This window comes from Megalops cyprinoides, chromosome 9 (assembly GCF_013368585.1).
Source record: "Megalops cyprinoides isolate fMegCyp1 chromosome 9, fMegCyp1.pri, whole genome shotgun sequence".
Lineage (NCBI taxonomy): Eukaryota > Metazoa > Chordata > Actinopteri > Elopiformes > Megalopidae > Megalops > Megalops cyprinoides.
The window spans coordinates 13,176,864-13,296,498 of NC_050591.1; the positions used below are offsets into that span (position 1 = coordinate 13,176,864).

Below are 119,635 nucleotides of genomic sequence, written 5' to 3' on the forward strand. Positions count from 1 at the left end.
CTGAGCCAGGGCTGTGTACTTGCTACTTTTAACTAATTGCTTTGCCTGATATTTATTTTGAAATATGTATTTCTTTCCCACATATCTTAAAATGCATCATGTTACAATTTGATAGGTTAGAGAATAGCTTGAGGGTAAACTACACATAAATCATTGTGAAAACAGCCCTATGTGCCTGTTAAATTTAAGCTAATGATAGAGACATGTGGTGTATGCGGTGTTAGCACTTTGATTTTTAACCGCAAACCAGCATAATCTGTTATCTATGTAGTGGACATAAAAGGATAGCTGTTTTAGGATGTACCAGTTTAATGACACAAGGATTGACCACATTCTCCACATTACACAGTATCCAGTTAATGGTATTTCACACTGATGATCCATGTCATGATCTTTGTAAATAGTGGGGGGGGGGGGGTCCCTTTATTTAATCTATGTGTTTAATTCTGAATTCCAGCCCTGATTCAACTACCGACCAACACTATTGGTCATTTCATGATTATTTACGGTGTACATATTCATCTCTGGTGTATGTTTTAAACTGAACATATACACTTCACAGCCAGTGTGGGCAATACATTTTCATGTTGTTGGGCTTGAGATTTCACTCAGAAACCAGAAGAGCGGAGCAGTTTCTGTGTTACCATGCGCTCTTGCATTCCTGTGGATTGCATGGCGGACCTGTGGCTTTGAGCTTCCTCCTCAGATGCTTTAATCAAATTAAACAGATTCAATGAACAGCACAACTAGGAAAGAGGGTAACAAAGTTGGTTTGTACATCAGGTCTAGTGGATAGCGTGATTGCGGGGGGAGGTCCGCAGGTCTGCAGGTCCGTATGCAACTGCGCATGAAAGGCTACTCTCCAACACTCCCACTGTGTTTCTGCATGGGTATGTAGGGGCAGGTGGTAATGTATTTAGAGTGTGTGTCCATCCCCCCCATTCCTTTTTGGTCCCTTTCCTGCCTCTTCTGTAATGTCTGCACAGCATTCACAAACCATAGAGAAACGGTGTGGTGCCACTTCTACCCAGCTTACTTTCCCTTCCGCTTTCTCCCTGCATGACCAGGTGGCCACAGCTGCCATCTAAGGCCTCCTTCAATGCCGGCAATGCCCTCAGCGACAGTCACTCCACAGCACACACTTGCATGCTCGGATGTTGGCGGAAACTGTGATAGGCAAAAAAGCTACAAAAGTTATTTTTGCCTTCCAAAATCGTCTTATCCATTGTTTCTTAGGTTGATTTAAAGTAAGATCCCCTGATGGGATTAATCCCCTCTTAATCCTTTTTATGTGAGCTGTGGTCTACAGCAGTGCTAAATCCATACAAGGAGTCTGTTTTCATATGAGGCGCTGGAATTGAACCTGAGAAGTGTGATGGTCATGCTTTGGCTCACAGCTCGCTGAAATAAATGTGTACTCTCAGGGTCAAATTTACCAAAGAAAAACAAACTGAAGATGCTAGGAGATGCAGCAGCTTGCATGTTTTACGCTCTGCGTGATAAATATGCTTTAATGCAATATTAAAAAATGGTACAGTGAAGACTATCATTAAAATAAATACAAAATGAAATGCAAAATCTCATGAACATCTATATTATATTGAATAAATGAAACCAACAAAAGAGAAACCAGTTGTGAGCACAGCCACAGCTAAAGCAACTCCTCACAAAAAAAGTGTGATACTGCTCTCCAGCCACACACCTGTATGTGAATAGCCTTTAACTAGGCAGGTGAGGCTTATTAGCACACAGCTACAGAGTGTTTCCAATGAGTTGATGGAAAAGATCTGCTTGGTGTGTTTGTTAAAAAGCAAAATGAGATGCTGGAACACAGATCCTTATCAAACGTTTACACAAGCCTAACAGTTTTACATACAGATAATACACTTTAATTGGTTTTGGGGACAGGTGAAGGCTGTCCTTCACAGATGCGCTATTGGCCCAGCACCCTTTGGCCCAGACCCCACTGGGAAACCAAATGTGGTGGTACGCTATCCCAGAATTCATAAAGCATCATACCAAAGTGTCAAACAGTAAGTGTACTGGTGGTAGGAGAGCCTAACACAGCATCCTGGAGGTAAAAATGGCCTAAAAGTGTTCATTATGAAAGTCAGGATGACAGTATAATACACCATGTAACTGTTTCCTGTTGTGAGTGATGAAGAAACTCCCAAGTTAATACCACAAATGCAAGTAAAATAACTGACTGTATGTTAGTTCCCTGAACTGATCATAGTTTAGGTGGATGAAATTTGTTGGTACAGTCCACTCTGCTAATCAACACCACATAGTAATCAGAAACAGACAGGACAGAATAATTCCCACACAAGTACTGGTTAAAAACTGTAGGAGACAATCTGCTTATAAAAATCAAATTCGGCTCACACGCGACATTTAATATTGTGCTCAATGGAGTGCAGTGACAATGAAAAAAAACCATTTGAATTTTGATACTGTGCATCTGTTATCTCATGCTAATTACCAAAGCCCCTAGAACATAAAATATTAAACAAATTGTACAGTTTAGTGAAGTGTCTGGATGCTGTTGGACATGGTAGGGATAAGGAAAAAGCTATTCCAGATAAAAGGTGCTTTCTTCTCAAGTCTTACAGTAAAAGAAATGGAGCTGTGAAAGTGAGCATTCCACAGCCTGTGCTGTCTACAATTCTAATGAGGCATCACAACATGAAAACAAATGCAAACAAGCAATAATACACAACAATGTTAGCTATCAGTGTGAGTCATGCTGTGTTTCATGTCCTTATTTAGTTATGGGCATGGATTGAGCTACAGTGCTATAGCCCATATAGCACCCAGCAATTTGCATGGTGACACACAAACAACACGAGTCATGTCATTTTTATTTTATTTAATAAAGGATTGTAAGGAATGCTTAGCATACGCCTTGCTCCATGTCTGAAGAACTTCACTTTAGGACATCACTCAATTGTGAAATTATTGTTGCTGTTTAAAACATAATCTTCAATTTTGCCACTTCATTTTGAACTCCGCCTTTAAGAATCAACCACTTAAAAAAAACCATATCATCCTGGACAGATGTGGTTCTTCAAAGCGGAGTCCACTCTAATAGGTAGCAGTTTGAGCTGAGCCCATTGGTGCACCTTGTAGCAAAGGTATCCTGGTCTCCCAAGAGCTCACTGTGCTGTACTGTATGTGTTTAAGTAAAGACAAGGCAGCTTTTTGACCCTTTAGATTTGGAGGCAACATATGTGTAACATCTATCTCCTATAATTAATCAATAAAGTTTGAGTAAAATTAGCAACCTTCAACATTAGCTTTCCCAATTGGAGATGCATCTTGAGTTTTTTGCTGAACTTATTTTATACAATGTATTATGTTCAAAAGAAAAGCAGTAAAGCCTCAGAGATCTTAAAATTTCCACACTATAAGAGGCTTTCACTTATCTCACAGCATTGACTTTTAATCAATTCAGATTCCCAGTAATACATGTACATCCAGGTCAAAGACATATATTGACACTGTCATGCAAAAGAGGTCTTACTTGTATGTTAATTGGCCTCTTACACCTGATTAGCAATCTTTACATCTTTTTAACAGTGCTGTCCTTTAGGAAATCTGGCTCACAGATACCTGCTCCTACTGTAGGCAGCATGAAGTCATCACTTCTCCTGTTCTGCATAGTCAGCACAACCATGCTTGATGTACCACCGACTTTATACATTTGAAGGTATATTAATCGTCCCACTGACTGACTGCTTAATTAGCCAACAGCTCTGATGATCACACCTTCAGGGAACAAGGAACTTTTGCCCCCCCGAATTATGTAGAATTTAGTACAGCTCATCTGACACAGTGTAATTTGGTAAAAGGTAGGTTCTCTTTGAAAACCAGTCCCTCTCCATTTGCATACCATTGAGACGATGTGTTTGATTGCTAAAAAGGTTTATGCGACCAAGCTTGTGTGTACCTGTCAGAGGTGAAACGGTGAATCATACTGGCGTCACAGGTTGTCCTCACCCTTATTCAACACCACATAGCCTGCTGTAGTCACTCTTGTTCTTCCAAGGTCAATTCAGAGGCTAGTGCAAGACAGCGCGTAGTTTGCACTGAGAGGAAAAACTTCATTTCCCTTAATGCTGTATGGGTGCTTTTCAGTTGGACTTACTTGCTGTAACAACTTAGCTAGTCCCATAATCCTTCAGGTAAAGAGAACAGATGAAAAGTATGCTAAACAATTTTGTTCCGGCGCGACACTCAAATGTTTAATAAGAATAGGCACTGTTTTGTCTGTATTTTGGATTTGCCCGCTTTAAAAACCCATCTGTCTTGTGTTTCGAGGGATCCCAGAGACTGTAATTCAGCCTTAACAATCAATTCAGAGACTCACCAGGACTCACTGGAAATCTGCTGTCAAGCTCCCTGTGTTTCTTAAGAGTCTTACACTCCCCTGTAATCAAAAAAATAAAAAACTTCCAGACTTAAGAGCTTTGTATTGCCGTCGGAATGCCGGCATGTATTAATAATGTAATGAAATTAAATTGGGGTTTTTTTTGAGGATTTATGAGAGTGTAAACATTCCCTGTTATGCTTGGCCGTTTTTTCTCAAGCAGCCAATGACCTGGCCAATTAAATCTACCTATCAGGCAATGTAGCCATTGTACTGTATTGTATTTGTCTGGACAGTCTTCCCTGGGACAGCCATGTGGCCCCTGTCATTCGCTTGCAGTTGAGCCGTCAATCAAGTCAAGAATGTCCTCAAATGACTGGAGGCTATTAGGGCTCACTGTGGGTGTTGACAGAAAACAATTCGAAGACCTGAAAAACATGGAGCTTGGGGGTCTCATTTTTTGCAGTTTCAGGAAACGGCCCAGGCAAAAAATGCTGAGCTCCGCTAAGACTGAAATATGAAGACACGCCAGTTTGTCTCCTCGAATGACAGACTAAATGAAGCCCCACACCCACTCTGTTGTGGATGAGGGCAGTCCATTACAGCTCTCACTGACCATGGTTAATTATGCACGATGTGCAGACGAGTATGGATCCCGCTTCTTATCTTCCCCGCCCAAAGCACCCCCCCATTTGAGACCCTGGCTTGTATTTCACCCCACTCACAGAACGAGGGAATACCACTGCTTTCAACAGAAAGCAGAGGAGCTAAAATAGCCTGTGTGCGTGAGGGACATGTGTAGCAAATCTGACCCCTTTACACTATGGGGCCAGTTTTCTTTGTGAGGGTGCATGTGGCCTGCCACTTCTGGAGCAGTATACACCAGTTCTGCTGACTGCAGTTAGGCTACTGCAGTCCAGGCTGTACGGCCCTACTGAAAATATCCTCGTGCTCTGTTTTTGGCTGCAGTGAGGCAGCTCTATAAGTAGTAGTGTCCCTCATTTACTCGCTTGCTGACTAAGTGGCTCCCTCAAGGTAATAACAGTATCTTTGATTTACCACTAGATGGAAGAAAGACCCAAGAAATGTAATCCACCCATTTACCCATAACTCCAGTGTCTGTCTTTGCTGTGTAAGCCTATGTTTTAGCCCAGGGGTCGGCAACCTTTTTGACATAAAGTGCCGGTTTGAAGTGTTCTTGTTAGTTATAGTGTGCCATATCAACATTGTTTAACATAACGTTTAATTATGACACCATATCAAAAAAACCTTTTCAACAGACCTGGAATTTACATGCAGAGCAACAACATTTTAAAGAAATGTTTTTCTCTCATAATCAGGACATTGTAATGATCATTTTAGGTAATTAACCCCGCCAACCTCCCACTCGTCTTGTTCATCAGCAGTAAACTTAACTAATTCTTGTAAAATTTCCTTGTCTTCCTGATCTTTGAAAGTTTTCTTGTGCTTTGTCTCAAAATGGCACTTAACACTCGACGTTCAGCAAACAACATTTTCAAAACATAAAGTACAGACAGCGAAACCACCTCTATTCTGTCCATGAGGGCTGGAATGTCCAAACGTTTACTTTAGCTTTCTTAGCTAGCGGGGTTGCCATCATCTACCAAACCTGAACCGCTGCACTGCGATTCCTGTGGGAAATGTGAGCGGGAGGCCGTACCGTCAATCAAACTAAATAAGACATGGCTGTTCAAGAGGTGATTTGGCATGCAGCTGAGAGGGCGCTTGAACATTTCTTAACCCTTTCGCGCGTACGGTCACACCGGTGTGATTAGCATATGCTAAAACCGGTGCGAGTAGAACATTAGATTGTAGAAATTCTAGCTAATTTTAGCTTTGAGGAAACAACGATTGAACGTTAAAAAAATATAGCAAATGTTAACTGAAAACTATGAGAAGCTTAGTAATGCTAATGAAAGCATAACGAACCATGTAACGTGGCACATAGCATAAAAAATAAGTTACGTGCGAAAGGGTTAAAAAAATAATTTAAAATCCTCTCTCACGCTTATCGCCAGCATGCCAATGATTACACTGCCACATGCCTAAGGTTGCCGACCCCTGTTTTAGTCTGTCCAGTTGAAATATGAACCTCTGCAGCTTTCCACGTACATATCAATATATGTGACATTCAGTTTTAAAATTTGTATATGATTCCGTGTATAAAAGTGATAGAATTTTATGATTTGTGGCCTGCAGGTATATAGCCAATCTTGTGCAATATACTTAACAGTACTTCAATAGTAATGCCATTGTAATACAGTTCAAAAATATTTTAATACCTTTCAGTAGCAAATAGCCAATGGTTAATGGGTAGTGACAGTGTGAATGTCTGAGAGACCAGCGCGAGCATGTTGCTTCTTTCTGTTACCGATTGTTTTTCATGGTCTGAAACTTCTGTGTCTTTACCCATCACTGAGCTGTGACGGTAGTCCTGTGTTATGTCATGTCTAATAAAGACCTGACGTGTCACAAACAGATATTGTGCCCAAAATAAAACGCATAGTGTTCCAACAATTTCATACCGTCAAAGAGGATTTTGTGTAGCACACTCAAGCACTTTGCCACCTTTCAGTCCTATTCCCCAGCCTTACTAATCAGTGCATTCTGTCTGAATTTGGTATTTGGTCTTAACAGGACTGACATTCTTGCTAGAAGGGGTGTTTGCTCTGTTTTTCATCTTGCTTAATGCATTCAGTCACATCTCAGCAATCTGTGGGCTGCTTCATATCCCAATGCATTGTGACTGAGTCATTTTTGCTTCACATTTTATCAAGGGAGGTGTGTGTCTTCACAGTAGGAGAAGGCTTGCTTTCTTCAAGTGTTCAGAATCAAATGCCAGTGCCCTTGTTGGAACTTTGGAGGTGAGCAGAGGTCGTGCTTTTTGAAACAAAGTCTAACACCAAGTCCTTTAACATAGCAAAGCCAAAGGCAGACGCCAAAAGGAACACCTCACTGGGTGTGAAAGTTCTTTTCTCTGCATCGTCCACCCCTCAAACCTCCACAAACACACACACACACACACACACACTCAGCAGCACGTGGCCAGGCACAGCTCTGCAGATGTGACTGCAGAGCGTTTCGGAAGGCGGCCCATTATCTCCACATTAGCGCTGAGCGCATCTGTGGGGTACACCGAGCCGGGAGGGTTTCCAGGAAGGCCTGCCGGTGGAAAACGGCAGCGCACCGCCTCATGGCACAGGAGGGTGGCTCGGCATGCCCCTGTCGAAGCAGAAACCTGATTACCGCTCGGGCAGCTGCCTTGCCATGCCTGATGAGAAAACGAGAGCAGGGAGCTGGCCGCCATGTTCGGATCCACTCCAGCTCATGCTGCTCTGTAAAAGTTCACAGATGTGTATATGTAATTTATGGGCTTTAAGGAATGCATTTAACACTCTCTCTCGGTAGAGAATTCTAAATGTTTTGATGGTCTGGTCTTATGTACTGACACTGAGACAGGCTGACAAATTAGTGGAACACTCTAAAATGGTAAAGAATGAGAAAATGAGTGCAAGTATTTCTGTGATGTTGAGCAATAGGATAACCCTTCATCAGTGACCTTGTTTTAGTTATCTGAGCTGCAGGATGTCTTCACTGCCTATTCAGGTCCCAGTGGATTTTGAATGCAACATATACATCTTAGTGGCCTACTAGAACCCAAAATGGCTTGTTAGAAATGTTGGCACATACTCCACAAATTTTAAAACAGTCTTAAAATAATTTAACATAGGCAAAGAGAGACAGGGAGGAGAATTGTCAGGTTTCAGTTGTTCTCCACCTGGGCCTGAGACACTTGTGGTGCCGGCGTCCTCTGGCAAGACCAAAAACACGGTGAGTCACCAAGTGCCAGCGCAGGAGGCTGTGTCGTGAATCGGCATGCATTATTCAAAAAGCAGACGGGGCTTGGGCTCCAGCTTCCTGTGAGCGCACACACCACGCTGAGCAGACGCCTCAGAGGCACGGTGGCTCAGGAAAAACATCCAAACCTCTCCCCGCCCCTCCTGCTCATTCACTCCCACGTCAGTTGTCAAAGCGGCTCCATGTCTGCAACCGGTTATCATCGGAGCATGCCGGCTGACGCATGTTTATACGCGGCCGTGTATTTCTGGAAGGTTCTGAGCGCTGCATTAATGACGTGACAGAGATGCAAGCTCTGGAGTTGAAGCAGGAGCTATAATGCTTTGAATCCTAGCAAAGATGCTGCAGTTTTACCTTTGTGCCTTGTGCCATACATATGCATTGTCTATGTGTATGTGTAACGTCTTCAGCAAAAAAAAAAAAAGGCAGTCTTTATTTTGTTGCCCACTGCCAACCTTAAATAGTGTTTCAGCTTCCTGTCATTCTCATTTGTTGATTTGAGATCATAATTGTTGTCCTGACTTCCTGTACCTTCATCTTCTGAATATTCATGATGCAGATTAGTTGTACGATAAAGGTCTCAGCTGCCAAGGAGCTAGCAGTGTCTCAGTTTTGGTGCTGGCACGATGCTGTTCCCTAAAAGCATTTCCCTGTAGGAACAGGAATGTCATACGGTAAATTGGAATTTGTGACTTTAAAGGAGTGTAAAAACATAACTTGTAAGAAGGGATATATAATGTCCATCCAGAGTGCAGTCAAAAAAAGGGTGGATGCTATTTTCAGTGCAGTGCTGAGATATTACCTGCCAAATGGTCTGGCAATTAAAGGAAAATGGTCCTATCATTTAAGGGCTATGGGACAATGACCCAAGTAGTCAAGCTATCTGAGGGGGGAAAAAAGCTGTATCATTGCATATATCACTTCATCAAATGTCTCAGTCAGTTATCTTTGATGTAAGCTGAAGCTAGCCACCCACCCTAGCTACAGCAGCCAATTAATTGCCGGGCATTAATATCAGTATCTAGCTGTAGCTAATCCAAAGTGAATGACATTAGCTAAGTACAAGTTTATTAGGAATTTGATATTAGTAAGCATGTGAAACAAAAGGCCAAATGAAGGCCAGAATTGCTATGATGCAAGTGAATGTAAGTAGATTCTAACTGGGAGATACGCAGCCTTCCGTTTCCTTTGAATGATGAAGTATTTCAGAAAAAATCTTAAAGTTGCACATTGCACAAACTTTACTGATTAAAAGGCTGTGTAATCCTACTGCTAGATTGAGTTGCAGTATGAGACATTGTGTTGAGTGGAATGTTGAAGTGTTTATCAAATTAACAGCTGAGGCTTGTTTTAAGGAGTGTTTTATACTGTCATTATTTAGAAGAAGTGGGAGATTAAACGTAGTGGTGAAATACAGGATTGTAAAGCACTTTCATGTCATTAATCTTAGTTGTATTTGTATGTGCAGTCTCTTCTGTATCCATTTCCCCTGCATTCCTGGATTAAAACATCCAGGTCATACACAATATTGTTTCTGTATGAAAGATAGAGATCTTGCAAGTAATGTTCTGTAAGTAAATATATGTATACTTTTCATGCTAACAAAAGAATGAGGAGATTGCTCATCATCTAACTTGCCTGTTGAATCTAAAAAAAAAAAAAAAAAAAAAACTCAAGCCGTCTATCCAAAATTATACAAAGCCATCCAATGAAAACTCAAGATGTGTTGATAGTTTAATGTATATTTGGAAGCAGATAGTAGATGAAAATAATGTATTTTCTATTTAAATACCAAATGAGAAGGTTTCTTGGATTGGTTACGATTGATAGCTTTAGAACATTCTAATGGCGTGTGGCTTTATTTCAGAAAAGAGAGTGTGATTGTAAACAATTTTGATGTTGGAAATCAACCCATTTCTTAGTTTTGCTTTAAAACTGGGAGACCTATGTTTCTTCAATACAATAGTTCATTTTTGCTTATTTACATGAACTCATTTAGATGATCTCATTTACATGATGAACTGACGACTTCTTAACTGTTATGCCAATGTTATCTTTATTATTCCATTATTATTTCCCAGGAGTCTCTCAACCACCTTTTCCTGAGGTCAGAGAATAATCTTCCATTTTTCCCCAGTTGGCCTGGGTTGTCTGTTTTCTTTTTACTCACTTTGGAAAATGCACTGTGCTATATGAACAGCGTGACATCTTAATTGGAAAATTACATTATAACAATTAAAATTTGATATATTGAATTATTTTGGTGAAGAAAAAAAGTGGGACTCATATAAGGCATTTTCATAATAAGCACTTAATAAAATTAATTGTATATTGTTATTTAAGTAAATAAACCTAATTTATGGAAGTAAAATGATTTCTGCAGTGCAGTGCACATTTCCCCATGATACAAACGTAAGCAACCACTAATTTAAACCACAGATCAGGGTGTCTGCCAAGGAGCTAAATGAGACGACTGCGTACCTTTTCGCAGGCCACTGATCCCTAATCAGCTCTGGCCGCCATACGGTTACATAACCCATCTCTCCGCACTTCCCAGAGACCTGGCCTGGCCTGTGTTGGCCGTCCCCGTCCCCGTCCGCTGGGACTGCTCCTGAAACCTGTCAGCACCTCAGCGGGACACCCTTGGCTATTGTGACAGCATCTCCCTTTGCGCATTCCTTCCTGTTTTTCATTCATCACGGAGAAGCGGCAGGGCCGTCCATGGATGGAGGGTGACGGCACCCTTTGCAGCAGGTTGGGGACCGGGGAGGTTTTTCCAAATTTGACGGTGCTTATTAAGAACATTGACAGTAACAGTTGTAACAGTTTGGGTCCCTGTTTCTTGGTTGAGGTAGCTTGAAGAAGATGATAGTTAAACTCACAGCCACACTGGTACTGGGACTTCCACAATGTTCGTCGTTTATTACTAACATAAATTACTCAACCTTACCAAGCCCAGTTGTATGGCTACTATTTGATCATACATGAACGAAACAGAAGCCACACATAACCTAAACGTTACCATTGAGGTGAATAAAGAAAAAAAAGGAAAAATAGCTCAGCAATAGGCATTTGTCTGTAACACATGAGCTGCTCAACTAACTTAAAAAAACAAGGCACTTTCTGATGATGCTGTCTCTCTCACACTTTGGCGCACAGTATGTCTTAAAGATACATTTCATAATTTCGACTGGTATACAGTAATGACAATAATAGAAATACAAGTTCAAACTGAAAATGCAAAAAAAAAAAAAAACCTCAGCTGCATTGCATTGCCTCCAGTTTGACACTAGAAACACATAGATCATTGAAAAAAATGTCTGTTAATGATGACTTCTTGTTATCTCTCTGATCTGAAATGCAATATATCCTGTGACTGATGCACAGACAGAAGAAATGCAATTTGTGCAATTTGTGTCTAAATGTGAACTTCCTCGAGAAATACTGGCTGTAAAATAACTATCTTCACCATCATATATTGATGCAGTTTGTGGCATTAGAAATGATTGTAGCTTCCCAAGGCCAATATTATTGTGCAAATCCCATCTCCCTCATAATGGAATGTCAGAAAGGAGAATGCTTGGACATTTCTGTTTGTTTGATCGTTTGGGTTTTCACATGCAGGGCAATGTGAATGGCATATCTAGGGGTCTCATGCTGAGAAAGGCACAGCCCTAATGGTATCCGTTGAGGTGGCCTTCTTCAGTCATTGCAGTCTACAGTCTTCCAGCCTTGTTTTCAAACCCAACTATCATCTTACATGTCAGGAATCAGCAATTGGAAAAATTCCCAGATTGTTATCAATCACTGTAGCTGCAGTGTATATTTGAGAAGTGTCTCTTGATTTGTGTAGCAATGCCCACATTGAAAACTGGATACTTCATGTATAATCAGTGATTACAGATGCGTACAAGATGAATGAGCAGATAATGGTCAGAAAATTAGGCACAGTATTTTAGGGCTTGATTGTGGCTGATTATTCTGTGTACACAACAGTTACTTTTTGATATTGTGAGTATGATATTCAGCCACCAGAGTATCACAGTTTGGACAGATACTAAGACTCAGTTTTTTTTTCCTTTGGAAAAACAATAGGAGCTGTTTTCTGAGATCAGAGAAGTGTGCTTAACCACAAATCGCAGTCACATTTTTTTCTGTTATCCAGACTGAAGCGGAATGCAAAGGAAAACAAGTGTTTGCTTTTTTTGCTGGTACTTTTGCCATACTCTGTGTGCAGCACTGACATTTATTTTACTTTCTGTCACTTCAAGTAACAAAAGTTGCGTGAGGGATGATATTGTCATCATTTGTTTGCTTTGTAGACAGCCATGTAAGCCATGTTCTGGTATTCTTGCGATTCAGCATTATTCATTCATTGAACCAGAAAATAACTCCAGACTTGCAGGTGCTCATTTCATTTATTTTGATGGGTAAGACTTGTTTTCACAGTGTGGTGATATTTTAAAGGTTTGCCCCATACACTTGAATCCAGTATTCCTCCCTCCTGTTTGTGGTTATATGAGTCCCTTTTCAACATTGTTTACAACATTCTGGCAGTATTTTTTTAATGCTGTAGTTATATTGTCATTTTGCCACACTGATGTTCAGAGAGAGGCCATCTCTGTTCTGGCTGATAGGAGATAATTAGCAAACTACTTCATAACAGAGGATTTCATTACATCAGATGCTTCAGAGAAAACTTAGACAGCAGTGGATATTTTCAGTGTGGTACAAAAATAATGTACCTTTTTCAGGTGTCTTTACTTAATATGGCATCTATCTTTTCTTCTATGAAGACAATGTGAGTTAATTCATAATACATGTATGACAATATCTGTAGGTGTCAGTTATTCAAAAATTATATCTAAATAACTTTCACACAGTGAGCACATTATCTTAGAAGCAGTCTTAAAAGGACAAAACAAATTAGTCTTGTGAAAGATAAAAGGAACATAGAAATACAAAACTAGGTATTACCATGTATGAGTTAATGAAAGTATTGCTTTTTCAAAATGTTTTTGCGCAGGAATCTGAAAACTTTCATTGTTACTAAACTGTAAACTTACTATAAACACAAATATCGTATGTCAGTCTACATAACATCACAGCTCACATAATAATTCTCAATGCTCATCACATATTCCTGATCACTTACTGCATGTTACCAATAGTTAGAGTTGGTGGGGTTTGATTAACACCAACATGTATTAGTATACATTGTTTTCACAAAATGTATGTACTTACTGACTTTTTTAAAAGCCTAGTGGGTGGGGAAAAACCCAGTCTTGCAACACTAGCCCCAAAAGAAAAAATAGCCATCAATAGCCCAAAGTATCAGGACCTGACAGTGCATTTTTGCATGTGGATAGCACACCCATGGAGAAACTGCTTCTGCTTCTAAATTTTCAGGTTTTCCTTCAGTTTAGCTGTCTTTGCTATTGTGGGTGTTTTGCTCAATTTCAAATGTTGGGGAAATTAAGTCAGGAGGGTACAAAGAAATTATTTTTCAAAGTTTCTCCTGAAAATCCATTTTTATTAATTCCTACATTACAGATGTTTCCAGTTTTGTTGCTTTTGATATATGCAATTCATGATTATTCCAGCCGTTGGAATAACTGTTTAGTTATAAATGTAGCTGCACTCTGAAAATACAAATAATATAGCCATGTATGGATGCTCTGTTTGGCTGGACACTAATCTTCTAAAATGGTAGTAATCATGCTATTAAAATGTACATATTTAATGTAGCTTTTTCTTTTCTTTTACTAGATGTTTTAATCTAATCCAAAATAATTGGTTATTTAAGCATTGATTAAAAAAAACAGTATCTGGAGCTTTTTCTATGGGCATATTCAAGTTATTGTTAATCAACAACACATGGTTGTTATGTGATGAAAATAAAAGCTGAAAAATGTCTGACGTTTAAAAGAAAGAAAACAAACATTGATGTGAAGTGTTTAATTTGAAATAAAAAAGAAATCGGATACTGCCAAGTCTAACAGAAGTGTGTTACCATTTTGATTAGTCTAGAATAGTTCCATGCAGATGATTGAAACTGAAAAGGCTTTAAATAACTTTTGTTTTTGTTGTTATTTTTAACATTTTAACATATTAACATACTCACAGTAAAGGACTTTAAAAAATGCATTTCTGAATTTTAAAGGCAGGCAGTTTCAAATGCTCCTCATTCTGGATCTTTTAGATGAAAGGAGACCTACATAGTTTATTTTTGTGATTTGTCCGTGAATTTCTATACACGCCTGTTCGACAAGGTTTATATTGTTATTATTCTTATTTGTAACGAGACTGGCACTCATAACTCATTATCTATAACACAACACTATGATTAGAGCGCCAAGACCATTCCTTTTTACGGCATTTTTGCTAAAATAGTTCTAAAACAAAGAAAATACTTGTGATGGTATCAGGGGGAGGAGAATGTTTGAAGTGGCTTCTAAATCGACATGGAATCAGTCACAGGCTATTGCCAATTACTGCTTTTTCATGCACTTTTTGTAGTGCGAAAGTGGTAACTCTCTTTAACTTTGACAGCTGAACATTCATGCCAGAAAGAGAGGTGATTGCTGAACATATTTTAACACTGTCTATGAATATGTAGCAGTAGCTCATGATATGATCTCACTGTATGTGTGGTTCTGGGGGATATAACCATGGCAAAACTGGACATTCTGTAAAGTATACTGTTCAGTCTATTGTCATGAAAAATAATATAACTAACAATCATAGTTTATTTGTGAGCAAAAAGTTGATCAAATGAAAAACATGCTAACCACAAACCAATTAAATGACACTTTTTCCAAATGGAACCTGGAATATATTTTCCAGTTCTGAACACACATTTATGAATTACTTGGCCCACATTTTCAGTATTGTAGAAAAGTTAAATGGCTTCATTGTATTTAGGTTCAAAGCAAATGGAAAACTTAGTAAAAGGGATATATCTTTCAGCTTACGGCTAAATGTTGTGCTTTGTTTAATGGAAACAATAGCATAGACAGTAGTACATACTACAGGCATGCACTCATGCTCACAAACACTTAAAAACTGCTTGCAAAATGATTTATTCCAAAGTCATTAATGTTGTGGATAAGAATTCCACAAAAAAGTCAAAAGCCATTCTTTTACATAAATTCAAGAAATGGTGCAAATATTTCACTGGAACACAGTGTTCCAAGCTGCAGACAAATGTCCTTTGCATCATTAATATTAAATTGCCTTCACCCAGGAATACAAATAAACCTGCTGACGCACATAAATATAGACTGCTAGTAGGATCGGAAGTCATTTCCACACAGAGATGAACCAATTGTGGGTTTTATTCAGAAATAGTGACCACCCTTTTCAGCATGAAATTGTTGATCCTGCATCCATTGACATGAGAACTGGAGAGAACAAGGTTTTAGGGATGGGGTGAGTGTGCTTTAAACAGTCAAAATGAGAGTACACAGGTATGTGGGGTGTATTGCTATTCTTCTACAATCTTATGCATTTGGTTTGGGATGACCGCTCAGGGAACGTCAGAAAATACCTCTCATGAATCTGTTTCATTCTGCAATAAAAGTCTAAAGGTAGTTACCCTGCCATGCGCCAGTAACAACATTAATCCACGTTTTTTCCTGCTTCGTAGTGTTGATGGAATCTGCAGATGTTGTTGTTCAAGGTGCTCGGACCATTTCATGTTTTGGTGCTGGTTATTTTGAAATATTCATTGCAAACACCCGCGGTGTCACAGAGCGAGATCCCCATTTGATTGGAGCATGTATGTTTAGAGATGGAACTGGAACTGACTGTCAGCTGAGGTCATTTTGGGAGAGAGTTGCAGGGGGAAAAAAGAACGAACCCCAGCTCAAACTCAACTGTTCAATATTTCACGTGAAATAGTTGCCGTTTTAGTTTAAGGAAAAAACGAGCCCAGCATTTTTCACGCTATTTAGCTCTCCACCCCACAACACATGAATAATTGAATCCACAACCCATCCATACATGATTGAACAGCATACTCCCTCGTTTGTTTTTTCTTGTCACAGTTGTTTCTTCCTCCAAATATTTACACGATTTTGATGGTTTATGTTCCTGTTGGACGGCCAGCAACTTTTAATAATTGGAAATCACTTCCATGACTTGAAAACATTTCTCACAGTAATTTTGTTGTCATCTGTGATTACACAGACCGGTTCATAAGCCTCCATATTCATGAAGTGCCTCATATTATCATAGCTCAACAAGTTATGATCAGTCAAAATCCGAAGTTAATATTAGCATTTTCTTCAAAAAAGGGGGGGGCTCAGGGTAAGAGCGAATGAAAGTAAGTTTTTCGAGTTTTGGAGGTATGTTGTGGGATTTGTGATTTATATGTGAACATGAAAGTACCCTCTCAAGACAGCTACAAATTGCAGCTTTTCCACATTTGATGTGTTTACTTCATGCGAATCCATTGATGTTTATCTAAATGCATTTTATTTATACAAGCTTGGTTTCATCTAGTCAGCTTTGTCAAAATATGTCTCCTGAATGTGTTATTGCTTTTTTTTAATCTGTTTGTTTTATTTGGTTGTGGTTTCTGCTGTCATCACAGAGAAGCATAGACGGAAACCATCTTGGGGGCATCGAATTCTGTCAACAAAGGTTCTGTCATAGTTGTTCTTTTGCTGTGAATGAAATGATTTGGGGGATAGCTTCATTTTAACAATGTAAAGTTGGCAAGGCTAGCTTTTAGATCCCTAGATGTATTTTCTGCAATGCAAGCACAGATATCAAGGTATGTAATCAGGGCCAGGTCAGACAAAAATTTAGAGTTTGTGCTGGTGCTCGAGGCCAGGAAGGCAGTGACTTTATCAGCTGTTTTTGTTATTGTCTTGATGAATTGGTACTTATGCCTGTATTTCCTGAGTTCATATCGCTTCCCATAAAGAGAATACAACGTTAGTCTTTTTTAATAAATGGAAATAAAATAATTTTACAGTCACAGATTGAAAGAAAATGGGACATTGGCCTGTTGTCCATTCATTTGTCTTTTATTACCTCAGAAACTGTCAGCAGATGTCTCAAAATCAAGACTAATCTCTGATTTGCTCATTGTTCCTCTTTGAGGGTCAATCCTGAGAGTGATCGCAGAACGGATGTTCCTTTTTTGCATTTTCATGAGCTGTTTTCCCATTCTCATACAATGATATTGTTTCATTTTGCTTTCTTTTTTTTCTATAAGGACACGTGCTGATGGCAAATATTAGTTTGCCATCAGCACGTGTTTCATTTATGTTAGATTAACATAAATGTTAATCGTACGCAGTCAGAACTGCAGGCTGAAGTCTTGTGCAATGTTTCCCAGTTGCTCTCCAGGTGTGCTTTGAAATACAGCAGTCAAGAGCAGTGCGAGCTCTCTGACTGTGGACCCCTTGTCGCTTATGTAATTCGGCCAGATGTTAATAAATCAACGCCGCTCAATTATGATGTCATTGTATGGCTAGTGTAGCGCTGCGTTGGTCAAAACACAACCGCATGTCGCCCGCTGCACTGGAAACATTCCCTCCCCACAGAAATATTCACCCGGCTCACTTTTGGCCTCATCTGAAATTAAAATCAACACCATCCACCAACTGTTAGACAACAGAGCAACAGAAGTCTCTCATGCAAAACCATCAATGCTCACCCAGCAGTGATGAATGTCTGTTGGCACGGCTTGGGGTTTCCTTATGTTGTGACAGGTTGTGTAAAGGGACAGGTTGCAGCTTGGTACGGAATGTCGGTTCAAATTCCCAGAGGGTCATCTGTGTTGTACCTTTAAGGAAAATGGGTAACCTGATCTTCTAAAACACATAATCTAGAGCAAATGCAGTCCTTTAAGTAAGAACAATCCGCAGATTTGTTTTTGAAAACTGGGTAAGACATGACTTATATCATTTTAATTTGTTACTTTAAAGTTACTTATGGCTGCTTATAGTAGCTTATACTGCAAGTGACATTTAACATTATACCTAAATGGAGCTGGAAATATACCCAGGTTTTATAGACAAAGTCATTATTGGGGAAAAAAAAAACAAAACTCAGTGCTTTTTCTTTCCTAACTAAATTTAATCAAATAGATTTGACTGAATTTTTATCTGAATGGTGATCAAGATCACCCTCTGACAGTAATCTGCTATCAGGTTTTTTGTGGCACAAATGTGAAAATGGTGTGTACAACAAACAACAAAACTGTTCTTTTGTTCATTTGTTTCTTTCCATGTTGAAATAAATAAAGATTAATGTTTTGTTATGAAAAAAATAATAAACTATTATAGGACCTCAAATGATTGAAAAAACAAAAAGTATAATCAATTGAGATAGGTTACTGAAATAAAAGCATTTTGGTACAAGTTAGCTATCACAGATACTGTATATCCACTTACAGTACAGTAAATGTGGGTAGCATCAGCAAAATTTGAGGATGAAACTACTAGTGGAATACTGGTGAAATATCATTTCTTTTTATACTGAACTGATACAGTTGTACAGTGGATGAACAGATGGACAGTGGGCAGTGTTGTGTAACAGGAGACTGACTACTGTGTGTGTGTGTGTGTGTGTGTTTGTGTGTGTGTGTGCGTGTGTGCACGCATGTGCATGCTCTTCACAGAGCGTTGGCTGTGGGTCAGAGTGCTGAGGCATGGCCAGGGTTCGGGCCTCCTGGACCGGGCCGCTGCGGTGATGCCACGCCGGTGAGAGGATTGGCCAGCCCCCCTGGCACTTGCCTGAGCTATGTGGGCTGCTCCCGCCTCTCTCTTCCTCACTGTGTCCGTCCTGTCCACAGCCCAGGTAAGAACGGCCTTGCCAAGCAGCCCAGATCCACCGCGGATTGTTTAATGGGGAAGCTTTCCTTTGGATCATTAATATGCGTGTCAGACATCTCTTTCGGTAAGAGAATGTCAGGGTACCAATACTCATCCTGGATGCGATGCCACTCATGTGGTCATAACTTTTTGGCATTACCCTTTGGGATCATTAAGTCCTTTGACAATCTGGCCAAATAGTGATTGATTAAACCTAATCTTGAAGTCTGACTTAAAGGTTAGGCAACTGGAAAACTGATGGTTCAGATTGTTCAGATAGTTCAGATGTAACCAGAAAGCTGATAGTTCTTATGTCTGGTAGGACACTGCAGTTGTATCCATGAGCAAGGTCGTACGGGAAATGAAATTTACTTATTTACTGAAACTACTGTATAAGCAATAATATTTTTTGTCAACTTTGATTTTGTAGAGGATTAAAATTTGAAGTATTTGTATGAAGGTTAAGGTGATTCAGCTGTTGGTGCCAAGATTGGGTGCCACCTGTTTGTTTTATCGCTCCCTGCAGCCGTTATTAACTATAAAAAATGTGGAAGTAACACCATCATAAATCAAGGTGGGCGATGCCCATCTCCTCACGCTTGCCTGGACCATTTATAATTTGTGATTCAAAAGCAGAGGGGCTTATCTAGCCTGCAGAGAGGCCGCTGCGAGTTATGGGGGTGGGCTGGTTTGCGTGTGGTCCGTGCAGCCACACCGATGGCACTGATGTTAACCAGGGCTCTTTGCAGCCCAGGAGTCGCATCCCCCCTCCCCCCCCCCCAACAGGATCACCCTGGGGAAAATTCTGGAAACTACCATGAGGCTGACCAGCACCACCCCCCCACCCGCTGTTGAGACCCGATCCCGCGTAGGACTAAACTGGCAGTGACCCCTGTCTTGATTTGTGGCCTGCAGCTCTCGTCGGGGAAGACCGTGAAAGACACGGTGGAGGAATGGAGCAGGTACAGGAACGAGTGTCTCCTGAAGATGAGTACAGACCCCACTCCCTCAGGTAACGCATCAAAGAGAAAAGCTCAGGCAACAAAGGGCAGCTGTTTGAATTTTCCAGCACAAGGCGATGAGCTCACTAATGGATTGCTTGGATCTGTATAGGAACACTTATAATTCAACCAAAAGGGGAAGGGAACTCCAGAGTTCTACCCTTGCTCATAATTATTCATAAAGGAGAGATGAAGAACCATTCAATTCCATGACATTATTTATTTTCTTCCTGGAAGGGGGTGATTGAACACAGAGCTCCTTGCAATGAGTCACTTTCACAGAAAAATAAACTTTCATAGGAAGAACTTTCAGTGTTTCACGCAGTGCTTGGGGGAAAAAGCAAGCTTCAAATATTTGAATATTTCATATTGGGGGCCACAGTATATTTTAATATTTATGTATGTGCATTGCACATCCCTGGTTCCTCCACAGAGCAGGAAGGACAGACAGTGAGGGAAATGAGTTTGGATGCAAACGTACCGTCATACTCAGAGATGTTGGCCGTCCTCTTTCAACCTGGATGGCTGGTGCCGATTCTCAAAGGCGCATAAATGTTGGCACCGACATAGCCGTAAGATCTGGAATCTAAGAACTGTCTTTAATATTTCAGATTTTTGACATCCCAATTCACATTATGCATGACTGTTCTTTCATTTAAACATCTGAACTGTAGAAGGATGGCTGTGTTATCTAATCTTTTCCTCTCAAGGAAGAGAATAGAGAAGTTCAGGACTTTTCGTTCTTTGACTAATCATTCCTCTTGAAATATGCTCGGAATGTCCTGCCGAAAATAAACAGGGATTCAATAACCGAGATGGTTTGTGGAAGTATCATGGGAATTGGATTGTGGGATACATGTTGTACTGTGTTTCTCTTATTTTACATTTTAATTTGTTTATCCATTGTGTGGCTAGAATGTTTAGCACACTTGTTGAGGCAATGCTGTACCTAGGAGAGAACCCATAACTTGCAGGGTCTAGAGCACTAAACACAGCTGCTTAATGACAAGGTGACATAGCAGTATTAACACAGACCTCGCAAAGGAGCCGATCTGGTATAAGCATGGAATCTTTAAAACAAACAGTAAAGTTCTCCTGACCCTGGATTAGTGCATGGGTTGAATCTGGGACTCTAGAATTAAAGTGGCCCATAGGTGATCATTTTAGTTTGTGTGTGCACTGTATGTGTACTGTGCAACATCAAACATTTCGCGTGTGGTGGTGGTGGAGGTATGCAGAAATGCTTTGCGTTGGGGAAGAGGCTCTTCAGGATGTGGCATGGTTGGTTGTGGTGGCTGCCCAGAACACAGCTGCCTGCCAGTTTAGAAAAGGCTCTGATGGTAGATTTCTGTTTTGCCAAGCAAAATCGCTCTGAGAAATGGATGCATGAAAAAAAAATTCTACATAATGTGTGAGGACACAAGCAAACACACGCACATCCACACACCCTCACACCCTCACATTAAAGGCATCATGTAGACCAAGTGTGTGATGTAGCAGTTAGAGCACTGCAGTGTGAACCAATCGACTGCAGCTTAACATAATGAAAGAAGCTTTGCTATTTCACCTTTGCTTGAGTTGGAGTAAAAAAAAAAACTTTAAATATGTCAAAGAATTTGTGAGACAAGGAGTAAATACAATCTATACAAAGCGTAGAAATGGGTAATTGTCAACCATCTGCATAGACAACAACAAGGCATCTGCTGAGCAAATGGCAAAATATCAGACAACAGTAATGTGTTTATTTTCCCTTTGTGCTCTAAAGAAGTGCTGATGATTTCTCCTCTGCCTCTAGGCTTATTCTGCCGCCGTATGTTTGACATGTACGCCTGCTGGACCGACGGCGTACCCAACACCACAGTCAAAGTGCCCTGCCCGTGGTACCTCCCCTGGCACGATCAAGGTACCCAGAGCTTCAGCGTCATCATTGTCACCATTGTCATTTGTTGTGAGAATGGAGGAGCGCCTTGTCGTAATTTGCAGCGTGGCACAGATTTGTGAGCTTGTGTTTGCTGTTGGCATCTGACCCCCCCCCATCCCCCTGTGTCCATGCAGTGCGCAATGGCTTTGTGCTTCGGGAGTGTGGGCCAGATGGGCAGTGGGTCACCAACAACACCAGCCTGACCTGGCGGGACCACTCCCAGTGCAACGCCGACGACAGTCAGCAGATTGCACAGGTACCCACCACTGCACCGCCCCAAGACTGTGTGGATCAGGTGACTCATGGTCTTTGGGTCCATGAGTATAGCTCACAATCAAAGTAGGATACAGGACATTTAGCTATAACGATTAGCTAACGATAACTACAACACAGTAGCAATTCATCGTATATACCTTAGAGTGTTGTACTATTTTATTTGTTTACGTAACAGTGTAAAGAGTTGTGATCTAGTGAGTGGTGTTTGGTAGTATACTTCCCTTGGCTTCCCTTGTCTAGTCGGGTTGCACAAGTTAACTTGGGGTGGGGCTTGAATAGTGTTATGCTCACACTCACTGGTCTGGGAATGTTGTTAGCCTGGTCTGACACTGTTGCTCATTCAGTTTGAGTGGATACACTTTATGTTGTATTGTGCTGGAAGTTGCTCTGGATAAGAATATCTGCTAAATGAATGTAATGTTAACCTCCTTGCCTTGGTTGACTTAATATATCCTCTGTTTGATGCATCACAGATTCAAAAAGCTGTTTGGTGAAATAATGCAGGTTGAGTCATTTGTTCAAGAGTAGCAGGGGACCATCTGTGTCTGGACCCTAACCCACAATCCTTTGGGTCCCAGGTTCCGCTCTCTTGCCATTTCTTTATCCTGAGCTGTAAAGCAATGCAGTTGGCGCACACAGGGGTTTGGAATAGGTGGATAGAAAACACAGGTTTAAAACCATCATCAGCCTCTAACTCAGAAGCTGCTGGCTCAATTCATGGAGCTGGAGGGCTTGATATACTGCCCCTGTGCTTTCAACACCCTGCACATTAAATGAATTATGGTCCTTCCGCAGGATAGCCAGAGAATTTTTGCACAAAACGTTCACTAGTTACGGAAAGGAAACTAATTAAAAAAAAAACATAAATTCCCTATACTATAATACTCCCTCCATAGTGTCCTTCTGAAAGAACACACACAGGTTATGTGCACTTTACATTGTAGAATCATATTGTTTTTTGTTGTACATAGACACATTCATTTGAATTAGATTGAAAAATTGATTTTATCCCATGCCTTATGGCTGAAGAGCTCTTCTTTTAATGGCAGGAACAGTTCGCATAGCTCTGTATCTATATTTTGAACTTGGTGTCAGGTTTCATCGATACAGAAGAATGTGAGATCTCCCATGATGCCCCTGCAGTATGTTTCCTGGCAGCCTATAGATCTCTGAGGCCATGGAGTGTGAGAAACCTATTGGGGTTTAATCGACCTAGAGTGCAGCTTTCATTTTATCAAGAAGGAAAGCTTATTGCTGTGACTGATGTTTCTCTCAAATACAGTACATTTTTCGCTGCAGGAGAATCAGATGATGATCTTGGCCTACTTCAGAGTGATGTACACAGTGGGCTATTCACTGTCTCTCACCAGTCTCTCTCTCGCCCTCATCATTCTCCTCATTTTCAGGTAAATACCGCTATTGTATCTTTTTTTGCAACCCCACCCCCAGATTGCTATGATTCTAAAGGGTTCACACAGAAAGCATTCTGAGGCCACCACAATGGTAAAAGAGAGTCTTGTCTGCTTGAGATTGTTGGTGGACTGGACCCATGAACCCAGGAGGAGGGCCATTCAAAATAAGTGTTAGCACATCACCCCCGTTAATGATCGACCAAATCCATGAACCGGGGGACGGCCAACCACAGAGAAGCTGATCGCTTTCCTCGAAAACAATCAACCATAATTGGCAGCGTTGTGGCAGCAGCATACAAAGACCACATCCCTGTCCGCTATTGCTCTCCATCTTCATCTGGGGTGATGGTTTCTTCATGATTTTGACTATCATCATATTCATTTGCTCACAATGTATGTCCAGTGAAGAGCAGCTTGTATATTTCTATTTTACAGACAACCACATGTTACTGGTACAACCTACACAAAGTACATTTTCCTTTATCATGCTTACCACATAAATGTGCTGCTGTTAATATTGATTTACTACCTGTTCCGATGGCTGTCATTAGGTAGATAATTCTGCACAGTTGTATAAGATTATGTGTACAGGATGGATGAAGACTGAAATAGTAAGTGTTGCAACATAATAATTGTAGAATTTGGTTTAGTCTCCTGAGCATTTGTTTTGTCTGGTGAGAAGTTTGTCTCTTCAGAAGTTGTTAGTGTGTTTCGAGAAGGTTGCTTTTTCTGTCATGGGTTGTTTTTCTGTCTTAGGAAGCTGAGGTGCACTCGGAACTACATTCACACCAACCTCTTTGCCTCCTTCATCCTGCGGGCCATCTCTATTCTCACACGGGATGCTCTCCTCATGAGGGAGACCCCAGAGTTCCGGGACAACCGCGACGTGTCTAACGTGCTGAGTGATAGGGTAAACCCCGCAGACAAACACACACACACATACACACACAGGGAGACACAACGGCATTCACACGGACATACATCCTGTTTTGGCGTTATCTGTTGAAGCAAATACAGGAATAACCAATTTCTGAGACACTTCAAGTCCCATTTACATGTGATTTGGAAAGTTGAAGCCACACATGGATCAAACATTTATCCGTAAATCTTTGTCTGACCCCTGACCACTAACCTCTGACCCCAGGCTCTGTCGGGATGTCGCGTGGCCCAGGTACTCATGCAGTACTGTGTCGGGGCCAACTATTACTGGCTGTTGGTGGAGGGGCTGTACCTACACAACCTACTGGTGCTCATGGTCTTCTCAGAGAACAGCTACTTCTCTGGATACCTCATCATCGGCTGGGGTCAGTACCCGAAACAAGCACCTGGGGGGACAAGTGGGTGGGTGCGGAACAGCAAGTCCCCATCTGTCAGGGCCAGGATACTACATCTACTAATCTCCTTCACATTCAAATGAGTGATTTCATCATCTCAGGATAGTATGAAATAGAGGTAATTTGTATGCTGTTCCTTTTTACTTACCTTTACTTTGCTATGATGATGAGTTCCTGTGAGTATGTAACCATCTGTGGAGCCTTCGTGAAAGGTCTCTCATGTAAGAATCGATCACGTGTAATTGGTGTCCATTTAGAAAAGAGCTGCATGTCTTTGGCCTCCTCTGACATGGAGTCCTTGTTCCTTTGAAAGGAAGAGCAGCCCACAGTATGTATAGTAGGCATGCAGTATGCCGTGAGCTGTTCCCTTTTGAGACACCACCATGATCATCACATTACTGAAATGCCTTGATGTGAGCTGGAGCAGAGAGTCATTCCTTGGCCTTTTTATCAAACAAAACCTTTATATGAAACGTAACCAGTTGTAATCAATTAGCAGAGTAGAACTGCATTGACGGTCCACGTGCTACGGGCTGCAGTGGAATTGGGGCTCTGCATTGCAGTTCAGCTGGTCATGTGTACCTCTCTCTGCCTCTGCAGGAACGCCAGTGCTCTTTGTGATCCCCTGGATTGTGGTGCGGTATCTGTATGAAAACACGAGGTGAGCCCCGTGCTGGACCACAGCAGTCAGGAGAGAGAGGGGCGGCTGTCAGGCGGTGGTGTGGGTAACATGCCCTTTTCAGGCCAAGACCCTCAGGCCCATTGTGATCGTCCTTTTGCTTATGAGAGATTTTCTTTTTTGCTTAGAATTGATTTCATTATTGTCATCAATATGCTGATGAGGTTGTTATGGAGGAAAACATTCAAAGGTTACAATATGTACTCAAGCTTTATACTTGTGGAAAATTTATCACACTATTAGATACCGGATATGTTTTTTAAGTAACACAAGGGAGAAAGGAATGGGGGCTGTAGTGCAGAATTTATTGTAGTGCATTTATTTTAATGGTATAGTTTACTGTAGAACTGCCCATCTGTAAAAGCCTGTGGTGTCATGTCAGAGCTATATGTAAAGAAAATTAAAACTTGCCTCCTTCTGTAGGTGCTGGGAGATAAATGAAAACATGGCATACTGGTGGATCATCCGTTCACCTATACTACTGGCCATTTTGGTAAGGCCCCACCTAATCCTGAAAGACCATCTGGATGGCTTCACTCCTGAAGATCTGACATTTCTTTAAAATTAAGTAGGGGGGGTTTGCAAAATTATTTATCAGTCATCACAGTATTCTAATTATCTGCATTGCTGTGCTTCTGTTTGTTGTCCCAGGTATAGTGTCCCAGCCATTACCTATAACAGACTAGCTGCGAACAGAGAGAAACTGAGTGCTTTCTTCTCACTGATGCCTTTTTATACCTCCTCACTGTTGGTGGTCTGTTTAATGCAACAGAATGACATCAAACTGATTTAAAAGTAATTTGATGGATTACACTGACACTTGTAATTTACTTGTTTACCCTGGCAGTGCAGGTAGCAGGTACACACTCTTAGAGAGAGGGTCCAGGGATTTTCGTAAGCAGAGTAAAATGAACTCACGATGAACTATTACCATGACAGATTCCTGGGTAAGAGATTTGCAAATGATCAGCTTTTGAAGGTTTGAACTCCTCCTGTCTCTCTTTTGTGGCTAAAGTCAATTTGACCAGAGTACCACACATTTGAGTACTTATTGAGAGACAAGGACATAATATGGTAGATATCAGTTAAAAGATTAAATGCTGTGTCTGATTTATTTCCTCTCTTTCTTCATGACTTTTTGCCATTTACTTTTTGCCTTTTTTCATTTTTAGGTCAACTTTTTCATATTTATTAGGATTATACAAATTCTTATTTCCAAATTAAAAGCACACCAGATGAGGTACACAGATTACAAATTCAGGTAAGTCGACTTCTGTTGTCATCTTTCCATAATGAAACAGATTGGATATAACGTTTTAAAATTCCCTCTCTTGAATTTTAGATATGTATCAGATATATTCATAGAATCCTGGTTAACCCAATGCAGAAATTGTATTGTTACAATTAAGATGCAGAAATAATTTGCCTCAATTTTGACCCCATTTCTATTCAAAAGAATTTTGTCTCTAAAGCCGGAAGACATGCTACATGAATAAATGGATTTGAAAAGAAAACTCTCGTCCTCCCTAATTTTCCCTTTTCAAATATGTGCAATTATGCATTATTTAGAAGAACACTGAGTCAGATCCATTTGTATACACTTATGGTCCATTTTCATAGCTGTGTGCCTGTATTCCACAAGCACAGCGCACAGCTGTGGTAAATGGCTCTAAGGCTTTTCAACAAATGATCAGGTCTCTGCCAAAATTTAAGTCACAAACAGTTTTGAATTTGTCAGGTAATGTTTCGTTTGAATAGTTTGTACTAAAACATTGCTTGGTATAAATATGACTCATTGTTGGGCTTGGCTTGACTTTAAGTGTCTGCAACCCATTCAGTGCCTGTTCTTTATCACACTCTCTACTCAGAGCAGGTGTGAGGTGAGCAGTTCTGCCTGTGAATCAGTGTGTCAGGTGGTTTTTAAATTCCTCCTTATTTATTTAGTTTGCGAGCAATTTCTAGGTTGGAATGAGATTGTGTTTATGCCTTGATTGAGGCAATTCTCAGTTGATTAAATCCCTTTCTGAAAGATGTCATAAAGATGTCCAAAAACTTGAAAGATCAGGTGCATCAGTGTAAAATTTTTATGAAGCCTTGAAGGGGTGCAGTGAAGGATCTAGTTACTGATCGACACCAAGCGTTCAGGGTAATGATTGATATTGGGGTTGAATGGCACTGACGACAGGACAGCTAGAATGTTGACTTCAATGAGAATATTAACAGCTTTTGCAATGGTTTTTCACCATTTGATTGTAGTCTACAGTCCTGCCTGCTTTTTGATCTCACATCAAGGGCAAGTATCCTCTGGTTGAATTATCAATTAGTTGATCAACCAATTTTTTTTACATAGTACTCTTGACAAAAGTATTGTCACTTGACTGTACAATATGAAGATGAACAACAAATTTACCCATGTGCAACTACTACATTGTGTTTGATATTTCGCACCTCTCTTCCACCGAAACATACCTCTCTACTGCCCCCTCAGACAACACCCTTGCAGTGGGGTTTCGATGTTTTGAGCTGGGGCCAGATTTTTGCAGTTTTCAAACAGAAAAAAACACAATATTTTCAAATTCTCTTTTTTTATGTCAGACTAAACATGAAAAATAGGCATTTCAAAATTCTCAAAGAGCTCTGAAAAATGTGTAATTTTCGAAAAGGTAAGTGAAACCGTCCCTAGTTAGTTTCGCTCTCTGTCATTGTTTCCTGAGAATGAAAATGTGAATCAAGCAGCAATGTTGTACCAATGTCATGACACTGTTTGTGGAGCCTGGTCCAGGGACCCAGCTGTGAGTGTCACTCTGTCCGCAGGCTGGCCAAGTCTACTCTGACCCTCATTCCACTTCTGGGTATTCACGAGGTGGTGTTCGCCATCATGACCGAGGAGCAGACAGAGGGGACGCTCCGAAATGTCAACCTCTTCTTTGAGCTCTTTTTCAACTCTTTTCAGGTAATTTCTGACCCAGCAGAAAAGGGGACTTGCTGCTTATGGGGAAAGTATACACACTCTTATTCATTCTACAGGTTCCTCTCATGATAGTGTACATAGCTTACAGGATTGCACATTACACACTTACACAACTGGATATTCACTAAATTCAGCACTTAAAGTGAACCTCCTTGCTGAAGGAAACAACCCCTCATCCAGGAAGCGTGTCTGTATTGGGAAATGACTTTCATCGTAAAAGACATGAGCTAGAGGTCGTTGAATAATTAACTTGCTGTTTTTGTCCCCCAGGGCTTTCTTGTGGCCATCCTCTACTGCTTTGTCAATAAGGAAGTAAGTGAAACACAGACACATTTAGAGAGGGGATGCACGTGAAGGTGAACTTACGTCCAGTTCGTGTTTCTTTGAAATTTATGACCGGCCACTCAAATTCCCAGTGATCATCACTGTCCATCTGGTCCGAGCTGCCCCTATTCTCATGCATCTCATTCTCAAGTCTGTCTCATTTGAACATACTCGGCGAACAGAATCCTAGTACTGAGATGTCCTGACCTATCAATTCACTAAATCATGTTTTAGTTACTGATGTACAGTTATTAGCATGTGTGCTGTTTTCTGATCTTCGGATGTTGTGGAAGGTTGCACTGCAATGCTCCTTTAGGGTGTGACTCTTGAAGCATTAATCACTTCCAGCTTTATATGCCTTTTTGTGTCCTTACAGTTGTAAGAGAATGGTATGACAGACAGTAAAATTGCCTAAATATCAGCCTGTAGTAAGATGGGTTAACATCTGCGAAGTCCCACTTTCTGGTCACAACCCTGCTGTTTTCCCATCACCCCTTGTCCAACAATGCACCATCCCTGCAGGTACAGTCGGAGATCAAGAAGAAATGGCAGCGATGGAAGCTGGGCATGAGCATTCTGGACGAGCAGCGCAACACTTGCAGCAACACACCACAGGGCGGCGCTGGTGGGTCCCACTGCCAGCACGACCCGCCTTGCCAGCCGGGCAGCCAGCACCCGGACTGCCATCCGGAGTCCAACAACTTCTCCTCGGACATCTCCACCTCAAGCCAGCACCACCATCACCCCGGCGCCAAGAAGGGCAAGTCCTACTGCTACATCTCGGCTCGCAAGAAGGTGCCAAATGGCATGGAGGGATGCCAGCAGGGCACCGATGGCATTGTGGTCAGATACTCCGAGAGCTACTGCTAAAAGGACCAGTTTGTGCCATATGGAATTTTTACTTGTATTTGTGCCCGTGCTTGTGCCTGGACCCGTACTTGTACCTGTACTTCTAAGTGTACTTGTTGCCATGCTTTTGCACCCAGGCCGCACCTGCAACCAGCACATTTGCCTCCTTGGCTGCCTTGGATGGTCCCAGACAAACTGTCACACAGACTTCTGTGCAATAACCGTATTGACCTCTGCCCTCCATGACCTCAAGACACAGGAAATGGAAAAGAATGCGGTGGGAAGGATTTCTGTATCTGGCAACCCTGTAATCCGGCTCATCCGTTCTTTCTGATTGTGTTTCTTTTTTGTTTTTTTTTTTTCTACCTCTTTCCATACTCTTGGGAGATACGCCTGAGTGCTTTGCCACATGTGGGTGAAACCACCATAAAATCTTGCGTGGGCTGTAAATATAGAGGTGTGACTGATTGTCAAACATGAATTAGAGTCCTCAGTGAGTAGACTTTCGGTAAAGGTGTTATGGCAACGCAGAGACTACGCATCAGCCTCTGTTGCCCCACCCCCACCTGCATCCCTTTGAATGGAATACAAGAAACTGATAGACCTGTACTCAAAATGCAAAAAGGATGACCTGGTCTCTATCGTTAAGCTAAAGAAAACTGTAAACACTGGCCCAAGAAGGGTGATATTTGACATCCAATGCCCACCGTCCACCAAATTGGTATGATTTACACTCATAAAAGCATGATATACTGTGCAGTGCATCCATTTTACATCACTATTGCACAAACCTTCCCGTGTTACATTGCATTCATGTTTTCTACTTGCTCTTCTTTGCTGCCTTACACTTCAAACCCACTTGCAGTAGCTCTAAACATCTAAGACATGAGTCACCGTAGTGTGGATTCTCTCCATAGCAGGTCTAACTGTTGAAGAATGTGCTTTATGAGCTTGTTAGTTCATAAACACGCATGAATTATCAGACATTTGAGACAGAATCTGGGTTATTCTATAAAAAAATAAAACTCATGGAAAGTCATGGTCACTCTATGGAAATGAAAAAACAATATCAGAGATTTATAAATGTCCCTATAACAGCCATATTTTTGTTGTGTGCTTGGTATGTCCAGCCAAATGCTTTCCCTGGGGTTCATATCCAGATGCGAATTCATATTTTCCCCCATAAAACCTAAAACTGATCTGGAGCTCCCGTCTGACCCTGTCAAAAATGATATTTGCACAGTAAACAACTGTGAAACTATTTCAGGGAACAGCCCAAGGTGGATTTGAGGCTACAAGATCAATCAGGTTTAGATGACTAATTCCCCTGACCAAGAGGCATTGTAGAACTGCAAAGAGGTGTTATTCATGAGAACAAGAATGAAAGGCAGCAGGAATCCAGAAATCTTTTCCTGCCAGATCTCCTGATTCTCCGACTGCTGAAATGAAAAGGGTTTAGTCTGACATACTCAATCCGGTAATTTGTGGGTTTTATCACTGGGTTTACCAAGCACAGAAGCAAATTGTCTTTTCCAATAAGGGCCCTGTCTGTATTCACCACGGCGGTCTTCTTCAAGCGCTCAGTCAGCCTTGAGACAAATTATCCATTTCTCGACATCAGATGTTATGTCCCCAGATGCACCGCTGAGATGAGTATTGAAGAGGTCATTAGTTTCCTCATTAGGTAAGTCTGGAGATGGAATCCCCAGAATCAGTTCTGCAGCAAAGATTGGCATGTTGTAGGATTTCAACATGTAGCCCACAGATGGTTGTTGGTATAACTATATCATAATACTTACGCTAGTCTTGAATGACTGATATAAGAATCCTCACAGTATGCTTGTAGCAGAATCTAGAGTATATACATATTAATATACATAACTTCTTTATACATGGTTGGCAAGTGCCAACATTTTGGGTAGAATGACCCTTAACGTGCTTATAATTATTGAGTGGAAACCTTTGTTGTGATTACATATAGAACAAAGAGGAATTATTCCACTTACTCTCTCACTAGAGGACTTGAACTGTTCCTGGAAATAAACAGTACCACGAGCATCTAACATTTATACCCATTCATCAGAGCAGGACTTGCAATTCATCAAACATCCTAATGTTCAGTGGACATTGGAAAAATAACCCAAGGCCTGATACTGTGACAGAGTGATTACTTTGTGTGGGCTACATAGCAGTCCCAGCGTAGGAGATTGTGACATTAATTTGAAATAATAAACACAGTACATTTGACTAAATTCATCATAAACAATCTCTAATCTATACATGGTTCTGGGAATAGATTAGACCTGCCAAAAAATTATGCACCTTCCATTTGCTGACATCTGACCAAGTAATGCAAACATGTTCCAGTAAGATTCCTGGATGTTCAGGAAGAGCTTGGCTGTCTGCCAAATTCTGATCCCATTTAAATTTCCATACACAACTAATTGAATGTATACAAGAGTCATTTCAACATCTCTAAAAGTCAGGTATGATTATGGTTATGGTGATATTTTTCAGAAACCATTGTTCAGGCACCCTATGTATCAAGACTTGATAGCATATCAATTTTTCACTGACTGTAAACGGGCCGCAATAAATAGCACAGTGAGTTTGAGTGAATCAGTTTACATTAGGCTGTGTTTTCTCTCCAGCAAAAGTCCATGATGACAACCTCGGGATGACAATGTAGTAGATTACACAGTCCAGAGCAGTTAAAGCAAAGTTATTTGCAACTGCTTGTAAACTGTCATTAGTGAGAAGAACACTAACGGAGCACATTTATCCGCTAACATTCTGATAAGTGTATGCGCAGATGTTGCGTAGCTCGTAATGCTGTTAGTAGACAGTTCTCTTTGTAGCCGTAATATGTCAAGAAGGAGTGCGCGATTTAAGAAGCACTTAATGCACCATCTAGTGGATTGAAACATAACTGCAGGAAAAAATAAGCCACAAGCTTGTTGAGTGGACTGACCTGTTTACATATGTTTTCAGTACTTTATTTTTATTTTTCCTTTATTAAATTATCCAAGTGCCAAAATAGAACAAAATAAATATTGCAGCTTAGTGACTTCAATTTACCTGGGTCTATATGTACTTGCAAAAAACAGAGAAAACAGCAAAATTATATAAATTGTGTAATATTGATGTCTGCATTTCTCCTATATGGTTATCCGTGCCCATGAATAATGCAATTGTGTCTTCATAACTTAATTGAAACGTGTGCACTTATGATTTTCACCTCTCTGTGGATACCATGTGTCTTACTAATCATTTCAAATACAAAATACCAACTTTGTTGCATGCCGCTTGTATCCATCCATGGTTTAGTATGAGAGCTTGAGTAAATATGTTGGACAGTCTCTACATGCAGGTATCCTCAGTTTATTTATGATACATGTGTTATTGTGTACTGATGCAGGCCGATTCAAAATGTGCTTGCAGATCAAGATTGCATTTGCAATTCTATTGTCACCGCACAACTGTGCAGAGGTGGGATGCTTGGGATGCTATTTAACCTTTATGTTGATGTATACTGTAAATATTTATCTGGTAAATTCAGTGATTCCAATACACATCTGTAATGAATACAATTTCACATCTAAAGAAGAACCAGAGAAAAGAGCAGCTTGTAAGGCTAAAGCTAAAGTTTACATCTGATTGTGTATCTGTCTGCTTCTTTGGTTTGAAAATGTCTTGCAGTTATTGTGTTTCATGTTCACAAATTTTCTGTTACTTGCTAACTTCACTGATACTTTTCTGGATGTAATTGCCATATCATAATGTTTCTTCCAGACCCTGTCATCTTTGTTTACATAAAATCCTATCTGCGTTGGTTTACAATTGCAGTTTTTGGCTAGAATATTTTCCTTCCATTATCCTGGAAAGGTATGACATGATTTACCATAGAAAATGGCTCTGCTTTCTTCTAATGACCATTGCTATCATTCCAAAGTCCAGTCACATTGCAAAGATGCAGACACAATAAATCACAGTGAAGCCACTGATCATTCAAACAATATAAAGTAAAGAAATGAAGGGTCTAGTTGATATGGCTGCCATTCCATTAAAGTCTTATGTCATTCTCATAGCATGCCTTTTCCATTCTCTCTGGGGAAACCCTATTAGACCCTCATAATTGCCAGCTGGATGTCTGATGCACAAATGACATAAACATGTCACTAGTGACAAGTTATTTGCATGAAGATTTTCAGTGTGCAAGAAAAACATTCAAAATGGATGGTTTGAAAAAATACTATAAGATAAAGTAACACGGAATACCTTGTAAGAAGCATTCACTCCAGTTTCCAGATTGTATAATGATTCATCAGGTTTGACAATGATGAACATCTGTAATGACATATTCAAACTAATCAAAATAGACTATGTGTAATATTGATATTTATTAATATTTCCTTTTGTATTTGTTCCACATGCAAATGCCAATCAACAGGAGAACAGGGTGTATTGAGATTGAAATATACACATGTATTATATGTTTATGTGTATATGTGTATGAATATGTTGAATAATAGGGGTTACATTGTAGAACTGTTGTATGCTTTTTGACTGTTCTTTTCAGGTGTTTCCTGGTTGATTTGTTATGGCATTCACCATTCAGCTATTTTTGTTGTTACTTCTTTCCTTTGCTTATTTGGTGTTTTAAACATGTTAAATTAAATTAAATGAAGATGTACATTTATTTATGTATTATTTGTTATGGGTTGCACTATTTTAACAAACACTATAATAAAGATTTTTTTGTAATTTTGAAAAAGAAAATATTGTTGTCCTTTAATTTTTGTCTCTTAAAATAGGGTTAAAAAGGAGAACGCTTAAAATATTACACTTTGACATGAATAATTATTTTTAAAAGTTGCACTCTGACAGGAATAATTAAACTGGTGCCTCTCTATGGCCAGTTTACCATATTACATCCATTACAGTCTGCTTCACCAATTCATTTAATTGACAATAACTATTGACTGGATGTATAATTAGGGCTTGCATGTTCTATTTTTATTCTGAAAGCTTCTGGGTGACTTTTTGTGTGAAGACATTGTATGGATTTATGCGGCCTACATAAATCCATACAATATACCACAGAGGTATATAAAATATAGTACAATATACCATACAGGTATATAAAATATCCTCTCTACTACCTCTTCTTGACCAAATACAAAAGCTAAAAGTACAAAAATGAAGTTAAAGTTTAAAAATTATGGGCCCATTTTGGTGCAGCACCTTCCACCTGTCTGTGTAGGTTGATTTTGTGCCTTGTCTTTGTGAAAATTGTAATCATGGTATGGTAAAGTATTTTTCTGCATGTAGTGCTTGGCAGGCTTGAACATGTGGCCCAGTATATGTAGTATGTAGGGGTTGTGGCTCACTCATATTCTGTCCTCCAACATGTGCCAAAGTAATGTGCACGGGTCACATCTATGTACATTTTACATTTTAATCAATTGCAGTTTCAGAATTCCTGCCACTACTAATTTTATTAGGAGTTGAAAGATGCTGAAGTTTGACTGGGTCACTGACCCCATTCTTATGGATGCATCCCTCAAAGCTGGAAAGAGTGGGCGGCAGTAGTGATGTACCGACTAATAGTAGCAAGCAGACTAATCAGTCCTATATGTCAGAAGAATCTGTGTAGTTTAACATGCTTAGTTCATTTTAATGAACATGGGCGACTGAAGACGGTAAAAATCATGACTGGAACTACTGCTGCACGGGAAACCGCAGCCTGTATGCCTGATGCCATGGAAACAGTAGTGTAGAAATTACTCTGAAGATGTAGCATGGTGATCTTAGCAAGATGCTGTGAGCCTGTGACCTGTCACCAGTTCATCTTACTGCAGTTAATGTACACTTACTGTTTTTCTGCTATTATCTGCACCTGACTTTACATTCAGTATGTGAAATCACCACTCTGACTGAGATGATGTGAAAAAGCAAAGTCAGGGCTCCCGAGTGGCTCAGTCGGTAAAAGCACTCGTTCCAAGCGTAGACTGAACGCTATGGCCCGGGTTTGATCCCGACTGTGACACTAGCTGACAATGAAAAGGAGTTCACAGGCGGGACACATTGGCTTCATTCCGCCAGGGATAGGGGTGGGTCCCATTAGCAACAGCGACCCCTGCTGGTCGATCGGGTGCCTGTGGTCCACGTGCCAAAGCTGCATATGAAATGTCTTCCTCCGACTCATCTCTGTGCTAGCTTAGCTTGTGGACCGCAGTGTGAAAAGAAGCAGCGGCTCACATCACGTGTCTCGGAGGAGGGCACGTGCTTGTCCACGGATTGACAGTGGGGGTTGTGCAATCACAGTCAGCCCTGAATGATCACTCAATCAAATTAATCAATATCCAAAGCCTTTATGTTTATGAAGACATATGCATATGCTTCTTCTGCTAACCCGCAAGGACTGCTGACACCCCCCCCCCCAGCCAGCCACCAGAGGGCGACATAGACTCATTCCATGTTGATTGAACACACGTGTATCCTGTTCTGTTCTGTTGAGTGCCTGTTGTCCTGTTACCTTGTGTTAGATCTTCTGCCTGCCTTTAACATTGCCCTAGTAAAGCCCTGCTGGTTCTCTAAACGCCTGTCTCCAATTCTCTCCTTTCACTAGAGTCCCACCACAGCCCTTTTTACACTTACCATGTTATGAATAAGACAATATAAAGTTTCTATTTAATACTTTACCCTACTCTCCCTCATCACCAGCTTGATTTAGTGTCATTACGTTCTAAACTCAACTCTTCAATTACCAGACGCCAGACCAAGATTCTTGTTTCACGACATAGTTTATTCTTCGATATTGCACAGGGAAGACCATCTACAAGTCAGACAAATCTTATTGGGTTGTAGTTTCAAAGCATATTATATACAGGAAATTAAGGGACCCAGCCAACACTTTTCAAGTCTACTTAACCACCTTATCTTTTCATTTTTTTGCATAACTGTGAATTTCCTTGAGGCTAGCATTCATTGTCTCCATACTTTCTGGGTTCCCACAATATTGTAGCAAGTTTACCTCAGAATGCCATTACAGTATACATAAACATGAGGACAATGTTGAGCAAAGTTTGTTCAGATCTTTTCTGCCTTATCAGAAGCAACACAACCCAATGTGCTCTGGCACATTCCATCACCTAGTTCATAAAGAAAGGCTAAAAAAAAAAACCTCAAAATCAAATGGTGACAGGGTCTGTAAGAAACATTAAGTGTGGGCGGAAAATGAAAACATTTCACATTACTCAGTAATTAGATGTATATTAGGGATATTGATTTAAATATAACACTTAAGATGATTTTCAAAGATGAAAATCACTCACTGTGATATATACTTACTTCCTTATTTCCTTACTGTATCTCAATCACACTAAAACTTAGGAGATGGTCTATAAGTCACAAAAAATATCATCCAAAGCCCAAGAAAGATGACCCAAGGAGGTACTATGAGATCTAGATAATTAAAATAATGTCAAAACATTACTGATAAAACAAACACTGATGAAGCCTTCCATATCAATACAGCCAATGCAAGGAAATTGACCATCATACATATATAAAATCTTATTAAACATATATAAAATCAGAAGCAGAGGGCTTAAAATGTAAAAGATAAAAATGTATTTTTAACAAACATATTATCAAACATAATATAACCAACAAGCATCTATATAATAAATGGTAGGCGTAAAGGCAATACACACAATATAGTACTATCAAACCATGATGATCTAAGTGGTGTCAGTATAACAGTACTGGTGTACCTTCAGGCTCTGTATATTGTCATGCATGTTTAATCTGTGTTGTACTGGTGAACTTTTCACGATGATTTGTTGTTGCTAAAGTGATTACAGTTAGTTGGGTAGCTTAAGGTGCACGTGTTAGTGTATAAAGCATTGTGGATTGCAGGCTTTTTGGGTGAGCAAACGCGGAGCGGACATCACGCTTATTCCCGGACTTCGACAGAGCAGTCGTACGTGCGTGGCAGCCGTCCGAAGGTGCTGCAGATGGGGGTGATGTTGATCTCTTCCGGGGGCTGGGTGCCCCTGACAGTGAGCCGCTGGAGGATGGTGGTGAAGAACAGGAAGAGCTCCGTCCTGGCCATCGCCTCCCCCACGCAAACGCGCTTTCCTGCGGATAAAAGGGGCACAAACGGTCAGCAGATCAGAGCGGCCGCATCACCTGCCGCTTCCTTTCGGAACCACCACCCCCCCCCCCCCCCCACAAAACTTCCCTGCAGCCTAAGTGTATGCTCACCTCACGGCCCAAATCTGCCAGTTACTCAACAAGTCCCTCAGGTTGAATGGCGAGCAGTTAAGGAGCTCAAGATGTGATGGTGTGTTACATACACCTAAGCCCACCCTGTAAAAAGCCCAGCTAGAAGGAGAATGGTCAGGAGTCAGAAAAACCCTACCTAATCCAAATGCCAGAAAGGCATCATTCTTCCTGAAGCACCCATTCTCGTCCAGAAAGTTTTCTGGGTCGAATGCCTTAGGGTTTTTCCAAAATTTTGGGTCCAAGAGAGCCGACGACAGCAGAGGAATGACCATTGTTCCCTGAACCAACAAAGAAAACAAACAGTATCAGCATGTTTAGCATTTATTTATTACCTTGAGTTTTGCAAAAATTGCATATAAATTCAATATTAATTACTACTGTATTTTATGCTGTTTACAGAGGGAAACTGTAGAAATGAGTAGGAAAATCATTTTAAAGCACTGACAACTGTTTCAGTTACACATAGTATTAAAGGAAAAACTAAAGATGATCCAAAGCCTCCCGTGTCATTGAATCGGAATAATTTCACAGCTAAACTTGTACTAGAATGCGGAAATCCAAATTAATCCCTGGTATTTTTCCACTGTATCATGAAATGAGAGTGCTTTTAGCTTCCTTTTAGCTTCCAGTTGCAAGCCTGTTCACACCAAGATAGCGGATGTTATCACCTCAGGAATGTAGTAGCTCTTGAACTCGGTGTTTCTCATCATTTTGTGAGGAACAGAGGTGGGTGCGATGTCCATATAGCGCTGGATCTCATGGATTACAGCATCAGTGTAGGGCATATGCTGTCTGTCCTGGAGACAGGGGCATCTCTCGGAGCCCACCACCTCGTCAATCTCCTTCTGAACCCTCTCTGGAGAGACAGACACATCATCTTCAGGATACTTACAGCGAGATGGAATACTTTGATCTGAGGCCCTTACTCATTCACGCTATTTAAACAAAATCCAGGTTAACAGCTCTGCCAACCTCTTTGAACAATAACAGAGTAGTGGCCCAGGCACCTTGGATATGAGGGTACTTCATCATGAGCAGCAGGGCTTGTCTCAGCGTCGAGGAGGTGGTCTCCGTTCCCGCGGAGAAGAGGCTCCAAATGGAACCCACCAGGTTATCGTAGTGGAACTCGGTGTCCGGCTTATTGGTGTGCTGCAGAGAGATTATCTTTAGATTTGAACTCTTGGCGCCATCTGCCCGTATTGTGTCTGCTTTCAAGACACAGCTCTTCGGTGCTCATCTGAACAGCTGAAATGCTACCACCTAAAGCAATGATGCAAAAAATGTTCTCTATGGTTTCATGTACTTTTACGTTACCAGACAGCTTGTACCTTCTCTGGCTAACTATTGAAACTTGGTCATGCAGCACTTCTAATATTGTTGACTCCTTATGTGGCTTTTTGCTTGTACTGTACTCTGCCTCACTTGTAAGTCGCTTTGGATAAAAGTGTCTGCCAAATGAAATGTTATAACATATTCAAAAATTTACAACAGCACCTAAGTATGGCCAAAGCCGACACTTGGGTTTTTTCATCCTGTTTATATGAGTCAGAGAGTAACTCATTAAATCTGGCTCCATGAAATTACAGTGGGGCTGGGCAACATCCTGTTTACCCAGGTCAGTCTGCTGCGGAAATGCTGCCATCTCTGTTGGGTATCAGTGACCTACAGATAACGGGGTCTGTGGAAAGGTAGCTGAAGATAACAGTTAATCATTCTGTTTAATGGGATCCGATTGGCTAGTTAAAAGAAGTCACGATCGAACAAGCTGCTACATTACAGTTGCACAAGGGGGAAAGGTAAGCCAAGAGTCCTTTGTCAGCTAAAAACGATCAATACTCAATATATGCCAATGGGCAAATTGTACATAAACTGTTCCAATTTTAATTGTCTGCAACACTGACAGGACAGGACAGGAAGACCAGCAAAGCATTTGACATTTCCTAACTAACTTCCTAACTGTCATTCTCATGATGTAAGACTACTGCAGATCTCCAAGTCTCTTTACATTAGGGCTGCAACTAATGACTATTTTGATAGTCGAATAATCTATTGATTATTGAAACGAATAATCGACTATTCAGATTATGAATCGCACAATTACTCAATGGCTCTTATTTATCTATCACCTTTTAAATTTAGCTTGAGGTTGTTTAGTTTGTTTTAGGCATATGCTAACTAACAGCACAGACCATACAGATGAGAACTTCATTCAAAAATACATCTTTTAATGAATGGATACTAGGACTAATTCAGTGAGGGTAGCTGCTTGCTGGGGAATACAAGTCTGCTTCCTTTAAAGAAAGCCATCCATGGTAGCATTATGAGATCCAACACACCCATAACTCGTTTGAATTAATTTGAATGCAACCCACATTGGGCACGCACGCATAGACATGAGTTGTAGAAATCTTTCGCAATTTAGAAGGTATCAAATCCTGTGGTGTTCTCTAAACTTGTGCACTCGGCAGAAACACTATCTCCAGCCATAAATGTCGCCATGACAACAACGCAACGTTTGAGTAGAGAATTTCTAAATAGCAGACTGGCTCTGGTTTAACATTGTAAACTTAGAGCATGTTTGGAATGTGAACAGGATCGTTGTGAATAATAGGTTATTATTTGCTACACTCTATGTTCAACGTCATTAATAATTTATTGATCAAGAGAAAATATATTTCAAAAGAGAAAATGTTACAGCTCATAATGTGAAGTAACATGGCTTTTAACATTAGGTATGCTAGCTAGCTAACTAACTTAACGAGATGAGTCTTCATCATCCAGAGAGTCAACGCGCCACCTCTTCAGATGCTCGAGTATAACTGATGTGCTCCTGTGCCAGGCAAGGTCAGGTTTGCAAATGTTGCAGTTCACAGCCTTCTTGGCAGAGTTAACCCTTTCGCATGTACACATGTCAAACTTTTGGTCCACTTTGCCATAGATGCTGACTGAAGAGTTACCCGTAGAGCGTGACGTAAGAGCAAAATGGCCGCCATGTGAATAAAGCTAATTATAGTACCACCTATTTTATCTCCTCCGAAAATGCAGCTGGGTAAGCTACTGTTGTCCAAGTCAGATCACAAATAACCAATACAACATTTAGCCAGTGCAAAATTGATGCAACACAACAGATAAACATCGGCCACTGCCATTGGTGAATGTCATCTTATTTGCCGATAGGCCGATGGCAGTCACCAAGGCGAATATCGGTGTACCGATGTATGGCTGATATATCGGTGCATCCCTAAATTTTAGCTTTGAGGAAACAGCGATTTTACAATAAAAAATATAGCAAATGCTAACTGAAAACTATGAGAAGCTTTATAACGCTAATGAAAACATAAACCATGTAATGTAACACGCGTACTACATGGCATAAAAAATAAGTTAGGTGCGAAAGGGTTAAGAGTGAAATGCTGCCACACTTTTGAGGTCTTTGGTCGTGAAGGTGTTGCCATCTCTATTGTTCACTCCAGTAAAGCAACGTAGCTTAGGCTACATGTCTGAGCATTCCGAGTCAGCATGAAAAACACATGCAATGACGTCATCAACTAATCGACAATTAAATTCATTGGCCACTAATTTGGTCATTGATTTTAGTCGACTACGTCGATTATTAACCTATTAAGGGAAAGTGGAGCAAAGACTTTATGGCCGCAATCATCTTTGGAAAGGTGACTGTGGGGAACTCGGTTGTCTACTGTAAGATCCCAGTGCTGATGCAGGTATACGTATTCTTAGAAGAATCAAGACATGAAATAGCATAGCAACTTTTTTGTATGCTTTTCCACCTTTATGGAATGCTGTTTTTTGAAATCATCAATTGTGCATTAGTCTCATCTCACAGCAACAACGTCTGCACTTGCAAAGGAGCACAGAGGTGAGACAAATGTAACCTTCCAAAACACTTGCCCACAGCTTTTTTTTTGCTAAACAAGCCAAACAGAGCGCTACAGTCAAGAGGGCACTCATGAGAGACTAACTGCTACTCCAGTGACATCATCCGAGCAATCTGGAGGCACTTGATGAATCGCAGGGTGCCTGAGAGATGTAAGACGAGGAAACACTGGGTGACTTACCCACCTCTGTCCTGAACTAAGCCATATTATTTCACCACTATGGGATCCTGGTCGTTGTCAGTAAAGGACAGGCTGGTTTCTAACCCAGGTTGTAGTGCTAAGTCTTCACTGAAAGCAACTGAGTCATTTGGGAGCCCATATAAACTATTTTCAAATTAGGAACAATATATCAAATTATGATTTTTTTGTGCGTGTATGCGTTTCATCTTTCCATTCCTTACCTCCATCATTCGAATCAGGAAAGCTTCGATGAAATCCTTGGGAGAATTGGGGTCAAGGTTCACCTGCCGCTTTTCAGCTTCCTGTCTGAAGTACGCTTTCATCTGTCTTAGATGCTCAAAGGTCTTGTGGTGACAGCCAGGCAGATACTTTAAGACTTTTGGAAACATGTTGTACATCTGTACAAGGAATGAGGAGCAAAGCTGTTACATTGAATATCAGTTGTGCAACTCCTCTGCAGTTTTAAAATTCTGAATAAATCTAAATAAATTCCACAATAATGCCCAAAACACAGGTCATCTCTATCCAATCACTTGCTGTTCATGTACACATACACATTTGGACCATTTTCTTATGAAGTCTTTATCGATCTGACAACTGCAGTTTCTTCTAAGTTAAAGCCATTTTGAAAGGTTTATTAAGTTCCTTGAAAAATGAAAAATGAATTTGGAAAGTCCTGGCTCAAGGAGGGAAATCAAGCATGGCACCGAAAAGACATGCTTCTACAGAAATCTTCAAGCAAATACTTCATCAAATTCAATCATGTCATCCCTTTCAGTTTTTAAAAATCCTAATACCATTGACGTTTTGAAGAGCTGTGATCTATAGTTCAAGCTGTTCACTTGCCCCACCCACTCAATGCTGTCATGTCACACAACACTGTTAAAACTCACATTTCTGAAAGTATTATAGCATGTGTGGCCTCCTGGCCCTGATGTGGAGGAAAGACGCTCCCCCATCTCTTAACCCCTACCTGTCCAATAACAATCATGCACCACTTGAAACTGGGACAAGAGATTCCATAATCTGTGCATTACTCTGCCCCTGGTCTTTCACCGGCATGCTCACTGCACAGGACAGAAAATCAACACTCTTCTAAACTATTGTGCAAACAAATATGGGTTTGTGGCCTTCGTTTCTTAATCTGGTTCAGTATAGTCAAAAAAAGTCAATGACTGCTAACCAACACCTATCTACATCACTTTATTTGGAGTGCCTGCTTTGGCCAAACATATGAGTAGATGCAAACAAAACCTTCCTGGAGAATAAAACAATCAAATATATGTGTGATGCACCTGTCCTGTTGAGCCGCTGAGAAGCATGAAGTAACTGTTGATGCCAGTCAGGAGGAACTTGAATTCTTTATCATCATATTCAAACCTCTCGCCAAAGACAATGGAGCAAATTACGTTGGACACGGCGTTACTCAACAGATGACTAGGGTTGAATGCAGAATCTGGAAGAGAAATTAAACTAAAACTGACAAACATCACCAGTGGAAAAGAGTTGGCATGCATTGTATAACCAATACCATCCTGACAAAATCAACCCTGACAATTCCTATTCTAAACCTCCATGGATTTTGAACCATTGTCCTTGTTTGGGCTGAAATTTCTATCAGAGGATGTGAGAGGATTGACTCTTACACTCCTGTTTTCACTGAAATAATGTTCAGACACCTGGACTGTCAGTGCCAGTTCCTCTTGCCAAATATTTCTCTCTCACTCTTTGCAGAGTCATGTATTGGTTATAAAATGGCTATATAAGCAGTTCACGTACAGAACAGCACCAAACAATTTCTCAGTTCTATATCGGTTTACAGCCATCCCTGAACAACATTTTGTACAGTTCATTTATGTTGCATTACTGTGTTACTTATTTTGGTAGTCATGTGAAACATTGATTAAAAGTAAACAGATGTATTCTTTGTACATTTGCCAAAGACTTGTACATGTACATTGTTCAAGTCCTTTGTTTTTGGTACATAATGTTAGCTCAATATGTTAACTAACATAATGTTAACAGAAGCTATTACAGACTATTATGATGTTTGAAGACCAGCCATTTTGGTGTATTGTATTTAAATGGCTGATCTTCAAACACTGCAATACCTCTTAATAGTTTACAGTGAGGTAGCATTATGTGCCATTTTAGCTAAATTCGCTGCAGAATGAAACCCTATAGCACCGAATATTACCACATTTTAGGGTGCATATCATTATGTTTATCTTTCTTTTGAGTAAGTGAGTGAGTTTGCAGCACCTGAGCACTTAAACAAATGTTTTAATCCTGAGGAATTTCCCAAATTACTATTGCTTAAAAAACAGGCTAAAACATGATGCCTACAATCTCATGAAGAGGGGGAATGTTGATGGTCTCGTCTAAATTGAACTCATTTCTCGGCCTCTCTGGCTAAATGCCATTAGGCTAGTCGAAGCTTTTCGACCTCTGAAATTCAAACTGTACTACTGTCACATGGTCTATAATTAGTGAGATTTAAGCATGGTATGCGATTACATGAAATAATTCCACATCATGGAATTTAAATTCCTTTGTTGGCCTCATTCTTCCCTCATAATAAAGGGGGGCTTATATGGCAAGATGTCCTCAGAGCACTTAGGTTTCTATCAATGTACTTTTGAGTGATGAGTTTATTATATATTACAAGTTGACCTTAACTGGTTTGTCCTGAATCTACCTTTTTGTTCAGTGAATGCTTTGACCAGACACTTGGCCTCCTCTTGAACCCTCTCTTCAATGGTCCTGCGCCCCATCCCAAAATTTTTCAGTGTCATGAGGGCGAACCTCCGAAGGTCCTTCCAGCGGTCCCCATTGCTTGCCAGCACCCCTGAGAGACAGAGGACAAACTCAGTGGGTAAAAATGCATCACTGCTGCCTTTCTATCAGCAGTATTCAACAAATGGACGATTCTATTAAATCAAGTGCTTTACAAAGAGAGGGAGCACTTCCATATTAACAGAAAAATATTTTGTGAATAATCTCTTCAACTATTTCATGATTTTAATAAGGGAAATATTAGTGTAGTGATCTGATTGGCTACTACGGCATTTAGCAAATATCCATGACAGAAAGATAACAGCCTCAATCCTCAAAATGCAGCATGCAAAACATTGACAATTCACAAAAGCCTACATTCAGTTCAGCAGAGATACTGTGACACTCAGAAAGTAGGAGGTCTTTGCCCACCATAGCCTTTGGTGACCTCCATGAGCACAGGGTAGTTGGCCCGGCCGCCGAACTCCTCGCCCTGGTTCACGAGAGCATCTTTGAGTGTCTGATATCCGGACAGCACCACCACAGGTTTTGGGCCCAGCCACACAGTGAAGACCGAGCCATACTTCTTGCTGAGCTGGGGAACAGTAGACAAACACAGTTACGGGACAGGTCTGCTGCGCTCCTTCAACACCTGACAGCCAAAGTGAAGACTACTGCAACATATCCATCCGCTCTGATGCCCCCCACCCCAATTTCCCAGCCACCCAATCCACCTTGTATTTTTTAAAGAGAATGACTCCAATAATGAATCTTGCCAGATTGCAGACATTTTGCAGATATAATCATGGTATAAGAAATGCCAACAAATGCTACATCTGCATTCATACACCCTTAGTGCCTAGCGTTGAATTTAATAGGCCAAATGCAAGTCTCAAATGTAGCGTGCAATGGTCAAGCAAAAGTCAAAATAGGTGGAGCCAGCACAATTTTGACAGACTATTTTGTGCTGTGCTTGTGTGGAACTGGGAATGGAGTGTCATTTTATTCCTTATTTTCTTGCTTTGATCCTGATGTTGTCAGGGTTGTTTATTGCTTAACAACAGTGGATCTGCTGTTAAAGTTAAATGGAATAGGCTATCATAGGTCAATGACACAAACAGGTTATGTTTCCTATAATAATAAGATGAAATGGTGTTACTGTGGTAAACATGGCACTGCATTCAAACTGAATGTTGTCTAAACAGACCCCCTGATGGTGACAAATGTCACTGTTGAGCAAAGGTTCTTGCATGTTTTAATTGGCCGCAGCTGATGTGACCTTACAGAGATCAGAATTGAGATCAAACTGGGAAATACCTTGCAGTTTGCAAGAATGACCTAATGGACAAGCCAACTGACCCTTTTGCAGTGACATGTATGTTCTTCTTTCTTTTTCTTTGGGGTTGCAAGACAGGTCTGGAGTGTAATAGTTACCAAAGACAATCGACTGGATTTATTACTGCTTTCTTGTTTTTATGTTTGCAGTATTTGGTCAGGAATTGATTGCATTTACTTAAGATTGCTAAATTCCAGTTTAAAAACAACCAAGACATTAATGAAAAGACTAATTTTGGCAGTTATTATTTGACTTCATTAACCAATGCTTGTCCTGCACCTCATAGTTTACCATTATTTTTCACCAAATACCCTGTCAAATTGTCAGTACAGACAGCCAGAAAATGCCTACTGCACTGTCACAGTGTTCTGAATACTGTAGTCTATAGCCTACAACCATCCTATACTCAACAAAACCCCACTGCAAAAGGAGCAGGTATGGTTAAATCAGCTGTGTGGCATTTTTCCTGATTGTGCTGACACCAGATTACCAGAGATACAGAAACTGTGCTGGATGATTCTGTTGTTGCTATGTTTTATGCTTTAAAATCCAGCCCCTAGGTGCAACTTTTGAGGTAAAATGAATTTCAAGGCTTAAACCAGTTATAAATAGTTGGAACATGTTTTTTTCAGCATTGCACTGGGACGTTTAGTGCCACAATTGTTTACGGTGTTTTAGGGGAAAGTTCAAAACCATATCATTATCACTGTCACTGTGCATGACCAGGTAGGTTGATCAGAGGACAAGACATGCAGAGATTTGTCAGGAGAAGCACTGCTCTGTAAAGTAGGGAAAGGTGCCAAAGGGGTAAGGGACTCAGATTACAGGCTTACATTTTCTAGCAAAACTAGTTTGGCAAAGGATCTTAGATATTCAGTGTCTGCACCAGAAGGAACACACAAGACTCACAATAACATGTGACTGACATAAACTATTTATATGGATAACTGCTGCATTCATAACAGAGCCTATTTATTTCTTAAATGAACAGTGATTAACTGTAATTATCAATAGTTAAACATACACTATTTATTTATTAATATTGTACTATGTCACTACCTAAACTTGAGTGAAATATATTACCCCACAAAACATCTAAACTGTTAATTTTCATACACCAATATAAATCTAGATCCAACAGCTACTCTATGGTACATTAGTCAATTTTTTAGGCAATAATTACTCTCGCATTTGTGCAAGTTGTATTCAGTTCACTGAAGTTAAATGTAAACTTTGCAAACGTCTTGACCAAACAGTACGCATTGTTGATCTTTATTCAACAACAAGGAGAAAGCAGAATAGGTGGATATAGTACAGCTTGCCTATAGTTTGAACTTTAGCCTAGTATTTCTAAACTGGCATTGAGACAACAGAAATTAAAAGTTCATCTTGTTTGCCAGGCGCGCAGGACAAAATGTCCGAACTGCACACGGGGAATTGGTGCACTGCAGTTGAACTGGGTTCGAATGAAATGATTGACTACGGTGTAACAAAACGCCTAAATCGTAAATGAAAGAATCTCTTGCCCCAAATTTATACCTGTTACATGAAGCAACAAGTAGGGTACGTACTTTACAGCAGTGCTGGTAAGGACAAAAGAATTCAACAGGCAGTTTTTATCCGCTAAAATCTTCCGAATCGTTGGTATTTTATACACACTTTCTGTTGGAATGTTAATCCAGCATCTAGTTTGCCTCTTGACAACTATCTACCAATTAAACATAAATGTTTTATTTCATTTAAACTATAATCTGATCGCTCGGTCATAATTCCGAATACGATCACTTAAACGTCTTGTCGGAGAAAGCTTGTTCTCTACGTGTTACTTTACTTTACGTGTTACTGGAGCACATATTATTTTGCCCTCAATTCGATGCACTGATCTAAGGGCCACTTTTTTTTCTTTTTCTAAAAAACAGCCTGCGGACCAGAGGCATATCCAAAGTGAAATAGACTACAGACTGCCTTTACATAGTGTAATTCTGTATGACTCACCTCTAAGTAGGACTTGTAGGGTTGTTTTAAATCCAGCTGCAACAAATTACCCAGTAGAGGAATCGGAGCCGGACCCGGTGGCAGTCTTCCACTGTTGGTTTCTTTTCCTCGATTCTTAAACAGTAAGACTAAAACTATAAGACCCATCAATAGAGTGATGAAATTGGTCTGCAGAAGAGCTAAAATATCCATTCTTGCAAAATCAACCCTTTGATAGATGAGTAGTAGACCCACTGTGGTTCTGCGAGCTGTCGACTTTTTAATTGTCTGGGTGTTAACCTTTAGTTGCTGGGCGGTTGGGGACGGAAGCTTCTTAGGGAAAGCCAGTGTGACTCGTTTAAGGCTGCGGCCAATGTTTCTATCCTAACTCATGACCGCTAAAACGTCAAAAGATGCGGCTGGTGCAGAGCCAAGAGAAACAACAGTTATCGACTAGCTTCCTGCCTTGCCCAGTATTAATATTAATTCGAAGGTACGAATGACTAAATCATGGGTACGGATTGATAAATTGAGGATACGAATTAGTACACCTGGGGCAGTAGGCTACTTTATAAATTTCGGGTGCAAATTAGTAAATGACTGATTTCGAAATACGAATTACTAATCTTTTGTCAACATAGTAATGCTGTGCTATCATGGGCATTACAGAAGCCACCTGGATAAGAAAAACAATTGATATCTTTGAAACTCGAAATTTAGCTGCAGAATCAGAGCTGCTCTGCTCCCAAGTCTGTAACGGCGTACAAGTGCTATGCGCCTGTCACGCTTGGTTCATTTTGCGAGTATTTGCGGTATGAATTAGAAACAACTGCCCGTGTTGTGATCTCTGCATTATTGGGACATCGATTATCAAAGTAAGCAAACACCACCTCTTCCTCTGCATTACGGACTTTAACTTGGCATGACTTTATACTGTGGCTAAAGTGCTCAAGACTGTAAGAGAAGGTAAATTAAAAGCATTTTTTCACTCGTGGAAAAAAATGGAAGACCAGCACTGATAACATTGTAAAGAACTGTAACCTATGTAAGTCGCTTTGGATAAAAGCGTCTGCTAAATAAATACATGTAAATGTAAATGTAAGAGCCCCTTGCAAGATGCTGTTTGGGCAGTGCTCAATTAGGCAACTAAAACAGTCACAAAATCTTGCGTTGTCTTAGCCAGTAAGTGGTTATTTACTTAGCTACCAAAACAAGTTATTTTTGTTCAGCATAACCATTTCAGAGAGAAATGCACACTGTGTCCTTCCCTTGTATTCAAAATGTACAGGCTTATCAACTGCACATTATAAGGTACCTGGCTCAGTGTGTAAAAAGCTACAGTTTTCTTGTTGTTCTTGATTCATGGGGCCACATGTATCAACGGTGTGTACGCACTAAAATCGTGCTGAGCAATTTCTACATATAAAACGGTATTTATGAAAAGATACTTCCCGGGAAAACATGCGTAACTCTGTCATGGTTTTGAGGTGGCGTTCGCATAAAATTTGTAATTTGCAGATTGGCGACACCAAGAGGAACTAACGGTGATGCAAGGAAACGGGTCTAGTGTCAATCATTGATGAGTGTTATCGCGCCAATGGTCCTGTGTGCGCTGGTCCTTCGGCCTCTCTTTTAAAATCCGACCACTTCTTCTTCACCTCCTCCACCGTAAGCACCTCTGGTGAAACTGAATTTATAGCAGTCACCACTTTGAGCCACTCCGCATATTTCCGTCGATTTGAAATGCCGCTAGTCTGGCCTCTACCTCATCAACCATCACCTCTATCTCCGTGTCCGAACAATTTCTTACGTCCTACCATTGATCCTCAACATCAATCTCTGCATTTCACTCAGAATTACCTGGGATCTGTAATATGCTAATTCGACGAATTAAAGGCATGTCTCAGTCCATATAAACACAATTGTGGGAGTGGACGTAAAGCGCGTTCATGTGCACATAATCTCACGATAATTTGATTTACGATCAGATTTATGAAGACAATTAGGTGTACGTAGTGTTTGATAACTCTCACGAAAAACCTCCGTACACAAATCGTGGGATTGTGCGTACACATGGTCCTACGGCAAGTTGTACACAAAGATTGATACATATGGCCCACAGTGTCTTTAAAAATTCTGTGTATGGCCAAGATAGCAAGGTAAGGTGCTCTTTGCTGAATAATGAGAATTTCAGTCCTTTGATACTAGGCATCACACATTTGATTGCATGATATTTAACTGAATGTTCAGAAGTAATTTGGATGGACTCCTGAGTAGCTCAGTGGTTAAGGAGCTCACTTAGAGCAAAAGATAAGCTCTACAGCCTGGGTTCAATCATGTGTTATTTTCCAACAACTGGAAATGGAACAAACTGCAGGGCAATTTATTCCTGCAGAGATAGGGGTGGATAGACTGGCTAGGGTCCCCTTGTCACGCTGCCCTTGACACCTTGGGTCTCACGTGGTTGGTGTAGCAGACCTGAGTGGCTCGTGTGAGTCCTGCGTAAACTAGTGGGGTAGTGAGTAAATGGCCAGATGGACAGAGTCTGACTGGGAATTTAGCCATGACAAAACTGGAATTCTTTTGATCCTTTTCTTTCATTTCTAACATGGTTTAAAATCTTTGTGATGAATGAATCCCCCTCCTTGTTTTCATCATCCCTTCTAAAGCATAACTTCACAAATACAACTTGTCTGCCTTTGAAATTGGGGAAAAGTGATACCTTTGGATTGATGTATTTTGTTTTTTATACATTAAGACCACTTTTAGGCCTGTGAAGATGATACATAGTAAAAGGCAATATTTTTCCTTAATGCCACCTGTGTATATTATATAAAAACAAAATAAATTAAAACAATTTAGTGAATATGCGCAACTGAGAGAATAATATATTGGTTTGAACCATATTCTTTTTCTCGAAAGCCAGTGTCCTTTCAGTGTTTATCTGTATGTGAAACAGCTGTTAAAGGTGTAGAGAAGTATCATAGGCTATGCTCGAGTGTGTCATCTTTTGTGAAAATGTGTTTCCAATTACAGTTTTTAGTATGTGTTTTCTGTGCACATGGCTTCTTTTGGTTCAGTGGTAAGCAGCCGACTCATAACCCAAAGGTTGTCGATTTGATTCCCAGGTGTGTCACTGCTGTTTTACCCTTGTGCAAATTTTTATCCAGAATTACCTCAGTGAATATCCTGCTATTTAAATGAATGCCATAAAAATAACTCTCAGCTACACTTCATACATTAAATTAGTAGGGCTGCTAAATATCTGTCATTCCATATAAAATGGTAGGGAGACTGATATTGCTCTGGAGTAACAAACTTCGTATGTGTATATAGTATGTTTGAATTTCTCAAACATTTCAAATATGTGTTGCCCTGTGTCTTGTGACCCTTGCTTGGTTTTGATTGACAGATAATTGTTCCAATTGATGGATTATTTTGATCTGCAGCCCTGTTTTTACTTCCATACATTGTCTAACCCCAAAAGAGTCATATCACCATAACAGTCTATGTAACAAAATCCCTGTGGGTCATTTGAATGAGGTTGGATTCATCCAAAATCCAGATTTTGCTAAAAAAATCACTTGGGGGTGTTTGGGCATATGATCAGAAGTAAGTCTTTCCTGAAGATCTACTTAACTGGCATACAAGTATGCAATCCAGACTTGATTAGGTCATATCTCTGGCCTTTTGTGCAGAAACTAATCAGAGGAAGTTGAGTGCGGCGCACCAGTTTCAATGTAAGCGAATGCTCTATATATCCTGTCTGTCCTCTGTGCAGGACAGAGTCAGCAGACACTATGCTTATGTACGTGTTGGCTCTCCTCCGGCCGGAGTGCGAGAATAAAGCTTTGCTCTCCTGAACCAGCCTGAAGACTCCACACGAGTTAATCCTCAACATGTTTACTCCCCTGAACAATATAAATTGTAGGTGTTGTAGGTGCGCTATATTTCTAGGTTATTTATGGGGTATTGTTTAGCTCATTTTTGTGATATTAAGTATCTAGTTTTTCTGCTTTTGCCAGGATGTACCCAACATATGTACCCTGTCGTGATTATTCTACTCCCAGTATTTTTAATTATAGAATCATATATTTATATATTCAACCTTGTCTTTGCTTTAGTTAGAGAACTGCAGCGTTCTGTACTTCTCTCCATGATATGCAATAAAGCTTGATCCCAACTGAAGTCTTCAGTTGTCCGAGAATTATTCGACAGCTACATAATAAATACAGATGTTCTTTCCTTGGTCAGGCTGAGAGTTGATATTGGTGGACGGTCTCCAACCTTCGCTTGGTGTTTTGACCATTAATCATAACACCCTCATGTTAGCTGGTCTGCAGTGCACCCAGCTTTCTGCCTTCTGTTCCATAGCCAGCATGAGGCTCTCTCTGCTGCTCCCCCCAACCTTCGAGCTGCTGACTTTCTGGCCTCGCATGTCATCCCCACTGCTGTGGGCAACCTCCACATTGACTGTCCTGGGAGCCCTCTGCGACCCATTTCAGCCGGGTACAACAATGTCTGCCAGCTGGTCCCCAATGTATTTTTAGCAATAAAAATTCCAGTGAGTTGTGTTCATCTTTTGCTCATCATTATCAATAAAGGATGTGGTCAGAGGTCCCCATTGTCCCATTTTGTGTTTTCAAAGGATACTATCATTATGACTTTATTGACCACAAAGCACAAATAAGGCAACTGTCCACTATTTTAAATTTGGATAAGTAGGCTATGTCAATTACCTACAGTTGTTACTGAGGTGTGTTTTCCTAAAAAAATGAGCTATGTTTTATTTGCCTTGAGCAGAAATGAGCTATGTTTTATTTGCCTTGAATAGAAATGAGCTATGTTTTATTTGGATAAGAGCTGCTCCAAACACTGCCACAGATTAATAAGATATTAGATATGAAAAGGAGCATCTGCAGGTCATTATGCTTTTAGCTGTGTATTTGACATGACATTTCAGTCTATATCCCTTTTCTTTACACTAGAAAGCTTGTTAGTGTTTGTGCGCTACTAGGACGAAGCAGGCAATAATACATCATTCTGCTGTCTAACTACAACCTATTATACTTGTGTGTGCAGCATAGAAGTCTTTATTTTCTCATGGAATTGTCTGCTAATTATGATTTGCTTATATAATTTGTCCATAATTATATAACCATAACACTGCAAAGACAATACTGCAATGAGTCACTCACGGCATGTTTTATTTCTTAAGACATATTCTAAAAATGACAGCATACGTGTGGATTATTCGCTTCAGCTCAGGCCCCTGTGTTATGATATTAATTATACCTAGTGATGTTTTTTATCACTAATATCAGTACCATTAAGTCGTATCCAAATAGTTGCTTTCACTTCCGAGAAAAAAACGGCTCTATTTTTGGCTCGTTTCTTCCTTCTAGAATGTGCATCACCATGCGCGGTCCTTTGAGTGACAGGCGGCGGTGAATGGAGCTTGAAGCGGTCCATGGTTGAGTCAGAGTGACGCAGGCAGAGAGGAGGACGCAGAAGCAGCATCCACACAGGCTACCATCGTCGTGTATACAGGGCAGTATCCATCGGAGACCGTTGTTGAAGAGTGAAGAAAATACTGTGCAAAAGAGGTACCTTTCTTCGCGGTAAGATGATAGTTGTTTTTAAAATAAGACATTTAAGCGAATTCGTGTTTCACAAGCGGTGCACAGTTGGCATTCGCGGTGTGGTTTTGGAGAAAAGGAGGAGAATCGCGTCTTGCGTTTTTCTAGTGATGCTCCATGTTCGCCTCTCTGGCTAGGGGTTTGTTGATGCGGAGCGAGAAAGATGGAGATGCAGTACAGCGGTCATATGTGGCGCCAGGCGACTGTCGGTCTTTTTGTTGGTCTAACGCGTTACATTTTCTTGATAGAGACCATAAAACACGCACTAGCGGTACGATTAATAACCATAAATCAAATCTATGTCATAACTCCGCACAACCTTGCTGTCAATGAGTGTATGGGGCGTGTTTCTCTCCGTATTATTTGCTGTATACGCTTCATTCTTTGACGAATGTATGGATATATTTCGGTACATGATATGATCAAGTGAGATCTATTATCTACGTCGAAATATAAAATCGCGTAGTTATCAACGCTTACTTTTAAGTAACCTACGCATGTAACATCTAAACCTTTATGTCGTGTATTTGGATGTATTTCTTCATAAAGAGACTGCAGTTAATACAATGTGTAGTATTGTTTGTTTTCTAAGAGATATTTTGAAATATTGTGAGCACCAAACATAGGCTATATGTGGCAACATCCTTGTGTATCATCATATAGCCAATAGCTAATGGAGGAAGGAGCTGCCATTTGGAGTGGCTTAAAAAAAGAAAACCAACCCACACTGGTGACAGCTCATTGATGACGTGAAAAAAAGAAGCACGACTGGTGATGCTCCGCTATCATGTAGACATACACATTTCACAGAAATACACGCTGGACTGTTGCTTAGCATAGAGACTGGGTCGGCTGAATGATTATATGTATACAGTGTGTTAATGTTCATTAATTGCTAATGAACCATCATGCTGGAAATGTTGCAATCTCGGTCCGATAGTTTCAGCTATCAGGAAGAAATTTGTTATGTCATTAGTGCAGTGTTGCATCTTTATGGTACATGTTAATGTTCACATGTCTAAATCGCTGTAAGTAATGGTACCAAATGAGCAGAAAATGAGGCTCTTAGTGCTGCCTATATGTACCCAGTGGTAGATTGTGTGTTACCATGGGCATGCCTAGAGTTGAGGTTTACATACAGTACAGAGAGGGGGTGTCTTGATGGAGTGGAGTGGTGGCTTGTGTGTGGACATAATCGTGTCTTGACAGAGGGGCTTGTTACTCCTGGTTGTGACAAATTGTCATTAAAATGAAAGCAGGTTTGATGAAAGATTCTTAGTTTCTAATATGTTTAATAAGTACACCCACTTTCACACAAATTTCCAAATCAGAATCAGCAGCAAGTTTCAGAACCTTAGGTCATTTCCTAGGTCATTATGTCCTTAACAGGTGCACATTCTTTTGGAAACACAATCTGCAAAGAAAAACATTTTGTAGCGTATTAAAGGGTACTTCGGGCGAGAGTAATTGTTGCACCATATGCTCTAAATAGGTTTAGTAGCTTGGAACAGAACAGACATCAAAGACAAAATGTTTTGTCATGTGTTTCTTCTGAGAGTGTCATGCTCTGTTCAGAACCTTCCCTAACCCTTGCAACAACCTTAGCCCTAGGACCTAGGGCCTAGGTCATTTGTTAAGATATGGGACTTGCAAGACATATTTTCAGTTACCTGTTTGCTATTGGTTCCAAGAAGCTGGGTGTTTGATTGCCATCTTTGTGCCATTGTTACTAATAAAAATCAACCAAATTAAACGTCAAAAAGCGTAGCCCAGAGGATGGAGTTGGCCTGTGAGGAGATACCCAGTGTTGGGGAGTTCACCTTTAGCCTCTAATCTGAGGCTAAAAGTGAACTGCCCAACAACAACCATAGCTGTAGGTCATTTGTTAAGATATTTTTAGTCACTGGGACTTGCAAGACTGCATATTTTCAGTTACCTGCTTACTATTGGTTCCAAGAAGCTGGGTGTTTGACTGCCATCTTTGTGCCATTGTTCTTAAATAAACCAAATTAAACATCAAAAAGTGTAGCCCAGAGGATGGAGTTAGCCTGTGAGGAGATCCCCAGCTTCGGGGAGTTCACTTTTAGTCTCGGAATAGAAGGTCAGCCTTGTGCCGTCATGTTTCTGTTTGTTTTTTCACCTGCTCACACAACACACAATTAGGTTACGATAGCTGTTAAATTTCAGCCATTTCAGCTGGGGAATCTTATTTTGAGCCAGGGAAGTCAGTCACAGCAAATGGTAACAAAGATTGAATATTGACTCGAGCAGTTCCTTCCTCTTTCGTTAATCTTTTCTGAGCAGAAAGAGGACTGATGACCAAGTAGAAAGTGACTTTCATGCCATTCTTGCTTGGTGGATATGCAGCTCAGGCCGATGTAAAGAATGATTTAGCCCTCCGCTCACAGCACAGATGCCCTGAGATGGTGGAGTCGATTACAATTGACCCGCAGCCTCTTCATCTCTCACAATAAGTGCCGTTATCAGTGACTCACAGCCCCACCCACAGATAGCAGAGCTGCTGTAATGTAGACCATCTGCAGCGAATTTTGTTCTTAGAGGGTAACCACACTGTATATTTGAAATTAAATATGGTGCTCTATATTTTGATACGGTATATACTGTATATATCCATATTGAATGCTCTTCATTTGTTCTACTGAGAGCATATGCTCTTTTGAAAGTATGTATTGGTATCGCTACCTCACTAAGGCTGTCCTATCTAACCGTCATTCAAAACTCAGTAGAAATCCCATTACAAAAATGCATTCCTCCGCCTTCCCGCTGTAGATTGTAGCAGCTTAGGTTTGCAAATTGCTTAGTGGCTATTCATGTAAACCCTTCTGCATGATTTAAATAGTTAGGTATACATGGAGTGAAGTGAATTTAAGATCTCATATCTTAGTTTCAGCTAAAACTTAAAGAGCTTTCTAATTGACAGCTGAATAGCTTAAGTGGGTCAAGACAGCCATCTTGACATGCTTTGAAAATTCATATGGCTTCATATGATGTGTTGCAGGTTGTAAGAAATCACATATCCATTCATGTCATGCTTATATCAGAAGTGTGGAAAAATGGACATAGCTAGAACACAGAGAATTCTAATCGACTGCTGAATGGCATAAACGGGTTAAGGTAGCCATTTAAATATGCTTTTAAAGATTATATGGATGTTGGAAAAATTATGTGTTGCAGGTCATAAGAAATCACATGTGCATTCCTGTCATGCTAATATCAGAAGTGTGGGAAAATTGTGTATGGACATACCATATAATTTTTGTACAATTATATTTCTTAACGTGGTTAATATATTATTTCTATGTTTGATTATTCTCTCACCAAATATCTAGCTGTTTTGCTTCAGTGTACAACACTGTTGACTTACCCAGTGCAGTGTTCCAGCAGTGAGTTTCACATGATTGAGTCATGTATTGCAGGGATTTTCTCAGCAGTGGATGAATTTGCATGTAGCCGAGTGTGCTTTGTAGCGGTTCTGTAGTGGTTCTGTCATCAGCTGTGTCTGCATTACAGGCCCACAGCATGACAAAGGAGGAAACCCCGGAGGTGGAGGAGGCTCAGCCAGCTTCAGAGTACCAGAGCCCGGTTCTGGAGACTCGGAAGCGGCCCATGGTTCACCCATCCGCCCCAGCTCCACTCCCTAAGGACTATGGTAAGTCTCTGACAGCACCAAGCCCCAGGCCTCAGCTGAGTTAAGCCAGCTAACTCAGTCGCAGAATTCTCAGAATGGAGGTGGTCATCTCACAACAGCGGGAATTAGAATAATAGAAAATTGGTAGTAACATGGTTAAAAGGCACGTCATGTGAAGCCCCACTTGACCTAAGGGGTAATACCTTAAGAGAGAGCAGAAAAAAATAATGGATGTGAGGTGAAATTCAGCAAATGCAACAAACAAGAGTGGAGGTAACATTACAATAACTGGGTAATCCTGATTTGAAATATGAAAATTTCCATTACCCCAGCTCTTCTCTGTTTTTTTCTGAAAGCAGCAATGAAGAATCTGTGATAAAGGTCAATGCCGTTAAACAGTAACATATAGCCTGTGAATTCAGAGCAACAATGTCTGTTCTCCTGTACTTCAGAACTATGGCTTTCAATGATTAACACCATCGACTGGTTCTATAGAGCCTTCTTCAGAATGTCTCTGACCCCTCAATAGCTAGCAATGCACACTTTAACAAGCATTCATCTCATGCCTAATCAATAACTTCCAGGATGTAGTGCCAGGGGATTCTGGGAAGCAGACAGGGTTGTGATGGAAAGTCTTTGTATTTTTAAGACACTTCAAGAAGGTAATGTACACCCTTTGAGACATGCCAGTGTTGCTGCTCCAACCAGGAACTGAATTTTTACATTATTCCAGGAGGGCCAGTCTTCATTTTTTTCCTGCATGCTACAGGAGAAATCAAAGAGAGGCTGGACAGCATTGAGGAAAAGAATCATCTTGGAAGGAGGGAGAGATAGTGATCCAAAAGCAAAGCTCTTACAGAAACTGATGTTCATTTCAATCTTTCCCAGCTTAATTAAAAAGCAAGCAGGGACAGCACAGCACTAGATGTATGCAAAGCAGAAATAAAAATAGGGCACATGTTGAATTTGAATAATTAATGACTTTCTAACCAGAGGGCAACAAAATGGAGCTTTCAGTGCACAGAATATGAATACACCCAATATATTACAAAAGTCCTCTGCACAAATGTAGCGCATGAAAGCGTCTCGGTCCTTTGAGAGGAAAAAAACAGTCACAATGTCACAATGCTCATACAAAATGCATCAAAGCCACCCTTCCCTGAATTGGGTCCTTGGCTTTCTCATTTGTCCCCCCCACCGTGACCGAACGTTGCTCTCCCCTTTCAGCCTTCACATTCTTTGATCCCAATGACCCGGCCTGCCAGGAGATCCTACTGGACCCACGCACCACCATCCCGGAGCTGTTCGCCATTATCCGACAGTGGGTCCCCCAGGTGCAGCATAAAATCGACATCATCGGCAACGAGGTGAGCAACGTCGGCTGCTTCTGTCGCACCGCACACCTGGCCTCTAGGCACGGAGACAGAGACCAGGACAGGGCTAACCGGAGTCTGAGAGTGAAGCTTGCACAGCAGAGCCGTGTAAAGTGTACTGAGAGTCATAGAGCTTTTAACAATGAAAAGTAATCCAATACCTAGTGGATTAGTTTAATGAAAAAAGAAGTGAAGGATTATTGGATTAAGGATTATTATTAATTATTAACACATCATGGTTTGCTTCCCCATTTCGCTTCACCAAAGTAGTCACTTAATGTGCTTAGTTGTTGTTTATTCTTAGAAATTTTATTTACAAAATAAACCCCTTGAGACACACCGTCTCTTTTTCAAAGGGGTTCTGTATGAAACAAACAAGATGCTTAAGACAATCGGCAAATAGTACAAATGAGAAAGAGGTGGTTTCTATTGACAATGATGTGATAATGTGAATAATTGATGAATGATGAACTCTTGGTACCGTGGCTTATAGGTGAATTTTGCATTTTGATAGTCAATTGTCCATAACCCAAAATGGGTAATAGCAGTTGGATGATAATTTGGAGTCAGTCATTGAACCCAGTTATTGAACACACTCTCCATAAGCAAGTTCTCAAGAGCATTGTTGTGTAGGATGGAATACCAAATAAGGTCTAAACCAATTCTGCAATACACTGAAGACAGTGTATAGAGAGGTTACAGGATGATACAGGATATGTTGCATAAAGGTGAACATTTGAGTTATTTTACAAGGGGGGTAGTTTATTTACATAAATGACAGACAACAGATGTCCCCGAACATTCTGGAACCCCCCTTTTCATGTCCAAAAGGTTTAATTGGCATCCTGTTGCATGTAACAATATGTTGTTTTCTATCACTGAGGTAAGCGTGTGTGTGCCCACTGTGCTTTCAGAGAATCCAGTATTTTCCAGATTTGATAACAGAATACTGTGGTCAACTATGTCAAATGCTGTAGCTAAGCAAGTGAAGGTTGCTTCTATACATTTCCCTAAGTCAGATGAGTTTGACTAATGCTGTAGTGGGAGAGTGGTTGGGCCTAAAATCAAATTTGAATGGTGATCATAGATTTGAGTTGTGATGTTTTGATATAAATCAGATTATCAAAAACATTTGAAACAATACAAAATATGTAATAATACATCATATGTTTGTAATTGCTCAGGTCCACAGAGTTTCTGCCTATGTGGAGAGGGGTTACTGTGGCCTGTTTTCCTATCTGTACCACCTCACCTGTAGCTAGTGAAAAGTTAAATAAGACTGACAGTGGGTACATCAGGATGCGTGCTGATCATTTGAAAAAATTTAGGCTCACCCCTTCTATACCAGAATTTACACTGACATTATGAGAAGGGATCTGTGTTGTGCTAACTGAGGAGGAATGTTGATTTATAGCATCTGCATCATCTGGTGGCTCTTTTATGAGATTGTCACTCAGTATTTCTGGGTGAAAACAGTGATTGACAGAGTTATTTAAGATTGATTTAAGAATGAGTGACAGGCTTATTTAAGGGATGATTAGCACCTTTGCAAAGCTGTCTCCGTTTCTGAAATTCCATCAGATATGATCTGCATTTCACAGGGCTTTGCCATTTCTGGTTTTGGTTTTGCTAGTGTTCCTTAATTGTCTCTAAGTTTCTTTCAGAATTTCCTGGGTGAATTTGCCCAAGATTGATGTCTTCCTTTTACTTAAACCAGTTATAGTAGTGCATACTAGTCACAAACTTGTGTGATCTCTGAACACAAATAGTACCATAATTCTTGTATTGTTGGAATGATATGGAATCTATTCCAGTACAGATCAGTTGCGTCATTAATAACAGGATCCAGGCTATGTTTTTTGTATTGCCTGATTTTAATTTGTTTAGGCAATGCTTTGGGTATGTTGATTTTCCAAATGCTGTAAACTATAGAATGATGACAGTAAGAGTCATGTGAAAATATCTGATTTCAGTGTCGCACCTGGCTGTGTAATTAGAATCCAATCTATGAGGGCATGACTGTGAGTTGATTGTTTCTGGTAGGTTCTTGTATTACCTGAGGAAGGAATAGTTTCTATTGCCCTTCTGTGATTTGCAAAGAACCTGTGTAACCAGTTTTGAAATTACCTTGAAGAACCATTTGTTTTTACACTTAATTGAGTTTAATGAGATGTTTCTTAGTTGTAAGATAATCCTGTTATTCAGTGTTGTTGCTGAAATTAGTTCTGACCTGACATATTTAGTTTGTTGTTAGTTATGTTTGGGTATGACGCCACACAAAAAAATGTTTGCAGAAAAAGGATCATGGCAGCACTGATATGATCACTGTTTCTCATATGCCAGCATATGCTACCTCAGCTACAACAAAATAGCTTGCTAGATACTGGTATACAACTGAAGGACACAACTGGTACACAACTAGTAGTATCAGGGGGTGAGTTATGCTGCCTTCTTTTCATCATGTAGTCATAGCTCTGGTTCTTGTATTCAGCAAATCTTTAATGTTTATAACTTCGGCTTATCTTGCCTAGATGATCATAGCTTGTGTTTATTAGCATGTACGCTGCTCTCTCACTCTCTTGAGGCAGAAACCAGTCTGCAAAATGGCTGTTCAAAGCCTACCTTTGCAGCAGAGAATGATCCATTTATCTTTGCCCTGCCAGCAGCTCGTAGCCTTTTAACATGTGGAGAGGCTGGGGAGAAGCGGTTCAGATCAAAGGTCCTGGTTCTTAGAGGAGCACAGTCGATCTGGCGGCAGTATTGTACTGTGTAGATGCCCTCTGTGCTGGATTTCTAAAGCTTCACGGCAGTCAGTTCTGATCTGTGCAGGCTGGCACTGTCATTGATACTTGGCTGCTGTGTAATAGAAGATGCTTGACTTTCCATGTTGACCTACATTTATGAAGGACATTGGAAACAAAGGTGCTTGCAGGTGGATCTGCATTGTGGCTGGTGCCTTTATGGGAAACGAAGCAAAGCAGTCCTTCCTCCTGCATGCAGAAAGGCCCCCTTTCTCTGCATGTTTGGATAGGGATCCGTGAATGCAAGGGGGATGGGAGTGTAGCATAGTGGTTAAGGAGCAGGACTCGTAACCGAAAGGTTGCAGGTTCGATTCCTCACAGGGGCACTGCTGCGTACCCTTGGGCAAGGTATTTAACCCACAATTGCCTCAGTTGTATAAATGGATAACATTGTAAAAACCTGTAATTGATGTAAGTCGCTCTGGATAAGAGTGTCTACTAAATACCAAAGTGAGTGAGTGCAAGTTAGATCTGTCGCAGTTGAGAAAGCATCTCAGACAAAGAGAGGATAAGATATTTGGTAGCAGTGTGGCAGTGGTTAAGGAGCAGGACTTGTAACCAAGAGGTTGCTGGTATGATTCTCCACCACCTGGGGCAGTGCTACAAGGTACTTAACCCACAATCACCTCAGTAAATACCCAGCTGTATAAATAGATAACATTGTAAAAAAAAAACTCACTGATGTAAATCACTCTGGATTAGAACATGTGCTAAATGCCAATAATGTAATGAATACATACACCCTCTCCTTTGGTAACCAAAGAAAAAGTGTCCATTATGACATGTTTTGGGGAGATTGTGAGTTCTGAATAGTCAGTGGAATCTAGTACTGATAACAGAAAACTGTGCAACTGTAGCTATTTCCTGAAGCAATTTAGGTAATTTATGCTGTTCCTGAGTGAATCAGTTGGACCAGGAGCTTGTTTCAAGCATAGGCCGAGCCCTGTGCCTCAACTTCCAGTTTAAGCCTGGGCTGTGTCATTGACCTCAGAGGTTATACATGCTTGGCTCTCTTCCATTGCAGTAGGGTGGGTTACACCCTAAGTAAAATAATCATGTTTATTCAAAATGAATACATAGATACTAACACTTAATTGTGGATTAATGCCAAGCACTTGTCAAAACAGTCAAAAATTCAATTCATCTGTTATGTGTTCCTACCCATGTGACCTGAGTTCTTGTCGGGAAACCTTTCCCGGGCTTTCTTTCCTGCAGCTCATCTAGCACTCACTAAATCTCCCTGTGCTCATCTGCACATCTGGATCAATCAAAATTCAGCTTGATTGCATTACATTGCATTGACATTTTACATTGTAAAAAAACTAACTGATGTAAGTCGCTCTGGATAAGAACGTTTGCTAAATGCCAGTAATGTACAACAATAATGTAATGAATACATACACCCTCTCTCTGGGGGCTGACTGTGGAAACAGCAGTCGCAGAAGAGAGTCTGATCTAAATTTTAATTGTATCTCACGAGGGAAGGCGGTTGACAGCCATCTCTAGGTTGAGGCGTGAAATGTGGAACAGCAGCAGGGGGGGCGTTGCTCTATGTGTGTATAAATATGAGACAGTTACAGCCCTGTTCCTTTCAACTGTGACAGAGGATGCACCAAAAGCTATAAAGCACACTCTGCTGTAATATTGAAAAAAAGCAGAGGTGGCAAGTCAGTGCTTAGCTTCTTCACTTGATTGCTTTGTTAATTGTGAACCATTGAGGAAATGTTCTAGCTTGGACAAACAAGCCCTTTGATTTTGGCCTGTGCTGTGATTTTCGGTTCATTTATTATCCAATGTTTTATACATTACATATTTCCAGTGCAGTACATGGGGTAAGTAACAATGGTGAAACTGAGGGGGCATTTTCACCTGTGCACTAGATTCAAGAGAAGGTTGCTGTTGCATGTGCTGTTTTTGTTTGTATAAACCAGCTTGTGGATCAGTTCCTAGCTGAGCAAACTCTCTTGACCAGCTTTCTCTTGCGCTAGGATCAAAGCAATGGTGTTACTAGTTCACAGTATTTAGCAGCTCTGAAATGCTTGTAAGAAGGAGAAGTATATTATACGATACCCTTTCGGACCTAGTTGATAATGTGGAGGGTAATATTAAATACTGATCAGGGTGTCTGTGATATTCTCACAGTCCTTGAGTAAGATCCATGCTACCATCCTTTTAAATTCATATTTCTTTGGTCATCTACTCCTCATCCTTATGGTGTCTAAATGCCCAGAAGTGTGGGTGTTGAAATATTTTGTCATTAAAATGACGTGTCTGTTTTTGACATCACCAAGATGAGCGATGTTTTGACAAGCTTTCACAACATATCTAAATTTCATGTGAGTATTCAGTGGCACTTTGTACAGATTGAAATGATTTCATTTTGGCGTGGTTAGTATTATATTTCAGCAGTATGAGCTGGAAAATGGAGTTTCAGCTGTTACCTCTCTCCTCAGCACTTACTGTTACAGAGAAGAAATAGCCCTGATATTCACTATTGTCCTGCTGGTCAGGGGCAGTTCCTCTGTCTGATGCCACACTGATCAGGGTAAACTCTGATCCCGTGATTTGACACAGATTTTCAAGTTTCATCACACCTCCCCCAGTTCTTTTGAGGTATAAAATTATTTTTCTCATAGATGGCAACCCATTACTTTTTTGTCTTTTGTTGTTAGTGGGTCAGGATATCATATCCTACCTGTACTGTTATTCAGTTATTTGTATTCTAACATTCTTTTTCTTCCATCTTAACATCCAAGTTCCTGAACGTCTCCACCTTTGTACACCCCAAGAATATATTGCAAATACAACTGATGATATTGTCCTGCATGTCAGTGTTTCTCTCTTAAGATAATTAAGAAATGTCCTTAGTTAATTCCTCAAAGCTACAGCAATTAATTCATTAAATTAATAATTAAATCAATTTTTGTATTAAATCAAATAAAAATGACTCTATGACCCACATTACGTATTTGAATGTTGCTGTGTGAATCGCTGGTGCAGAATGGTCTGTGATGCCAGGGTGCAGTCATTGTCCTTAACTGGATTTAAAAATAAAATTATAGCTACAGTGATATATTACAATGTGTGAGTTAGCTTAATATAACTTTTATAAGCAGATAGCTTGACTCTCACAACCAGAGCATTTGAACTACTATAGGAAATTTTCTGTCCCCGTGTTTTTTTTTTCTTACTGTATATGTTGTGCTTTTATTAATATTTCTTAAAAGTTAAGTGTTGTGTACTAATTTTGAATTTATAGACAATAATTTTATTACTGTGATTATAGACAGTAATATGACGGTGCAGGTGAAATTAAAACAATTTAGGAAACATTAAGTAGCATTGCTTTGAAATAGTGTTGTTGAGTTTGTGTATATGTTTTATGTGGGGAAGAGTGTACGTTCAACTTCAGCTCCATTTTGATATCAGTATTTTTAATGGCATACCTATTTTTGTTTTTGGGACCTCATAGGGAATAACGTTATTGTAAAGGTGAGAGTAACTTGCTGTCTTTATTTGCTGAAAATGTTTTTGTGGAGATTTATATACACAGTAATGCTTGTATTTTTATTCTAGCTCGACTTTGGTGATTAAGGGATTTTATATATGTCTGTGTATATGGCTGGAAGCCTGTGGGTGGATCTGGACATGGTTGGGGATGGATCAGCCACAGATCAATGCAATGCTAAACCCTGTGGAGAGTGTCTGGGAGAGAGGGGGTCAGGTCAGGCAGGTTTGTGGAATGAGACAGATGGGTGTTGCTGTGAAATAGGAAGGTACCCAGGTGCCATGGGAAATTTAGGTGTGAGACAGGGACTGGAGGGGTGGCAGTGGAAGAACTCTAAAGCGTGTGATGACGTAAGCTTATCTCATGGTGACTCTCAGACAGGGGGAGATGTTAGGCTGGTATGAATCAGACAGGGTGGAGTAAGACTTGCGGGGGAGGGGTTCCTAGTTTCTGACACCACTCAACTTTGGGTAACCCTCTCACCCCTCAGATAGGCCTCCCCCTCTTAAGGAGACTATGACATCAGCTGATGTTGCCGGGCATCCCAGGGGACCCCGTTCAAGGATTGATAGTGCCGATAATAAGCCTTTTCCATAAGTCTGCATTAACACAGACAGTAAATCAAACTGTCTTGTTAGATTTGTGCGGTGAGGGATATCTGTGGCCTTGCTTTGTGAAGGACTGTGCCATGCTTGTTCATAACACTTCAACAATCTCACACAAATGTGGTGGAAATATTTTGCATTGCTTTATTACCCACCTAAATAGGTTTAATAGAGAAGAGGACTCTCGGCGGACTTTTAGGAGGACCAGGGCAACACATAAACCTCTGGGGAGAAGAAGCCATCCAAACAATATCTGAAATCGGTGAAATTTGTTCCCACGCTGTAATGACCTACTGTCATTGTCTGTAGAGCCTTTCTCAGCTACTTTATCAAATGTCTATTTTATAGCCCTTTAGTATATGCTTATCCGCAGCAGCTCATAAGCTATAATTCAGGCATGTTTTCCATAGTACTTCAAGTGTTAGTAAAACCACACATTAAGCTTTGTATTCCAAATGCCTACAAAACATACTGGAATATACATAATGAGCACAATGCTGTCATTATATAACTGCAAAGAAAAACTTTTGCTATGATTGACTTTATTTGTGTACTGCCATAAGGCAAAATTATGAACAGGACCTGAAGTGGAAATTCACAAAAAGGGTTTTGTTATCTATTTTTGCACATGTTAAAAGAACAAGTACGCTCTCTTTATTAACTCTGGGACTGGCAGCCATGCCACCTTGCAGCCTTCTCTGACCGGAGTAACAGAGTTTAAGCAGGGCTTAGCCTCGTTTGTCCTAAGATGGTGGGCATCCAAGGACAACAGGTTGCTGGAAATGTTGCTTGTGTACCAGTAGGTGGTGATCTTGCCAGTGCCAAAGAGAAATGATAGGTTGTAGAATGAGATGCAAACTCACATCCTTTCTTCCTTTGGTCATTACAGACCTCATGTTATTCTTTGGTAAGGAGAGTTGTTAACCCTGGTATTACAGCTGATTTCAAAATATGTTCCCCACAACCTGGCCATGAAATAATTTCTAATGTTTTGGCAAGGGACAAAATACCTGTGTCTAAATTTTAGATGATGGGCAAATGATCAGAGTAATACAAAATGGCTGCCATGTATCACATGTCAGCAGTGGCAGAAGCAAGCCCTCACTCCATCAAGCATAACACCCCTCCCCCCTACCACCCACTGTATGGCTTCACAAAGAAAAGTTTTGCGATTAGCTCTGTGAATACTGAGGTTTATTAGAGATTTCTTAGCATCACATATACTTTGAGCAAACGTCTGAGTTCTCTTACAAATGACAGCATAAGGGCTCGCAGCAATGCTGGCTGATTAGTGGCTTGAGCGCTTAATGGGATTTGAAGTGCTGGCTGTCAGCTTGGCCTGCACTGTAGTCAAATAAGAAAAGGACAGACTGCTCCCTCCCTCCACATTTCTCTCTCTCTCTCTCTCTCTCTCTCTCTCTGGCGCTTTCTCTCTCTCTTTCTGGCTCTTTCTCTCTCCCCCTCCCTCCACCCAAAGAATTCACTGGCCTTTACCTCTGCTCTCAGATACTGAAGAGAGGTTGCCATGTCAATGACCGCGATGGACTGACAGACATGACCTTGCTCCACTACAGTTGCAAAGCCGGAGCCCACGGAGTTGGTGAGAAATCTTGAGTGTTCTCACAATGCTTCATTAAGGCCACCCTGCGAGAATAGCTGTTTGCTAGCCCTGTGGGATCCCATTGGGTGTAGCTGAAGTTTCTGCACCACAGGAGAGTTTTGATGTTCAGAAAGTAAATGTGGTATCTGAGCCCGATATTGTCACACATTACACAGCAAATAAACAGTCCTTTACCCTGTTAAGTCTGGGGTCAACTGGTGTGAGCATCCAATGTCTGAACATGTATTTACAGTCTCAATGGACCTGTAGCACTGAAATAATTTGTAATGCAGAGTCAATTGTTGGGTTAAATTGACATATTAGTATGTCAGACGATATAACTAGACGTTATTGGCATAAATAAACAGCATTGTTAGGACGTAATAATTCGGACCTCTGAACCCTCTGCTGTGTGATGCCCTCATCCCAGGTGACCCTGCCGCCGCCCTCCGGCTGTCCAACCAGCTGATTGCCCTGGGAGCTGACGTCAGCCTGCGCAGCCGCTGGACAAACATGAACGCGCTGCACTACGCCGCCTATTTCGACGTGCCAGAGCTGATCCGCGTCCTGCTCAAGGCCTCCAAGCCCAAGGGTACCTACAGCCCTCACCACGCTAGGCCTGGGAACACTTCAACAACCTTTAACCAGACTAATTCTTTCCCTCGGGGCAGGAGCCAGTTTCAACATTTTACCCCCTCTCAGCAGTCTTTTAGCCTGTCCCTCTGAGCCATCAAATTCACTGTCCTCCACAGAAAATGTTTCGTTTTTGGTTGGCTGCAACAAATGGTTCAACATTTGTCTAGTACACACAATTATTAGTCAAGTAATGTTGGTGTGATTTGATTTGTATTAATGTGTAGTTTTACTGTACCTCTTTTCATCAAATACCCACTATTAATGTTGTAGATTACATCCATGTCATTAGTTACTCCCCTCATATCTTCCTTTTGCTACAAATTACAATGCAGATGATAATATGGTTCAAATGATTCATGATTACACAAATGAGAAAAATAAGCAAGCCTACAATGTTCTTTGGTGGGTCCAGATGCATAGACATGAGGTATCGTTGCCTTGAAGGCACGCTCTTCCAGATTTATTGCACATGCCAAGAAGGAATGTTTTTCCTCAGGCTTCGTTGACACCTGCAGATGTTTGCCAGTGTCTCAGCCACCACCCATGTGCAAATATGTACAAACAGAGAGGCCCATACATCACTTATGTTTTGCTGCATGTTTCATACATGGGATCCAGTAGCACTTTTGAAGAGCAATACCATGTTGTAGGTCCATCACGTTCTGAACACTGTGTCCGCAGTTCTCAACTCCACCTGCAGCGACTTCCACCATGGGACCGCCCTGCACATCGCTGCCTCGAACCTGTGCCTGGGGGCTGTCAAGTGTTTGCTGGAGCACGGGGCTAACCCCACTGTCAGGGTACTGTCCCTGTCTCTGTCCTTCGACTGTCTACATCGCTGTCTAAGTGTAGAAATAGAATGACTAGATCAGATGTTAGATTTACCCTGAGGGCATTTCTCAGTCCTGTCCACTATGCCATGCTGAGTGGGTGAATGCATATAAACCCTGATGACCCAGTATTAAAACAAAGCATCAACTATCATACATTTAAAAAGTTCCTCTCTAGCATGGCTGCCTATCTAACATGATTGAACTCCAGTGCATTAGCCTGCAAGGCCACCTCTTGGAGTCTGTATCTACATGTGTATTGATAGGAAGACTTTCTTTGGTGTAAGTTTCAGATCACCCCCAAAGTTTATGGAGCCATTTTGGTCATTTCAGCTGAGTCTGTAATTTAGAAGACTCAGGTCAGATGAAAACACAAAGAGTTTTGAGACCTAGTCACCAACATTTATTCATTTTAGCAAGCAACCCTTAATCTCTTATGAATATATGTCTTTAATTATTTTCAGTTGAATCCCAGAAAGGTATTATTTTGAATTCCCAGTTAAACAACTATTTAAAAAGGCTGGGTTACTGTAATGGGATATTTCAAGGTATGACCCCCTCTTCATATGTCCTCATCTCCCTCTTGCAGAACGACAAAGGCCAGGGCCCGGCAGAGGTGGTCCCAGACCCCATGGACATGAGCCTGGACAAGGCTGAGGCGGCCATGGTGGCCAAGGAGCTGAAGCAGCTGCTGCTTGACGCTGTGCCCCTCAGTTGCAACCTGCCGCGCGCCACCCTGCCTAACTACGACAACATCCCCGGCAACCTCATGCTTACCGCACTGGGGCTCAAGCTCGGCGACCGAGTCATCCTGGATGACATGAAGGTGCGGCCTGGGGACAGCAGGGGACACTGTTCCCTGTTTTGGGGCTCATGTGGATAGGGGGTGGGCATAACAGATGTTTACGGAGAATATTGCATGTCATGGCATTGAGATGTTAATGGTGGTCACTGAGGGCAGGAATAGTTTTGGTTTGATAGGTACATTAGCTTGGAATGAACAGCTAAATCAAACCTCAGTTACAATGGACTTGTTACTCAGTTACAGTGGTTTAACCGTGTTATGATTCCAAGCTGAGTGGTTTAGTCAATCAGGTGTAAAGACAATTATAGCCAGTCTAGTCCTAGAGGCCTCTAGCAGTAGTGGTTAGAGCACTTGACTCTTTGTTGACACTGTTGCTGTATGCTTGATTGAAGTGCTTTTTTCTTACGTGACTTTTAATACAATCAGCTATGCAAATGGTTTGCATTGTATTCAATGTGAAAAATTACGGCAGTTTTATTTTACCTTAAATAAGGGCAAGATGAGAGTGACCTGCACTGAAAATGAAAGGGATTTTTCACAAGAAATTACTTGAAATAAAGAAGAGATAAAATACTTGTGAAATAAGAGAACGTGTTAGGGAGAGTTTTGTATGCACAAACAGCCAGGACAGCATGTTTTAGCATCTCTTTCAGGTCTCATCTGTCCTGAGTATTTCTGCCATGCCACAATGGATGCATACTGCCCATGTTTGACTGCGAGAACTCTAAATACCCCCCAAACATGTGTCCCCCCACTTGTCAAAAAAAAAAATATAGCTTCCCCAAAAATCGTGCAGCGATGTCACCCCTTCTCTGCACTTCTCTGTGAAGCAGGTGGGTGGCCTGTGTGTTTGTGTCTATTAACATCACTGACCACGCTCATGTTCACAGCATCCCTCTAGTTGACCGCTGGGTCAGTGTCCCTGTGCACTGTGGGAGGTGTGAAAGCCATGCCAAGTGGCACTGTCCCTAACACAATTAACTTGCTGAAGCAAGCTTTGAGGAGAACAGCTGGTAGAACCGCTTTAGAAGGATGCGATTACCGCTTCTTGCGGGCCTAAATTCCACCGCATTAGGAACGGACCTTGGGCTGTCGCAGAAAATTACTCTTGATCACGGTTTGCCTCCTCTCCTCGAGGTCCTTGTGTGTCTCTAAAGAGTAGAAGTATGAAATGTTTTCTGGTCTTTGGTTAGCCTCTAGCTAGACGGACACGGACACAACGCAGGTGACGCTCCAGTGTGCTCCCTTGCTCCGTCATACTCTGGACATTAAAAAGCTGGCTCTGCTCAACGGAAGCTGCTTTAATTTGCTATTTGTGCGCACCTTTTGCAAAGTGCAGAGCCCTGTCCAGTTTGCAGATCATGTTTGAAAGTATTTACACAGGGAAATGAGGAAGGGGCAAACATCCTTTCAACATCTTGCATGTAACTGAATCAATTCTCATTTTTGAATAGATCCCTATAAAAATTGAGTGAACATAAAATGATACATACATATCTGCTAGGGATACACGATGATATCGGCACAACATCGGTATTGGCCAATAAAAACGTATGTTTCTCACTCTGGGAGGATACTAGCTATGTGCTACTAAGTTTTTCTCTGCTTCTGGAGGGGAGTGAAACCATTTTTAAATTACGCGGCATCTATATAGGCCTATATATCTACACTATATCGGTATCGGCATCGCCAATCGGCCAAAATGAGTTTGAAAATATTGAATATCGGCAAAAATCCAATATCATGCCTCCCTAATATCTGCTGTTAATTTTTATACCTAAACCTAAACCAAATACTTGATTTAAGTTATTGCACTCAAATCACTAGCAGAAATCATGCTATTTAATGCTTTCCCTATTTTGAGTCCTAGAAAGTGCTCACTTATTGAAGGGGGTTAGGGGCAAGGGAACATTCCGGAATGTATCCACAGATTAAATTTTTCAATCTGGCTGTTTGGAACATACATGTACCTTAGTGGTGAACCAAAAACCAAAAATGAATTTCTGAATTCCGGTCACCATTCAGAGAGTTTTGGAGACTACGGTAAGGTACAGATTGCTTCTCTGTTCATTCTTCCACTGATTACCAGTAAAGAGAATTTGCCACTCATATCCTGATTTGTGTTTCGCACCCCAGTTTTGAGGACTGTATCCTAAAGCTGTCTCTCCCTTGCAGACCGGGACACTGCGGTTTTGTGGAACGACGGAGTTTGCCAGCGGGCAGTGGGTGGGCGTGGAGCTGGACGAGCCCGAGGGCAAGAACGACGGCAGCGTTGGGGGGGTGCGCTACTTCATCTGTCCCCCCAAACTGGGTAATTTCTTACTTCTGTTGTTCCATTAATTTTTCATCACACCAAGGCCCACTGGAATACTTATTATTATGGTTGTGGCCCACTTATCTATGCAGAGCAGAGAAGATATAAAAAATAAGGCTACAAATATATGCTGCTAGGCTAAATGAAGTGTATTTAGCAGTTGTCTGTTGTGGATTTGGGCTATCAGATTTGTATTTTGTTAGATTAGGTACTCATAGCAGTAGGATGCTTTGGCTTGGCTGTTTTTGAGAAGCTTTATTAATCCAGATAGAATATTACTGAGTGTTTTCAATCCAGCTTTATTTTTTGTCACATTACAGACTGGCTGTCGTACAGTTATGCAGTCATGCACATTTTGGCAATGGGAGGGCCTTGCTGCTGACAGTAAAGGCATATATCAGTTATAGTACTACCTAATGAGGGGCTCATTCTCAATACTTTATGAATGTTAGCCATCTCAAGACCCAATAGCCTATCATAACCTAGTACTGGCCTATTGCATGTGAGACCCAACATTATGGTGCATGCTTTTCAGTCTGTTACACTGCACATATTTTCTGTGGCTTGTTTTGCATGTGTACCCTGAAACCAAACATTATATATTCAAAAATAGTTTTTTCATGATCTCAGCACTGTGTCTGATACAGTGTTTGAATATGCCTGTGGTTCTTTTGCACGTTCCATGCCATTTTGTTAAATTCAGTTTATACGTGCACTTTGGAAGTCGCTTCGGCTGAGAACATCTGCTAGATTTTGAAATATAAATAGAAATGTGCTCGTAGTTAGTGGTTAGTGCAGAAGGTCTTAAAGTATTTGAAATAATATGTCTGCCGGTAGGCCTTTGTCATGACAAACAAGTACAGATATGTCAGAAGAAATTGTTTTTGCATTCCAAACTGCCCAATAATTAGGGGCTGCAAGCTGAAACCCTTCCATGATCCTGTACTTCTCAGAATGTGACTGTAACTTCATGCCACAGGGTGAGTGACAGAGGGAAGGAGTCTGAAAAAACATTGGGTTTGAAGCACATGTTTGCAGTTGTGTGTCACCTCTACACAGAAGAACAATTTAATCTATACATATTGTTGAAAAAAGAACAGTTCAAAACAAACACCACTTTGTTCAACACATGAAATGAAAATGTGATATATTTATAATTAAAATATAGCTTATATTGTTTGGTAGTATATCATTGTAAGAGGTATGTTTGTATAGGTGGTATGCTTAAACAGGTTCAAACGATTGTGTAACATCTAGGCATACAATAAAGAGGACACCACTTGAAAGTTAACATTGTCATAACATTTTGTGAAAAGAGGCCTTGGGCAGGACATTAAACTTACCACAGCCTGCTCTGGAAGAACTAGATTGGCCACAGGAGTTTCAGTAGTTACTTCCATCCCTTATTCTACGTGCAGGAGGGGTCAGGAAGAGGCAAGGCTCTGTCTTGAAATGCATCCAGGGAGTCAGATTAGTATTGCTGAGATTAGCAAATGAGGGTGCATTTTGGAATGAACCCAGGTAGTCAGATCAGTGTTGCTGAGGAGATCAGGGTGTTAGGCAGTGATTTGGAAGGCGGCCTGGCCTGTCCATTTGGTGCGTGTTCCCTGTTGCCAGGCATAGTTCCTATCCCTGGGTTTAAGTTTTCAAATGATTAAAGATCTTTTTTTGTGTTCCAGTATTTAGGGTTATATTTTTTCCTGGAACAACATTATGTGCACCATAAAGCTTTGAGCCCCTGAGCCCCACATGGGACCCAGCCAGTCTCTGTCCGGTTTCCTCATGCATTGCTCCAATATATTCCCACAGGAATTTTCGCACCAGTGTCTAAAATCTCCAAAGCTGCAGATCAGACCCCCTCTTCTGTCACCTCCACCCCAAAAACCCCGCGCGTGGACCTCTCCCGAGTGACAGGCAAGAATAAAAAGGAGAAGAAGGAAAAGGAGAAGGAAAAAGAGAGAGAGAAAGGTAGGAAGAGCTCTCTGGATAAATATGGGCAGGTGAATCCAGCCAGCAAATGACTGTCTTCGCTGCATAGTGTCAATATTGCTACAGTTTCAAATACTCCCCCTGTACGTGTTCTGAAAAAGCATAATGGTTACTGGATACTTCATTTTTGAAAGCCAATTCTCTATTCATTTCATGTAAGCAAATACATCACATTCATATACTTGTGGGCAGGTCATCTTCTAGGTTGCTATGGGAGCATATGCACAGCCTTCGTTTTTCTGTGTCTATATTTCTCTATGTAAATATAGCATTTACAGGCTAAAGGCATGTACTTTTAAGTCATCAGTGAAGGGACACACTGAACGCGGTTATGCCATTCTGGATGAAAAATTGGTAATATGGATGGGGGTGATTGCGTTCAGTTCAGTGTTAGCAGAGGGATCTGTATCCATTCAAGAGCTCACGCTGACAAATCTGACAGCAAAACTAAGATATACTCCCATAATCTGAAGGATGCCTATTTTACTGTGGAGAACGTCCATGTCTGCACTGAGTCTGGGGGAAAACGCTGCATGGTACAGTGTATAGGTAATGATGTGCATTAATTGTGTGAATGGCCGTGCCAGCTCTGCGGAAGAAGTCCCTGTCTGCGGGATGCCTGGACCCTGACGGGGTGAAGGTGGAGGTGGGGGACCAAGTGCTGGTGGCTGGACAGAAGCAGGGGATTGTCCGCTTCTATGGCAAGACGGACTTCGCTCCAGGTAGGGGGCTTTCAGTATCATACCAGCTTTTCATTGATAACATTTCGTCATAATAATATTTCCACAAAAGCATGGCAATTTTTCAAGAGGGACCGTTGAAGGGAAAGTTATGTCTCAGGCAGTACTTTCCTGTGTGTGATCACAGAAAGCAGACTTATTGTGCAAAATGGATTACTCTTGATACCTTCATCACAGGATTATCTGTGGGCTCATGAGGAAATTTAACTATACATTTGAGACAGTATGGCAAAAGAACAACCAACAAAACAACTCATCAGGTTTTCATCTTCCAGGTTGCATGGTTACTTCATGTCAGCATGTGTCTCAGGTCAAATCAAAACTCACCTCACTACCTCATTACCTCCCCATACCCCATACAGGTGCCTGGTGATAACCATCTGTATTTCCTCCCAGCATTAGGGAGCTTATGTAAACCCCTGTCCCCTGGTCCCCACACATCAAGGGAACCTCCTGCATCTACTGTGACACTTTCACCCTGGAAGGTTGAGGGCTGTGAGCTCAAACGTTCTCCCAGCATGCTCCACTATGCCAGCTCATTATGAGTCATCATGGAATGCCATGGGTCAGCACTCTTCTTAATGAGGATTTGGAGTTTACTCATCATCACTTTCTCTGCTCAGGGACCTCTTTTTTTTTCCAAAGGAGTACTCGACCATAAAATTGTAATATGTTGGGTTGTTTTTTGCCTAAGAATTGTCAGCAGCTTTTCTCCAACGCATACGTGTAGACACCAATAATTGACAGTGTGCAAACAAAAATGTTAAATTGCAGCCGATAATGGAGCCGATAATGGACTAGCCTGCTTTGAGCCTATATCAAATCAAGTAACTGGCCATTGGAAATACCCCCTTTCTGTGAAAATGTTAAAGAATAAACTAGATATGGTTTTAGGGAAGTAATGCCCACTCTGGTGATGTATTATGTAAACTGGTCACATGAGCAACCTGCCTGGCCCAGTATGCATTGCAAAAGCCATTCCAGCATTCCAGTATTGGGATCCAATTATGTTTACTTCAATATGACAATTTTTTTTTTTTTTGAAGCGTTGTCTAAAAGGTATATGAATCTTGCAGAGAGCGGTACCTACCTACTGTAATATCCCAGCATGCACCTTGAAACTGGATTTGTCCAGAGCTATGCTGCATCTTCCCATGTAGTGTCTCTAATATATCTGTGTGTGTATGTGTGTGTGCCCAGGGTACTGGTTTGGAGTGGAGCTGGAGCAGCCCACAGGGAAACACGATGGCTCTGTGTTCGGGGTCCGCTACTTCAGCTGCCTGCCCAAGTACGGTGTCTTCGCCCCACCGTCCCGTGTGCAGAGGTAAAAGACCACCACATGACTGTACCCAGAATACTGCTTTAAAGCTGTCTTTAGACATGTCTGCAGACATTTTTGTTTGTTGGGAGAACATGTCCCACTAGGTAAAGCTTGATTTTCATGAATGCCCTTAATGGAAGCAGATGCAAGACTGAAATACTGAATGACAGTGTTCTCGGTGTCCCTACAGAATTGGCGGACCCAAAGACTCCCAGAGTGATGGCACACTGGTGAAGAAAGTTCACCAGGTCACTAGTAAGTATGATGACGAATAAGTAGACTGCAGTTATATGGGCATGGATGCATCAGCTCCGCACAGTCTGTTTGAAGCCTGATTTAACGCAATGCACTTTAAATACAATATATGTTTTGGGCTTTGCGCTGTAAGTCGGCTATAAGCAAACTAAACACAACTGTCACAATGCCAAAACTGTGAAAATAAGAACTGTTTTTTAAAGGCTTGCTCAAGTAGCATTTGAAATAACGCTTTATGATCCAAGACTTTCATTATTTTGATTTCCATTTTCAAATTATGTCGGGAAAGAGGGTGTGTTCTACAGAAGAAATTACGCTCAAGCTTATTAATGTCTGGCTCCCACTGGCAATATACTTATCAAACTGTGAATGCAGAAAAATAAATGCTGAGACAGTACAAAATAATAAATTATGCACAGCATACACCCACTTCATACATTTCTTGCAAGATATGTATTTACAATATTGAAATATGGCTTCAGAAAGCTTTTAGTTCTGTCATTGAAAGCCACAGATAATTATTAGGCCACAGTCATTGCTAACATGATTAGCTATCTGGCCAAAATCATTTCAGCAGCCTTTAACTGACTCTCCCGTTTGGCTCAAAATGAACCCAGTTTTCCAGTAAGAGCACCACAGAGAGTGTGGGTAGACAAAATCAGTAGTTTGGTAGTGACTTTTACTTTTTAAATTTTTCTAAACTATCAAAGTGTGATGTTCCAAAGCCAAGTCAAACACCGCATTTTTGTGCAGTTACTATGGAGATGGAAAGTGCGGGTGGGTTGCGAATGGCTTCATGGATGTATCCCAAAATGAAAACTGCGATGCCTTCTTGTTATTGCTTGTGAGCTTCTGTACCTGCAGTACTCCACTTTGCATTTCACTCTCATGCACCTGTAAATAATGAGAACAACCCTTTAGATTCATCCCTGCTGAGACTGGTAAAGACAGTGCATATCGGTAGCTGAATAAGCATGGATTCCCCACTTGTGGGGAATCTGTGAACATATTCCCATAAATATTGAGAGTCAGCAGCATTTGTTAATTGAACCCATTACAGTAATGTTTGTATAATCTGCTCAGTGACAGCTTCTTAATCATAAATGAAACATTTTTGTAAATTTAAGGTCATGAAAGTAATGATTTAGGTTTTGAGATGAGCCTCACAAATATTTTTGCTACTTCTTCTCTCCATTTTTCCTGTATTCTTTCCAAATTTGTTCTTTTCCCATCTTTGTTTATTCCAGTGTCCCAGCCCAAACGTAACTTCACTGCAGTGCGAACGCCCAAGGACATCACGTCAGAGAGCTCCATATCCAGGTACCATGACAGTGTCCTCTTTTTCCTTAGTTCTTTGTTTTCCATCAAAGAATTGTTTATGGTTACTGTGACAAATCACATCACTCTCCAGATGAACAATCCCTATTTTAATGGTCATCTTTAAATTCAGTGGCTCTCATTTGTCTACCCTTGTCCTTGGGCTTGGCAAAATCCTATGGTTGACCCACTTTGTGTTATCCCAGTGCAACAGATGATAGCCATAATGACTATAAGCTATAATAATGACATGGTTAGTTAGGGTAGAGGACTCATGCTCAGGTTATGCATTTGAATTCCAGTTTAGCTGCTGCTGTAGTATCATCCAATCAAAGGAAGATTACCTGAAACAATACATCTCTCAAACTTATGAACCCTGCTCATTACCACTATACCACACTGTTATCTTTGGCTGCCAGATACGGCTTTCAGCAGTTATGCAGGAAGTGTCATGCAGACTACATGGAGCATCTAGTAACCCTTCACTCTCACCTGCCGGCCAGAAGCAGATGGGCCCCCCTCTGAGCCCGGTTCTGCTCAAGGTTTCTTCCTGATAGGGAGCTTTTCCTTGCCACTGTTGCCTTAGGCTTGCTCTCAGGGGGTCTCAGGCCTGGGAACAATGTAAAGCTGCTTTGTGACAACTTGTGTTGTAAAAAGCGCTATACAAAAAAAAAATGAATTGAATTGAATTGAATCTCCCTTTTGTCTCTCTCTCAGGTTGCTCTTCTGTTGCTGGTTCCCCTGGATGCTGCGTGCCGAGATGCAGTCCTAACCCCCCTGCCCCCTTCCTCCTCCTCCTCTTCCTCCTCTTCCTCTTGGATAGGTCAACTGCTCTCTTCCTCTCAGTGTCCGTCTCTCATTTCTGCTTTTCTCTGAGAACCAACCAGACTGTTGCCGTCAATATTACCGTAGTGATCCACTCCTCACCCCTGCCCTTGGTCGCAATCCTATAGCAAATTCTAGTGCCTTGTATCTTAACTAACGTCCTGCATTCCGTTTGTTACACTAACAAAAAAAAACATTAAAAAAATAGTTGGGGAAAAAACATACAAAAAGCAAATAATATATAGAGAACTCTTAGTTTTATAAGTTTCCCGTATGTGAATTTTCTTCTTCGATGTTGACTGCTTGATGTTGCCGATGTTAAATGTTGCCAAAATCCTCTAAATAGTCAGAAAACTAGCAAAACTCTTTAAACTTTAAAAATATATGGAGCTTCCATAAATAACAGCTCGACAGCCGTAACACAACTGGGCCTTCACATTTTTTATCAGTTTGTTTTTCAGAGCATACGCTGCTAAAATTTGTTGCTGCTTTCAGTTTTTCTTCGTGTGCACTTCATATTCTGAGAACATCTTCATCTTCATCTCCACTAAATGGTTAACACCGCAATCTTGTAAATTCCAGTACATTTCACATTGCTGTTGACGATAGAAATTAGCTTGTAGTTGTGCGGTGTGACCATAACATGAGGACAAAGGACCATATAACGACTGATAAGATCCAATCAGGAACAAACATAAGGCCCAGACACCCTCTGAAGCTTTGGCGTTTATAGTGCAAAACTGCAGCCTTACAGAGGTTCATCTGCGTTACATTCCTCTTTACCTTAATTAATCCATTGCACTGGTACCATCAAGCCTGTTACTTCTGTTATTGTTTCAAAGGTCTGCAGGTGCAAAGTTTCCTGCCTTAAGCAAGGGGATCATTTTGCCACTTTCAGCCACCAGAGCAAAAAAAAAAAACATTTCTTCAGGTACACTTGACAGACAACTATCTCCCAATTCAATTTCAAGTGGAACATAAATGTTCACATCTTAATTTATTTATGTAGTTATTTATTTTATGCCTTAAACTGCAGTCAGTCAGGGGAGTCCCAAGCAGATTGGCTAAATGCAACATTTATTTCGTGCGGGCTTCTTGTGTAAACACACCAATAAATACCCCAAAATTATTACACACTGTCTCACACTCGAGCTGAAATAAAATGTGAAAACTCACACTCATACTCGGTAAAGTGTGTGTCCCATTGTGAGAGAAGCTGGGCACTCAGCTAATATGTAACAATCTCACAGTGTTGCTACCACACCACTAACGCATTGAAGAAATGCTGTGCCATGTTCTAGTGTTAAAAGTGAGAGAAGTTATATTCAGACCACAGTGTCATACAGGCTAATACATTTCTACAGTGAGATGAGGTTTCTTCCTGGTCTCCATTACAGCTCTACGTGTTGTGGTCGTGTACGATCGATCAGTCCCCCCCTCACACTTAATGCCTATACCATTCTGGCTCCGCTGAAAATGCCTGTTAGCTAAGTGTTGTAGCCATGACTGTCCCTCGCCGCACGCTCTCCGCGTCAAGCTTCGGCACGTCCTGTGAATATGCGCTTTGTAGAAATAACTCTCCCGTCGGCACTTGATGTGTTTATCAGTGTGGTTGTGGAGAAACGGCAGTAGCACTCTGTGTTACCTGGCAATGTGAATATCGCTCGTGATCTGACTACTCACACCAGACAAGCACACCATGAGGAAGGGGAGGACAAACGCACAGGTACACTCACACAACCTTTCCACTGAATGCCATGTATCGACGCCACCTCAAAACAGCTAAGGTGGACCCGTCAGAAGGTACAAATACCTGTTTTAGCTGTGTAACTCTACTCTGAACAAACACTCCAGCTAACGCCTATAGCAGCACTCCCTTGATGTTGTTATGACATTGCTACTACAGTGCAGAAAGATGAGAACTTGATGTGTTACATGGGATTGTACAACTTTGGGTATATTGCATATGTATTCCCCATGAAAACTGCTGAAGTGGAAAAATGTTCACAGCTCACCTTTGAACAAGACCATGGGTCAAGACCATAGTGTGCAAGGCTTTTGGGGTGCAAGAGACAACCCTCTTGCATACTGAAAGATAATTCAAGTTTATTTTTCAGAGAGGATACTTAAAATTATGTGCACTTTCATTTTCATTCAGTACTTGAATGTTGGGCCCTCCTAGACGTTTGTGTGATACTTTTCACATTTTTGATAAGGGATTGTTTTTGCTCACTGTTGGTTGGTGATCCTTTTGTGTGGTATACTTGTTCCTTTAAGCAAGAGTTAAGGGTTGTCTAGTTCTTCTTAATTAATTGGCTCGGTTAATTTCATCAGGAACAGCCGTGCCTCGCATGTCATGACTAAATGCCATGTTCAACATGGAGCAAGTATGCTTTCCTGTTTTTCTTTCATTTTAGATACATATATTACTGGAGATATGTCTTTGATGTGTGGAGCTTGTTAAATTATAAATGCTGTACTGTATAGCATTCAGTTACTGGGTTTCCAAAGTTTTCTCTTCAAGCAGAGGTGTTTGCACATTTGAATAAAAAAGGGATAAAATCCTCAGAATATGTAGGGCCAATGAATAAAGGTTCTACTAGTGCAGAGAAGCTGTCAGAAACCTGAAAAATAAGTACACTGTAAAATGAAAATAGATACCACAAATGTGTAGCTTGTAACAGTAAGTACAGTATCATCAGTTGAAAGCATCCACTTCTGAATATGATGTAACTCACCTAAACGTCCAGGAATCTATCGCTAATCTTTCCTTTTTCTGCCTTGTATGTCAGTGTTTATTTGTGCTGCTCTATGCACAGATCTCTGCTTGAATAACCAAACAATATTTGCAAATGGGGGTTAATAAAGTCCTAATCATGGTTATATGTGCAGTTTTGCTATTGTTTGTGGTTTTTAGCCAAGTGGGTCTTTGTTCCTGTTAGGAAATATATATTAATTTCACTAAGTGTACTTTTAATTTGTTAACTTTAATGTGTCTTTTCCAATGTCAATGTAAGTTGGCAAGGTGACAATTTCCACATATTTTCTCTCAGATTTTAACTATCCTCTATTCCATAGAAAGATAGTTTGTGGGGATTGTACTGTTGAAATTAGTACTGGTGTATCTGAAATGAATATTTACTTGTCAACTACTGCATGCCCTCAGCATTTTCTGTCCTTTTTTCAAAGGTGTATTTCAGCATGAAAATGCTTACAGTTGTTACTACTGACAGAATAATAAAAGTAACTTTGATGTGTGTTTTGTAAACTTTTTTCCTTTGATTTATTTTTCACATGAAGTTTGAATCACATCATTAGTTACTCAAATGGATTTCTAAATAATATGCACATAAAAATCCCACTGACAAGTTCTTGTAAAATATTGTTAAAATTTTTATTCAAAAATACAAAAGCAAAACCATATTTTCCCAGTCGAGGGAGTACACAGTTGTATTTATATTAATATTGCACGACTGTCAGCAAAAGCATACAAGTTCAAAATGAACACATGCTACCTTCATTGAAATAAGTTAATGCAATTTAAATCGATGCTTTGTCAAGCGTGTGGTTTACAAAAGTGACGGAGCAAATGTCCGATTCGAATCTCGATGTATTTTCTGGTTAATGCCATTCACAGACAGGTCTTCCCGTTGTTTTCTGGAGAATCTCGTTTTGCCCATTTTGCACGCTTTGGACTTTTGCCCGGAACGACGATCTGCCTCTTCCTTCGTGCACGACGGTTCTTGAACCATACCTACGAAAAAAAGCAAAAAGATTTTTAAAATCTGAGCAAACTCAGAACCATTATGTCTTAAACGTAGACTTAGACTACAGCGACAGATACATATGGTACCCCCCCTTCATATGCAGATTTCTTACCCTGACAGTTTCTGCGGAAAGACCGGCCTTCCTGGCGAGTTCTTCCCTTGCCTCCGAAGCAGGGTAGTCAGTGACACTGAAGAGCCGCTCCAATTTCTGAATCTGATTTTCCGTGAAGACCGTACGGATTCGGCTTCGTTTCCTCGGGTTAACAATGTCGGATAGATAGGCGTACTCGGACTGTGGTGCTAAAGAAAAGTGTAAAATAAAACATAAAATTAAGTATTATGTTTCAGTCGTTTTCTAAAGAAATTTCAAAAGACACAATGACCAGTAGATGTCATAGTATAAGGTCGTTATTTCAGAATTAAAACAAATAACGTCTTACCTGATACGTTACTGAATCGTCCCACTCTACAGTGCATGTTAACGTCGACTGGGTAATAGTTCAGAGGTGCATAGTCGAAGTGGCCCTTGCTGCAGTAATCATACGGGGTTGATTGATACGGCGCTCCCTGCAGATAGGAAGAAGTAGGAGCTACCAGCGTCTGCAGACCCGGGCTCCAAGTATATCCAGTTGCGAGTCCTTGGTAAATGTCGCCAGTCGGGTGAATGTTTATGTAAGGGGGACCATTCACATCAGATGTTGGGTGCGAAGGCCCGTTTCCTCTCGTTGAAAATCCCATGATATGGTCGATGGAAAAGTTGGAGGCCTTCGCTGAATTCATGCTGTACTTCTGGTTTCTCCCTTCCGCGCTTCTCCCAAATTAATTATTTTAGTCTTTCTGTGCTGAGGGCATCGCCTTTCTGAAGCTCTGTGGTCTGGTGTTGAACCTCACCAGATTTTATACACCTATACCTCCACTACACAAATAACTCAGACACAAGATTAAAACAATCATTATGGTCCCATTAGCAGTCCTTTGTACTTCCATGCATCCCTGTGAAGTCGGTTTGTAACATGCAGTAAGTGTATATTGTGAAACAAAGGACGAATGATCTACTTGAAGTCTATTTCAAAAAGAGCGGCCTCTATATGAGAGGAAATTGGAATGCTTTGAATCTAGAAACACAACTTTAATGTTTTAAAACTTGTGAATTAATTTGGGTCATTAAAGTTGAACGATTCTGTAAATGTATTTCTTGTATGAGACTCCTGTTGCAATTCACCTTAACTAAAATGATCCAATCAATTTTAAACGTCTAAAATAATCTGTGTCGAAATGTGAATGTAAAGAAGGAATATCAGTAAGCTATTCTTTTTATTTTTAAAGAGGAGTATTTTTGAAGAGGGGTAATGACAGCAAGTATCTAAATGTTGCGTTTGACTAACCATAATGTTTGTCACAAAATTATTTTAAAAAAAAAAGTTTTCAACGTTGTGAGTGTATTTTTTAAAATAAACAATTGCTGATTGTTTCACAACGAAAACAGGAAATTGACTGCATCATAATTGTATTAATACATTTCCAACATTGTTCTTATATTTCAAATGAAATATTTCGAGTACAGATAGTTATTTGGCTACAGTTCATTGCTATCATTATTTTATACATGAGCGTATATTATGCAAAATGGGTAATATTTACAACGTCTAAAAGTGAATAAAATACACCGCTTCTCCCAGCCCATCGCTGACATCTGTCCAGACACTGGGACTTTGATCAGCACAGAAGAGGATTTGAAGTTCAGTAGGCTACAAACATTAACCAGATCAAGCGAGGTCATGAACTCGTTAAGTGAGTTTGCAAGGGTGTTTGCAAAATGAGTTTGCAAGGGTGACGTCGCAATATGACGCGTAGACATTCGTATCATAATTTGTTTTTATATCTTGGAAAATATTTTGTAGTGTATTCATTTGCAATGTCTCTTATAGGCATATAGTGTAGCTACGAATCAGTTGTTCACAATAAATTATTTCTATAATTATCGTTTTGTTGAGTCATTTCCCCTCCCCTTCCTTTGCTGGTATGGTGTGCAGCGGTGCATTGTACAGTGTGGTGGTGGGGTAGATGGCTTCCGAATGAAATGCTGTAATCTCTTTCACTACCATTAAGTGGCGACAGCCTCCAACAACCTTCGTGGGAGACGCTTACATAGGTCACTCTCTCCGCCAGATGGCGTACAGTGGTGGCTGTGTACACCTACCTAGCCTATCGAAGTAAGGTACTGCGCCATCTGTCAGAAGACAATGAAAAAATGTTTGACCATTCATTTTGCCTTCGCGACACTTCAGGACCAGTGCGGTAAACACAGACCTTGTTTTTACTGCTACCATGAATAGAAATAAGAGCCTCCCGTTGACACATCCAGTGTCAGCCACCCCCCAATCCCCAACCATTTTGTGTGAATTCGACACTGAACCTGAAGGCAGAAAAGCTGGTCTTCCATTTTGACCATGCAAAGAGGAAGCGACTGTCTAGTCCCTAAGTGATAATAACCTCCTAAACTCGCGTTTTGATTGGTTGTCCTAAAAATTATTTCAGGGTTTGATTGGTAGCCGTGTAAATGAAGAGGGTTTTTTTATTCCATGTGTGTCAGTTGGGACTGGCTCATACGTTGGCACAGTAGTACTAAAGTGAAAATCCAGCTACCTGGCTACAATGTTCTCACAACATTGTTCGTTATTTATTATATCCTGCATCCACTGTCTACTAATGGGACGAATTTGAACTATTTTATTGCACGATACTGCTGCGACTAAACGCGTAAAACATACCTATTTAACAATGGGCAGTAAGAAAAGTGCAGCTATTACCAGTATATTCTTATTAATTTAAGAAAGAGGAAGGAAATAACTACCTTATAGCGTAATGGAAGATGAAGATAACCCTGCTAAATAAAAGGGTGTTTAGAGATACACCTTGAATTCGTCACACAGAGTAGTCGTCTTCGTCGAGGAAATGACCAAATTACTTCCAATACTCTCTTTCATTTTCAGGCAAAAGCCTGTAATCCGCCCTTGATGTCGCTGAAATATACTGTAGTGAAAATTGATAAGGAATGCGAGACATATCAAAGGCTTGAAAGACGCGGTCAGAACCTAGCGAAAGCTAATACACATAGTGATTTTCAAAGCACTGAGTTTACATCCATTTCTTTTAAGTTTTGTTAAAGCAGGGGTCAAAGCCACTTCAGAGATTAAATTAATTATTCTTCGCCATGACAGTCAAGCATATGGAAAATATATGAAGGTGCGTCTACTGATGTTTTGTAAATCTCTAGCCGTCGACACGATTTTAACAAGTGGTCGCAAGGAGGCAGTCCCGACTTGAATTATTTAAGAGAAAAGGTGCCCACTATTCTCTGCAATACCTCAGGTTTATAAACCTTCCTCGTGATACAGTAAATACGTTCCAGTGCGTAAATGGGTGAAAACAAGCTACCTGCACATACACAAAGTTGTAAGGAAGGGCAACAATCCATGGAATGATTATATAGGCAGCCACCAAGGTCATTTTTTATTTTAGTCATCATTGCGCAATGTGCATATGGCTGATGATAAATACGTCCTAATCCACACAATGGATAATTACAGATTAGGATGATTCCTATGTAGTCTCAACCATTTCATCGCCAAGGCTCTTTGGTGATCATCATAGTGACAGCAAGTTTTAGACAGTTGGTGAATTAAATACTGTATCAATATAGTGAATATGTTGTGCTATTCCTGGGTAACACAACTTTAACACCATTTGAGAGAGTGACTGATGTACATCTATTCCTATCTATTATGTACATCAGCTCTACCTAAATGTCCAAGATTGAACGAGAGAGGTTTCACAAAAAAGGCATGATTGATAATGAGTTTAAACAGACTAGTACTTACATATGGTTGAGGGTAAAATGCATATAAACCTTGCTGTGCAGTCTTTTTGCATCAGTACACTAAGATACATAAGCAAACACCTTTGTGCATATATTTCAACCTTGTGTTTTTGTCCCCCCCCCTTCAGAACAGAAGTGTTCTTACTGCAACACATCTTCCAAAGTCCCATTTTCGAGAGTGATGATTGGTTGGATGACATCTGAGCCTTTTTCCAGTTCTGTCAGTTCAGTGTTTGTCTTCCACCTTTTCCTTAAGGATACTATCTTCAATTATCGTTCTTGGATTTTTGGCTCTTCCAGTCCAGGGTTTCTTAATTACAGATGACATTGCTCTGTGCTTTGATTATGCTTCAGATGCCATGCCTTGAAAATGAAGTGATGTCAGCTCTTTCACTCAGCATCTTTCCTTCTTTATGCAGCAATGCACTTCTAAAATTATCTTCTTATCCATATATGTAGACATACACTTCCATGTGTTGTAACTCCAGAAGGACTTTGGCACATAAGTGTTAAATATTTATGTATGATAAGGGAAGGTTTCAATGACTAACCATTAATAAAAAACAATATAAATCTATTGTAAATTGGCTTTTCCTTACAGACGTTTCTGCATCTAAATTAATTTTAGAATAAAATTTATTTTTTTAAATTATAAAATGAAACACTTATATGAAAGGCCTGGGAGCAGACTGACAGAACACATTGAACATATTGAACTGAGCCTAATCTGATGCAGAAACCTGATCAGACTATTACATGAATACATCATAACATGCTGAGAGATTAACTTTGTCTTCAGGTTTTTTAATTCCTCTAGCTGCATGTATTCATTGCTAATATGGTGATAATAATAAAACTTAAATAATATAACTAATATGGTGTCTAATGTGTTCTTACCCTTCTGTTTCTATAGTATATAGAGCCCCAAAACAAATGGATCCAGCCTTCAGGTAGACAGCACCGGAACTAGGGTGCTGCAGTATATCCAGAAAAGCCCAGTTCAATTCACAGCATGCCTTCTTAAAGCTCAAGGACCACAGCCATGACTAGAGAGCTCAATCCTCTGCTCTGAATATTTCATCCCCACATGAAAAATGAAATAATCTTTGAATGGCAGAAAGATTACTTTGCTCGATGGCATTAAAAGGAAGAGAAGATTATGAACCATACCCAAATGGGGCCTTGGGATTTTCACATGTTCATGTGCTTCTGAGGGCAGTGTACTATGTGGGAGGTGCTGGTATTATTTCAGACATGCATGCTGGCAACACACATAGGCTATATCTCCTTGATTGTTCATATGCTCTCGTACCTTTGATTTGCAAAATACATCACTTGAGGTTACATGTCCGGGAAGATGTTTGCCTCAGATGTGGAACACATCATTGAAATTGTCCACACCTCTGGGTGAGACGAGCCAACTTCACTTGGAGACCGAGGAGCTTGACAAGGACTTCAAAGGTCATCTCCTCTAGTGATATATTAACGACTCACAACTCACTGGAAGTCTGATTCAAAAGCACAGGGCACAGTCTGGAATGCACGTATTCACAATCAAGAGTTCACAGAACAATCAAGGGTTGTTCTTTGAGCCAATCACAGTGGAGGATTTTGATGTTTTATTGAACAGTGCTGTGCAGGGTCAGACTCTCATTTTATTGTTGCTTTGTTATTCAGATGAATTACTCACTCTGTAATCCTTTCAGTAAGTATCCTGTACTCACAAATAGGTCTTATAAGGGAAGTGACTGTCTGATCCACGATCAATTTCAGGGAAGTGTACACTGGTTGCAAGATTGCATGTTATATAATGTAAGGCTGAGCTCAGAACTACAGTCATAAATGTTCAATAGACAAGGCGTATCGAAGCCAGGACAGTGCATCTTCTACCTCTTTATTTAATACTAACACGAGGAGACAAGACAAGCCCTGGCAGGATTCTGAGTTGTCATTTTAATACCTGTACCAGTTTCAAAGCACAACCTTTGAAAAATATTACTCTATTTAATTCCACCTCCCTCGCCGACTTTCTAACTTTGAGCTTTATTGAGGGATTTGAATCTGAAGTTCAGTGTGAACGTAAATGGGACGTCCAGTCAACAACCATTATTTTATAATGATCTTATGATATGTATGAAGTACAGACATACAGAGTGGACCTTTTTTATACAGTATTCTATAAGGATAGAAATTAAAGCTCCTCCTTCAGGCAGTGGTGCCAACCTTACAACCACCCAGAGCTATCCATTACAGTGAATAGTGTTCTGTTAAAAGTAGATTTTTTTCACAGATAAATTGTCTTATCAATTGAAATCTATTAAAATCAGAGGTAACGTAGACAAGTTCTTCTGCACGTCATAGCTCATGTTGTATGTGATACTGATTGCATTGTTTGGATACCAAGTGAAAAGACATGAAAACAGACAAGAGGTTAGAGGCAAACTTTTATGGGCAAAAACCACACCTGAATCTGATGAGACTTTAAATAAGTCAGAGATACGCCAACCATATGTATCCACTCACTAAAACCTCATTAAGTTCAGAGTGGGCTTTTTTTCAGTCGATGTCTCATATCTGCCCCAGAAGTGCACGATGGTCTTTTGACTGTGCAGTACTCAAATTAAAGCCTGATTAGTTGACGTCAGACTCCCCTCCCGAGAAGGAACAGCGTCCTCCTTCTTCGTTGCACCGTCTCTTCCATTTCCTCCCAAAATTTGAGCAGCTCATAAGCCGGGATCTGCAGTGCTCAGCCTGGAGGGGGGGGAGAGGGTCATACAAGGATTCCCCCACTCCACCCTTCCTAAGTGCACTCTAAAATATTTACTCTCAGCTGGGATGAGGACGCGAGCTGACATTGGTGGTAATTTCCATGGGGAGAGGGAGCCTGTGTCACAGGAGCAACCGGGGGTAATATTTCAGAGCCGATTTTATTAACGTTTCCCACCGCGTTTCATTAGAAGAAAATAGCTCTCCGTCTGACTACAGGACTCACAGGCTAGACATAGTCTGAGAGCTGAGGTAATGGTGCAATGACTGAATGGGAGGAGTGTCAATAATAACTATATAAATGCCTAGGGTGAGCACCCGATTGCCAGTTATTTCATTCTGAGCCTGCATGTTTTCATCACTGACTCTCAAACTTGGACCCAAACTCAAAAAGATGGCTGAATCTAACTGAAAACCAAACAAACTAAGCAAAGTACTGGATAGTAAGTGTTCTGAACCTACAGCATAACACCACAGCTGGGCAGCGCTATGTTGTAATGTTTAGGTTGCCAGACTGAAGATTTTGCAAACAGCAGATAGAATACAAGGAAAAACGCTTTACAGGAAGAGCAGGTCTGTTTCCAGCATCGCCCCCAGTCACTCGCCACAGGTGTGTATGCAAAGCACCCAAAGGAGAGATGACTTTGCATTTTAGTGAGATTATGCACGAGTGAGTCGGTTGTTGTTTTATTCCAAAGGTAGGAGCCACCTGATTGGTTAATAAAATATTCTGTGAGAATCTCTTGTCAGTGCATTCACCAGGAAGGCCACCAATCACAGCCTTGTGTGCGAGCCAAACCCGGGGGAGGAGATCACGATGTTGTGGCCGCTCTCATTGATTTTAACTGAAAAGAGACCTTCTACAGTACGCACCAAAGAAATCTATACTATTGTTTATGTGGCCCACTTAATTGTGATGGAGAGTGCAGGGTACACACTGACAGAGAACCCTCTGATAAAAAATCCTTGCTGGTACAGCTGTGTTGTGATGTGTGGTGATGTTTCTCAGACTCATGATGCAGGTTTTCACTGCAGCCCCACACTTGCACTTGAGCACTTTGTAATCGCAAGTCCTCACATCTCCCTAGATCTCCACCATCCCATCAGCACAGTACTGGTCACAGTATCCTCCCAAGTCACTACAAGACAATTATTCCTTTTCATAATACATGAGCCTGATCATCCACAACTACATTACCTCTAAACAAAAAATTAAGACAAATTTTAACCAGAGGGGAAACACAAATTTAATGCAAGGAAATCACAATAGGTTTCACAGCCTTTTTTCAAATAGGAACATTGGACTCTATTACAGCAAAGATTTACTTTGCCTACTAAGTTTTACTAAGTTAACAGGCAACTTATGGGGAGGGCATCTTTCAGAAAAAGGCTGCTGAGCAGACATTCTAACAGTCCCTGTCTCCCGTAGGATAACATCCTGTGATGGCTGAATTCTGACCCTACAGATGTCAACCTGGAGCCTACAGATCAAAGTGAGTGCTTCTGGGCATCTACAGCCTAGGACGCAGGACACCTTTGCTGAAGCAGCTGTCAAGCCGCCTGTGCCCTCCTTGAAAGCTGTGCGGCCAGGGGCGTTCAGTTGTCCCTCACCTTCCAACATGACCCCCAAGGGGAGAACCACTACACCCCTAGAGCCAGAAGACACCCAACACACACGCATCAAGTTGAGTCTTCAGTCAAGTGTGGAGATTTCATAATGGATGTCACCTTAGATCATACCCAAGTTCTGCTGCCAACTTCTCGGGGTGTGTAGGCACTCCAGAGAGGCTAACCAGTGCAACTTGTATATATACAAGTTCCACTGGTTAGCAGTGCAACTTGTATATATACAAGTTGCACTGGTGTATATGTGTATATATACACACACACATTATATAATGACGTAGCACTCAAACATGCTCAGTGAGTTATCTCAACAAACCCTGCTCATAATTTTCCATGGGTATGGGTGCAGACAAGGTCCTCTCTAGTCTGCTGCACAGACATTAGTGCCAGTGAGGCTCCGCTCACTGCCGTTCGAATGAGGACGCTGGGTGTACATTCATGCATCTCTCCTGTTCCCTTTAATGCAATTGAAAGTCATTTGACAAATCTTTCAGATATTAATGGGGTGCAAAGCTATCACTTCCGACCTGATTCGCAAACTGAAATTAGGCTCCGCTCGCTCGCTGCGTAGCGCCATGTGACTGGCTGTCTGACTTGGCACCGATAAGAGAGGTTATTTGCCTCGCGGAGCCTCTTGCTTTTGTTTCTCTGTAATGAACGAAAGGGCCCATGGGGATGGCTGCCTATTAATACACTGTGAGCTAATCCACTGCTCCTTTTCCATCAACACAAACAGTGACTGGTTGAGTTCCCCTGTTTAATTAGGCAAGTTGCACTGGTTCCCGAAACTGCCTGGTACAGACAGAACCAAGAAAGGCCAGAACGGATTGGTAGTATTCTGCTTCTCTGAATCGATGAGGTAATTTCAGATGCTCTTCTCTGTGGAATTCCTTCTGCGATTCAAAAAAACGAATGCTTCCTGCAATTCAGTGCATAAAAATGTTCAGCCATTGTATTACAAGAATTCATCTTCCACTACAAGAGATTTATTCATAAACTGGAGAGCAAAATTCTTGTTCAACACCTGTCTGTAAATGGCCTACAATTATGCCAGCAGCCTTCATTTGAATTAGCACAATAAAATGAGTCTAAAATAATACAGGAGCTGAAATTTATGAATTTGTCTTACATTAATTTAAATCATCTGCTAATGTGGATTTCGATCTTATGGATGAACTGTATATATGCTGCCGGTTGAAGATTGCTGACATGTCAGTAAGTCTTGCAAGTCTGGATACGTGGAAAGACTGGATTGCAGTTTACGTCAGCGTTTTAGTTTCATTCCCCTTTACTGTTCGAATCTTAGGCCTATTCATGACATTTTCTCTAGAAATGCCATCAAGACCGTTTGTCTGAATTTAAAAGTGTGTCCTGTCCGTTTCAAACAAGTTTAATTTGCGGAACAAATTACAACGGGCCATACTATCGCTCTGGTATGCATGTTGGATTCCAATTAAACCCGGTTTTTAAAAACAGACACATAGACAAACGAATCTCACGGCAAATGCACGTCTCTCGTCTGAGGCCTGCAGAATCTGTGGTCCGTAGAACGACTGCAAGGCCATGCCGTTCGTGCGAATGAGAGGAAAGAGAGGTGTGGTTTTGATCGACCTGTGCAGTGTCGAGTTACCTGTTACCTCGAAACTCTGGGCGTGCTACCGGCATCAGACGTGTTTACTTACCTGTGCCAGAGCTGTGGGCTGTTAGGTGGCTTGCTCCATCCTCCCCGCATCCCCGTCTCTCCTTTTCGTCCCATCGACACAGGCCTCGGGTCTTCAATAAACTACTTTTTCCTTGAAATGGAGTGATCGTGCAGATGTTGCCTCGAACGACGGGTGGTGTTTCAAGGAAGATTTTTTTGAAAAAAAAGAAAAAGAAAGCTGACTTGAGGACCCGGCGTAAAAGTGAGTTATTTTTGTTGATTTGTGTTCGGTGCTTTTTATTTGACCTTCTGTGTGTGTGTGTGTGTGTGTGTGTGTGAGTTCCATTTCTAATTTGGTTTGAATTAAATCTATTGGCAACGGTAAAAACCCCATAACTGGAGTCACGGAAGCTGCATTTGTCCAAAAGTGAAAGGTGCAGTGAACGTTTTTCAAAGTTTACACGCCAAAAAACTGCAAAGTGCATTAAACTGCATTAATGTTGTGACGCTGAAATAATTAGTACCACCTATAAGAAGTACCACCTGTGTATGTGGCTACGTATGATGTATATTTAGGTGTAAATTGCAGTGGTTCGCCGTTTTATATAGACCGGTGTATAACATTTCAGTAGATAAAGATCGCTTGGATTTTTGTTAAATGCCAAGTGTATCAATACGACAGTTGTATGCAGTTTAAATAGTTTAAATACATAAATGTATTGTCTGAAATAGTTCGTGCAAGTAGAAACAGTAGATTGTGTTCTTTGCTTTCGGGAACTGTTTTGAAGAAAACAATTGTGTTCAGGTTCCCTGCCCTCCGATGTAATTTCCACAGTTTTTTTTTTTTTTTTTTTTTTTTTTTTAACCTGGAACCGGTTTTAAACCTTAGAGTGTTACACTAACATTAAAGCATGACTCACGCTTGTTCCGTGTAACAGCCGTAGGTCACATTTTCAAATGCGCTTTACAGGTGGTGATAACCAAAACACAGCTATGGAAGCAATTAAAGGTGTTATACCAGCCTTTATTAGCTTTCTTCACATTACCAGCAAATTGCATGCTTGCATTAATTTCTTTCCCTGTTGGCAACATTTAGAACATTTACCTGCAGATAAAATCATTGTTGATCAAACTACAGCAATAATATGAGTGAAGGCACTGTCTGTAGATTTTCAACAGTGCTTTTCTCAAGGACTTTAAACAACACACAAGAGCTCCATTGCTACTTTGGCATGTGCACGGTTGTGATTTACAGTGACTTGTTTATTTTTTCATCCTATCATGGACATTAATGGTATCATTGAAATTCCCATTCTGTCTCCTCTTGTTACCAGTTGTAATGACTTACAGAAATGCTCATTCATGTAGATGCAACTTTAACAGATGATCATATATGCACTTTGAAAGACCAGTTTCTGAACCTTGCCAATCACACCTCAAAGCATATAGGTAGGAAACTAATTCACAAATAAGATCTTGTGTATACATACACCTTTTTAAAATTATTTAAAGCATATGGATAACACTGAGGTGAGTTAGGCCCTTTGTAAGGAAGGTTCCGGTGTCATGTGAGAAGTCTGATACCATATTGTTATGAGGAACAGGAGACAACAGAGCCCACAGAATCCAAAATCCCACTGAATTGATTAACTGAAACTCAGCACAGGACAGCATTTTACTTCCTTGACTGAAGTAAAAGAATGCAGTCAGGCTAACATACGGAAGCCCATTGGAAGCCATATGAGCAGATCCTGCAACATAGTTCCCTGTGGGCTTTGGGTTTTCCTGATGTTACCATCAGCCAGCACATCTTACGATTGATGAAAAGCTACCTGGCAATCCATTTATTAAAGCAAGGGTTTTTAATTAGGCAATTGCCCTTTTAATTGTTGCATGATAACCTTCGATGACCTCACTGGTGATGAATTCTCATCCACGGTGCGGTCTATTAAACTAAAAATGTGGGCTGAGTAGCGGCTTGATTTATGCAAGAATGAGGTCATATTTCAGTATCAGAGTCAACACATTCCTAGTGAAAGCTTCTTCCCTGAAGCTCCCCTTGATTGGGCATCTTGCATTTAGCACAAGGTTGCCAGGATTAGGCTGGAAGGAGTCTGTAAATGGAGCACACTCAGAAATGCAGGCTATTCATATCTGGAGTGATACGTCCCCATCATTGAGGTTGCAAATCCTCTAATCGCACAGATACACGTAGTGTTTCCTCATCAGAACCTCATCACCATAAGAATACTGTCTGGCATGATGCGTCTTTGTTGTCTGAGCGTATTTTCTGATTTCAAATCCAGCTTTTGAAACTCAGCGAGGGTGCAGCCATGGAGAGTCACTAGATCGGGGGAGATTCCTCTCCTGTAAAACTCCCTTCTACAACATGTGGGTGCCTTATTTTTCTGTCACATACAGGGAACAGCAGCTGAATGTTGCAGGGCTCCTGTTTGTGTTCAGTAGTTACTTTCATTGTTGGCCCTTCTAGTTGCTGCTGTTGCAACCTTTCATTGCTGTGCGTCCTGATCCTTAACAAACCGCAGGCTTCCTGCAAAAATAGTGGGGTCATTTTATCACGTCTCTGTGTTACAATCTATTGTTACTTCCTTTCTTTAAGCTGTGGGCGGAAACATTTGTATAGTTGGATGTTTGCATAGATTTACTGTGGGGGAAATTGAATAGATCTGAAATGGTCATCTCTCCGGCGGAGGACACATGCACTGCGTTTGTGTAAATATTCCCATGGTGCTAATAAGACCGTTTTTGTACTGCAGTTTTGTGAAGGGTCATTCCTGTGCGGTGCTTATTCTCTCCAAGCCAGAGCAAAATACAGCATAGAAAGTACATAGAACACTTTCCCAGGCCAGAAGCAGACCAATACCTGATAAAATCTCACAGTCAGGGGTGTGTTTGATACTGGGGGGCAATTAGCTATTATCACCCAATCAGCTGCGCTCAGGCGAACAATATCCACTTGTTCTTGGCCCAGTTTTTGGTCTGACTCTGTTTTAGCATGAGAAGTTCTTTGTTTTTCATTGTGGATGTTTGCTCCTTGTACAGCTCACCCACTGTAGCTTTGTTCCTTTGCTCCCAGCTTGGTACCGCATGGTAGGAATGCCTCGTTTTGGATTTCCTACAAAACAAACAGTCTCATCTTCAGCTTGCATAAAACATTTGTAGTCATATCCTTGTAAGTTATTGCCGTCAGGGAAAGCTGATAATATTCTAGTAATATTAGCCATCTCCGAAAACGACAAGGTCAGATGATCATGATCAACCTTAATAAATGAGTATGTAAATTATTTTTTTTCTGTCAGAAATTGCCAGACAATACAGATGCCTTTTTCTCGGTCTAAAAGGGATATGCTCAGATACGCACCATTTGCTAAAGGTTCAGTGATGATATTAAAGTTTTTGAAGATACCGGCTTCAGTGCTTTTGGAAACAGGTATGATAATTGCTTTGCAAAGCACGGAGTATCCAGGAGACGACAAGCCCCGCCTCCACGCCCAGGCAGCTATGAAGCCCCACCTACCTCTCCCAACAGCTGGGACTCATGTTATGACTGAGGGTGTGTCCTCATGTGTAAACAGAATTCAGACCGAACGTTATTTCCTCTCCAGCCTTTTTGGTATTATGTGAGCATGAAACCAATGTGTCAGTGTGAATGGAAATACAGAAGGCAATGCAAACTTTGATTCAAAGGGAGGTTTTGCAGTTGGTATTGAGTTCTATGTGCCGAGCAGGAAGTGGTGCCCTTTACCTGTGTGCATGCAAGTTCTTGAATGAGCCTTTCTTTTTTCCTGATCACCTACCTTTCTGTGTAGATTAGGTTAAAAGTGTTTGTTATATGGATGCATTAACCTCATCATCTGTGTCATAAGAAAGCATCAGCCGGAAGTTGCTGTTACAACACAAAAATATGAGATTTTTGGTCATGTTAAAGAACTCCCACTAGAATGGCTCCACATCAGGTCCCCGTGTTAACTCCTGGATAGCGATGTCATGCAGTATATCACACACACTGGGTTTGGAGCAAATAGTGGTTTAGTAAATGTGCTCTGGGGCAGGAAGGCATTAACCTGAGGGTCAGAAGAAAAGCATGGATTTTCGCACATGTGAACACGCCCTGAAACAGCGGAGCACGCCCTCCGCCCGAGGATGTGTGCCATCGCTGGCTGTGTTTGTGTGACTCTTCCGCTCTCAGGTTAGCTGGCTGCGTTTGCCTTTCGGCGGGGCTCCCACACCTCAGCACACCCAACGAGAGAGTGTTTGTTTTCACACAGATTTCACAGCCATTGCGAATCCATTGAGCAGTTGCCACCCAGCCCATTACAGATGGCTTGATAGACCAAACCCAGGACTGAAAACCTAGCCTTCTTGGCCTGGGATGTAGATCGCATATAGCAAGTAACATAACAAGTGTGACCTTTGTCAGAAACAGTCTATACTGTGACTGTTGCTTCTACATTGAGTAGTTAGAATGTTGCTTCTGGAGACATGTCTCAGCTATGATTTCCAAAAATAGCAAAGCAGAAGCTGAAATTAATTCCAGGAGAAAAGGATGAAATGTATGGCAAATATCACTGCCGTACCACTGAGCTAAACCATTCTTTTATTGCTCTTTTATTGCAGTTTTATTGCTATTGAAAGGCCTGGCTGTGTCCGTAGTGACGTGTGCCTTTTCAGGTTTATGAATGAACAAAATGGAATCGCAGGTTCCCTCTGTGGTAAAGAGGCAGAGAGCGGAGGAGGTGGATAAAGAAGCTGATAAGCAGAAGGCATGGTGGGATTCCCGGCGGACCACTGATTCTGGATCAGCAAACCAAGCGATAGTGCTAAGCCGAACCATCCTGCACGCAGGTCTTGGGGTTAGTGTTTCAGGGCAGTGCCAGTCTAGTTGTCACTCTCAGGTTTCTGTGTGTGCGTGTGTGCGTGCGTGCGTGCATGAATGTGTGTTTGTGTGTGTGTTGGGGTTTTGGCAGGGTGGGGGAGGGGAGTTGAGATCAGGTGTCTCAGATCTGTCTTCTCCTCCTTGTCCTGTGGTAGAAAGGCACATTTGTTCACTTTGGGGGCCTTTGTGTTGTCGCAACAATGGGGACAGTTTCTCAGAGGGATGCGCTGTCGGCTTGTCACCAGAAATACAGATGACTCCAGACTCTTCCCTCCACAGCCGGCTGGCGCAGACGGCAGTGGGCGGAACGCCATGCACACGGGCCGGGAGTGAGAAAAAGAGTTTCGAAAAATACTCTCAAGTGATTGACTTTTAGAAGATGTCCGCCACAGTTATTTTTAGTCTCCACATAAACACACAGCCACCCCTTGAAAATGCTCCACTATGTGGAAAATGCTCCATGTATCTGTGTCTGTTTATAAAATAAAGCATTCTCTCTTGGGGGAAAAAAAAGGAGAGGCCTTTAAAAATGTGGGGGAAGGAGGGAACATGAGGGATGAGGTCAGTCAATCAAATTAAATTATCAAGCAGAGAAGAAGAGAGAACCCTCTTGCTCTAATGGCATCTGGCTCCTGGCAAGGTCAACGGGGGTATAGAGTGAGCGGTCCGAAACGGGGGGACAAAACTTGGTTTGTTACTTTATCAGTTCAGCGTGCCCTGGCGTGGGCCATCAAGAAATGCGATTAGGCCTCGCGCTCCGCGATGCCGGAGTCTCTCTCGCTAATTTAGTCCCCTCAGATCGTAATGACCTGTAACAGCAGCGGCACAGCCTGTTTATTCAAACCATCTGCACCACGCGAAACCTGAGACGTAATCGCTTTAAACAAAAGGGTGACCTCTCCCCGAGAGACCAGGACCCGGCACGTTGTTTGTAGACTTTCTGCATCCCCTTTGACAGAATCAGACAGCTTCATGATGTAATCATTCGCACTCCACTTGCTGTTCATTCGGTGCCCCCAATGTATTTGACATCGTTAGGACGTGTTAGCAGGGAAAGACAGTGCGAGGGTTTTTTCTGAGGTCCCCCCAGAAAAGTCGCCACACGCTGCTAACGAATTTGCCTTTTCTATCAGGTGACACTATCCCGCATGAGGATGTGAAGTGACCTGGCAAAGCTACAAGTGTCACGCAGCATTGTGGGGAAAACATAGACCGGGGCAGAACAACCTCATGAAGAATCCTGTTCTATTGGCGTATTGCCGCCGCAATGGCATATTTGCTTTCCCCAGTTTTTATTAACTGACTCAGTCTTCAGAGTCTGGCATTAAGGTAACCTTTTGCTTGGAATTGTGATGGATTTTTTTTTTGTGTTGTTTTCCTGCTTGGATATCAGTTCAGCTTTGTTTATTCAACCTGCTGCTTCCTGTATTTACATGCAGGGCACATCATGGAAAAATACCAGGAAGCACATTGGGATTTACCTGCTCTATGATACCCCCCCCTCCTGGGATGTGACACCTGAGAGAGTCACGAGTGACACCCTTTACCTTTAGTTGAATGTCACGAGTGCACTGGGCCATCATTACTGGATTTTCCTCTCAAAGCTGCTCTTTTGTAGCTGTGCAAAGTTCAGTACAGTAAAAGATTGAACTGTTTGCGACCGAGCTGATATTCACTGTAAACGTGCTCTGTGTGTTCACTGCTTCTGACCCAGAGGTTAAAATGAAGACGTGCCAGCTTGGCGTGGAAGGATAGGGCCGGTATCATGACCTCCAGCGAAACGTGCTCTTTTGTTCGGCTGAGGCTGGACTGAAACCTTACCTGCTTTCCCAGTATGGAATTTAGCTCTATAGCTTCCACCCCTGAATAAGGAGTAACATTAGATAGAGCTTCTCTAGAGCTTAAGGAACTGCAGTCTCCTCCTGATTGACTGTATGCAAGCTTCCAGCCTGTTCAACTCTATTAACAGCATGTCTGGGAGAAACGAAAACGCCTGCGGCTGCGAACACCCTTGCACGGTAATGAAATTTGTGAATGGCCTTTTCGGAATGACGACATCAGAGAACTCATTATTTGCAAAACAGGAAAATAACTCTGTGTTACAGTTACAAAAAGTAATAAAATGGCCATAGATTTTCAACTCCTGCGCCTGCAGGTACGATCGACTAACTTTAATGCCTCCTGCGGTAACAGAGCAGCACTGATGTGGTTATTCCATTGGCCGGCGTGAGACGTTTCCATTAGTGGCAGAGAAAGTTTGAGCGGGGCGGAATAGGAGTTGGCTTCCTTTTGAGTGATCGGCGGGGCTCAAGGTGCAGTATAAACCAGCCGCGGTCTCAATGGATTGTGAGGGGTAATGGCTTTCATAAAGCTGTCAGTCGAGCCTGTCCCTCATCTACAAAGTCGTCTCCTGGATGGGCCTGTCATAGGACAAAGGTGACTCCGACTCTCTTCCAGTGAGTCAGTTTGTCTTTTGTGCCGGTCTGTCAAGTGCGACATTAGCTTGAAGCGCATTTGGGATGTTGCCGGTGATGGAGGGCAAGGCCCCCACGCGTTAGCTGACCTTCCCACGCATGAGGCTTGCGGCGGGGACCGAGGAAAATCTATTCAGTCTCCCTCAGGGTCGGAGAGTAACCTCATAACTCATTTAGATGAGCACAAAGGGCCGTTGATTTATCTGTCTTGAAGGCTTTCTCAGGAAGCTTTTTTTTTTTTTTGTCTGAGGTGTTTGAAATTCTGAACGGAGGCTTACAAAACCAAAGTAAGTTAATAGCATCTAACAAGACATGCACACGCAGGCCCTTGGGGTGTCTAAAATGCAAACACAGAGGGGTTCAAGGACACCACATAGGAGGCCATTCTGATTTTGTTGGGAACAATGCACAAAAATGGAAAAATAAGGTATAGAGATTTGAATAGTTGCAAAAAGAAATGGGCAATTGATTAATTGTTGTGACTGGGGAATTCTGGTTTGTTGATAATTGAAAACAATGATTAGATACTGGGGCACAAAAAAGAAAAAAACTTGTTTCTATTGATCCTCCTCTACAGTTTATAAACTAATAAAGACCAAGATAAGCTGATACCTGAATCTGTTGTTCCTCACCAATCAGGCTTTGGCACTGTGGCCTTGGTGATCTTTGCACCCCCTTGTTGGCAGAGTGAGATAATGAGGGAGGGTGAGGGAAAGAGAGCGGGAATGCAAAAAGCTTGTTATGCCCTGCTGATATGAAGCAGGGCAGTAGAGGTGCTTTTGGGGGGGGGGGGTCTCAGGTGGAATTACAAGGCAACAGCTATGGATAAAAAAAAAGCCACTGGGAACACAGGTGAAGGTCTGTGTGAGCTCCGTTCAATATCAGCTCATTTTATTTCTGTCCTCTGGCTTTCGAGACTCCATATCCTACTCCTCTTCTTGATTCAAGCCCTCACGATATCTAAAAAAAAAAACCAACAACAACATTCAAATAACGTTTATATTTCCTTCCCCCGTCCCTCGCAAGCCATCTGGGGCACTGACAAGCCTGCTGTTGCGTTGGCGATGGGTGGAGGGGGGAGAGGCGGGGAGGGGGGCAATCAGTTGTCACACGCCTCCCCGGAGTGCTCGGAGGCCTGCCATTTGTGAGCTCCCCCCCGCCTCCCGCCCCCCCCCCCACATCCCAGGCTCGCCGCCCGCGACCCCCGTACTGGCGCAGCATAACTCCATCTGACAGCCTGCCACTCTGTGTGCTGTCAGCGCCGCTCGCGCCAATGTCATTCCTCGAGAGCCCCCTCTCAGAGCGGACCCTCGAAGCCCGGCGCCGTGAACCACAGCAGGCCGCCCCGACTCGCCCCGGGAACGTCTGGCCGGAGTGCTGCTCCTCTAATGTGGGCGCGGTATCGGCTCAAATCATAACTCCCCCTTTTCCACAGCGGTAGTAAACCCTAGCATTGGAGCAGGCCTACTCTGGGTCATCCTCACCTTGCCAAAAGAGAAGTGCTCTCAGATTTGGGAAATGCTGCAGTCCCTCTATTAAAAAGGGTAAAGTCATCAGCTCTGATAAGGGCACAGAGTGTCCTTTCAGGCCACAGTGCATTCGCTGTCCACTCTCTCTGATGATATATTCACGTCTAAAAAAGATGGGCAACTGTACCTGCTTACCCCATATTAAGAAGACTGGAGCCAATGTATATGCTGTTCTACCTTTTTTTAATGATTTTTCCCCTTTATGCAGCCCTTTATTGGAATCATCAATTGGATGTGTTGTGCTCGTATCACCATAACAACCACTTCATTCACGAAGGAGTGCTGAGGTTTAGTGAATGCAAACTACCAACACATTCACAGGCCAACACGGCAAGTTGCCCGGCGCACTATAGTAAGCTAAGCACCAACTGGAGGATGGGCTTGGCTTTACTGACATCATCCAATCAACCGGCAGGCATCTGATGAGTCACAGGGTGCCTGAGACCAGCAAGACGAGCGACCCCTGCAGACATATCCACCCCACCACTATCCCTGGTGAAATGAGGCCAATTTGTTCCACAGCTGTGGGCTCCCGGTCATTGTCAGCTGATGACTTTACCCAGCCCATAGAGCTAAGCAAGTGCTAAAAGAAAACGCCTCAACTGCCAAGCTACTTAGGAGCCCTCTCGCTATTTTCTGATATGATATGACTTTATTTTCTATGATATATTTTGAATGGACCAATTACTTGGAGCTACCAGTTTTAAAAAGTAACCAGTACTTTAAATGGGCAAAGTCAATAATCTGGCATGTTTGATGATGCAAATGGGGATTTGTAGTCATATCTGCCTGCAGGAAGAACAAGACTATATGAATATAAAATAGCTGTCCTGAAACTTTCAAGTCATCCATCTCTGCTCGCTTTGAAGGTGGACATCAGAAAAAGGACTTCTTGTAGGGAGCTAAAATTCAAGGACTCCGTTATCACTCATACATTGGGCTGTCTTGTGCGGGGGGGAAAAAACCTGTGGATAAAATTGCTGCAGGAAATTGAGACTGTTCTGCTGTGAAGTTGTTTCCTTGTTTTTCAATATACATATTCTCTGGTGATCTGTAACATCACACAACATGTAAAAATGAAGATTTTCAGTGAACCCTTAAAGATTGTGAGTCTTCTGTCTGCGTATACATTGTTTTTCGCTCTACACAATAATAAAACACATTGCATATGTCAGTAATATTTCTGGTATTCTGCACAAAATATGAATGCATAAAAGGACCAAAATACTTGATGGAAGTGTCCTTTTTCAAAAATGTTAATAACTCTAGCGTTCTCCTCCAAAAGACCCAGGTGTTAGGCCACGGGAGATGTGACAACTTCTGAACTGACTCCTTGAGGGGACATCACTATAAGTGGCTCATTATCCACAAGTGAAACACCAGAACTGTCCTCTGCATGAAATCCCTCCAGATACATAATTTTGTTATAAGATCATATAAAATCCAGAGCAGCTGGCAGAATGTGATATGTTTTACATCACCTATTTACATACAGTTACAAATAGATATTCATAAACTAATTTTTTCTAGTGGCTGAGCAATTTCTACACAATAATGACTTCCTGATTCTTTGTGTTTAGACATGTACCCTGTTAGCAACTGAAGCTATAATGGTAAATTTTCAGATAATATCATTGCTAATGCCTATAAGAGATTGTGGTTACAACTGATCGAAAATCATCTGAAAGGATTACTACTTAATTTATCAAAAATCCTTGATGCATGTGTGTTTCCTAGTCAGAGTCTATAGGTGTTTTCTGTTGGAGGCCTCGTCATTTGGAATAGCTTCACAGTGGCTTTCCTTCCTGTCTAACAGGTGGGCCTCCGTGATGCAGAGATGCCAGGAGGGCGGCAGTCCCCAGCAGGGCCCTCGCAGGGTGGCCATGGAGACCGGCTGGTCTGGGGGCATCGGAGGGGACAGCCCATGCGGAGAAAACGAGGAGCCGACAACACCGCGGCTCAGCACGGACTCGTACCCAGAATCTGCCGACTCCAGTTATTCAGAGTGCTACCATCCCACTCCGCCGGAGAGCTATGAAACCTGCCATGACTGGCCATCAGTGGGATGCCTGAGTCAAGATGGCACCGCTTCTGTGGAGCGATATATCCGGTAAGTGTCTCATCCGCACTTCAGCCTACCATGGCGTTATTAAGTTAGTCTGACGCATTTTGCAAAGTTTTATGTTTGTCTTCCCTTGGAGGCTGGAGAAAAAGTGGTTGCTATGGCACGAATTCATGAAGGCACACTCCCAGTTTGACGACTGGCTGCGATTGGCCGAAAAGACAGCTGCCTCCCCAAACTCCGCCCACGTACTTTACCTCACTGCCAAGGAGGAACTAAAAAAGTTTGAGGTAAGCCAAATATAATGGTTATCGGTGTGAAACAACTCCTCCTAAATGCCTGTCCGCGCTTGGTATTTTTTCTGCAAGCCTGCCATGAGGGGAATCACTGTAATCGCTGTGGCCCTGCTGGATTGCAGTGTGAAAGTGTATTTGCACCATACCGAGGGCAGATTACCGCCGCTGTAAGACTGTCTTCAGTAAATCTGTGCGTGTAATGTGCGCCACATTGAGGAGCCGGGCCGTGCGCCAGCAAGAAAACGCGCCGGCAGATGGTGGTCATGTTCCTGGGGCCCTCCCTTCAGCGCGGTCAGGGAAACCTGTTCCGGTTTAAGCTTTTTGGTCGAACTCACCAACCACCTGTCCCCACCCCCCCCCGGCCGTGTCGCCGCCACCCCTAGAGTCTGCAGACGGAAACCAGGGCCCGTCTGCTCCAGCTGGACGGCCTGAACCAGCAGCGCCGCGTCCTGACCCGGCACTTCGGTGGGGCCATGGGAGGGAGGCTGGCCGGCATGGCGCGGGACTGCTGCCAGCGCTGGGACCGCGTCAGCAGGGCGGTGGACAGCATCTGCCGTCGGCTCAAGGTACGGGGCGCGTCCCCACAGTCACCCCCACATGACCCCACCCCGGGCACGCACCCACTTCGTGTGACGCGCTGCGCGAGCCAGATCTGCGGCAAACCAAAAAAAGCGGGCGAACGGAGCCCTCCTCCAGGACAGCTCCTCATAATGGGCCTTTTCAGCGACTGCCAGCCTAATGGCTTTGTTGTCTTGATGTCATCCCTAGTTCTGGTGTCATTATGTGCCTTTGAGAGTAAGCGGCTAGTTTCCTCACGTCTATTTAAGCACTTTTCATATCGCAAATAATGGATTTCATCTGTTGCCACAGACATTCATATTCTTAACTGCCCCTCCCACCAGTACCTTCTGGAATAATGGAGAAAAAGTTAAGTCATGGGAATTAAACTGTAATTAAATAAATTTTTTTCAGCCAATCTGGAAAAAAACTGAAGCTAATAAACTGAAATCACAATGGAAAAGAGACATAAGTCATTAATTTTGAAATAAGCCTTCCTGGTTTGTTATGTCTTCAACTTTTACCACAACACCAGATGACTGATTTAAATAACTGCCTTACCTACAGATTTACCCATCTGTTGAGATCTGGCACCCACTTTTTATTTTGGGGAATCGATACAAACCGATTTGTTTTAATATTGTGAGTTGAAATGGGGGCAGTGTGTTTGGTTGGATACACTAAGCATGCTCAGCAGTCTTTGCAAGGCTTAGTGCCCGGTGTGTCCACTTAAACACCTTCCTCAGGATTCTGTTTTCAGAGAACCGCCCTAGGTGCTCTTGAAACTGTCTGGCCCTGGTAATGTCTTCTGATCCTGCTTACGGGCAGGGCGCCACTGTTTCCTGGCCCAGAAGAGCTGGCTTACAGGCCTCAAGAACAGCTTGAGTACAGAGTGAGGGCAGGTCCCTAATGTCCCCCCCCCCCCCTCTTCCTACCCCCCACCCCTCCCTCCCTTCCGCTCTCTCTCCCTCCCTCTCTCTCACCTCTCTCTCTGGTCTCTCTCTCCCCTCTCCCCCCTCTTTCCGATCTCTCCCTCCCTCCCCCCCTTTCTGCCTCTCTATCTCTTTGTCTCCCTCTCTCACTACCCCCCACCCCCCCACCCCCAGCACTTTGTGACTCAGCGGGAGGACTTTGAGAGCCAGCGGGAGGAGATGGCCATCTGGCTGGCGGACATGGACCTGCGGCTAACAGAGGTGGAGCACTTCTCCGGGAAGGACACCCGCGAGAAGATGCACCAGCTGCAGGTATGGCAGGTGGAGCAGGATGGTGACCTGGATGTCCTCCTCCCTGCTTTGTGTTTTGCATGTGCTTAATAATTCATTAATGACACATTTTCATATTCTGAGTCCCAAGTTTTGTGGGGGAGTGGCTCTGTTTAATTCAATTACAATGCTTGCTCAGAAAATCTTACTAAAAGTCCAGTCACCCTATCTTATCTGGAATCTCCACTAAATTGCCACAGCTAATATTATAAAATGTTTCCTACAATTAACGTATTATTGCTGCTTGCTCTTATCACGCCCTGCACATGTTTTGTGCTATGAGCATAACCGTACCCAATCCCATTCTAGTTGAGTGAAAATTCTGATAATTTGACTGCAGCCATTATTACAAGAACCTCCTGCAATGGAGCTACATTGTCACAGCGTCTCTGAGCATTTTCTGGTCAACCAAACCACAGGATTTGATCCATGGGTGTTAGCTGTGGGCTGAACAAGAAACTGCCCGGCGGGTTCCTCTTCCCCAGAATGAGGCCTGGCAACAGGAAAGGCCTTGTAATCTGCCAGTGAATCCTGGCTTTGACTTGTCTGAGGACTCAAAAGGTCCTGTTGTGGCCATAGCATGAGAGAACACCCCTTTGTTTGACTGACAAAGCAGGCCTAAGTATTGAAGCGCAGAACCGTTTGGGCTAATTGTTCAATCGATGACTGACCGAGTCAAACCAATCAAAGTGCTTTTCTGCGGAGAGGCGAGCGCTTCGATTGTTTTTGTGTTCCATCCTTCCGCAGAAAGCCATGGAAGCCGTCAGCTGCCAGTCACAGTGAGCAGCGATGGCAAAGGGCGATTGGTTCTCCGTCCTCACAGCGGTGCGGGGGGGGTTGTTTTTTTTTTTTTTGGGTCAGAGCTTCCAGGAGGCGGTGGGGGAGAATGCGGTGCGCCTGAACAGCCTGCTGGAGCGGGGCGAGGCCCTGATTCAGCGCAGCGAGCCGGCCGATGCCCAGGACATCGAGGGGGGGCTGCAGGAGCTGCTGCTCTACTGCGCCCGCGTGTTCGAGGGGGTGGGCCAGCTCCACACACGTCTGCTCAGCATGCGGCTGGTACGGCCCTGCCCCACGCAGCCCGTCCTCCCTCCACCTTCAGCCCCCGTGGGCTCAGAACCATGACTCATAAAGTGGCCCATACTTTCAGTTCAGACCTCTACTCCAACCTTCCACTCACACAGACATACATTTTTAGTGTTATTCCCATTTTCCACTGCTGCGGTCACATTTCCTCACCTCCCCTATAATGTGGGGCATGTGTAGTGTGTGCGGTGTGTGCTTTACGTGTGGGAGTAGTTTGTCTGTCTGGTTTTGTCGGAGAGATGCTCACCCTCCCCTCGTCTCCCAGGTATTTGAGGAAGACTGGCTGCTGGCCCCACCCCCCGACTCGGGCTGCCCCTCCGAGACCCCGCTGGAGGACGAGGGCGTTTTCGAGCGGGGCAGCCTCCCCGACCTGCAGGCGCCCCGAACGCCGCCCAGCTCGGACCACCTGGTGCTGGAGTGGGACCCCTCCGTGGACGTGGGGGGGTCGGTCTCCCTGGATGATGCGGACTCGTCCTACTTCAGCGCCGTAACAGGTAGCCAGCTGTACCTCAGTGCCCCATGTGGCATACAGAATGTGACCGTGTCTGAGCATCCGGATAGTCAATCTCACACATGAACGCACAGCTTGTACTCCATGACGGTGATAATCAGGCCATGGCCCTCAAACCACATGCTCCCTTTCCACATACCTCAGTATTTATGCATGCAAGTGCATGTTTGTGCATCTGGCTGTCTGTCTGTCTGGATGCACACATGTGTATGATCTGTACTTTGTTTGAGTGTGCACTCAGGTTCAGGTAGCTCTGGGTTCATAAAACTTGCAGAGGTGGCTGCTGAAGTTCTGACCATCATCATAAGACAGGATAGGCATTGTAAAATATTCTGTCTAAAGAGTATAAATGAATATTTATACCATGAAAGGGCATAATTTGACAGCTTGATTCACAGGTTTCAGCATAAGGAATATTTATGCAGGGGATACATGGACATGTCTCAGAGCCTTATGTAACTTCTTGGAAACTTGAGTACCTTATTCAGAGAAAGTTTGAATATGTGGATTTTAAAACGCTACCCTGCTGCCAGTATTTTGCCTTCATCATATTTTCCTTCCCAATCTTGTTGACGGGAAACATTGAGACCTGGAGACCTGAATTCTGGTATAAGGTCGAAGTAACATGCCAATGTATTGTTAAAACATACCACCATGTAATCATTGGCATTTAAAGCAACATGAATCAGGGTTTGAATCTTTCATTCCAGGTTTTACTGGCTGACTTACACATTGTCACATTAGTATTTAGGTGCTTTTCTTAGCATACTTAGGTGCTAGTATTTAGGTCATTAGTTAAATTGAGGGAAAGCATTTGATTTGACCTTCATTACAAATCGCAAAGTAAGTAGATGTGCCTTAAATGGCCGATTGACTTACCCTGGAGTTGATTTGTTTCAGGGGACACAGACACCTAAAAACTTTGTCATAGTGGTAGCATAATACAAGATTTGTTTGAACATGCTGAGGCAGAGAACCTGAAACTAAAAAGAACATCAATGCACCAGGGCTGCACAACATGGAGGAGCCTCTGTCCAAAGATGCCAAGAGGAGGAGTTACCTGAGCACAGAGGGGTCCGGATCAGACGTGATCACCGCAGGGACACCGGGCAAGGTAAGCGCTGGGGGGTCTCCCGCTTGAGTAGGGCAGGTCCCTAATGACGCGCCCCCCCCCCCCTCTTTCCTTCCACCTCCACCCTCACGATCTCTCCTCCTCTCTCTCCCTCCATTCCTCTCTCTTAATTTCTTCTCCCACTCTCACCACCCCCTCACGCAGGTAATCGGTTGTTTGATGTATCAGTTCACCGGTACTTTTGCCTGCTTTTGTTTCAAAGATGTCTTTGTTATCCGGTGTAATGATATTGCCACAGCAGTGCGAAAACCCACCCGCACAACATGCAGTTTCTATTGTGTACCCTCATAAAACTAGACACAGTGACAGGCAAACTAGTTTTGTCACCTCTTGGGTTGATTATCAATCTACTGATCTCGCTGGGGATATTGCTTTACACGGGTCACAGCCAGTGTGCTGTTCACTTGGTCCAGGTAATTAAGACAATAACAAAGACTGCTCTCCAATATATCAGTAATCTCTTTTTCTTGCTTGCACACCATTTAATTTTGAATGAAATGTGTATTTATTTTGCTTTTATCACATCACACTATTCATATTTCTTCAAACTGCATTATCTTCGACTCTTTTCAGTACACACGCTTTGGAAGGATAAATAAACATACATAATAACAGAGCACATTATTTCTTCACACCCAGAAGGGAAAAGAAGGACTGAGAGCTCTGTCTTGGGTGCAGCATGTGTTTATCTACCATTTATAGCAATTTGCATCAATTAGCGAGTCAAAGTCATGTATAATCCCTTCTGCATTTATTTCCAATACCCTACTGTATTAGCATCAGCGTTGTTTGTCAGATGTCACCATTTACCCAGAATGCACTTCAAACCCACTGTGTATCATTTTTCCTCACGGGCAAAGGCCAGCATTAAAATTGTGAATGCAACAGTCACAGCTCTGGGATCTGAGTCTGCCTGAAGTTTACATCATGCCATACACCCCTCTTAGGTGATTGTGCTTTTCATGTTGGACCACAAGGAAACATGATCAGCCCGACTGCGGTAGACACGTCAGCTTTGATTTGCTTCTGATTAAAGCAACAAATTGGCTTAGAGCAGGTTCAGCCTGGTTCGGACAAATGAGGGCATGCGTTGCACTTTATACGATGCATTCTGATGTCTGTTTCTGTGGATTTTTTTCAGAGCACAGAAAGCAACATGGAGCCTGCAAGCCCAGGCTTATTCGGCCAGACCCTGGCACCTGGTACGCCATCTCTTTGTTGTGCAGGTAATGTGGCCACATACTCACTGACAGATGCAGCGGCCATCATGCCAACAGCGGCTTTATCACTAATTAAACATGCGAGATGGCGAGGGCTATCTTGTGTGCACATTGGGTATTTTGCCAACACGGTCGATTGCATGAAATAACATGATGCATTTGCTCAGCAGACAGCCTCATCCAGGCAACTGTCAATGCTCACAATTTGTATACGGGCTGTTACCCATCATCACAACTGCGCTTTAAAACATAAATCTCAAGCTCGTTCAACATGCATGAAATATGAATGATAATATTAATTTTATAATTGAATGTATAATACTCATTTGTTATGCTATTGTCTTACGAGAAACATTCTCTAATTCTGATTTTCCTTGCATTTTGAGTTTTTAATGGAACAGTTGAAGAAAAGTACCTTGACAAAAGGTACAAATGGTATTGTCTAGTCTCCTCCTGTCCAGAATTCATTGTTTTGTTTGTCTCTTGATTAACATCATATTTCAATAACACTCCATCTATGTCATGCTGTTAATGTCTGGTCTTCAGCATGTATATCTTACTCAAGAAGCCCGATTCGTTACTGGTCTGTCTGGCAAGGGCAGGGAATGGCAGAAGTTTAAGTGGAAATTTAGCTGTTGTGATTGGACCATGGCATGGAAAGGTCATCCTTTCAGGGGTAATCAATGTCCCAAGGCTGAACCATGAATATATCATTTAGTATGAAGTAGTGAAATGAAATTATGTGTTATGTATCTGACAGCTGGGCAGGCTACATTGTTCTAACCACAGGTCCATACTGCTAGCAGTACGTTTTAGCACCTGTGTTCAACTCTGACTGGATTTTTGATCCCTGGAAGGTCCCAGCGAGGAAGGCCCCCTTCGCCTCTTCCACCAGAAAACCTCCACACCCAGTGAACACTCACCCGAGCCAGTGGCCTTTGACCCAGAGCGCATTAGTGCCTGGCTTGGCTACATCCCCACCGTTCAAGAGCGAAGGCCCTGTTCCAAGGCAGTCCAGACCGAGCATGCTCAGGAGGTGTGTGTGGCATGCATTCATGGTCTTTTTTTTTTTTTTTGGTCTTCAGTTGAAAATAAGCTTGAAAGCAGACACCGCATATCACAGCACAGAATTGTGCAGCAGTCTAGAATCATGTGAACCGTGTGTGACCATATGACCATAACAAATATACACAGCAAAGACATCAGTTCTCTGGTATCTGTAGTGAATGACTGATTTCATGTTCACAGCTCTGAGCTTCTTATTACTTCTGATCACACACAGAACCAAGATGTACATCAGTAAAATAATAATAATGAAAATGCTATAATTTAAAGCAAAAAATACTGAAAATTTATTTTCTCTTTTTTGCCACTCTTAATTAAGTTGTCTGGATGCTTTCCTACGCTCCGCCAACGTGACTGAACCACTGCGCTAGCCAGAGGGGGACATTCTCAAGTTAATGTAGCCGCGCAATGATTAGCAGTCTGACTTATTAAGTCAAGAAAGCCGAGTAAAGAGGCATTACCATTTCAAAGACATTCTAGTGATTTTCTCTGCTGGGGGCTTAATTGGCAGCTTTAAAGGACTGGAATGAACTTGGGTGCTAACTGGCTTTTTAGGGTCGGAAGTAATTATTGGAGAGCGCGTGGGGTTGTCACACTTAATACCACAGGGCTACAATTGCACGTCAGAGCGCTGCGCCGGAGTGTAGGTGGTGGCTGAATTGCTAGTTTCATTCAGCCCCGTGGGAGAACGCTTCTATTGCCAGACAACTCATTAGGTAATGGAACCCATCACTGGATCCCTGGTGATTTACAATCGGTCACTGCAACAAAAGCACGCCATTACATGGAGCAGAGGTGGTGCCCTATCTCCACATTGAACAGGTTATACTGTGTGTGTGTGTGTGTGTGTGTCTGTGTGTGTCCGTCCTTGTTGCAGTTCATTGCTTGCTCCGTCACTCACTGTGACTCCGCTCAGCGATGCCCCTGGCCCAGCCCCGCCTTTGAGCAGCGCGACACCCCTGGGTCCGCCCAGTCGCTGGACTGTGAGGCCTGCCCTGACTGGACGAGCCGCAGACGACACCCAAACACTCAGGTACGCCATCGCGGCATTGTGCCTGCGTCATTGTTTATAGGGGTTTATGAGGGGTCAAAGTCTGCTCCGGTCTGTGCGCATGAGGCTGCCAAATTGGTAGCATAAAAACTCAGTGTAAACTCTTAACAGCTGTTAGAAAGGATGTAATACTACAAGATGTGCACGCCCATTTCTCATGTCATCTTGGGAGGTAATAAAAAGAGACTAACATGTCAGTGTGGTGTGACGAGTTTTATTTGAATTTTTTGACTCCGACACAAGGGAGTGACTAATACAGGCATTATGGTAATTGAAGTGGAGAGGGAACAATGTAACCCCTTCCAAGGGAGTAACTAATACAAGCATTATGGTAATTGCAGAGGAAAAGGAACAATGCAGCCCCTTCCTGCTGCAGGGTTGTTTTAGTGTTGTCTGTGCATGAGTACATTTTCTGCAGCTTCTTTTGTTTTGCCTCCACTAGTCTCCAGAGGAGAGAAAGTGCCAGCCGGCCTTGTCGGAGGCCAAAATCGATATTGAACAACGGTAAGAGAAATGAAAATTGAACCCTTGGCCTGGGAAACTTCATTAAGCACTGAATCAATGCACATGGATAACTATTGTAACTAGTCTGACAAACCTGTCACACATTTCCACTCCACCCGTATTAAACCTTGACCTTGATTAAACTCAGTGATGTATTGATTTGGGGAGGGGCCCCAGTTTATCTCCGGGCACCATGCATCTCAATGATTTCTGCAAGGAACTGCTGTGAATTGATTTATGTCATATTATAATGTCTCACAGAGAACACGGCTGGTTCGCCTCATTGATACAGCACATTCCTGGATCTATTGCATTTTTATCATGTGGCAGATTCTGTTATCCGGAACTTACAAAGTGCAAGCACATCTGCAAAAGAGGCATACAAGACAGGACACCACTGACTATATTCAAACATGTGTCAGCCTCTTACACATTGCTGTGGAAACTAGTGCATACAGGCATCAATACATAACTGCAGTACAACAGTACCCTTAAGTAAAATTACAATATGCCTAACAGAAGTGCTACAACAATCTGTGCTGTGTGTTATCACGGAACCCAGAACCTGTTGTAATTCCCATAATTGTGATTATTCTTTGGCCATTCTGGGAGCCCAGAATGGCTTGAACCATTAGATCCTGAAGTTGAAAAAATTGATATAGGGCTCTTGGAGATATCCCAAGCATGATAATGAGTCAGAGCAGCACATGGTATGGCTACCCTATTTAATTACGCAGGGGAATCCCGAGGTGTAGTGCTATACCCGTGACGTGAAGAATTTAATTATTTTGTTAGGTCATGTCTTGTGGAGGCTGTTGGATTTTGCGCCAAACGCTTGCGACCGGTTGTCCTAATAAAGCATGAACTCTATGTTCTTCTATCAGGTTTGCCAATTGGAGGCTGTGGAAAAAACATGGCCCCCGTGAGCCAATCATTTTTTTATTCTGATATAATCATGTGCGTGGAGAGGACCTGTTTGGTGTAGTTCTTAACACGTATGAGCTGTCCTCTGTTAGCGCTGAGGATAGCCTCACTATGTGATGTCCTGAATACAGTCAGTTTTCACTCATATCTTTCACCGTTCTTATCAATGCTGTGAAATTTACTGATGTCAGGGCTTACGTCTTTTTTGCAAAATCAGTTAAAAAATTAAAATCGTGACAAAAATAAGAGCCAACATGTCAACATAGCATAGACATGACACACAAAGAACATTGCATTGATCCAACAAGATCACTTTCAACGAAAAGCAAGCACATTTTGAAACATGTAAAGCATTTGAGCCAAAAGTATGGGAAAGGGCAAGAATTGGTGTGAAAGACAAATGTTCATGTTAAATTGTCGCATTCTGCTCTATAGGAGAGGTGCACTGGAAAGTATCCTGAGAGCTTGAAGACGGTCACACAGTTTAAGGGGATTAAAAGGATTTCGCGCTTCTGATGCCGTCTCTGTTGTTGTTGGTTTCGCGCAGGCTGGAGGAGGGCTCGCTGCGGCGGGCTAGCTGCGGCCCCTGGCCCCCGGGGGCCCCACGTTTTGCGCGGATGCTGAGGGCCTCCCTCCTGCTCTACGTCCCAGTGGTCCTGCTGCTGGCGCTCTTCGCCTGGCTGCCGCCGGGCCCCCAGGGCCCCAGCTGTCACCGCGGCAACACGCTCGCCCGCTCCTTCCACCTCATGCTGCACTACGTCAACGGCCCCCCGCCCACGTGAGGGTCTGGCCCTCGCCCCGCCCGACCCCCGCCCGGCGTGGCGGCGCCCCTGCGTTGCAAGCCACGCCCACAGGAGCACGGACACGGGCGCGTGCCACGCCCCTCCAGCACAGTGAAGATCGCTTCCCTCGAGGAGAGAAGGACCAAACCACCCGCCACCAGTGACAGCAAATGCGAGGTGGCGGACTGGCATAGTGGTTAGGGGGTGGGTGCAAATCATGTGGCTGCAGGCTTGAATCCCAGGTGCTGAACCACTAAGCAGGGTAGTTAAATTGAACTGATTCCGTAAAATACCTGACTGCATAAATGAGTGATATTTATACCATGCAAGCTAAGCGACCTGCCCTGGAAAAGGGGGGGGGGGGGGGGGGGGGGGGGGGGGGGTCTGGTAAGCAAAAAACGTAATGAGGTCTCGGCCGAGTGAAGATCTGATCAAACAGCTGGTGTAAAATTGCCTATCATCCACTTGGCCTTATCGAGAATATTTTAATAGTCTGCACAGAGAGGTGGTTGGCAGCACGGGTAGTTCTTACGTTTAGGAAGCCATCCAAAAAATGTTGTATGGTATTAATGTCCTCGCATAACGAACTGGGACAGCTGTCGTGATAAGCATTATGTTTAAGGAAGATTATCTGCTGATATTTATGTTGTAGCAAAAAACAAATGCCCACCGTTTGTTATGTCTCATCGTTATCTGTTGCCTGGTTTTCTGTTTTGTTACCACCGAAAACAACAGCATTGTGTAAATGATGCTAAACTGTAAGCGATCCTGCATTTAGCAGGCGTCTCTGATATCAGATCCCCCTGATATTTTTTCAGTGCCTTTGCCTGGAGTAAACGTTTTAAGTGTTGGGACACCATGCGAGGTGACAGACCTGTGACTGCAGGGGCCCCACGGTCCCTGCTCAGTTAGATGGCATTTTCACAAAAAAAAAATCAGACGGCCATTATGAAGCGACGCTTGATTAATGCTCACGGAGTCTGGCAGACTATTGCATGTGCTCATTGGGGGCGGGGGATTGGGGGTGGGGGGGATGGGGCGTGGAATGAACATTTGATGTACAGTGAATGAATTGGCCCATCTGCTGTGACACTAAGACACCCAGCTGGAACAAAAAAAAAATCATCTATTGCATTTTCATCATCACTGAAGGGCTTATGTTCATGAGCAATTTGTCAGGGGGGGTAACACAACATGCATATAAAAAAGGCAAGGGTCTGAATTGTGTCATGTCACTGTGCGTTATTGTCAAGTCAACAGTAAACCACGGTGTCACCGCACACGTTAAACTCCGTCCCCCCTGTGCCGAAGCAAGAGGCATGGAGAGGAATACGGTGTTAGAGGTGCTGATGTGGAAAAAAAGCAATATCTTCCCATCTTTGATAGTACACACTTACTTTATAGTTAGAATAAGCTACTTCATTTTTGGGCCTTCCTACTAAAGCTTTTTTGATTTACAGCCACTCTAAAAAAACGCTTGCCTCTGAGAGTGTTTGCTTGGAACGGCTCTTGAGGAACAGATGAACCACTTAAAGAGCATGCCTTTCAAGGGCATGTCCCTCTGTCTTATGAGTTGCAGCTATTAAGATGTAGCAGAGCTTTGAACTTGGTTGTTTGAGCGTTGTTTGATTGCGAGTTTTGTACTGTACTGTTTTTGCACCGTTAGAAAATTCACATTTCTATTTTTGGAGAATGGTGTTCTACTATGTATCATGAAATAAAGTAAATTAATGCTGGTGACTGAAATGCATTGATTTTTTTTTTTTTTTTTGCTATTGCTATTGAATGTGAGTGTCTGGCCCATGGTTCGTCCTGCTTTTGGGAGTTAATTTAGCACTGTCTGCAAGTATGTGGGTTACTAGGCACTCTGAAAGGGGGTTTTGTGCCAGCTCAAAAAAAAAAAAAAAGATTACGCCCAAGAATGTCTCAAATTCAGTTATAGCACACAAATCATTTCAGCTGGAAGAATTTGCACATGGCCTTTTCACCCCTCGCTGTCCGCAGCACCACGGAAGAGAATTTGGACGCGCTCAGGAGTTGAGCGGGCTGTGGGATTTTGGGAGCCGGAAGGCGCGTCCCGGAAGACCTTTAAAGTAGCCCATCCGTTTATGCTTGGCTGCCCGTGGGGGCCCCCGGGTAAACCCCCACGAAACAATGGGCAGAAGAGCAAGCGGATTCACACATGGGTCAGTGGTGGAAACCTGCAGTAATCTGGGTGCTTGTGTGGGAGAGGGAGAGGGAGAGCAAGAGAGAGAGAGCGCAAATGAGCCACTGAGAGAGAGAGAGAGAGAGAGGGACGCATAGGCAGGTGGTGCTGATGTTATCAACAGGGAGTTTAAGGACAAGTGCAGGGGGGATAGGAGAGGAGCCGGGGGCACCAGATTGGGCTCTGGGACAGTGATATATGGTGCTGTGTCCGGGTGCTGCTAGCTAAGTGGCTATAAAAACGGAACAAATAAATACTGGCATTTTCCATTTGAGGACTGGATCGCAGGAGGGGAGGTTCAGCCCTCTGAGGGGGGGAAGAAATGGATGTCTGTCTCCAGACGTACGGTTACTTTTAGCCCTGGAAAACAACCCCAGGTGACATCCGGATTGAGGACGGTGCCGCAGACTGCTGGCTCACACCGGCCGTCACAAGGGTCTGTCTGCCATCTTAAGGCTATTACATCATCCCAAAGCAGTGAATGTCAATCCAGCTCGCACATAAGACTCAGGGTGTCCATCTGCTTGAGTCCACGGTGGATTGAGGGAGAGGGCTCCTGACTTCAGCTTTTTAGGGTTGTGGAACATTTTGTGACACATATGCATACAGTTTGTCTGCCCTCAATAAGGCAATCCGATAAGCCACTTAATTATAATGATAATGTCTTCTGTCACTGTTGCTGTGACTGAGGGTGTAATGAAGGGTACAGCTCTTTGTTATCCTCTGCTTGTTTACCCCCGACTGCTTGATTTGTGCTTCTGTATCAGCCGACCCTCAAGCACAGGGCACTAAAACTCATTTCTATTCCAGCTGAGTAAAACTGTTTCAAGTCCAGCCAACAGTGAGGCATGACTGCCAATAATCCATTCGTGCAGTTTTTTTTTCTCCTCCCAACAGTCGCCTAGTTGCTCTGTGCTCCATGGGTCCTCTGTGATAGTGAAGGTGTGAGAAGAAAGCAGAGCCCCCCATAACACAATGGGACAATCCGGTGTGCCTTCTCCATTGGCTCCATCCTCCCTGCTGACTGTGGGTGGGCGGAGACTTACACATGACCTAATGAGAGCCATGAAGTGGATAACCATTGGCCCGAGCCCAACACTCCCGCCCCCCCCCAGGGCTCTAGCACAACAACAGCGATGATTAGGATGGACAGCATGTGCACACATAAAGAGATTACGCAGCAATCCCTCCAAAGGCAACACTTCAGGATACTCGGATGGTTAACAGCTGCAACTCAAAGGTCACTGACGCATGAAAAGTGTGTTAGTGTAGCACGGGCTCGGTTGTACAGAACTCATCAAACATAGGCCTGTTTAGAGATGTCAACGGGCTGTGCTCAGACCCTCCTCTTGGCACTGGGATAAAAGATCTAAATAAATGGGAAACCCAGAGAGCATAGAATCCAAGGACAATGTTAGCAAGGTGTAGGCCAGTGCAGCTTTAATCCATATTAGTAGAAAAAAAACACATTCATCTACTCCATTTGCTTGTACATTATTTACAAAGACTGGGGATCTGGCCCATAGCACATCTTTATTAGTATAGAGGCTTTTCTCTGGGGTAACCAAGTTAAGTCACAAATAGTCCTCATAACCCACAAGGTGCTTCTGGAATCTCCAGCGTGAAACACTCAGGGTGTCTGTAGGGTGGGGTGGGTTTGTTCAACACCACGGGCCCGAGGAAAGCAGCAGCCGCGCCCCTCTCCATTTCAGCCACAATCCTACGGATTCTGACTTTTTCTGGCCCGGCCACCAGGGAGCCTGCAATCAAGGATGCCTTCTGGCACTGCTTCCTGCTCCGATGAGGAATGAAATCAGAGTGAAAATAAAATAAAAGGGAACGGGGGGGAAAAATGTTCCATCTATCTTTTGTCCTCTCGGTGTGAAACGTGGCAAAAAAAGAAAAACACGGGGTGATCTGTTCCGCGGAGTGTGGCTGAAACCTAATTACACAGATTAATGTCCCGTGGAAAGTGCCATTATCTAAATGGCCCTGGAGAGAGGGAGAGGCTCCGCACATCGAACTCCAAAATTTCAGTCTAAATGCTAATGGATGTCTCAAATCAGGCAGATTAAAATATATACGTTCTCTTACCAGTGTGGGACAGATAAGATTTTCAGCGGCCCTTAATTCCACAGCATAGGCATTTCAATTGACAATGGATGTAAGCCAGGATGAGTTATATCTCCTGTCTCTCCCACCCCCCCCTTCTCCTAATATGTCTGAGTGGATGTGTGGGTCCTTGCACTTGCAGTGGTAGAGGCAACTTCTGACTGCAGTCACGGGAGGAGCAGTGTACCCTCATCACCCATGACCACCACTCACTCTCTCAGCATTGATTAAATGGCAGTGTTAGTCCATCCGTCACCACAAGCATTTACAGAAAGAGCTAAGAAGGCGGTGAGAGTGGTTGGAAATCTGTCCGTTTGGGGAACGTTGGTGCGCCGGTTGCCCTGACGCCCCCGCCCTTGCCGGGAAACTGGCCCCGCCGCCATGTTGACGGGGCTCCTAAAATAAGACCTCGGCTCCGCGGACAGGAGAGCGAGAAATGGAGTTGACAGGCAACGCCGTGAGCTTGACGTGGCCTTCAGCCGAGCCTGTCAGAGTGATAGCACCCTGCCCCCTCCGTCCTGCCCACCGCCCCCCCCCCCCCAAACAACCCCCCCTCATCCCCCACCCTACACGCTGTCAGCCGTCATTAGGCGGGCTGAAACAGCCCTCCCCGAGCAGTGCTCTGCTCCATTCACAACGCCCGCCAGTGCCAGCCCATCCGCTGGTCTCAGATTTCTTTTTTTTTTTCTCTTTTAACACGGTCGAGGGACCTGGCAGCCTCATTAAAGGTTAGGCTCCTTCTGACAGGATGCTTGAATCTCCACACTTGCACACTTGACCGGAGTGTCTCCTGGGGTGGGAGGCTTTTTGAAGCCGCGCCTCCAGTGACGTCAGGAGTAGTGGCGTTGGCGGTGGGATTTCAGGCTCCAAACCAGCATTGTTTATGTCTGAGGTCAGAAGAGAAAAAAAAACATAAATGCTGCCACTGACCGCGCAGCCGTGAAAGGGGAGCCTTTTAATACACAGGAGAATCTTCCCCTCTCTTTGCTGGTGACATCCAAATGACATTGGGAGTGGATACTGAGGAGGCAAAGAATGTATTCTCTAATTGGATAAGCCAGTGATGGAAAGAATAATGAAATCTTGCGAGCACGTTTGTGCAGACCTGCCTGAGCCGGTACGAGGCAGAGGGGACCGGTTTAGCGAACGTGAGTCGTCACTATTGGCGACCCACGCAAACACACACATTCATACAGACACACAAGACCATCCACAGCGCGCTGCTGCTAATTGGCCAGCACTGGTGAATCAGGGGGGCTTTTGAAATGACAACATGGAAGATATTTTTGAGAAGGAGGGGACCAGAGATAGTCAGGTACCAAGCAGAGCCAATGTGCCAACCACAGTGTCCTTCGAGCTTGTGAGCTTGTACTCCAATGATTAATTGAGCATCGTGCGCTGGTCTTTTGAATCCCCAGTCCCCAAGTTCAGTAATGTATTTATGAGGCACTTCTCTAATCCCCCGATTCCCCCGCCTCCTGCCTCCAAAAGTGGGGATGATTTCATTAAGCAATGACAGAGAACACTACTTCTGATTCGAAGACCCCCTTGTGCAGTGAACCTGAAACTATGTGCCCAGCTCAAAGGGCAGAGCAGAGACCCCACCGACAGACACACTGGCATCCTCCACAAGGAAATGAACGCTCAAGAAGAAACAAGTCCTCACAGATGCACTGTCTTATGAAATATTAATCACAAAGCAATACTTTCCAGGGCACTGCACAATTTATTTTATCCAGAGGGCAAATTTTGCCTGATATTAAAACAGAGAGACACTGACAA

General features: G+C 42.2%; 4 protein-coding genes across 5 annotated transcripts; 3 read left to right on the top strand and 1 right to left on the bottom strand.

The window, feature by feature from the left end:
- Nucleotides 1-18,897: 18,897 nt before the first annotated feature.
- gipr (gastric inhibitory polypeptide receptor) lies at nt 18,898-30,723 on the top strand. Its single transcript, XM_036536848.1, has 13 exons — nt 18,898-19,063; nt 19,993-20,089; nt 21,874-21,981; nt 22,134-22,255; nt 23,575-23,681; nt 24,444-24,597; nt 24,832-24,991; nt 25,622-25,682; nt 26,124-26,193; nt 26,873-26,961; nt 28,515-28,653; nt 28,942-28,983; nt 29,518-30,723. Exons 1-13 carry the CDS (start codon nt 19,007-19,009, stop codon nt 29,863-29,865), a joined length of 1,554 nt encoding a protein of 517 aa, XP_036392741.1. The 5' UTR covers nt 18,898-19,006; the 3' UTR covers nt 29,866-30,723.
- Nucleotides 30,724-36,631: 5,908 nt separating this feature from the next.
- On the bottom strand, nt 36,632-48,852 carry LOC118783617 (cytochrome P450 2M1-like). Its single transcript, XM_036537565.1, has 9 exons — nt 48,319-48,852; nt 45,420-45,582; nt 44,911-45,060; nt 43,508-43,668; nt 42,434-42,610; nt 39,144-39,285; nt 38,805-38,992; nt 38,273-38,414; nt 36,632-37,989 (listed from the first exon to the last, which is right to left on the bottom strand). Exons 1-9 carry the CDS (start codon nt 48,508-48,510, stop codon nt 37,805-37,807), a joined length of 1,500 nt encoding a protein of 499 aa, XP_036393458.1. The 5' UTR covers nt 48,511-48,852; the 3' UTR covers nt 36,632-37,804.
- A 4,919-nt stretch (nt 48,853-53,771) lies between these two features.
- clip3 (CAP-GLY domain containing linker protein 3) lies at nt 53,772-80,532 on the top strand. Of its 2 annotated transcripts, XM_036536404.1 has the most exons (15): nt 53,772-53,918; nt 57,468-57,606; nt 58,813-58,952; nt 67,379-67,472; nt 67,903-68,064; nt 68,790-68,908; nt 69,528-69,764; nt 70,520-70,576; nt 71,919-72,054; nt 73,867-74,025; nt 74,634-74,768; nt 75,987-76,110; nt 76,298-76,362; nt 77,610-77,682; nt 78,397-80,532. In XM_036536404.1, exons 2-15 carry the CDS (start codon nt 57,477-57,479, stop codon nt 78,449-78,451), a joined length of 1,686 nt encoding a protein of 561 aa, XP_036392297.1. In that variant the 5' UTR covers nt 53,772-53,918; nt 57,468-57,476; the 3' UTR covers nt 78,452-80,532. The 2 variants fall into 2 exon arrangements, with proteins under 2 accessions (XP_036392297.1, XP_036392298.1); XM_036536405.1 differs by lacking the exon at nt 70,520-70,576.
- An 11,705-nt stretch (nt 80,533-92,237) lies between these two features.
- On the top strand, nt 92,238-113,866 carry si:ch211-137a8.2 (uncharacterized protein LOC777613 homolog). The gene is made up of 13 exons (XM_036537292.1): nt 92,238-92,447; nt 102,902-103,195; nt 103,287-103,437; nt 103,827-104,009; nt 105,108-105,245; nt 106,125-106,319; nt 106,612-106,840; nt 107,865-107,971; nt 109,131-109,215; nt 110,067-110,245; nt 111,152-111,307; nt 111,768-111,829; nt 113,301-113,866. Exons 2-13 carry the CDS (start codon nt 102,915-102,917, stop codon nt 113,533-113,535), a joined length of 2,001 nt encoding a protein of 666 aa, XP_036393185.1. The 5' UTR covers nt 92,238-92,447; nt 102,902-102,914; the 3' UTR covers nt 113,536-113,866.
- Nucleotides 113,867-119,635: the final 5,769 nt, after the last annotated feature.

Excerpts from the sequence above, each read along its gene's own strand:
- gipr (XM_036536848.1), top strand. The coding sequence starts at position 19,007 with ATGTGGGCTGCTCCCGCCTCTCTCTTCCTCACTGTGTCCGTCCTGTCC. Across the intron at positions 24,992-25,621 it reads ATACCTCATCATCGGCTGGG|GAACGCCAGTGCTCTTTGTG; the intron begins GTCAGTACCCGA and ends CTGCCTCTGCAG. Across the intron at positions 28,654-28,941 it reads TCTTTTTCAACTCTTTTCAG|GGCTTTCTTGTGGCCATCCT; the intron begins GTAATTTCTGAC and ends TTTGTCCCCCAG.
- LOC118783617 (XM_036537565.1), bottom strand. The coding sequence starts at position 48,510 with ATGGATATTTTAGCTCTTCTGCAGACCAATTTCATCACTCTATTGATG. Across the intron at positions 42,611-43,507 it reads TCAGCGGCTCAACAGGACAG|ATGTACAACATGTTTCCAAA; the intron begins GTGCATCACACA and ends TTCCTTGTACAG. Across the intron at positions 38,415-38,804 it reads AGAGCTACTACATTCCTGAG|GGAACAATGGTCATTCCTCT; the intron begins GTGATAACATCC and ends TTGTTGGTTCAG.
- clip3 (XM_036536404.1), top strand. The coding sequence starts at position 57,477 with ATGACAAAGGAGGAAACCCCGGAGGTGGAGGAGGCTCAGCCAGCTTCA. Across the intron at positions 58,953-67,378 it reads TCGACATCATCGGCAACGAG|ATACTGAAGAGAGGTTGCCA; the intron begins GTGAGCAACGTC and ends CTCTGCTCTCAG. Across the intron at positions 76,111-76,297 it reads CCACCGTCCCGTGTGCAGAG|AATTGGCGGACCCAAAGACT; the intron begins GTAAAAGACCAC and ends GTGTCCCTACAG.
- si:ch211-137a8.2 (XM_036537292.1), top strand. The coding sequence starts at position 102,915 with ATGCAGAGATGCCAGGAGGGCGGCAGTCCCCAGCAGGGCCCTCGCAGG. Across the intron at positions 103,196-103,286 it reads TCTGTGGAGCGATATATCCG|GCTGGAGAAAAAGTGGTTGC; the intron begins GTAAGTGTCTCA and ends CTTCCCTTGGAG. Across the intron at positions 106,320-106,611 it reads GTCTGCTCAGCATGCGGCTG|GTATTTGAGGAAGACTGGCT; the intron begins GTACGGCCCTGC and ends CTCGTCTCCCAG.